We start from the raw sequence: 117,492 nt of genomic DNA, 5'->3' as shown, positions 1-117,492 counted from the left end.
CTCCTTATGACTTGCATCATCCTGCTTCAAATTTCTTTTTCATGCTTACTGATTTGCGTGTACTGTGAGAACAGGACTGGTGCAAGGATTTTTAACACCCTAGGCGAAACCTCATTTTGTGCCACCGCTGACTCGCCCCCGCTTCCCTGCCCATCTATACCACACACCTTTTTAATGATTGCTACAATTTTGGGGGTGGAGTCAGTCACTGGCCCGCAGCATGTTACGCATGCAGCGTATGTAGGAGCCTGGAGCCAAGTGTTTGTGTTGTCATTAAATGTTAAAGGCACCCCAAATGGGCCAAACACACCACGCTTCGTTCCAGAAAAGTTCCAGAGCTTCTCTGGGGCAATTGCTGCGCGTAGGGTGGCCCACTCAAGCGAATGTACAAAAAACAGAAAAGTGCCTCTAAGTGTATTACTTTATTATACAGAGAAAAGAGCAGTGGCAATTGGCAATCTAGGAGATGAGAGTAGATAAAAAGCCCATCAGACAGGATGGAAGGATCTCCTACAGGTGAAGAGTGAAGCCACACTGACCCAACTATGCAGAGACTGCGGTCAGGATAGGAGGAGATAGCGGTGAAAAAAATATAAGAAAATAAACAAAATCATAATGGATACTACAATCAGTACAGGTGTAAAGATGATACTAAACAACATACTAATGAGTGTACCCATTATTGCCGATACAAAATAACAATGGTTGTCTAAAAGGACATGATATCAAAAATATATACATACACACACACACACACACACATATATATATATATATATATATATATATACACACACACCCATCCGCACCTGTGTCCATATGTATGCGCACGAGCACACACATACCCACACGCATGCATGGAAAGACATACAACACTCGGGAGGGGAAGAAGGAGGAAGAGGAGAAAGAGGGAGGTTATTATAGAACTCTAAGTGTCTGAGGTATACACTTAATTATGTAATTGGTAGCTATATTAAGCAGACATATATATCAAATATAAACCAGTGGGGTGTGCAATGGTCATGGGACTATGAGCTTATGTATGTGTATAGATACTTACAGAAAGGAAATCTGGTAAGTATATGTAAGGTATATACCCCTGAGGAAATATTGACATTATATACAGTATATCAATAAAAAAATGAGGTAATACTAACATGAAAACCCATATAAAAAAAATATATAAAAAAAACTGATTATAATATAGTACTGACATCTAGTTCCTTGTTTAGCCCTTGAGGCGCAAGAGTGTCCCAATATTTACAAATCATTTTTTTAAATTTTTATATATTGGCAATGATACCTAGTAATGAGGCGGACTGGTGGATCACAATTGGAGGAAGACGTTTTAAGTGTAATCATTATCCCTTGTACAATTTTGTCTTAATCGACAAATTTGACCCATCGGGATGTTTTTTACTCACTGTGGGTGGTGACAACTATCAAAATGTATGTATGAATTACCCGCAGTGGGTTTAGTGTAGTTTTGGGCAAAAATGGTGCCATGTTCATGTCCAAGTTCTAGATCTAGAAAAGTCGGAGTATCTTTGTTCTAAACGGAGGTAAAAGAGAGGCCCAGCTGGTTATCATTAAAATGACTGACATATTGGTCTATTAGATTGGAAGGTCCATCCCAAATGATGATGATATCATCGATATAACGACCGAAGAATATCATATGTCTAGCAAAGGGGTTATTCTTCCAGATGAACAACATTTCCCAGAAACCCATGATTAGATTGGAGTATGAAGGTGCAAAATTGGCTCCCATCGCCGTGCTATGGGATTGTAGGTAAAAGTCATTGTGAAACTGGTAAAGTAATTATGTGTTAGACAAAACTGAGTCGCATCTAAAATAAAAGCCGCTAGGTTAGGATGGAAAAAAGGGTCTTGTAAAAAGGAAATGTTGTGTGGCTTGCAAGCCAATGTAATGGGGTGTAGATGTATACAAGGAGTTCACGTCTAGTGATAGCCAAAGCTAGCTATACTCCCACGAATAAGGGGTTATCAGTTCAAGCAGATGAGTAGTCTTGAATAAATGATTGAAGGCTCTGAGCAAGTGGTTGTAGGAAAACATTAATATATTGTGAAAAAACACTCATGACACTGTTCATAGATGCGAAATCATTAACCATTAATTAAATTAATTAAATCGTTAATCTGTTCCAAACCACAGAAAGAAAAGATTTAAGATTCCCTGCATGTATCTCCCTAAAATGTTTGGAGACATTAAAAATGTTTTTGGCATTTACATTGGTTGTATCATTAACATGTTCCGATATTCTTATTCTCAATATTACAGATAGTGCAACATACTGCAACCGACATATACCGCATTCAATAACATAGATAACCATCGTAGAATTGCAGCTCACATAACTTCTAAGTACATACGATCTTCCTGTGGAGAAAGAAGTGACTTTCCTGCTCTTCCAATGTCTAATGCACTGCTTGCATGTAGTAAATCCACATGGATACGATCCCACTGCTCCCAGCCATGAATTTAAGACTTGGGGGCTGTGGTTTGGAACAGGTTAAAAAAACAGCCAGAGGAGGTGACACACACCGCATCTTGCTACAACATGAGGTGTGGTGGATACACAGTATTAATACTAGAGCACCAGTAGATTGGATATTAACCTTTTTTTAAATGATCACATGATTAAGATATGCCTATGGTTAGAAAAGCAAAAAATACACATTGTGAATGCACTTTTCTTTCCTATTCAATCTGGCTTCAACATCCCACTTGTGTGTTTTTCAATGATCTTAACCACTTGACGACCGCCCACCGCAGATTTACTGCGGCAGGCGGCCGCTCCTGGGCAAACCAACGTAGTACTACTTTGCTCGCTCAGGAGACTCTAGGGGGCGAGCGCACACCACCAGTTGCGCGCTCCCGCCCCCCGTTTGTCAGTCGGGGAGCCAGTGCATGTGACAGGCGGCTCCGATGGCCACCGGCCACTCGCGATCTCCCTCCCGCTGACAGAGAAGGATGGACGGCTGATGTAAACACAGCCGTCTGTCATTCTCCCTGAAGTGATCAAAGAGGCCATGTGATCCTGCTATATAGGATCACGTGTGTCTGTGATGATCTCACAAGCCCAACCCCCCCACAGTTAGAATCACTGCCCTAGGCTTACATTTAACCCATTGATCACTTATAGTATTAACGCCTTCCCTGCCAATTGCATTATTACAGTAACAGTGCATATTTTTAGCACTGATTACTGTAGTAATGTCACTGGTACCCCCAAAAGTGTCAAAAATGTCAGTTAGGGGTCCGATCTGTCCGCCGCAATGTCGCAGTCCCGCAAGAAAAAAAAAAATTGCAGATCGCCGCCATTACTAGTAAAAAAAAAAACAATAAAAATTACATAAATCTTTCCCGTAGTTAGTAGATGCAATAACTTTTGCGCAAACCAATCAAAATACGCTTATTGCGATTTTTTTACCAAAAATATGTAGCAGAAAACAAATTGGCCTAAAATGTCAAAAAAATTTAGATTTTTACATTTTTTTTGGGAATGTTATATAGCAGTATGTGAAAAATATTGTTTTTTTTCAAAATTGTCACTCTTTTTTTGTTTATAGCGCAGCGCAAAAAATAAAAATCGCACAGGTGATCAAATACCACCAAAAGAAAGCTTTATTTGTGGAAAATAAAGGACCTCAATTTTATTTGGGTACAGCATCGCACGACCGCGCAATTGTCCGATAAATTAATGCAGTGCCGAGTCGCAAAATAGGGCCTGGTCATTAAGCAGCAAAATCTTCCGGTCCTTAAGTGGTTAATTGCAATCAAGAATATACCGCCCCCATTTGACAGGGCTGTTTTGTACCTATATAAGTCTGGTTTTATTATATTTTTGTATGCTATGAGAAAGGCTACGGCCCAAACGCGTTAGAATTTTACCATTTTGTACACTGCTGTCATGCTGGAATAAATCTCATAAAAAGGAAGCATTCGTGTGCTGGCTTTTTTTAACCTCCAAGAAAGAATTGATTACATCTCTGAAGCCGGATGTCTACTCTCTGATTGCCACACTTACACTAAACTCCTGCAGGACCCATTACCTAAATTCAAAGTAGAGGGTGAAAACCATATTCAGACAGCTCTACAAAACAAAGTAATTGATAAGGAAGAGGCTTCCTTTCTACGGAAAGATTATAACACCCCTACTTTTCTCATCTGCCAAAAGTCCACAAAAATCATCTACACCCTCCTTGGCAGACCTATTGCCGCATCTGTAAACAGTGTCATGAGTGTTTTTTCACAATATGTTTTTCTACAGCTACTTGCTCAGAGCCTTCAATCATATATACGAGACTCTACTCATCTGTTTGAACTGATAACCCCCTATTCGTGGGGGGATAGCTATCACTAGACGTTAACTCCTTGTATACGTCTATACCCCATGACATTGGCTTGCAAGCCACACATTTCCTTTTACAAGACCCTTTGCTCCATCCTAACCAAGCGGCTTTGATCTTAGATGCGACTCAGTTTTGTCTAATGCATAATACTTCTAGTTTGACAATGACTTTTACTTACAAGCAAATGGCACGGCGATAGGGGCCAATTTTGCACCCTCATATGGCAATCTAACCAGGGGTTTCTGGGAAATGTTGTTCATCTGGAATAATAACCCCTTTGCTAGACACAGTGGCGTACCTAGAGCATTTGGCACCCGGGGCGGATCCTATATCTGGCACCCCCCCCCCCCCCCCAACTTTAAAATGTAAAAACACCCACAGAAATTTGTAATGTTTTCAAGAATATTTATTTCACAAATTTCACAGCCCCCCATCACAGTGCCCCTTGCCGTCTGCCCCCTCCCCCGTCTCTCTAATCACAGTTCCTCCTTTTGCACTCTCTGCCTCCCCTGCACAGTTCTACCTTCAGCATAAATAGATAGAGACTGCAGACATGGTACAGGAGATGGTCAGAGACTGTAGACATGATACAGGAGATGGTCAGAGACTGCAGTCATGATACAGTAGATGGTCAGAGGCTGCAGACATGATACAGTAGATGGTCAGAGACTGAGGACATGATACAGGAGATGGTCAGAGACTGAGGACATGATACAGGAGATGGTCAGAGACTGAGGACATGATACAGGAGATGGTCAGAGACTGAGGACATGATACAGGAGACGGTCAGAGACTGAGGACATGATACAGGAGATGGTCAGAGACTGAGGACATGATACAGGAGATGGTCAGAGACTGAAGACATGATACAGGAGATGCTCAGTCAGAGACTGCAGACATGATACAGGAGATGGTCAGAGACTGAGGACATGATACAGGAGATGGTCAGAGACTGAGGACATGATACAGGAGATGGTCAGAGACTGAGGACATGATACAGGAGATGGCCAGAGACTGAGGACATGATACAGGAGATGGTCAGAGACTGAGGACATGATACAGAAGATGCTCAGAGACTGCAGACATGATACAGGAAATGGTCAGAGACTGCAGTCATGATACAGGAGATGGTCAGAGACTGCAGACATGATACAGGAGATGGTCAGACTGCAGACATGATACAGGAGATGGTCAGAGACTGAGGACATGATACAGGAGATGGTCAGAGACTGCAGACATGATACAGAAGTTGGTCAGAGACTGAGGACATGATACAGGAGATGGTCAGAGACTGAGGACATGATACAGGAGATGGTCAGAGACTGAAGACATGATACAGGAGATGCTCAGTCAGAGACTGCAGACATGATACAGGAGATGGTCAGAGACTGAGGACATGATACAGGAGATGGTCAGAAACTGAGGACATGATACAGGAGATGGTCAGAGATTGAGGACATGATACAGGAGATGGTCAGAGACTGAGGACATGATACAGGAGATGGCCAGAGACTGAGGACATGATACAGGAGATGGTCAGAGACTGAGGACATGATACAGAAGATGCTCAGAGACTGCAGACATGATACAGGAGATGGTCAGAGACTGCAGACATGATACAGGAGATGGTCAGACTGCAGACATGATACAGGAGATGGTCAGAGACTGAGGACATGATACAGGAGATGGTCAGAGACTGAGGACATGATACAGTATATGGTCAGAGACTGAGGACATGATACAGGAGATGGTCAGAGACTGAGGACATGATACAGGAGATGGTCAGAGACTGAGGACATGATACAGGAGATGGCCAGAGACTGAGGACATGATATAGGAGATGGTCAGAGACTGAGGACATGATACAGGAGATGGTCAGAGACTGAGGACATGATACAGAAGATGCTCAGAGACTGCAGACATGATACAGGAAATGGTCAGAGACTGCAGTCATGATACAGGAGATGGTCAGAGACTGCAGACATGATACAGGAGATGGTCAGACTGCAGACATGATACAGGAGATGGTCAGAGACTGAGGACATGATACAGGAGATGGTCAGAGACTGAGGACATGATACAGGAGATGGTCAGAGACTGAGGACATGATACAGAAGATGCTCAGAGACTGCAGACATGATACAGGAAATGGTCAGAGACTGCAGTCATGATACAGGAGATGGTCAGAGACTGCAGACATGATACAGGAGATGGTCAGACTGCAGACATGATACAGGAGATGGTCAGAGACTGAGGACATGATACAGGAGATGGTCAGAGACTGAGGACATGATACAGGAGATGGTCAGAGACTGCAGACATGATACAAGAGATGGTCAGAGACTGCAGACATGATACAAGAGATGGTCAGAGACTGCAGACATGATACAGGAGATGGTCAGAGACTGAGGACATGATACAGTAGATGGTCAGAGACTGCAGACATGATACAGAAGTTGGTCAGAGACTGAGGACATGATAGAAGATAGAAGAGCACTAGGGGGGCCGGAGAGTACAGAGGAAGCAGAGAGCACTGGAGGAGCTGAAGGGCACGTGGGGGGGGGGGGGCTGGAGAGAATTAAGAGGGGGTTTGGAAAGCATTGCAGGGTTGGTTGGAAGGCGCAGGGGGTGGAGAGCACTGGGGGGGGGGGGGGGAGGACAGGGAGCACTTGGGGGCGGGCAGGGAAAACCAGGGAGGTGGAGAGCGCTGGGGGGACAGGGAGCACTTGGGGGGTGGGCAGGGAAAACCAGGGGGGTGGAGAGCACTTGGGGGGTGGGCAGGGAAAACCAGGGGGGTGGAGAGCACTGGGGGGGGGGACAGGTAGCACTTGGGGGGTGGGCAGGGAAAACCAGGGGGTGGAGAGCACTGGGGGGGACAGGTAGCACTTTGGGGGTTGGCAGGGAAAACCAGGGGGTGGAGAGCACTGGGGGGGGACAGGTAGCACTTGGGGGGTGGGCAGGGAAAACCAGGGGGTGGAGAGCACTGGGGGGGGGGGACAGGTAGCACTTTGGGGGTTGGCAGGGAAAACCAGGGGGTGGAGAGCACTGGGGGGGGGGGACAGGTAGCACTTGGGGGGTGGGCAGGGAAAACCAGGGGGTGGAGAGCACTTGGGGGGGGGACAGGTAGCACTTGGGGGGTGGACAGGGAAAACCAGGGGGTGAAGAGCACTGGGGGGGGGCAGGTAGCACTTGGGGGGTGGGCATGGAAAACCAGGTGGTGGAGAGCACTGGGGGGGGGGCAGGTAGTACTTGGGGGGGCAGGGAAAACCAGGGGGTGGAGAGCACGGGGGGGGCAGGTAGCACTTGAGGGGTGGGCAGGGAAAACCAGGTGGGTGGAGAGCACTGGGGGGGGGGGCAGGTAGCACTTGGGGGGTGGGCAGGGAAAACCAGGGGGTGGAGAGCACTGGGGGGGGGGACAGGGAGCACTTGGACTTGGGGGGTGGGCAGGGAAAACCAGGGGGGTGGAGAGCACTGTGGGGAGGACAGGTAACAATTGGGGGGCGGGCAGAGAAAACCAGGGGGGTGGAGAGCACTGAAGGGGACAGGGAGCTAGGGAAAGATGAATTCCGCATATGCAGCTGCCCCATCCCCCTCCTATTCAGCACACACACTTTGGCACTCACCTTCTTCCTGCTGAGGCTGAGACTCCGCCCCCTTCTCCCGCCGCGGCTCTGCCCCCTATACCAGCCGCGGCTCCGCCCCTTATTCCCGCCGCCGCTCCGCCCCCCCCCGCAGCGCTGACTGAAGGAGCTGCCTTCACAGCGATACGGAACACGCCGGGCAGGACACCGGCTGACACCCCCCAGTGCGTGGCACCCGGGGCGGGCCGCCCCCCCGCCCCCCCCCTTGGTACGCCACTGGCTAGACATAGGATATTTTTCCGTCGTTAGATCGATGATATCATCATCATTTGGGATGGAGCTTCCAATCTGATAGACCAATTTGTCAGTCATGGTAATGACAACAAGCTGGGCCTCTCTTTTACCTCAGTTTGGAACAAAAATACTCCGGCTTTTCTAGATCTGGAACTTGGATATAAACATGACACCATTTTTGACCAAAACTACACTAAACCCACTGCGGGTAATTCATACTTACATTTCAATAGTTGTTACCACCCACCGTGGGTAAAAAACATCCCAGGTCAATTTTGTTGATTAAGACAAAATTGTACAAGGGATAGGGATTACATCTCCCAGAGCAAATATCTTAAAGAGGAAGTAAACCCTCCTCTGCAACTTGTACCTATGGCTTACCTATAGGTACTGTAAATATCTCCTAAACATGTACCGTTTGGGAGATATTTACTTTGCATGCAGCCAGTGACATCACTGACGCATGCACTCTGAAGGAACCGCCGCTCGTGCCGTTCCTTCAGAGCCCCGTGCCGTTACTGTCGGCTCCCGAGCGCATGCGCGGGAGTGACGTCATCGCGGCTCCAGCCAATCAGATGGCCGGATGCCGCAAACCCGGAAGGTCGACAACGTCACCCATGAGAGAGGTGAGTGGTCCGCACTTCGGGGCTTCGTTCTTAGGTATTTCATAATGAGCTAGTATGCGATGCATACTAGCTCATTATGCGTTTTTCTTTCAGGTGTTCTTTTACCTTTCTACCGTGGGCCTCCAGGTGTGGGTCATAGAGTCTATATCCAGGGAATTGTCCAAAGCAGAACGTTTTTCCAGATTGTGCTTAAGTGAGTATTATTGGATATATACTTTAGCGACTCTTGTGCCTCGAGGCCTAAACGAGATGTCAGTACTATATTATAATCTTTTTTTTTTTTATATTGGTTATGGTTATTATGTTAGTATCACCTGATTTTTTTTTATTGATAGAGATATCAATATTTCCTCAGGGGTATATACCTTCCATATACTTACCAGATTTCCTCTCTAAGTATTTCTAGACAAGAGCACACCCCAGTTTTTTTTATATACATACAGCTGCTTATTATAGATACTTATTACATAATTAAGTGTATACCCGATACAGTTATACAATAACCCCCCCACCCCACTCCAGACTGTTTCAAATCATGTCATTTTAGATGACTATTGTTATTTTAGATCAGTGATAATGGGTACACTCACTACCATTTTGTTTAGTATCATCCTTACACCTGTACCGATTTTAGTATCCATTATGATTTTGTTTATTTTCTTAGATTTTTTCACTGCTATTTTCATTATTATTATTTCTATTTTTATTTATACATCTTTTGATATAAATATTTTTTTCTTTACTTTTTATCTTCTATATTTATGGTATCTACTATTTTTAGTTTTAGATTATTATTTTTATCTTATTTTCTTTAATTCATATTCTCCTATTTTGTACAGCTTTAATATTCATTATTGTATCATGTACGGTTTTACAAGTAGAAATTTTAGCCATTGTTTCTAGTATTATAGCTCTTTCACATATTGGTCTTGTTCTTCCCCACATATTTCCTGCACAACATCAGCTGGTTTGTGCCTCCTTTCCGACTCATTGATCAATTACCTCTAGTATTTATAAGTGGCTCTAACTCTCCTATGGTACACTTGATAAAGGCACGCGCATGCTCAGAAACGCATCGCGTCCTGGATCCGCAACATCACATGCTCCTCCTGCATTGCGTTCAACCCTGCGGCTCAACACAGAGCCCCGAATGATCAGGATGCTGCTGGCATCTCTTCCTGTCCTGACCGCAGTCTCTGCATCTTTGGATCAGCGTGGCTGCATTCTTCACCTGTAGGAGATCCATCCTGTCTGATGGGCTTTTTATCTACTCTCATCTTGTGAGTTGCCAATTATCACTGCTGTTTTCTCTGTATAATAAAGTAAATAAAGTAATACACTTAGAGGCGCTTTTCTGTTTTTTGTATATTCACTTCCAGAGTTGGCCTTCACTTCTGAACAGAGCTGCTCAAGTGTTTTATACTTTAATTATCAGTGAGATATATAAAAGACTTCTCACAAACTTTTTATATACTCCGCTGATTATTATTAACTATTTGTGTAAAACTAGATCCCCCTGAGCACTTATCTACTTTTTTTGCACTCAAGCGAATGGGCTGCGGTATGATAAGTGAAAATGCTCAAAAACAAACGCATGCAGGAATGTGAGTTTTTACTACGTGGAGATGTGAGCGAGGCCTGACAACTCAGTGTCTACGTCAACTCCCACTTAAGTACTTGTTTAAAGATGCCCATACACTATGCAATCTGATTGTACAATCTCTTTACAATTTCCTTTAGATATACCAGAACTATGATATAGGAGGACAAACCTAAACAATCTGTTCAGTTTGTATCGATTCAGACAGGCACTTGTACTACATAGCTTGTGGGAGATCTAAAGGAGATTGTACAATCAGATTTTATAGGAAGAAGGTAGTATTGTAATGAGCGAGGTGTGGTCCAAAGTGCTGCAACAAGGAAGTGAAGGCTTCTGGGAGATGACCCAACAGGCAGGAAGTGGAATGCTGATAGAAGCTAAGGGAAGTCATGGAATCTGAAAATCCATTCAAAAATACAAACAAACTGACAATATGGTGGATAACAGTGAGAGAAAAGCACACTGGGATGGCTGGGCCAGAAATGGCATTGGAAACCGCTTCCATTATGAGAAGTGAAATTCTGCCCGAAAAGGTGAACTTATCCTTTAAAGTCATTTCGATGCACCACAGGAGCAGCATATCCTAAGAAATGGGCATGTCTTAGAATGACTTATTTCTATGCCTGTCCTACAGCGCTTTGAAAACAAGCAGATGTCTTTCTGTCCATAGTTCTTACTGGTACTGGCTATAAACTATACCTTCATTTCCTTATCTATTTTAGCTGTAGCAAAAAATGTGTTTCAGTTAGGGATGCACCGAAACGAAAATTCTGGGCTGAAACAGAAACCGAAAATTCAGGATGCCCTTGGCCGAAAACAGAAAATTACTTTTTTCCCCCAAATGATTTTAAAATAGTTTTTTTCTAGTACATTGGGGAACAAAAGAGAGGTATTGGAGAAAATGAGGGGATGCCTGGGATTCTAGAGACGGAATAGTTTCAACAGTGCCAAAACAAAAATTCTGTCTGGAAGAAAAAGATAAGGAACAGGGAGAGAATACAGAGACAGTGTATCTGTATTCTCTCCCTTTTCTCTATCTTTCTCTTCCAGACAGATTTTTTGTTTTTTTTGCACTGCTGAGACTAGTCCCTCTGTAGAATCCCAGGTATCCCCTCATTTTCTTCAATATCTTTCTTTTGTTTACCACTTTTCTCTAATAAACAGCACTCTGCTCTCTTCCTCTAGCAGTCACTTACTTCTGTAACTCTGTTAACCTTCTATTCTTTTCTTGCCCTCAAATCCTTGTCCCCCCCATTTTGGCATACATCAGATCCTTTAGTGACAATTATCTGCTGGCACTCACTTACAGTAAGAGGAAGAACATCCGCAGTCGGGGTCCGGAGCTGAGCAGCAGCAGGCGGCTGTTGTGCTGAGGCTGGGCGTGCTGGTCTGAGACTTGCGAGGGCGGGGCCCGACTCCAGAAGAAACCGCTACCCATGCATGCACCACCCGCGCTACGCCGTGACTGGACAGGCACAAGCCAGCCCTCGCCATATTCACCCAATCACAGGGCGCCTGCCGGCCACCCTGAGCCTGAAGATGGCGGCTGGAGCAGGGAGACACCGTTAGGGAAAATAAAGCTGAAGAGGGAAGCCGCTCAGGTCAGACAAAGCACTCCGGTTTCAGGTCAGATCCGCCATTCAGGACTGTCTCAAACCAAGGAAATTGGACCACACTCAGAAGTAGATGAAATAAGAAATATCCACTTCAAGGTAAAATTTCCAATTTCCTTGGTTTGAGACAGTTCTGGATCGCGGATCTGACCTGCACCGGAGTGTTTTGTCTCACCTGAGCGGCTTCCCTCTTCAGCTTATAGATTTCTCCGTTATTAACAGCCTGCCCGGTGAGTCATTTTGGACATTTTACCTTGAAGTTGATATTTCTGATTTCATCTACTTCTGAGTGCGGTCCAATTTCCTTGGTTTGAGATAGTTAGGAAAAATAAAGTTTAGACGGCCCCTCCAGCCTCCCCCACACTCCCCCCACTGGCCGGCACAAGTCCCAGCAGAGTAAGTAAGCCAGGACAAGGTCCTATTTTGCGGGATTGTCCTGTCGAAAATGGGACAGTTGGCAGCTATGATTTTCGGCATATATGACCCGTTTTCGGCCGAAATGGGATAGGCCCATTATCGGCCGAAAATTTAGGTTGCCGAAATTTCGGTGCACCACTAGTTTCAGTAACAGAAGAAATAAACGAAAAGCTTTTATGACAACAGGCACTTTTAATGAGAAATGGCTAAATTCCATGGGGTAATGTTTAAAACAGAAAGTATGAGACTGGTCACTACCCCCATAGCTCAGTAAGGTTTCAATAATGCCTGCACACTGACACATATAAAAACCATCTCTTAGTGCCACTTGGCTTCTAAAACTCGTCCTCCATTAAAATCCTTTACAGTCCTGTGAAATGGGAGCTCGCAGCAGAAATGATGCATAGGGTTCAAGTAATAAAAGGGTTATGATGAGGTGCAACAATCCCATGCGATAATACCTTCCAGAAAAATAGAAGACAAATCAAGAATGAAGAAACATTTCGGACGTCTAGTTCATTAGAAAGACAGATTGATTTCAATAAAAAAAATGAAACAAAAATATTATGGTTATTTGTAGGGAAGAAGCGAGCATCTTATTCGGCGCCACACCCTCTATATCCTGCTCAGGTTTATGGGGTTTACATCAAGTCCAACCTCCTTTCTATGTGGCTCCTTTCCTGGCAATCAGACAATATGGAATCAGCAGCTGGTGGAAGGATTGCACAAGAGGGAAAAGATAGCAACTTAGTCCTCTTCATCCTCACTGATGTCATAAGCATCGGCTGCAGATCGAAGCCTTCTCCCTGGAGATGCAGGTGGGGAGGATCTGGAGAAGGGCCAGCGGAAAGATGGGGAAGGAGAGCGTTCCCGCGAAGGACTGCTGCTAGGGCTCTGTTTAGGGCTAATGGCCTGAAGCATTCTCCCCTTGCCTTCCTTCAGCATGTGTTTCTGTAAAATACAAAATATGTTCAAATACCTGTCCTTTGGTTATTCAGTTCTATTTAAAGCTGAACCAAAACCCCCCTAAAGAAGAACTAAGCCCTCCTAACCTTTACAGCCAAGGAAGCTGCCTTTTTAGCCTCGGTTTGTCTGCATTTGTCAAGGTGCTGCACATGTGATCAGCAATGACACCCGCCATTTGATAGTTTTATTGCGATCACAAGAAACTCTGACAGTTATCATTCATGGCATGCCGTGAATGTAACTGCTGTGGGAACAGTTAATTTGATGGGTTTAGTCCTGCATTAAACACCACTTTTTGACCAGCAATAGAAAAAAGTTTAGAAATAAAGTGTAGTTTTAGGCTGGGTTCACACCTAATACGGATGCAGCTGGGGGTCTGGTGCGTTCTTGTTTTCTGTTCCAGGGACGAATAAGGCCTGAATTTGGACTTGAAACTGAGCCAAAGATGCACAGGAACCCTGTGCAATCTGCTGACACCACGGAGATGTGTGAACCGCTACATTGAGAGTCAGGCACACCCTCCTGTTATGCAAATTGGATGCGAGGAAACCCACAACCAATTTGCACTAGTGTGAACCCAGCCTTAGCCTTTTAGACCGCATTCTGTGGATTAATATTCACCAGCACTGATAAAGCATTTATTCTGCTCCATTCTAAAACTAGAAGTATGCACCAAATGGAGTGGCTACCAAATATTTGATTACGATAGCCAATCATTGTAATAACATTTAAAAAAAAAGAAAAAAAAAAAAGTAACTAAGAATTGTTAAGTCTAAAATAAGGAAAAATCAAATTTTTCACATTTTTGCCTATTTGTTTGCCTAGAATACGATAGATTATATATATATATACACATACACACACACACATTATTCAAAGTCAAACTCAAAGGCAAATAAATAGTTATTACCAAGTAAATTGACACATACTGGGCTTTAAGACTTCATTGACCTCCCGTCCTGAAATGGTTACCATGGTTTAACTGCCTTCCTAAAGGCCTGGCTCACATAATGCCATGCAGCATCTCTAAATCTTCAGTCTGTAGGAGCGTATTGCAAGCATGCAAACTACTTTTGTTTGGTTTGTGATTTCCCAATAGCTGCCATGACTACTTGTCTATGCCGCCCTTGCATGTAGCTATGCCCAGGCATTTTCTAGCAGGCAGAGTCAGGTCAGAACCATAAACACCATCAGTACCGCCTATAACAATCACTGCAAAAACCAGTGTGTCAATCAAGGGAGAAAGGCTTTACCAGGCAACTTAGCCAGTGTTCACAGGATTTGGCTACGCCCAGCAGCATAAGCTTTGTGATCAAACATACAGTAGTTTCTTTATACAGATAGCCAAAAGGAAGGATCTTGGGCCAGAACAAAAACGGCATTAACCCATGTTTTCAAGAAGTATGAAACACAACCCTATCTCCTTTGATTTTAGTGGAACTTAACTGTATCTGAACACTACAAACTGAAAACCCTATTTGTCTTTATTATTCAAAGAAAACTCACCCACCCATCCAAGTTTCCATACTTTTTGTTGAGAAATCTCTTTGAAAAACACCCCCTAGCATTTCTAGCCGTGGCCATCACGAGTAAAGGCAGACAATTTATGTAGTATTTTTTTGCTTAACTCCATCTGTCCTTAGCTAAGCCACACCCTCCTGCCTGCATGCCTGAAATTATAAAACCCCTCCTCTCCTCCAGATGAAAGAAAAATAAATGTGCATGAAGACTACTGGGATGTATGACATCATTTTGGCTTAGAGCAGAAACCAGGAAGTGCAATGAAGCTCAGCTTACACCGTTGGCGCTGTCCCTATCTGTTGGGATGACTGACTCCTTTGCCGGCCAATGAAGATGCCCTAAGACAGGCACCCGCAAGGGACCCCTTGCGGACTTCGAACCGTTAACAAGGAGGTAAGGCTTTAGTTCTGTTTTAATGGTTTCTCAGCAACTCATTGCTCAAAACATAGAATTTATAATAAGAATGATGCCAAGTTTTGTGGAAAGTCAGTTTTAACTGCTGAATCAAAATAGTAAAATAGCATAAGACCCCTTTCACACAGGCTTTCCGATCAGGTCCGCCTGTCAGTTTTTCCGGTGCACTTGATCAGACGCTCCATGCACCCCTATGGAGCAGCGGATGTCAGCCGTCACATGTCCGTTGACAACCACTGCTACCTGATCCTGTCAGTGAAATCCAGACAGATGGTAACCCTATTTTACATCCATCTGGAGGATCGGATGAAAACGGACGGGCGATCCGTTTTCTTCTGATCTCCCATAGAGGAGAGCAGGGCTCCGACAGGTCCATCTCAGCACAGTGAGCGGAGACAGACCTGTGTTCCGCCTGCTCAGCGCCGAGCGGAAAGCCCACGTGAAAGGACAATAACAGTATGTATTAACCAAAGTACTTCTGTGGTTTACTAAAATATCACACTTCTTTAGTAAATGTTAAATCTGGTTGTTCTGTGAAAATGTCACCTATCAATATACCGAGTAACTCAATATCTCAATCTGCAGAGTGACTTAGCGTCATTTTTAAAGGAGGACATTACTTACCAAAGCTCCCTCTGGGCCAAACATTTCCAAGAAGTTTCCAATGAATTCCCTGGACTTTTCCTCCCATCTCTGGATCAAGTCGATGCTTTTTACTTCTACCTTCTCCAGAAATTCCTTAGACTTTTCCTCTACATCCTTTACTTTCTTTTTCACCTTATCCACACGCTCCTGCAGGTTGTACTTCTTCTCCTGAAATCAGAGCAGACAATCAACCTTGTGTGATAGCAGACGGTTTATTTTTCAGAAGTAATCACTGTGTATCCTTTCTAATGTGTTATATTCTACTGCATTATATCTACCAACACATATTTATACAGAAGATGCTGCAGTCACCATCTTAATACAGCATCTTTAAAATTAGTGACAGGTATTCTGCATTCTGGGCATATGTCCCTTGACAAATAGGGCCCTAAATGCGAATACCACTCAGTACAGCATCCAACCACAGCGTACTTCAGTATCTTATAGACTTTGACAGGCTGCAGACGGGGGGGCTGGATGCTGTACCTGTGAATTTTGGACGTATGAAACCGCTAAGACTGGATGCACACAGGCTAAAGGTCCAGTGCACATATGGCCTAACAAGATCCAATCCAGACAATGCTGTTATCCAAGGAAGGCTCAGTTTTTCCCTCCATAGATAAAGGAGTTACACTCAGGCAGGAAGTGCGTTAGCAGCCAATTACCAGGTGAAAATAAAAAAATAAAAGTCTAACAGAAAAATAAAGAGGCCACCAAACCTAAGGACCGGTAAGCTGCAATATCCAAAATCCATTTCTCTGATGTTCATTGACGGACACAGCTCCTCATCTTCTTGACTACAAGGGTTATGCTGCCCCCTACAGGAGTAGGACACTAGGCAGGAAAAAAACGTGACTATGCCTATGGGGCAGTCCCAGGGGGTATACTCCCACTCTCTGCTATAGGTACTCAGTTTTGTTACAAGCAGTGTCAGAAGAAAAAACCCAAACTCCATAGAGGGGTGGGTGCTGGGTCCGTCAATAAACATCAGAGAAATGGATTTTACGGTAAGTGAAAAATCCCATTTTCTCTTTTATTCATTGTTGGACACAGCTTCTCATCTTCTTAACTATGTGGGACGTTTCAAAGCCGTGTCAAACATGAGTGGTGGGGACAGCAAGAAAAAAAAATTCTTCCCAAGGCTAAACATAGCCAACCAGGTAACATGAAGCACAACCATTAAACAACTGGAGCTCCCCTGAAAAAAATGAACACCCTCAAATAGGACCAAGTCTTCCAAAACAGCAGCCTGCAAAACCTTTCGGCCGAAGGAAGCATCCGCAGATGCCAACATATCCACTTTACAAAACTTTGTGAAAGTGTGCACAGACGACCAGGTAGCCGCCTTGCAAACCTGAATCACTGACACCCAATGACGGAAGGCCCAGGAGGCACTTAGCACCCGAGTAGACTGTGCCTTAACAGGGAAAGGAGGAACCTGACCCTTAATGGAATAAGCCTGATCCGCAGTCTGTCTGATCTATCTGGAAATGGTCACAGCAGAAGCAGCCAACCCTTTGCGAGGTCCATCGGTGAGGACAAATAGGGAGCCTGACTATCTAAAATACTCCGTAGCTGCCAGGTACACCTTTATTGCCTGAACCACATCCAGGGAATGCAAAGCAATTTTCTTAGAATGCTTAGGCCTGGGACACAGGAAGGGCAAAATGATGTCTTCATTCAAATGAAAATCAGACGACCTTTGGAAGGAACGATGGACATGGACGAAGAACCACCTTATCCCTGTGAACACCAGGTAAGGCGAAGACCGCCAGCTCAGACACCCTGCGCACAGAAGTAATAGACACCAAAAAGTCCACCTTCTGGAACAATGTAGGCAGGGGAACCACCCAAATGTTTTCAAAGGGAGGCTTCTGGAGAACTGACAACACCAAATTGAGGTCCCACGGCGGCAATGGAGACCGTACTTGAGAAACCAAGTGTCTTACTCCCTGGAGAAAGGTACGCACCAAGGAGTGTGGGCCAATGGACGTTGAAAGAAAACCGCCAAAGCCGAAACCTGGCCCCTGATGGCCAGGCGCTGCTCAACCCCTCGTTGGAGGAAGGCCAAGATCCCAGTCACAGAAAAGGAGTGAGGGTGAACCCTGAAGGATCCAGACCACGTATGATCCAAGTATGGATCTTCCAAGTATGATGGTAAATCTTCATAGAAGTCGATTTTCTAGGTTTTAACAGCGTAGGAATCACCGAGTCAAACAACTCTCTAACCAGCACCTGGCTTCCAACAGCCAAGCCATCAAAGCCAGTGACTGTAAAGCAGGATGGAAGATTGGCCCTTGGGACAGCAGATGTTCCCTGAAAGGAAGTCTCCAAGGAGCATTGGCGACCAGCCGTCCCAGATCAGCGTACCAAGACCAGCGAGGCCAGTCTGGAACAACTAGGATAACTAATCCCTTCTGCCTTGATCCGGTGCAGGAGTCTCGGCAGAAGCTTGAGAGGAGGAAAAGCGTAAAGCAGAAGATAGCGGCTAGAGGATCCCCTGATCGTGCCACAAACCTCTTAACTTTGGTGTTGAGGCGAGAGGCCAACAGATCCACATCAGGAGTACCTCACCGGAGACACAACTGATGGAACACCTCCATATGAAGTGATCATTCCCCCTGGTCCAATGCCTGTTGACTGAGGTAATCCTCCTGCCTTCGTTCCGCCCCTGGAATGTGCACAGCAGAGAGGGCTGGAACAAATCGTTCTGCCCACCTTAGAATGCCAGCTACTTTCCGAGCCACAAGGACACTTCTCGTGCTCCCTTGGTTATCGACCTAGGCCACGGCCGATTTAATACGTACCGGACACCCCTAGAGACGACATGCTTAATGATTCAGACAGAGTGCGATCGCTCGGAGTTCCAGTACACTGATCGGTAGCCTGGCCTCTTCCAGAGTCCAGACCCCCTGAGCACACTGTTTCGAGGATGCCTCCCCACCCGGACAGGCTGGTGTCCGTGGTGACGACTGTCCAGTACAGAGGAAGAAAATATTTGCCCTGATGAAGTGCCAGAGAACGAAGCCACCCTCTCGTCCTCCGGCTCAACAGGATTTGATTGTCCAGAGACCATTTCACCAGAATCTTTTTGCAGAGATCACGTGTGGTAGACATCATCAGGCCCGGTACCCGCATGCAAAACCGAAGAGATGACTGTCTGCTGGACAAAAGAATCTGAATTGCCTCCTGAATCGCCTTCCTTTCTGAAGTTTTTCCAGAGGAAGAAACACTCTGGCTGAGGTAGAGTCCAGAGTCAGACCCTGATAGTCCAGGCTTGTGGACAGAACCAGAGCAGACTTCTGAAGATTCAGAATCCAACTGAACTCCCTCAGAGTTCGCAGAGTAATCTCCAAGTTGTCCAACAGAGCAGTCGAAGACTCTGCTCGCAAAAGCAGACCGTCCAGATACCCCAGTACCGCTATCCCCCGCTGACGCAGCAATGCTAGCACCGGGGGCCAATGCTTTTATGAAGACCCGAGGAGCGGAGGCGAGTCCAAAGGGTAACGCCACAAACTGATAATCCTCCTCGCCCGGTAAAACGGAGGAAGCGCTGGTGGCCGACACATATTGAGATGTTTAGGTAGGGGTCCCTGATGTTGATGGAGGCAAGGAAATCCCCCTGATGTAGGGACGCCACCACAGTGCGAATGGATTCCATACGGAAATTCTGTACCCGCACACAGCAGTTTAGCGCCTTGAGGTCCAGAATTGGACGCGCCTTGCCTTCCTTTCTGGGAACTGTAAACAGGTTTTAGTAAAAAAAAAAAAAAAAACCTTACAAACGTTCCGATGTCGGAACCGGGATAATCACCCCTTTAAGTAACAATTCTTGCACTGCCCCAAAGAGATCCCCTAAGCGATCTGGGGACAAGTGCAGGCTGAAAGGGAAGAACCTGTCTGGAGGATATGATCGAAACTCGATCTTGTAGCCGGAGCATATTACTTTGTGGACCCACTTGTCCTTTATCAGGGAGGTCCACGGATCCAGAAACCCGTAAAGACGTCCCCCCACCTCAGATACGAGTGAGGGTGCCCCTTAATGTGGAGGAAGCCTTGTTGGCAGGTCTGGCAGAACCCGCTTGTGGCTTGCTGGACCAGGTTCTCTTAGAACCCCCTGCAGAGGCTCTCAAGGGCTTAGATCCTTTGTTTAGAGATCCTGAGGGACAAAAAGGCCTGTTGTGAACTGAAAAGAAAGGCCCCCATCTGCGACGGGACTCCTTACCCTTGGAAGCCTGAGGAAGAAGAAGAGTACTCTTTCCCCCTGTGAGGCCTTTAATGATGTCATCCAAGGAAGCTCTAAACAGGCAATCCCCCACAAATAGAAGATCAGATAAGGCCTTCATAGAAGCCTTTTTCACAGACAAACTGTAGCCCTTGGACCAACTGATCTGCCAGCTCTGCAAAGGCAGGGGGGAGCTGTTCCCCCCTCTAGGTCCCAGCGTAGAAGTTTTGCCCACTCTGTCATAGCTTGTGACACCAGGGCAATAGTAAATACCGGCCTAAGTGCCGAACTAGCTACAGTGAACATATGGCAGGTCAAGGCCTCCGTCCTCCTGTCCCCCGGATCTGAGAAGACCGGGGACTCTTCAACCGGGATTACGGTGGCTTTATTCAACCTGGAAACCGGGGAGTGCACTACCGGAGGAACCGACAATTTTTTAAGGGGGGAATCCTCAGAGGGGTACCGTATAGAAAAACGCCTAAGGATTGCAAAGGGGTGTTTCTGGCACCCCCACTGTTTTGTGACAATATTGTCAATGAAGGCGGGAAAGGGGAACACCTTCGCCACTTTGAAGAACCAGTGGGTGCCAAAGGTGACCCGCTCCTCCAATGCTACGTTAGTCACATCCTCCATCTTTAAGGTTTTCCGCACTGATACAATCAGCGCATCCACTAGCACCTTTTCATGCGCGGCTAGAGGAGCAGAGGAATCATCCTCCCTATCTGAGCACGCAGGGTGCGTGGACGCAGACTGCGAAGGGTAACTCGCATCTGTGGCGGCCGAAAAAGACTGGATCTGATGAGACTGAGGAAGCAGGTGAAGGCGGGGAACTCTTTTTGCTAGCCCGTTTGCCCAGGACCAAATCTACCTTGGACAACAAGGACTCAAGGACCGCCGTCAGTTCAGTCAATTGTTGTGACCCAGAGGGCCCGACAGCCTCTGAGAGGAGATCAGGTGGTGAAATATGCTCCAGGGACTCCATTCCAAAACCCACACAAAAAAGTGTAGAACACTGCAAGGGACACCCCACTGTGCCAGCAGGACCACAAGGCCCAGCACATAGCACTACCGCTGCAACAGCAGAAAGAGGGACAGAAAACCCCACAAAACAGACTCACCACCACCGGTCAGGTACTCAGTACTTAACTGCACACATGCAGCGATCAGGAAGAGGAATATCTAGGGATCAGCACTGGAGGCCGGGGAGGGGCTCCCACCGTGCGGTGATTCAATACGGCTCCAAAAACATGGCCACTGCTATTTTCAATGGGAAACTACAAGAAAATGGCTGCCTTGGCTACACAAACATTGCCGGCGATCTGTAGCAATAAAGGCTACAAGAAAATGGCAGCCCTGCACGGCTCCCGGGGGCCCCAGAAGCTCGAAAAAGATCCCAACAGGAAGAAGGGCCCTGGCAGGCACCCCCACCAGGCCCATCTCCTTTTCCAATGTTCGTTCGTTTGATCCGGGGGGAAGTGTGGGCAGATGGGGGGCAAGGGCCTGCAGAAGACCATGGAGAAGGGGGGGGGGGACGACGCTGATTGCGAGGGAGGGGAGCCCGGGGGTAAGACCATCCCAGTTTTCTTCTGCCTAGTATCCTACTCCTGTAGGGGGCAGCATAACCCACGTAGTGAAGATGATGAGGAGCTGTGTCCGTCAATGAATGAAAGAGAAGTATTGAATTTTTATTTTTCAGTTTACATATGCTTTTATATTTTGGCTGATCGTCAAATGCAGCTTTCCCGACATCGCAGGTTTTTTTATTTTGGCATTATGCTGACAAGTCTAAAAAATAAAGCAACTATTGCAACCCATTATCTTTCTTCATTGTTTTATCAACTTTAACCCCTTAACGCCTAAGGGTAAAACAAATGTTAAAAGCAGTTATAAACCGCTGGACGTTTTTCTTTTCTTCTTACCCTGCAAGGTATTATCAGAATGTGCTAGTATGCATTGCATACTAGCACATTATGTTAAATTTACCTTAAAACAAAGCTGTTCCAGTGCTGAAATGTCAGAGCTGCAGGCGTTCCTATGTTCACCCGTCTTGCTTCCGGGTTCACCGACTCCGACTCTGTGACAGGCTGGAGCCGCAATGACGTCACTGCCGCGCATGCGTGCAAGAGCCACCGTTTAAGGCACAGGGCTCTGAAGGAACAGCACGGGTGGTTGTTCCTTTAGGGCGCATGTGCTAGTAATGTCACTGGCTGCATGCACAGTATAAATCCCCAAAACAGTACCTGTTTAGGAGATATTCACACTACCTATTAGGTGTAAAAGTTAGTGATGGAAGTTTACTTCCACTTTAATGCCCAAGCACAATTTTGACATGCGTTAGAGAAACCTTACATATCACCACAACTACTTTGTGTATCCAGGTGGATTATAGCTTTTTTTTTTTTAGGGAAATTGTGCTCTCTTTTGGTGGTAGAGGATAATGAATATCCCCTGATTTTTTTGTTTTTTATCATTTTTCTTTTTTCAAATGTAGCTGTTTATTTCTTTTTACTACCATAACCTACCAGCAAAGACCAAAGCAAAATACATTTTCCTGCTCAGGACAATCACAACGATACCACAAAACTGTATGCTTTTATGTTAGTTGTTGAATGTACCGGTAGTACAGGCCAAAAATAATAGTGCGCATTTTGCTTTCTTTTTTTTTTTTTATACAAACTAAAACATACTAATGTACACCTATAATAAAGAGTGAGAGAGAGCGAATATCTCAACCCTCCATTCACAGAGAGAGAAACACAGGGGTGGGCTTCACAGTGACTGATCACTGTAATAGCCAACCAGAGGCTATCACAGCAATCAGGTGACCCAGAACACCCGGTTCTGGGTCCCAATCGTCAGTATGGGACCTGGGGCTCTCTGTGAGACCCCGGCCTCTGTGCCGCACACTCCCAGCACAAAGACAGATATGCATATGCGGCCCCACATAAAAAAAAACCCAGTCCAGTGGGACCGCATATATATATATATATATATATATACTGTTGGCGTAAAGGGGTTAAACAAATGAATAACAGGTAGTGTGCTTTGCAAAACCAGACTGATCACTGTAATAGCCAACCAGAGGCTATCACAGCAATCAGGTGACCCAGAACACCCGGTTCTGGGTTCCGATCGTCAGTATGGGACCTGGGACTCTCTGTGAGACCCCGGCCTCTGTGCCGCACACTCCCAGCACAAAGACAGATATGCATTTGCGGCCCCACAGAAAAAAAAAACCCAGTCCAGTGGGGCCGCATTATATATATATATATATATATATATATATATATATATACATACACTGTTGGCGTAAAGGGGTTAAACAAATGAATAACAGGTAGTGTGCTTTGCAAAACCGCTTTGTCTATTGTATTACCTTATAAAAAAAAAAAAAAACACCTAGGGAAAAAATTGAAGTACCTTACGTCAAAAATGTACTGAAGATCTCCATAAAGTCACTTGGGACAAAGGGTCTATTCATAGATATACTCTTATAGTACATTTCCATGCATTATGACCATTGCATCAATATGAGCTTTTTCCATCTAAGCATGTTAGTACTTATAAATGCTTTAAAAGCACTATCTGCAATTCAGAGCAGGTTTAATTTGAAGAATTAAAAGGCATCCTAGAAGGAAGACTCTTTATATAATGAACAAGCTAAGACTAGAAGACTAGCTTTGACTTTTGTTTTCAGCACACTGATGTATGTAACAGAAGTTATGACTGCAATAATGAAACCAATGCATCGTATTAAATTCATTAACATCTGTTTGTAAAGCCTAATAGGCAAACAGTCCACAATTTTCCTTCTTCCAGTGATGCTCTGAATTTGCTATGGGGATCTTTTTTGAGATGTATAAACTAAAAAATACCAGCCCTCACATTTATGAAGCTGACATTAAGCTCCTTTGCAGTGTAGCCACGCTGAAGATTTCGGCGAGCATAGACATCATAATCTCGTACAATTCTGGTAATGATGTCAGATGTGGAGATTCCTTCTGTGCGCTGGGTTGGTGCAAACATTCCTGTGTAAATAAGAGTAAAAATTGACATTTCTGCTACATAGCATTATACAGAATGATATAAAATATACACATTTCTGTGTGTGCTTTACAGTCTGTAAGGTTCCGTTCTCACGAGTGTGACTTTGATGTGACTCTTCCCTCTCTGGCACTCAAGTCGCAGCGTAGGAACCTTTTCAAAGTTTATGCAACTAAGACGCATAGATCTGAACAGGTTCCATTGAAATCAATGAGCTGCGACTTGCCATGCGACTTTGCCTTTGGCATGCCTGACGAAGAGGTTCTGCGCGACTCCAAAACGTTGCACTGATTCTTTTCTGATGTGATCTTTGTGCAATAAAAGTTTTAGACTGCAATTGAAGATCCGTGGTATGCTGGTGAATGTGTGTACTGATCTGTGATATATCCAGTGTTTAGCTGGTAATCGCTACAGCACCCACTAACGATGAGCCTGTAATCCAGGAACGAGTGCAATGGGAATATAGACAAGACTTTATGTGTCCAAAGTTGCAAAAGTGTGAACGGAGCCTTATGGCGGAAGAGACTGACCTGCGTCTTTTATGTGCTGGTAAACGTCATCACTTCCTGCAGATGAGTAAGGGATGTCATCATGTGCCACAAAGTCAATCTACAAGGGAGGAAAACAATACAAACATAGGTTAGATGAAATGGATTTTCATTTTTATAAATTAATGAAAATAAATTGTAAATTGTTAAGTGCCATTCTGTCAGGATGATGTACATTAGAAAAAAATTAAAAACTATTATTAAGACTTCTAAATAAGGTATATTCTCTAGCTTTTATCCCATCTACTTGAGTAGATATGTTACTATTGATTAGGTTTATTTACCTAGTGCAGGCATTCTGCAAAGCTCTACAATATTATGACATTCATGCTTGTCCTTAACGCCAAAGGAACATACAACTGAAATGGGTCTACCACAGTCACATCCTATAGGCTTAATGCGGAGTGGAAATCAATTACTGGATCAGTATGTGTTTTGGAGAGTGTGAGGAAACAAGAGCAACCCACATAGACATTAACAGAACAGAAAAATCTGGTTCTGGTAGAATCTTGCTGGCAAAACCAATGTCCCCAGTGCTGCATTTCTAAACCACTAAGCCACCATTAAGCCCCATGTTGTAGCAGCGAAACGCACTTCCAGAAATTGTGTTTAAATGACAATTATACTTCAGCCTCAACTGTGTTGTTTGAAGAGGCAAATCAGTGAAGTGATCAAGTGTACATTCACCTGCATGCAAATACTGTGGATATTCTTAAAACTGGTAATAGCTGATGGGTCATGCCTGCTCCAACTATTATTTCAGAGAGGCAACCTTGTGGAGTGGATCCTCTCTCACCCTGTGCTCCTCAAGGAATTCTGGGGTGAGTGTCCATGGTGCGTTCCTCGCCACCTCATCTACGTAGCGACAGTGCTGAACTGCATCATACCGTTCTTCCTCATTCATCACTGTGAAGCCCTTCAGGTTATGTGTCAACTCATCACTACAGACTAGAAAAAGAAGAGTCATCTAATTAGATCAATTCACATCACTGCTAGAGCAATATCATTCATAGGTTGGGAACACATGAACATGTTATTAAACAGGCATACAGTGCCGGTTCACATATGTGCGAGTGCGGCGATCGCATATAATATCGGAGCGCACTGCTCCTTCATTATATGCGATCGGGTGTGCGGTGCAAATTCAGCCATACACTCTGTATGGCTAAATTCGCACTGCACCCGCAGTAAAATCGCACATGACCCTTTTTTTGAGCCGCATCAGGATCGGATCGCACAGTGGTTCACACTTGTGCGATCCGATCCTGTGCGAACTGTAAGATTGCACTGCGATATGCGATCAAACTGGGGGTGTCGTTAAGATTACATTGACACCCCCAGCGTATCGCATATGGCAGTGTGAACTGCCAAGGGTGCATTTGCGATGCGGGAACAGGCTGCGAATTCGCAGCCTTCCCGCATCGCATAAGTGTGAACCGAGGCACAATGTGCTAACAAAAAGGTACATGAATGCTATATATAAAAAAGTGTCAAGGGCTGAATTGCAATCCTCTAAAATACAGTGGTTTCATCTTTAATTCATTCAAAGCCATATCAGACAAAAAAGTGTTAAAAAGAGTCTTTGGCAAGCAAAGTAAGCATTGGCATAGAAAAGTAAAACACAGTATGGATAAAATGCATTTTCCATATGAATTCAGTAGTGCTCTAGTCTTAAATGCCAACCAATGTGCAGACACCTTGTATGCTTCATTTCCAGAGGAAATGTAGACATGCCTTTTCCTTTCACCTCTATGAGAGAAGCTTTTGTATACCTCATATAAGCCGAGCAAAGTCAGCAAAACAGCCCACAATGTTTCCTTGTGTGGTTACAAATTCAGCAAAATGGTCAAAAATGTTCAACTCTCAGCAGCCACATATGTCCCCCGAACCTGTCTCCTGCCAAAGCCTTGCCTTACCTCCTACAATCAGGTATGTGTTCGGAAAGAGATTCTTTGCTTGCATTAAAGCTCGGGCGTGTCCAGAGTGGAATAAGTCGAAGATACCATCTGCATAAACCCTCACTGGTCTGTCAGCTGCAGAAACATAGAAAGAACACAAAATAATATTAGGTCTGCCATGCAGAACAAAGGTGAGCTGATCAATGAATGTGCTAGCAAGGAAAAGCACAGTTGTTGCTAATTTGAAATTTCATTTTTGTAGTGCAGTTGAGAATTCTTCTATGCTATAGACATCAGTCATTTCTTTTCTCCACCTTCAGAAATAGGTCACAGGGATGTTGTAGCTTAGCCTAAAAAAAAAAACGGAAGCTGGCCCCGGGCATTGGAGTCTAAAGCACCAAGGCCTCCATCAGCTACATCACTGATGTCCCCTTCTGACCTCAAGGCCTGAGTTAGGAACCCAGTAGATTACATGCAGTCAAAGTAAAATACTGGTAGGTGGCTGTGGGCAACAGCCTAAAGAGCTCTCTCTCTCTGAACTTTCATGTCCTGATCGTGTGATGGCTGACAGCTTATCCCAGCAGTTTTTTTCCCTAGAAACAATTGATGGAAGACCCTTCCACTTAGCATAACGAGTTACATTTTTCTAAAAAAAATAAAAAAAATACCCTCCCTGTATATACAGGTGTATCTCATAAAATTAGAATATAATCTAAAAGTTTATTTTAGTAATTCAAAAACACATATTTTATATAAAAGCTCTACACACAGAGCAATGTATTTCAAGCATTTCTTTCTTTTAATTTTGGCTTACAGCTAGTGACAACCCAGAAAATTAGTATATTACATAGCACCAAAAAAATCTGATTTTTGTAAGATCTTACCGTAAAATCCTTTTCTCTTAGCTCATTGACAGACGTAGTGGGTTATGTTGTCTCCACAGGAGTAGGACTAGGCAGAAAGAAAAAACGTTCTGGCTCCACCCTAGGGGCAGTCCCAGAGGGTATATCCTCCCTCTCTCTGCTACAAGGCATCAGTTCTGTCACAAAGCAGCAAGAGAGAATTTAACCACTTAAGCCCCGGAGGATTTGGCTGCTAAAGGACCAGGGTTTTTTTTGCGATTTTTTACTGTGTGACTTTAACGGACAATTGCGCGGTCGTGCGACGCTGTACCTAAACGAATTTGACGTCCTTTTTTTCCCACAAACAGAGCTTTCTTTTGGTGGTATTTGATCACCTGTGCGATTTTTTGATCACGCGCTATAAACAAAAAAAGAGCGTAAATTTTGCAAAAATAACAATATTTTTCACATTTTTTTATATGAAATTCCCCCAAAAAAATGTAAAAATCAAAATTTTTTAACATTTTTCGGCCAATTTGTTTTATGCTACCTATGTTTGGTAAAAAAAAAAATCGCAAAAAGCGTATTTTGATTGGTTTGCGCAAAAGTTATCGCATTTACTAACAAAGGGAAAGATTTTTGTCATTTTTGGTGTTTTTTTTTTTTAACGCGTAATGGCGGCGATCTGCGATTTTTTTTTCGGTACTGCGACATTGCGGCGGACAGATCGGACCCTTGACTGACATTTTTGACACTTTTGGGGGTACCAGTGACATTACTGCAGTAATCAGTGCTATACATATGCACTGTTACTGCAAAAATGACACTGGCAGGGAAGGGGTTAACTTTATTGAACAGGGAGGGGTTAAGTGTGTCCTAGGGGCGTGATTCTAACTGTGCAGGGACATTCCTATTGGTGTAAAAGCAAAGATCAACCGTTCTACATAGTAGAACGGACAGATCTTCACTTTTACACAGGGAGAACTGACAGGCAGCTTGTTTACACAAGCCGCTCTGTCTTTCTCCCTTCACAGGAGCGATCGTAGTGTGACTGGCGGACATCGAGTCCGCCGGTCACACGCACTGACTTGTCTGTGAACGAGCCGTGGCGGGCGCGCGCCCGCCCGCAATAGGCTCGCAAGTCAGTGACAGGCGAGTGACGTACCAATACGTCACTCTGCCTGGCCGGGGCTGACCGCCGCAGTATATAGTCGTGCGGCGGTCGGCAACCGGTTAACCCAACCCAACGATAGAGGGGCGGGTACTACGTCTGTCAATGAGCTAAGAGAAAAGGATTTTACGGTAAGAGCTTACAAAAATCCGATTTTCTCTGTCGCTCATTGACAGACGTAGTCTTCTTGATTCACAAGAACTGGGACATCCAGAAGCAGTGCCACAAATGAGGGGTGGGATTGACAGAAATCAAAATCCAATCTAGAAGGCCCAACCGGTGCCAAACTAGAAGTTTTAAAGGCTCATTATAAACAAAGAATGAGACTCAAATAAAAATTCCAACGGAAAAAAACCCTCGAGGTAGACCACTGGTCTCCTCAAATGGCGGCCTGCAAAACCTTGCGGCCAAACGAGGCATCAGACGATGCCATTACATCAACTTTATAATGTTTTGTAAAGGTATGCACCGACGACCAGGTAGCCGCCTTGCACACCTGGACCACTGACGCCTGATGGCGAAAGGCCCATGACGCACTAAGTGCCCGAGTGGAGTGCGCCTTAACAGGGAACGGGGGCTCCCGACCCTTAATAGAATAAGCCTGTACCACCGTCTGTCTGATCCATTTGGAAATAGTCGCGGCAGATGCAGGCAACCCCTTTTTGGGTCCATCCGGGATCACAAAAAGTGAATCCGTCTTGCGAAACGAGTCTGTCGTTTTCAAGTATACCCTGATCGCCCAGACCACATCCAAGGAGTGTAAAGCAAACTCCCGAGGATGACTGGGCTTAGGACACAGGGAAGGTAATACAATTTCTTCATTCAGATGAAATTCTGAAACCACTTTTGGTAGGAAGGATGGATTCGGACGAAGAACCACCTTATCTCTATGAACCACCAGATATGGGGAACGACAAGATAAAGCGGCCAGTTCTGACACCCTGCGTGCAAAAGTGATAGCCACCAAGGCGGCCACCTTCTGGGACAACGTAGGTAGAGGAATCTCCCTAATATCTTCAAAGGGAGGTTTCTGAAGAACCGACAATACTAAATTAAGATCCCAGGGTGGTAACGGCGCGCGCACTGGCGGAGCCAGATTTCGCACCCCCTGGATGAAATTCCGCACCAAGGAATGAGTAGCCAAAGGCTTCTGAAAGAAGATAGCTAATGCTCAGACCTGACCCTTGATAGTACTCAAGGCCAGTTTCTGCTCAACCCCTTGTTGCAGAAAAGCTAATATTCGACTAACCGAATAAGACCGTGGACAGAACCCCAGAGGTTCACACCATGCAATGTAGGACTTCCATGTGCGATGATAAATCTTTCTGGAAGTCGCTTTCCTTGCTTTAACTAAAGTAGGAATAACTGAAGCTGACAATCCCTTGCTTCAGCACCTGGGTCTCAATAGCCAGGCCGTTAAAGCCAGCGATCGTAAAGCAGGATGGAAGATCGGTCCCTGAGACAGTAGGTCCTCCCTGAGAGGAAGTCTCCACGGGACGTCCGCCACCAGTCTGACCAAGTCGGCGTACCACGCTCCGCGAGGCCAGTCCGGAGCTACCAGGATTACTGGAATTCCTTCCTCCTCTATCCTGCGAAGAAGTCTTGGCAGTAAACCGAGAGGAGGGAAGGCATACATTAGCTGGTATTGCCCCCACGGGGCGATCAGTGTGTCTGCGGTCTCTGCTAGAGGATCGCGGGAGCGAGCCACGAATCTCTGTACTTTCCTGTTGAATCGTGATGCCAACAGATTCACATCCGGGGTGCCCCAACGTAGGCACAACTGGTGGAAAACTTCTGGATGGAGGGACCATTCCCCCTGATCCAGAGTCTGACGGCTGAGATAATCTGCCTGCCAATTTTCCACCCCCGGAATGAACACCGCAGAGATCGCTGGAACAAAAACGTTCCGCCCAGCGAAGAATGCAAGCCACTTCCTTGGCCGCTCGGACACTCTTGGTGCCCCCCTGGTGATTGACATAAGCCACGGCCGTGGCGTTGTCCGACTGGATCCGAACCGGGCTGCCCTGGAGCTGCTCGGTCCAGTGAATCAGATAAAGTCTGATCGCTCTCAGTTCCAATACATTTATCGGCAACCTGGATTCTTCCGGGGACCAAAGTCCCTGGACAGATAACTGACCGAGAATTCCTCCCCATCCGGATAGACTGGCATCCGTGGTCACTATCGTCCAATATATTGGCAGAAATGACTTTCCCTGGCTGAGCATCGGAGACCGAAGCCACCAGACCAGAGACTCTCTGGTCTGTTTGCTCAATCGGATTCGATTGTCCAGGGATTCCGGATTCCGATTCCATCTGAGAAGAATCTCTTGCTGAAGAATTCGGGTATGGGACTGGGCAAATGGGACTGCTTCGAAGGAAGCCACCATCAACCCCAGAACCCTCATGCAAGTTCGAAGAGAAGACCAGCTGTTGGATAGTAACAACTGGACTGCTGATTGAATCTTCCGGAGTTTCCCTACCGGAAGGAAAACTCTTGTCCTGACTGTGTCTAGAATTAGACCCAGATATTCGAGCCTCTGGGTGGGAACCAGAAATGACTTTTGCTGGTTCACCAGCCACCCGAATTCCTGTAAAGAAATTATAGTAATTTCTATGTTTTGTAGCAGGGTCTGTGGAGACTCTGCATGAAGCAGGAGATAGTCTAGGTAACCTAGAATCGATATGCCTCTTTGGCGCAGTAGTGCCAACATTGGGGCCAACACCTTCGTGAAGACCCGAGGAGCCGTGGCGAGACCGAAAGGTAACGCCACAAACTGATAGTGGTTCTCTTCTACGGAAAAGCGTAGAAACCGCTGATGTCCTGCGAAAATGGGAATGTGAAGATAGGCGTCCTTGATGTCTATGGACGCTAGGACATCCCCTGGATGCAGGAAGGCTGCTACTGTGCGAATGGATTCCATCTTGAATTTTCTTATGTTGAGAAAGGAATTGAGTGCCCTTAAGTCCAGAATTGGACGCACTTTGCCCTCTTTCCTGGGTATTGTAAATAGGTTTGAATAAAACCCCTGAAAACGTTCTGTCCAAGGAACGTGGACTACCACTCCTTGTTGTAGTAAATCCGTGACTGCTCTCCGTAGATCTTCTAGACGATCCAGGGATAGTCGGATATTGGAAGGGAAGAATCGCGCCGGTGGGTGAGATCGAAACTCGATCTTGTACCCTGACCTTATGACTTCGCAAACCCACTTGTCCGGGATTCTGGAAAGCCATGGATCCGGGAACCGGCGAAGACGTCCCCCCACCCCAGTTATGGGTGGGGGCGCACCTTCAGGCTTTGGACGATTCTGGAAAGCCATGGATCCGGGAACCGGCGAAGACGTCCCCCCACCCCAGTTATGGGTGGGGGCGCACCTTCAGGCTTTGGACGATTTATCTTCAGGTCTGGAGGGGGCGGGCTTTTGCTTGCCCGACCAACGTCCCCTGAAGCCTCCTGAAGGAGCTTTGGAGGACTTAATTTTTTCATCCGCGGGACGAAAAAACTTTTTGTGAGCAGAGAAAGAAGGCCCTCGTCTTTGACGAGGTCCTTTACCTTTAACATTTTGCGGTAAAAAGGTGCTCTTTCCTCCCGTGAGATCCTTAATGATCTCATCTAAGTTGGCTCCAAATAGACGCTCTCCTAAAAAGGGGATATTAGCCAATGCTTTTTTGGAACCTTGGTCGGCTAACCAACCTTTTAGCCACAGTGTACGCCTGAGAACCACTGCTGAAACTGATGTTCGCGCCAATAATGGAGTGGCGTCTAACGCCGCATCACACACAAACTGTAACCCCTGTATCATTTGTTCCAACAAATCTGATACCGCCTGAGGGACTTCTTCTAAGTCCCGGCGCAACCACTTGGTCCATTCAGTTACAGTCTGCGAAACCAGTCCAATAGCAATTATTGGTCTGAAAGCTGATCCAATCAAGGAAAACATGGTGCGAGACATAGCTTCTATCTTGCGATCCACTGGATCTTTAAAAGACGGAGCGTCTTCTAAAGGAACACAGTGGCTTTATTCAATCTAGCAATTGGTGAATCCACCACAGGTGGTTCTGTCCATTTCTTAATGAGGGTTTCCTCAAACGGATAACGCCTGTTAATGCGTTTAGAAATAGCAGAAGTGCGTTTTGGCAGACTCCATTCTTCTTTGATTGGATTGCCAAAACATTTGGGCAATGGAAAAACCTTCGCTACTTTGATGCGTTTTTTAGTCCCAAAGGGGATTTCAGTTTCAGCTATTTCCGACGGAATACCCTGTAATCTTAAGGTTTCTTGAACAGATACAATGAGTGCGTTTACCAACTCCTCACTGTCTGAAGAGACAGTACCCGAGACACCAATCCCAGATGAAGTACCTGCAACTGCAGAAATAGGCTCAGATTCTGAATCCGAAGTTTCAGATAATAAGGGGTTAGGCAGGGGTCGCTTTCTTGCGCCCTGTCCCTGACAAGCCACTTCCACCCGGGACACAAAAGTTTCCATAATAGCTGACAATGATTCAACCGTCAGTGGGGTGCTGGAGGATCCTGCAGACACCTCGAGGGGATCCGGTGGAGATACATGAGTGGCAGGGTCCATGTTAATTCAGGACACCTCTGCCCGAAAAAACAAAAACTTTTTTTTTTTTTTTTAAATAAAAAATACCTCTTTTTTTTTTTTTTTTATGTGTATCCCCCTAGCGCAATAGCGCCCCTCAGAGTACCTGCTTCTCGATCCCCACAGAGAGAGAGAGAGGGACCCTCAAGGCTCACCACCCGATGCAGAGAAGTTTCCAACCAACTGCAGTCAGCGTCTGTCTTTTACAGACTGGAAAGAGCTGTGTTCGTTTTCCCGGGTAGAAGGACGTGGCTCCGCCCCCTGTGTACGCCTTCTGGCGTTCCCAGCTCTCCACGAGGTAGCTGGGCTCATCAAACATGGCCGCCCCCATACAGGAGACAATAGACTCCAAAAACATGGCGGTCGGCGTGACCTGAGGACATTCATGCACCCGGTCTACGGCAAAATGGCGGCGGACTGCCGAAATCGTTTTTCCCAGCACATCCACCTGCATCTCTGCTAAATGGCGGTTTATCGATCTGCAGGAGGTACACTACAATTAAGGTAGGATTATACCTCCTATGTCTGCTGTAATACTACAGTCTGCTGGGTAGAGTGTTAGCTCTCAAACCAAGTCCACTTCCCACCAAACACATGCTGTATTTACAAGGGGGACTTTTAGTGTCAGACAGATACTGACCATGTATGGAGGGGCCCATAATTTATACTGCCTCATAACAAGGAAAAAAGGGAAGGTTTACTCACCATACCGAACCGACAGGCACCCTCTCTTCACAATACCCTCTCCACCGGGGTGGGGGGTTGTGGACCACTCCGGACGCCTCGACTCTCTGGTTCCTGGCGTCCAAGCGAGACTTTTAACTCGCAAGGTCAGTCCCTCCAATGGGACTCCGTCGCGGCCGACCCAGCGCGGAGCTCTGGTCTGCACGCGCTCGTAGGCAGAAACCGGGGTGACCACTGGATCTCAACATCCAGCCCGTCGCCCGGCCCCGCATACTTACTTGAATGTGTCGCGGCCGACCAAGCGCAATGCAATGGTCTGCGCGCGCTCATAGGCCGGCTGGGGTGACCACTAGTGTCGCCCAGTCCGGCGTATTTGCTTGAAGATCTCACAGGAAAAAACACTGGAGAAAAAACTACCTAAAAAATATTTTTTCAAAAAAGAAAAAAATCTTGCCAGGACCAGAGATCCCAGCAAGGAACTTAGGTCCTTACTCCTGACTAGACAGAAAAAAACTGATGCCTTGTAGCAGAGAGAGGGAGGATATACCCTCTGGGACTGCCCCTAGGGTGGAGCCAGAACGTTTTTTCTTTCTGCCTAGTCCTACTCCCGCGGAGACAACATAACCCAGTTCTTGTGAATCAAGAAGACTACGTCTGTCAATGAGCGACAGAGAAAAAAAGTTTAGGACAGAAAATGTTGGCTTACTAAAAAGTATGCCCATGCACAGTATAGTATGCACTCAATACTTGGTCGGGGACCCTTTTGCATGAAATACTGCATCAATGCCATGTCACATGGAGGCGATCAGCCTGTGGCACTGCTGAGGTGTTATGGAAGTGCAGGTTACTTTGATAGCAGCCTTCAGCTCGTCTGCATTGTTGGGTCTGGGGTCTCTCATCTTCTCTATGAAGTTTAGGTCAGGTTTGCTGGCCAATCAAGCACAGTGAAACCATGATCAATAAACCAGGTATTGGTACTTTTGGCAGTGTGGGCAGGTGCCAAGTACTGATGGAAAATGAAATCAGCATCTCCATAAAGCTGGTCACCAGAGGGAAGCATGAAGTGCTTTAGAAATTCCTGGTGGAGGGCTGTGCTGACTTTGGACTAGGCATGTGACGGTAATCAGATTTCCATGCTGCGATTATTTAAGGTTTTGCCACGGTATATGGTATTATCAGGGTATTCAATTATATGATTACATAATTTCAAGTGGCCTTGATCCAATAGCCTGGTCATTAAGGGGGCAAATCCTTGCAGTCCAAAAGTGGTTAAAGCTGCAGGAGGGCCTGTGTTTTTATTTATAATATTACTTTACTATTGCTTTAGGCCTGGTTCATATGTATGCGGCCCACATTTGCACAGGCAAAGCAGCCCATTGATTTGAATGGGCTGCTATGCCCTTGTTTTCTGCAGAAAAAAGGTGTATAACGCATTTAAAGAAATGCAGTGGCCTTGAAATCCATCCTGCTTTTGCACCATGCGACTTACCTGCAGTTCCTGCTCTGGCAAGCTTTCTGAGTATTTATATATACGTGTGCCCGGCATTTAAAAACAGTTTTCGTGTGCAGGAACTGCAGGTAAGTCGCATGGTGCAAAAGCAGGATGGATTTCACAGCCACTGCATTTTTTAAAATTCTGCATGCACATTTTTTCAGCCGAGAATGCAGGCATAGCAGCCCAAGCCCATTCGAATCAATGGGCTGCTATGTCTGTTCAAATGTGGGCCCCCAAACCCACATACATGTGAACGAGGCCTAAAGCAAAAGTAAAGTAATTTATAAATATCAACACCGGTCCTCCTGCAGGTTTAACCACTTCTGGACCACAAGGATTTTCCCCCTTAATGACCAGGCCATCAGATCAGAGCTCAGCGCCAGGACCAGTCATCACCAGGTAGGCTAGACACTGCTTGATGACTATATAATAATGTAATGTGGGCTGCTATGCCTGTGCATATAATATATATATACATATACACACAGTGACAGTATATAGTAATAGTAGTGGGTAGGTACTTGCAGAGATTTGCTTGTAGTGGGCAGTGGCACGGTGTCTGTCTGTCTGAGCCTGGGAGGAAGCATGAAGCTGCAGTATAGAGCAAAGCCGCTGCTTTCTGTGTATGGCTCCTCCTGTCACAGGCGGAATGCATCTGATATCACTCCGCCTGTGAGCCAGACCTATACAGGAAGTAGCGGCTCCGTTCTAGTAAAGGAGAGCTGAGTCGGAAGCCCAGAAATTGCGGGGAGACGCGGGGGCAGCCAGGCAGAACAGAAAAAACTCGGTATTTTAAAAATGACCACAATAACAATACCATGTGTATGCAATACCGCGATATATCGCATTACCGAAAACAGGCATTTCTCTACTTTGGACTTAATAAAACACAGTGGACCAACACCAGCAGATGACATGGCTCCCCATATCATTATGGACTGTGGAAAATGTTGCATTTCGTTTGGAAATGAAAGGTCCCAGAGTCTGAAAGAAGAGTGGAGAGGTACAGAATCCAATCCGCTGGTGTTGGTCCACTGTGCCACACTGCATTGATGCAGTAATTCATGCAAAAGGAGCCCTGACCAAGTATTAAGTGCAAACTATACTGTACATGGACATACTTTTCAATAAGCCAACATTTTTTTTTTTCTTTTTTTTTTTTTTTATTGGCCTTACGTATTATTCCAATTTTCTGAGATAATGAATTTTGGGTTTTCACTAGCTGTAAGCCATAATCATCAAAAATTAAAAGAAAAAAAATGCTTGAAATATATCCCTCTGTGTGCAACACATCTATATAAAAATATATGGAGTTTCACTTTTTGAACTGAATTACTGAACTAAATTAACTTTTTGACAAAATTCTAATCTATGAGATGCACCTGTATATAAACGGACATGGCAAATTTTTTAAGGTGGATATAGTTTTGGAATGAATCTGGGTATTTTCTTCTAAAATGTCTGTTGTATTATGAAAAGCTCTTAGCCTTTATGTAACATGAGTACAGCAGTGGAACAGTTATGATGAAATGCTGCAATACAGTGTACTCAACTTTTAAAGAATGTTAACCCTTCTGGGACCAGAGGTCATTAAAGCCTAGATGTCTAGGCTAAATGTTGCAGTCATTTAATCTGGCTATACCGTAAAATTTAAAATTAGCTTTTTAATAAGTTTTAATAAAACTCATGCTCTGTTCTGTATATATTTTTTTAAAACACTGCTGGTTATTGTTTAACCGTACTATACTTGTATCAGATATGTACAGTATCAAACAGAAGCACACTGCTATTTACAGGCTGCAATGACATCAATTGTTTTCTTTTCTGAGCAAAGGTTTCAACTTGCATGTGATCACTAGGTCACCGCCGAAAAAACAAAGTTTCTCTGTGCCTCAATCATTAAAGGGGACTGACGCTGTCAGTGACAGGTGGATTTGACTGATCGAAGCTATGCAAAGTGTTGGTTGGTAGCTATCAAGGGGCATTTATTAATGTATACCCCAGACCCCAGTGCTCTAGTGTGCACAATGATTGGTAAAAAGTAAAAAAGGTAATAACAGTGATCTTTGCTAGCCGCACTGTAAGGCAGCCCATACAAAAAAAAAAAGAAAAAAAAAGGAAAAGACCTGGTTCTCTCATCCACACATTCAAGGTGAATGAGGGAATACCCCACCATCAAATTACACAGATCAGCACTGCAGTCCATAGCCTGCAGCGCTGATGGAGCAGGGAAAATATGACTGGGTGGTTGTACAGAAGTTGATCAGTAAGTAATTTATCTTCTGTAAAACCACAGTACTCATACATGGATCAAAATTCATCTGGTTCCTCCTGAACTGGCCAAATTTCAATCCATGTGTGGCCAGCCTATCATGTCCCCAGTATCTCATTATCTTGTGCAATACCTCTTCAACTAAAACCTGTACTATTACCACTGCCTCTGACCATAATTTCATCTATTATCAGTGTACAGCCTGGCTCTGTTCTCATCTTGCACAGAAGTTACAACATCAGGGGCCATCCAACAGCCAAAGAGAAATACCACGAAGAATCGTTGGCAGGGGCACAGCAGTATCAAAATCCTGGACGCATCATGGAAGGACAGCATGGCAGAAGGTAGCTGCGCACCATAATCTGCAAGTATACTGTGAACTTGCATGTTATGTTGACAACTCTCTCAAGTGGTAAAAGCACACCACTGTAGTTATGAGTGCCATATGGAAGGCAATGACCACACCTAACCCCTAGGCTGCATCCATGGCAGTAACCTCACACAAATGAAGTTGAGCAGGTGTTGAACAGCCCAAAAAATAGTATGCAAGGTTGAGACTTGCCAGACATACATTTTGTGTGTGGACAGACAAGTAATTCTCATTTTTTTTTCCTTGGTGGAGCAACAGATGAGATCAATGAGATGTTGCAGGACCTTTGAGTGCCGTTTAGCAGATTTCCAGTAAAAGCACTACACTGCAGTTACTGTAAGATTTGGCACAAATGATTTCAGATAATGTAGATGAATTTCAACTTCCTTGTCACCATTTATGTTCTAGAGAAAAGTGCCATTTATTGACACAAAGTGGCTGGAGACTCATAACAGATAAGCAATGTAATAATGAGAAAAACAGTACTTATTATGGTAGACTGTTAATAAATACTGCGGTGAAGAGTGGCTTGTTGAATCAGTACTGTGATTTGAAAAGAAAGTTCTTAATGTTAAAATAAATTGTGTTGTATCACGATTGGTCATTAACCTTCATGTCATGAGCACATTACTAATGGTCACTGAGCAACTCATAATACACCAGTATGCATTACTGCCTATCCACACAAGTTATTTGGTCAAGAGTAATCTAAAAATGGAGCTGGTCAGTATAGGATCCTAGACAACTAAGATAGAAGCTGGAACTGAGCATGCTCTGGCCATGGAAAGAAGGAAAATAGGGGAGGCAGGGCATGAGCTGACCAGGATAGGGAGAAGTGAGAGTTAGGGCACAAGGGACTGGGATTATGGACTGGTAAAAAAGAGAGAAGGCAGTGGGATCTGATTATGGACAACCGATAAAGGAGAATGCTTATGATTTGATCATGAACTATTAGCAAAATAGGTAAAGAATGTAGTATGGTGAGGGAGTTGCCAAAAAAAAAAAAAAAGAAGAAATGCATACACCGGGGTAGAGGAGATCTGTCAGAAATCATAAAATGGAAGGATGAGGGAGATTCCAGAGAATTTACCCCAGACAAAAACAGGGGTGAGCCAGTAATGTTATTGCAGACAGTATGTATACAGCTGTGACAGAAGCTGGTGTGAACAATGAGAAAAGAGGTGAAACATTGGGTTATGGAGGATGTTGTGCATTGGTGACATGGCTGAGGGAACAACTTGCAGTTGGGACTAGAAGACGGATAAATGGATCTCTTATGTAATCATCGCAGTGCAAAATTACAGAAGGACTCTAGCAATGTGCATGAGAGCAGAGGCTCTCTCTGCTCTCTCCATCCTCACTGGTTCAGACACCGCAGAGGGAGCCATTGGCTCCCACTGCTATCAATCACAGTCAGTGAGGTGGGAACAAGGACAGGGCCACGCCCTGCTCTGTGTCTCCTATGGACGCAGAGCTGAGGAGTGAGCACACACACGAGTGGCTGCATTGCAAACAGCTTCCTATTAGGGGCACTTAGCAAAGGAAAGAGCAAGGAGAGCTGGCGGGGGGACCCAAGATGAGAAGGATCAGGGCTGCAGTGTGCAAAATCATTGCAGAGAGCAGGCAACTATGACATGTTTGCTATTATAAAAAAAAAAAAACCCTTTAACATCACTTTAAAATGTCAGAATGTATAAAACATCTCGAAGATACAGTATTAGACATTCATGCTGTAGCATAACATTTATAACTTCATTTTAGTGAAGTTAGAGCTGAAAGAATATGGTGCTGGAACCATGTGCTACAGAGTGATTTACAACTTAACCACTTAAGCCCCGGAAGATTTTACCCCCATTCCGACCAGGGGGTATTTTGCGATTCGGCACTGCGTGACTTTATTGGACAATTGCGCGGTCGGTCGACGCTGTACCTAAACGAATTTGACGTCCTTTTTTTCCCACAAACAGAGCTTTCTTTTGGCGGTATTTGATCACCTGTGCGATTTTTTGATCACGCGCTATAAACAAAAAAAGAGCGTCAATTTTGCAAAAATAACAATATTTTTCACATTTTTTTATATGAAATTCCCCCCCCAAAAAAAAGTAAAAATCTAAATTTTTTAACATTTTCGGCCAATTTGTTTTATGCTACATCTGTTTGGTAAAAAAAAAAAAAAAAAAATCGCAAAAAGCGTATTTTGATTGGTTTGCGCAAAAGTTATCGCGTTTACTAACAAAGGGAAAGATTTTTGTCATTTTTGTTGTTTGTTTTTTTTAACGCGTAATGGCGGCGATCTGCGATTTTTTTGCGGTACTGCGACATTGCGGCGGACAGATTGGACCCCTGACTGACATTTTTGACACTTTTGGGGTTACCAGTGACATTTCTACAGTAATCAGTGCTATACATATGCACTGTTACTATAAAATTACACTGGCAGTGAAGGGGTTAACTTTATTTGAGAGGGAGGGGCTGTGTGTGTCCCTAGGGGCGTGATTCTAACTGTGATTGGCTGTGGCTTGAGGTGTAGTTACACTGATCAACGGTCCTACATAGTTGCTGTGGTCATAGCCGAAACAGGATATTCACATTGCTTCCATGGGTGTCCTTACTTAGGTTGTAAAAATATAAATACTTACGTGGTGTTCCCCTCTTTGCTTCTTCCATTGTTACTCTCGTGTATGGCTTTTCGTGGTCAATCTGTATTTGATCTGAGAACGGTGCAGGCTCACTTACACCCTGCAAATGTATAAAGGAAATAATGTTATTATTGCATACCAGAGACAGTTCTAAATAAAATGGCCATGGCGTACCGATAAATACTTTTGGGCCACTAGTTTTTGATTGTGCAAGTATCTTCTATAGACTCACCCCTATGCAATGGAAAGCGGAGAAAGAATTTTTTTTTGCTGTGATTTTTTTTAGAAGGCCAGACTGAAGAATGTTGGATTTGTTCAAAAGTTCAGTAACACACACCAAATAAATGGAACAGCATTGCGGATAATGTGCTTTATTTAGGTTGCAATTTCCTTTGTATGAAGTGAGCACAACCCAATCTGGCCAGTTCAGGACTAGTGATGTACTAGTGATGTAGTCAGGCGTGTTCGGGATTGTAATTCCAACCCACCTGAGCAATCCCACCAGAAAGCAAACACTGCACACCACCAATCATAGGCAGTGAGGCATTTCCCAGTCTGTGCAGCTGCGGACCAGGAAATGTCTCACTGCCTATGATTGGTGGTGTGCAGTGATGGATTCCTGGCAGAATTGCTCAGGTGGGTTGGGATTACGATCCCAAACACATCTGAGCCCATCACTATTCAGGACCAATGTTACCTGCACCGGGTAAAGGCACCTCAAAACCAGCCTGACCACTGTCTAATCTTTTTGAAAATAAAAAGGTATTATCAGGTGACAAACGTTTGCAGTCAGCTTTAGGCAACAACTGAAATTTGAACGTCAAAGAATCTTAGCCGAATTGTTTTTCTGGATTCAGAGGCCCTTTTCACCAGCCAAGTTTGTAACTGCCAGAAAATGTTCTCCATGGCCATTATAACAGGGTGCCATACTCCACAAAATAAATAAAAAAAAATGATGTTGGTATCTATGGTATAAAGATATTTTACCTCGTGGCATAAAGAGAATTAAGAAACTGCTAGGTTAAAGTGAAATTAAATGCACGGATTTAACAGTTTCCCAAAACAGTTACATTCAAGTCATGTCCTAAATTATAAATGTCACATTTACTAGTGTGCTTATGTTCTCTCCCAACCAAACTGTAAATCCATCAAATTGCTGGTATCATATACATCACATATGCAGCACCATGACAACTGAAAATCTAATAGGCATAAATGGCAATTTTCCTGGCTGTAAATAGGACTGTTTAGTTCCATTTTAAAACATTACACTGAAGTAAACAAACACTGAACAACAATTCTGCAGGGATGGAACCTTTAATTCATGTTAAGCTGCGTTTCCTTAGAAAATTTAAAAAAAAAAAAAAAAAATTATATATTTTCTACTTTCCGTTATAAAGCATGTTCAATAAAATCAAAATTTCTTCATAAATTTAGGCCAAAATATATTCTGCTGCATGTCTTTGGTAAAAGCCAAACTGTGTTTTTGTGGACACAATACTTTTGGGGACACCACTATAATTCTGATAGTGATCAAGATACTATACCAGTAATGGTGGTAATCAGTGACAAAGTGCGACTGTGGGGGTGTGGCCGAATCAGGCATGTGAGCGGATCAGCTACACGGAGCTCCCGTTGAAGATCCTGTCACTGATCCTTCCTTCGGCACCTGATCTGGGTGTAACTGACAGCAGTTTACTCTGCTTACCCCAAAGAATCAGTGGATACCTTTCCCGCATCGCTGCGTGCGATGACGACCAGAAAAGGCAAGGAGGACTGGGCAGCCTTGGAATCCCAATATGGCGCGGCCACAGCACAGCAGAAAGGCACACCACGAGGCGCTGAAAACCTGAAGGAGCAAGGCAGCGAAGTGGGTAATTGTAACCGCAAGGATGTCCCCAAAGATATGATATAGTACACCCAAAAGCTGTCTGGTGCCCAGGGGTCAGGAGTTAATGAGGTGATGGAGGAAAATTACTTGATGCAGGGATTGGGGCTAGGCACAGGCGCTGGGACTGTCTCTACATCCCCTCCAGATACATGTAATGCAGACCCTGTAGACCTACAAGAGAGAGACAATCAACCCACACTAAGCCAAATCTTAAAGGCTGTCCATCAGTGTACTGCATCTGTAACACTGTTAAGGAGCGGCTAGGGGTCTTACAGAGGTGGTGTCTCTCCTGTGACAAGACCTCCAGAAAATGCGAGAGAGAAAAACAGCGGTAGAAGGCTGTATCAGTGATGTGGAAGATAAGCTGCACTTTCTAATAAGTGAACCCTGACTACCCTGGCAAAAGCTTTAAGTAATAAGATGGACAACATTGAATATCATCTGAGACGAAAAACATACGGATTGTAGGTTTACCAGAGAAGGTTGAGGTTCGTGACCCCACAGAATTCACTGAAAAATGGCTCCTAGAAATAGTCAGAAAGGATGCATTCTCCCCCCTTTTCACAATAGAAAGAGCTCATCGTAACCCTACCAGGGTTCTTGCTGGTACTGAGCCCCGTCCCATCCTAGCACGTCTATTGCACTATCGTGACAGAGAAAAAGTGCTCAGGCTGGCCAGAGAGAAATATTTTATACCAGTATAACGGGGTAAGGGTTTCCTTCTACCCTGACTTTTCTGCCGAGGTACAGAAAAAGCACGCTAAGTTTCAAGAATTTAAACAGCGCCTCCAACGTCTGAACCTACCATATGCAATGTTATATCCGGAGCATCTATGAGTTACTGCCAGAGGCCAAGTTAATTTCTTTAACACAGCCAAAGATGCAGCAAATTGGCTGGATGTTAACAAGCAGTTGTTACGTGCCAGGCAACGTGAATTTGCTGAAACCTGAGGAGAGGTGTCTGTTGGGAAACCTATGTCAAGTCAAGAAAATTTTACTCTGAATGGGGCTTATTATACACCCCGGAGACACAGTTTTCATTTTACTAAAGGTAGGCTTCCGAGAGGACGTTACCATCTTCACAAGAGTACTATACTTTCTAATTTCAGTTTACTGGTGTTGGCCCAAATGGTGGGCGTTATTTTATGAAGGATTACACCCTGTTGGCAACTTTCCAAGTTATACCTATTGCTGGCTATCCAAAGCCGAGCTATATGGTATCCAACCCTTCCTTGTTTGTTTTTTTTGTGTTCTAAACTTTGCCATTTTCAACTATTCTGAAGATGACCTACTAATGCAAAGGTTAGGAGACACCTATGATTACCTTACTATACACGCTGGCACATTTGCCTTTTGGTTGTCATTCTACATATGCTTTCCTGTACTCCAGGTTATGACTAAAATATCTCCAATCTCCTGGAATGTCAGGGGACTACACGACCCTTTGAAAAGGGCAATGGTTAACTCTGTTCTGCGCAGATATCAGCTGGCTATTATTGGCCTCCAGGAAACGCATATCAGCAAGGAGACCCTTAGCTGTATGAACTATTCCTGAACACGGGAGATATACCACTCCACACACACCTCTTATTTCAGGGGGGGGGGGGTGCGTCCTTATTCACAAAGCGCTGGACTATCAGGAAATGGCGAAAACCTTTGATCTGGAGGGGCGATATGTGTTTTTGTATTGCAAACTGTTTGCTTTGACGTGTGTTGGCTGTGGTCTATATACCACCCCCTCCTATTTCCATGCTGGTGCTGAGGGAAATGGTGGCATTCCTAATGGATAAGCTAGATGCCGCGATATTTATCATGGGGGACTTTAATTGAGTGCTAAACCCAACCCTAGACAGGCACCCCCTTCCCCTATTAGGACCCATGTCTAGGGGTACCCCCCTCTCATGTTTCCTGAAGGAAATGTCTTAGATAGATGTCTAGAGACTAAAAAACCCTACCGATAGTCAATTCTCATGCTATTCCAAGACCCATGGATCTTTATCTCGCATAGACCTTTGCTTAGGGAATGCACAATCAGTCAATTTGATGACTAACGTGCAATATGTTTAGAGAGGGGTCTCAGATCACTCCCCTTTATTATGCTGGATCACAGCTAAACCGAGGATCAACCTACCTAAAGACCCTTGGCGTTTAAAACACTTATTGGCTAAAACTATTGCCTGCCAATAATGATATAGACCATAGCATATCTATTTTCTTTCTTTATGGATAACGATAGGTATGCAGACATCCTACTTCAATGGGATGCTTTTAAATGTTATTTATGGGGGTCCTCATTGCCGCAGTGAATTGCATTAAAACAACCTCTAAAACTTATGAACAGCTCTTTACTCGACATATTCGGGAGCGTGAGCGGTTTATGTGGCACAGCCCACTGATGAATCTAGAGTAGCCTGGTTATCCGCCCAAGATGCCTTAACTAATCTTATTTCCTCCAAAGCAGAAAGGAAAAGATTTTTTTTTCTAATGTCACGTTTTATGAGGAGGGGGATCAGATTGGCCACCTCCTGGCAAAGATTGTGAATGTACGCCCAGCGGCACAGGTAATAGGAGCCTTAAAACTCCCCAACAGGGGTCTTGGCAAAGTCTCAAGTAGCAGTCGTGACAGAACTAGTACGATTTTACTCTGAGCTGTATGCATCTACAGTCTCATATTCTAATGTGGTCCTTGCAGAATATATCTGCATTCTATTGACCTGCCTAAACTTTCCGACGTACATAGAGCGAATTTAGAAGCTCCCTTTACGGTGGAGGAACTTCAGGAAGCGGCAGTTCTTTTCCTGCCTTCAAGGCTCTCAGGGATGATGGGTTACCTCTGGAGGTTTTTCAGAAATACACTGAGACACTTATACAAAGATTACCGAAGGTTTTCAATGACGCTCGCAGATGTGGTCGGTTACCGCCGTCCATGTATAGGGCTAGCATTATTTTACTTCTGAAACCTGACAATTCCCCCATAGAACCCAACTCGTATAGGCCTATATCTTTACTATAATCTGACATTAAAATACTAGCAAAAGTTCTGGACTAAACAAACAAAGTTATTACCAATATTGTCCATGAAGATTAGGCAGGTTTTATGCCTAATAAATCCACCGCCGTTATACCTCCACTTTGACCTTTACTAGTGACGACATAGACGCTTACCTGTCAGACTTGTTATTTCCCACCTTGTCACAGGAACAGAGTGAGGGGTTAGAGGCGGATATCACAGAGGACGAGGTTAGGGAGGGGATTACTTCTTTGGGTAAGGGTAAAGCCCCTGGACCCGATGGCCTGCCCCTAGAGGTCTATTGTCGATATTTGGATGTCCTTGCTCCTGTCCTAACCCAGGTTTATTTCACTGCTTTTAGGGAGGGTAGGCTGCCCTCCTCCATGTACTCGGCCACAGTGGTTCTCATCCCCAAACCTGATAAAGACTTGACGGACTGTGCCTCATATCGCCCAATTTCCCTATTGAATACTGATTACAAAATTTTGGCGAAAATCTTGGCTAAACACCTTAATCTTGTGATTCTTGATATTATTCACCCGGATCAAACCGGTTTTATGCCTGGTAAGTCCACGTCTATTAATATTCCGAGGACACAGACGATTTTACAACTCAAAAAGTCTTTCCCGGAGTCCTGCGCACTGGCCTCATTGGATACTGCTAAGGCCTTTGATTCGATTGAGTGGCGGTTTCTGATGGTGGCATTGCGCTCCTTTGGTCTCGGGATTAAGTTTCAGGCCTGGGTCTCGATCCTTTATAGAGATCCCACCTCCCATATCCTGGTTAATGGTTTACTGTCCCCATCTATTAAGCTACATCAAGGTACTAGACAGGGGTGTCCATTATCCCCATTGTTATTTGCGGTGGCTATTGAGACCTTGGCATTGAGGTTTCGGCAGTCTCCTCTATTGCGGGGCATTGCTATGGGTGACAGGACTGACGTCATTGGGCTCTACGCGGACTATCTTATTTTGTATCTTCGGGACACTTCCACTTTACTGCCGGCTGCGATGCACATTATTGATGGCTTTGGCACCTATTCTGGCCTGAAAATTAACTGGCAGAAGTCTGCGCTGATGCTATTTGATGCTAGGGCTACTGTGGCGGGTGACCCCCTTACTCCCCTCCGGGTGGTATCCTCATTTAAGTATCTGGGTATCATTATCACGCGGTCCCCATCGGATGCCCTGCGGGCTAATCTAGATCCCCTGCTACAGGTGGTTAAGCACAAGCTTGGGATATGGTCTAGGCTCCCTTTATTGGTGGCGGGTAGGATAAACCTCATCAAGATGATCTTGTTGCCTAAATGTCTTTATGTGACTTCCCACGTACCTGTCCCGGTTCCTAAATCATTTTTTAAATCCCTGGACTCGCTTTTTGTGTCTTTTATATGGAATAATACTAGACGTAAGCTTAAAAAAACTTTCCACGCTGGAGCGCCCAAAATTGGAGGCAGGTATGGCACTGCCCAATCTGTACTACTATTATTTGGCAGGACAGTTACGCTATTTGACTGACTGGTTATATCAGACTACTCCAGCTGTTGTTGAATACTATCTTGCCAGGGTGTTGAGGCTGGAGCACTTGTTGGTGGCACTGGAGGCCCCAGCAAGGGCTCTGGGAGGGCGTTCGGTCCCAATTCTCACGCTAGCTAGGGCGGTGTGGCGGGAGGCTAAGAAGATTGCTGACGCTGGCGACACTGTGGTTGCCCTACCTATTTGGCATAATCCAATGTTGCCTGGTCTATAATCGTTTCTGGATTTTAGGTTCTGGGAGTGTAGGGGAATCTCTACCTTGGGGGATGTCTATGTGGGGAATACGATTGCCACCTTCCAGTCGCTACAGGACAAATGTGATCTCCCCCATAGCACCTTCTATAGGTATCTCCAGCTTCGCCATGCACTCCACTCCCAGTTTGGCTCAAACAAGGTTATTCTCTCCGATTATCCACTAATTGGCATCTTGCGCTCTCAGGGACCTAGGGGCCTTATCTCCACGATTTATTTGCATCTGTTATCGGCCACAGTTAATAGTAATCCGCTGGTGGTGCGTACCAAGTGGCAGCAACTGATCCCTGATTTGTCGGATGAGGACTGGGAGGAGGCGTGTCTGACGTACCTCTCGGTTTCTCCGGCTGTTAACAGGCTGATTCATCTCTACATGTTACACCAATCTTATTTGATCCCGGTCCGGCTGCATGCCATGCATAGACTCCCGACTCCTGCATGCACCAGGTGTACTCACCCGCGTGCGGACTTTGCGCATGTTATGTGGCAGTGCCCGGTCATTGCGTGGTACTGGCGGAGGGTGACTGAGGTTCTTTCCTCAGTTCTGTCTGACACAGTGCCGTGCACACCCATGGTGTGTCTGCTGGGGGTGCTGGATAAGGAGCAGTGGCTGAGACATGCTTGGACCTTGCTACAGGAGTCCTTGTTTATGGCACATAAGGCTGTTGCCCTCAAGTGGATTCAACCTGCTCCTCCATTAGTACGTATGTGGTTACATTTGGTTAATCAGGTGTTGCAATATGAAAAACACGTGTTTGAACATAGAGGTTGCCCAGCCAAGTATGATAAGCTCTGGGGTGCATGGTGCTCCTCTGAGCTTACCAAATCTGCTACCTAGCTTTGGCTGTATGAGACTAGCCCCTTTTTGTGCATGACGTTCCCTGCGTTATTTTCATATTATGTTTGATGGTTTTGCCTTATGCCGTGTTGGATTGCAGTATACTGATTGACCTCTACGATAACATAATCAAGACACAATGTTTATCATGGAAATTATCTTTAACGTATGCTTGCATGAGTTGATGTACCGTTTCTGTTTGTACTTTATTTGATATGTTGGCATTCCTGTTGAGTGCCGTGTTGTATGTACTTTATGCTTTTTTCTCCGCTAATAAAAAAAGTTTAAAAAAGAAAAAAAAAATCCACCGCCGTCAATCTCAGAAGATTATATATGAATATGCAAACCTGTGGCGGACAATATGGGTTTGAGGGCACTTTTATCCCTAGACACTAACAAGGCCTTTGATAGCGTAGAGTGGTGCTATCTATGGGCAGTCTTGGAAAAGTTTGGTTTGGTAAAACCTTTATTGCATGGGTACGATTACTATATCCACAGGCGGTCATTCGGGAGGGGGGTAGGACTTCTCAGCAGTTTGAACTTGGAAGAGGGACAAGGCAGGGATGCCCTCTTTCTCCTCTATTGATCGCCCTTGCGATAGAGCCTTTGGCAGCACAGATTAGAGCTATGAATTCTGTGGAGGGCTTCAGATATGGACCCCTCCATGAAAAAAATATTACTATACGCAGATGAAATGCTACTACTGGTGGGCGACACCGGTACTTCACGGAAAGCAGCTATGCGTAGGATTACTGAATTTGGCAGGTATTCTGGTCTTACTATAAATTGGACAAAGTCAGCCTTACTGTAATTAGTTCAGGCTCTAGACCCTTAACTGTCTGTTAGATGCCTGAGAGTCAAGATATCTTTGAAAATCAACTGATTATTGCTGCCTAAATGCCCTTCCACTCCTAACAAGGCTCCAGGACAAGATTGGGATATGGTCTAAATTGTGGCTTTCGTGGCCGGCAGAGCGAATCTGGTAAAAATGATCCTAATGCCCCAGCTACCCTATCTTCTGCACAACACCCCATTAATTATCTCTTTGAAAGTATTCAGATCGGTCAATTTGCTCTTTGCTCTGGAAAACAGGACCTGCTAGAATCCAGCTGGAGCAGTTACAAAGATTGAAGGATAATGGGGGGTTTGGCTTTCCCAAATCCCTGGATATATTACTTAGCAGCCCACCTACAGCATATGGTGGAGGCCTTGAATGATCAGGAGCCAAAAGGGGGGGGGGGGGGACTCAACGTTTAAGGTGGTTCTCTAACCGAAGGGGGCTCGTAATCCACCGGAAGGATTGGAGGCTCACCTTTTCTTGAAATCTAATAAGGTATTCTACACATATAGATTGATGCATAAGATCTGGTCCAAGGTGAAACAGCTACAGCAGGTGATGGGCTTTACAGAATATAGTCCAATATGGAATAAATATGCCTACCCAGAACTAGTTAAGTTGCAATATGACAGCATATGGCGTGCAAGGGGCATTATGCACCTCCGCCATAGTTTTGAAAATGATAGATTGCTTACATTTAATCAACTGAAAGTCAGATACGGCTTCTCACAAAATATGTTTTTCTACTATGTCCAACTACAACATGCCATTAAAGCCCAACCCTCGTTGGCCTCACCTGAACAATCCCCAACCCCTATATTCCATATGGGGCGACATTTTACATCTACTAAGAGATTTATTTCTAGATTATGTGATGCTGCTGGGGGACTACTTAGAAAAATCCCCCAATTTAGCCATGGAACAATGGAAAATTAAATAGGAAATATCTCTGAAGAGCAGACATAGGCAGAGGAAGATTGAGAGTCCTAAACGATTTCAGGGACTTAGGCGCTAAGTTGAGGAATAGGACCTCCAAGGTAGTATTTTCCGAAATACTACCTGTACCTCGAGCCACACCAGAGAGGCAGCGGGAGACTAGGGAAGTTAACGAGTGGCTGAGGAGCTGGTGTAGTAAGGAGGGTTTCGGGTTCCTGGAGAACTGGGCTGACTTCTCAGTCGGCCACCGGCTCTTTTGTAGGGACGGATTGCACCTAAATGGGGAGGGTGCGGCCGTACTGGGTGCGAGGATGGCCAAAAAGCTAGAGGGGATTTTAAACTAGGTGATGGGGGGGGGGGGGAGGGTACAGATGTAGAATTAGCCAGGGGAAAGCAAGTTGCAGAGGGCAGAAATGGGAGCACTAGCGGTAGGATGTACGGAGCTCCTATACCCAGGATGGGTATGGGGAAAAATCATGAGAGCAGCCTAAAAACATCAAATGAGGATATATGTAGCCGCTAAAAATTAAGAGGTTTGTATACCAATGCCAGAAGCCTGGCCAACAAGATGGGAGAGCTGGAGCTGCTGATGTTTGAGGAGGATTTAGATTTTGTGGGGATAACTGAGACTTGGTTTGACAGCTCTCATGACTGGATGGTGACCATTCAGGGGTATTCCCTTTATCGCAGAGATAGAGAAGGTAAAAAAGGGGGAGGGGTATGTCTGTATATTAAGAACAGTATACAGGTAAATATGAGGGATGATATTAATAATGGAGCTAAGGATGAGGCAGAATCCCTATGGGTAGAGCTTCAAAGGGAAGGCACAGTGGGGAAGGTAATATTGGGTGTATGCTATAGGCCCCCCAACCTGAGGGAGGAGGGGGAGGCGGACCTCATTTTACAGATAGGATTGGCAGCTAGGATGGGAAATGTCATTATAATGGGGGACTTTAATTATCCAGATATAGACTGGGCAGATGGAACCGCGCATTCAGCCAAGGCTAGGCAGTTCCTAAATGTTTTGCAGGACAATTTCATGGGTCAGATGGTGAATGCACCGACAAGAAACAATGCGGTACTTGACCTACTGATTACCAACAATACAGACCTGCTCACGGATATAAAAATACGGGAGAACTTAGGAAACAGTGACCATAGGTCAATAAGTTTCAGTATTAATTACAGTAATAGGAAACAGAGGGGTAATATAAGGACGCTGAATTTCAAAAGAGCCAATTTCCCAAAACTGCGCTCGCTGCTAGAAAATATCAAATGGGACAGAACCCTGGGGAACAAAGAACACGGAGGAAAAATGGGAGTGCTTCAAGAGCATACTTAACAAGGGGATTGACCAGTGCATTCCAAAGGGAAATAAATTTAAAAGAGCAAAATTAAACCCTGGGTGGCTAAACTCCAACATAAAAATGCATATTAGTGCTAAAGGAAAGGCTTTCAAAAAATACAAGGCTGAGGGGTCATTGGCAGCATTTAAGCATTACAAAGAGTGTAATAAGAAATGTAAAGATGAAATCAGGGCGGCTAAAATAGAACACGAGAGACATATAGCGGAAGAGAGTAAAAAGAACCCCAAGAAGTTCTTTAAGTATATAAACAGTAAGAAAGCGAGGTCAGAACACATTGGCCCCATAAAAGATGACAAAGGAAATATGGCCACTGAGGACAGGAAAAAGGCGGAAGTGTTAAATAATTTCTTCTCTTCAGTCTTCACAAAAGAATCGGGGGGCTACACGAACCCAGCTTGTAAGGCCAAACTAAACAACACACCTCAGGAAGTACCCCCATGGCTAACAGAAGATAGACTTAGAACTAAACTTGAGAAACTTAACATAAATAAATCACCAGGACCGGATGGCTTGCACCCGAGGGTTCTTAAAGAGCTCAGCCAGGTGATTGCCAGACCATTATTCTTGATCTTTAAGGATAGTTTACAGACGGGTATGGTGCCAGCAGATTGGAAAAAGGCCAACGTAGTACCAATATTTAAAAAGGGGCCGAGGTGTATCCCGGTTAACTATAGACCTGTCAGCCTAACATCTGTAGTCTGCAAGATTTTGGAGGGGATGTTAAGGGACCACATACAAGACTTTAGTAATGAAAACAATATAATTAGTAGTAATCAGCATGGATTTATGAAAAATCGTTCTTGCCAAACCAATCTATTAACCTTCTACGATGAAGTGAGCTGCCACCTAGATAAAGGTAAGCCTGTGGATGTGGTGTATCTGGACTTTGCAAAGGCCTTTGACACCGTTCCCCACAAACGATTACTGTACAAACTAAGGAAGGTAGGTATGGACCATAAGGTGAGTACCTGGATAGAGAACTGGCTCCAGGGGAGAGTCCAGAGGGTGATGATTAATGGGGAATACTCGGATTGGGCGGGTGTGGAAAGTGGGGTCCCCCAGGGTTCGGTCCTGGGACCAATCCTGTTTAATTTATTCATAAATGATCTAGAGGAGGGGATATCTAGTACAATCTCATTATTTGCGGATGATACTAAACTAAGCATGCCAATATCTTCTATGCAGGATGTGGAAACCTTACAAGCGGACCTGAACAAAATAACGGGGTGGGCAACTACATGGCAGATGAGGTTTAATGTTGATAAATGTAAAGTAATGTACTTGGGGGCCAGAAACCAGAAAGCAAGCTACTCACTAGGGGGGGAACCTCTGGGGGAGTCTAGGATGGAAAAAGACTTGGGGGTACTGGTAGACAACAGGCTTGGCAGTGGCATGCAATGCCAAGCAGCTGCAAGCAAAGCCAACAGAATACTGGGATGTATAAAAAAGGGGATTCACTCCAGAAATAAAGAGATTATTCTCCCGCTCTACAAGACTCTGGTCCGGCCACATCTGGAGTATGCTGTGCAGTTCTGGGCACCGGTCCTCAGGAAGGATGTGCTGGAATTGGAAAGAGTCCAGAGATGGGCAACAAAAATAATTAGGGGAATGGAGGACATCAGCTATGAGGAAAGACTACAAGCACTGAACCTATTCTCTCTAGAGAAGAGACGTTTGAGGGGGGATATGATATCAATGTACAAATACTGTACTGGCGACCCTAGCATAAGGAACAAACTATTCAGAGTAAGGAAATACAATAAGACACGTGTCCACTCACTAAAACTAGAGGAAAGGCGGTTTAACCTTAAAATGCGTAAGGGGTTCTTCACTGTAAGGGCGGTAAGGATGTGGAATTCTCTTCCACAAGCAGTCGTATCAGCAGGGAGCATTGATAGTTTCAAAAAACTATTAGATGGGCACCTTAAAGACCACAACATACAGGGGTATACAATGTACGGTTAAAAGAAAACACACACACACATCATAGGTTGAACTGGATGGACTGATGTCTTTTTTCAACCTCACTAACTATGTAACTATGTAGCAGTGGGTGGAGGCATTGGAATCTGTGCGTATCTGCTCCCTAAATGTTGCACAGCTACACATACTCCTTCGAGTACACCGTACTACCCTCAAATTGTATACTATGGGTTTACAGCCCGCCTCACTAAGTACTAGGTGTAACAGGGATAACGGCGACCTTATGCACCTTCTGTGGAGATGCCCTAAATTGCACAGATATTGGATTGCTGTTGTCCAGACTGTTAACCGTGCATATCCAGTATTAGTACCTTTGGACCCGAGACCATGTGTTCTAGGCATATTAGAAGATTGTATACAGGACACTTTTGTCAGCACAGCAGTGTCCAGGGCATTCTTCCAGGCCCGGAAACTTCTATTACAGCATTGGATCTCCTAGACTCCCCCTACGATAGAGATGTGGGTAACGCAGATGGGTGCAAAGGTAAGGTGTGAACGCTTTAACTACCAACTTAGGGGAGCTCTTCAAGGAGCAAGATATTACTCTTCGGAAAGTGACTTGACTATGTATTGTTTTGTGGTCCCAAAAAAAAAAAAGTGTGACTGATAGGGAGGCGGGCAACCTGGCGCTAACATACACTGGCTTGGAGGGGCACTAACTGACAAGGACATTGCTAGTGACACTAATACAGTGATTAGTGATAATACACTGTACATTGTACTAATGACACTGGCCAGATAGGGGTTAACATTAAGGGGTTAACTGTGTGCCTAACAAGTATAATGTGTTCTGCTTTTTCTCACAGATCTGGCTGCTTTTTCTCCCTGTATTTAGAGTTGATTTAAGGGAGAAAAAACAGCCAGATTGTGATTGTAAACACAGAACTCTGTGCTGTGATTGGCTACAGCAGAACAGCAGCTCAATAGCCATAATCACTGACTGCAACCTGCTGACAAACTCATATTGTGTCCAATCACAGCACGGATCAGCAGCTAAATCAGGAAGTACACTGCAAACTTTACTGTGAGTGGGTGGCAAATGGTTAAAGACTCCATGGCGTGTCCAAGCACACACAAGCTTCATCAATGCACACCAAACCCATCTGGATATGGCCGGCCACTATATTTTGCATACACATGATGGTTTAAAACAAGGGAATTTACGGTGTAATAATTGATAATAGCTGCAAGTTGATTAGCAAGTGCAATTTCTGATTTTAATGTGTGTAAAATTATCTTCTGATTTATGGTTTAAAAAAAAAGTATATTTTTATATTAACAATGGTGTACTCTAGTGCTTATAAAGTCCATACGTTTTCCTATACCTACATATAGTAAGCTACTCATACAAGCGAGAAACAGCATTTCTGGGGGCGTTCTGTAACATATCCGGGCTACCATATTTTACAGAAAATGACATTGCCTACAAATTGAAAAGTTAAGGTAATTTTTATAAACTAATAAACTAGAACATGACGTGTATATGCTATATTTTTTGTAAGAAAGTGAAATTACCCCTTAGGTTCTCTAACTTAAACGAGTAAAAAGGAAATACTTGCGAGAATAATGCTAGTTTATTTTAAAGCTGAAATAGGCACCACCAAAATGGTTCTAGTGGTTCAATTATTAAATCGAAATGTGTAGATTTTTAACCACTCAGTACATGTTAGGTGCCTAAAAAAAAAAAAAATTCTGCCTTATACTCTTTTTGTGATAAAAGGGGTTATATGGCAAATATTTTTTTAAATAATAGCTGCTTCAGAGGAGTAAAGGAGATTTCTTAACACAAAAATGTAGACTATCTGCTTCTGTGTGGGAACATGAATAATCTATTGTAAACTCACGCAGAGAAACAAATAGAAATGCGGATTATTTGTTTACATTCAAACATTACTTTGTTGGCAGCCACCCACTGCATTTATTAAAACTGAGAATTCATGCTGAGGTTTTAACAAAAGGTTTTACGTTTCTGTGGAAAAGAACTGACCCAATGTAACACAGGAAAGCATATGATGAAATACAAAAAGGTAAAATATTTAGTTAACAATCACTTTTTTTCTTCATGACTAAGCAGACTTAATCCAGCAATCTAAAAGAGCTATTAGTAAGATCCACAAATAATTATGTGAATATTATACATAAGACCTAGAGACAACTGTCAGTTACTTAACCTCCAAAAAACAGCATGCTAAGTATAATAAGGCCTCATGCACATTGGAACTTTTAGAAACCCAGACAGGAGAAAAGCAGATTCAAAACTGGCCTAAGTCACTTGGGCAAGTCAAGCGCTTGGGCGTTTCGTTGGCCGGAATAATAGGATTTTTGTACTCACCATAAAATCCTTTTTTCTGAGTTCATTGACAGACACAGCTCCATATTATTCACCATAGGGTTGTGCTGCCCTCTACAGGAGTAGGACTAGGAATACAAACACAAAAGCTTGACTAAGCCCTAAAAATTTCGAAAAAGTACGCTCCAACGACCAAGTGGCCGCCATGCACTCCTGTGCCACTGACGCCTGATGACAGAAGGCCCAAGAAGCACTAATTGCCCGAGTAGAATGTGCCATCACAGGGAAAGGGGAGAACCCGACCCGTAAGCGAATAAGCCTGGGTCACCGTCTGTCTGATCCATCTGGAAAAATTAACTGAGGAAGCGGCCCATCTGTAATCACAAAAAGTAAGTCTGACCCCCGAAGGGACTCAGTGGCTGCCAAATAGCTCAAACATCCAGTGTATAAAAAGGCAAATACCCTGGAATGAGCCGGCCTGGGACACAAGGACAGCAGCAAAATGTCCTCATTCAAACGGAAACCAGAGATAACCCTTGGGAGAAACGACGGCCATGGTCACAGGACCACCTTCTTATCCCAGTGAACTACCAGATAGAGAGAACGACAAGACAAAGCCGCCAACTCTCTCTGACACCCTGCAAGCAAAGGTGATCGCCACCAAAAAAGCCACCTTTTGTGACAGCGTAAGGAAAGGGATCTCCCGTATGTTTTCAAAAGGAGATTTTGAACTGACAGAACAAGGTTCAAATCCCATGGTGACAGAGGAGAACTTACAGGCGGCGTAAAATAATGAACCCTTTGAAGGTATGTACAGAAGCCACCTTATCTACCGCAAAGTCTATAGAAAGTAATTTCCACATTGGTCATCAGAGCTGACGCACACTCTGCTTGCAAGAGGAGGTCGTCCAGGTCTCCCAGGACAGCAATCCTCCGCTGACGCAGCAATGTGAAGACCAGCGCTTTCCTTTTCTGAGGAACCAAGGAGCGGAGGCTAGACCAAAGGGTAACTCCACAAACTGATAGTGCTCCTTCTCAGAGCGAAGCAGAGGAAACGCTGATGCCGGGTGCAAATAAGAATGTGCAGGTAGACATTCTTGACGTCTAAAGAAGCCAGGGAACCCCCTTAATGCAGGGATGCCACCACTATCCAAAAGGACATCATGAATTATTGCACCAACACAAAACGGTTCAGGGCCTCGAGGTCCAGAATAGGACGAACTTGCCCATCTTCCTGGGAACCATGAAAGGGTATGAATAAAAACCCCCAAATACATTATGACACTGGAACCAGGACGATCACCCTCTGGAACAACAAGTCCTGCCCTGCCCACCCACAATGGAGCTTGCAGCCAAGCCGGTGGCAGGTGCATATTGGAAGGAAAGAACCCTTCTGGAGGACAAGAAACAGAATTCCATCTTGGAACCGGATACAATCACCTCATGAAGGCATCCCCACAGCCCACACATGGATGGGGGCAAACCGTCATGCCGAACAGGTCTTGTAAGCAGGTCTGGAGAAGCCTGCTCTCTGATTGCCAGAGCAAGGCCACTAGAAACCTCCTGAAGAGGCCTTGAAGGGCTTGGAACCTTTTTCTGAAGTCCCTGAGGGACGAAAAAACCTTCTTGTGAGCTGAAATCATCCAGGGTAGCCCCGAACAGGCGCCCGCCCTGAAAAGGCAATACAGTCAGATCCTTCTTGGAGGAGTGATCCGCAGATCAACACTTCAGCCGCAAAATACGCCTAAGCACCACTGCCGAGACGGATAGCTTAGAGACTCACAGGAATCAGATCCAAAGATGAATCACAGACAAACTGCAGACCCTGGACCAACCGGTCTGCTAGTTCGCCATAGGCGGGGGGAAATCGGTTGCCCCCATGGTCAGATGCAAAAGCATCGCCCACTCCGTCCGTGTCTGAGACACCCGAACTAAAGACAAAACATGCCCCAATAAGGCATCAGCCATAGTAAAAATGTAAAGGGCCTTAGAGAGATTCTGCCCGCCTGTCAGCTAGAGGCTTAAAAGCCGGGGATTCTACCACTGGAAACAGGTTGCCTTAGTCAATCTGGAAAATAGGGGCACCCACCGCTGGCGGGAGCGTCAACTGCTTCAGAATTGACTCCTCAAGAGATCCCGGACAGCAAAGCGTCTTGGGACCATCAAGGGTTGTATTAGACGCACCCAGCACTTAGACACAATTGTCAAAATAAGCTGGATAAGAGAAAACCATAACTGCACAGGACGGTTTATGGGTGAAAAACGGAACAGATATGGCTGCATCCTCGAGCATAAACGACTCCTGCACTGACGCAATCAATGCATCTACCAGTGCCTCTTTTGTGTGGCGCAGCAGCCATGGAGGAATCATCCTCACTGTCCGATGGTTCAGGGAAACATGGACTTAGCCCCCACAGTTAGTCCCATTGCCAGCACCCGAACCAGATGCAGGATCTGATGAGACAGGAGAGGGCGGGGGGGGGGGGGCGCAATCGCTAAGCCAATCAACTAAGGCCTGCAAAAGGGAGGGGCCAATGAGAGAACCCCGCAAGGGGTTTCCCCCCCACAGAGCCACTGCTGAAGGCGGATACCCCACAGCACCCTGGCAGCTAAACCTGCCTGGGAACCTGTTCTCCCCCAATAAGCCGCCCTACAAGGAGGGCAGCCTAGTAGGCCGCAAAGCCGTGGTCCGGTAGGCCGCAAAGCGGCCGCGATCCGCGGGGGACACACTACCAGCCAGGGAGAGGAGGGGAGAAGGATATCCGGGATACAATGGAGACATGAGCTGCCACAACTAGGGCTTCCCCAGAGTTCCAGCCAGTAGGCTGCAAAGCCATGGCCTACATTTTTGGCCTGCCCGACTGTGTGGTACATGGACCTGTGGATACCGAGCCACCTGCCCCACCCCCAGCTGTCCCAAGGGGGCCCAAAAATGCCACCCACCCCATAGAAGGCCCACTGAGATCGCACGCTCGCAGGCACCAAAGCCAGGGGCACCCACAGCCTGGGCACCAGGGAAGAGAACTCTGGAGGGACCAACCACCCCAGGGAGTACCTGCGCCTCACACTGAAACCAGGAAAGGAGAGGAGGGGGCTCTTACTTACCAATCCAGAGAAGCGTGTGGGTAACACTCCTAAGACAGAAAGCTCCTCGCTACTGAAGTGGGGGAGCTGTCGGCCAGAAGGAACGCTGCGACTCAGGCGGAGACCTGCTTTTATGCGACCATACGAGACGTTTAACTTGTGGGCCAGCCCCCGTCCAGTGGGGCTATGTCGCGGACGACCGAGAGCAGAACTACGGTCTGCACGCGCTCGCTGGCCGGGTTGAGGGGGCCATTGGAACTGCAATAGTCCAGCCCGTCGCTCCCCCTGGCCGTTGCTAGAAAATCCCCACAGGAAAAAAACGAGATCCAAAAAGAAACGGCAACAAAAATAGACAAAAAAAAGCCAGGACCTAAGGCCCGAGAGGGAGACTAGGTCCTACTCCTGAACTAGCCAAAACAAAAACTGAGTATCTCTAAGCAGAGAGGGGGGGTTATGCCAGCTGAGGATGGCCCACGGGGCCTAGCCAGTCTTTTGTGCTGTCTGCCTAGTCCTACTCCTGTAGAGGGCAGCATAACCCTATGGTTGAAGAATATGGAGCCCTGTCTGTCAATGAACGGAAGAGAAAATCAATGTATTCTGGCCGATGAACTGAGAAAAAAAAAAAATAACGCTCAAGAGCTAAACTCGCCTATCGCTTGGGCATGTTTACATGTGCTTAGGCACATCAGGTGCTTCAGTTCCTATGACTGGCAGTAGAAAATTGGCAAAATTCTGCAGCAGAAAATTTTGCAGTAGAAAAAAAAAGCTGGGTTTCGCTGACGCACAAATTGTCTGTGATAAATAATGAATAAAAGGAGAAATGTAAAATAACCAACCTTATCTGAACAATGCACCTTCAGAAGCAGGTCCTTGAGTCCCTCAAAAAAATCTTCCAAAGAGACCATATTAAAAGCAGTTGTGCAAGATTTAGGCTACATGTACACTAGCCTAAAAGCGCAAAACGTGTTTTTGTGGTGATTTAGGATTTTCCTGCGACTAAAACGTTCCTATCCCAAATGTGATTCTTCCGCATTCAGGAGCGGGAGGTTTAACCTCAGCTAAACATGGCAGCTCCTAAACGTTGGTAAAAGCCTATGTGTGCATGGACAAGTAGGCTTTTATAGAGTTGAGTTTAGGAGCTTTGGGGAAAAAAAAAATAAAATAAATCGCTCAACAGGAACCGGCCAAGAGTCAAACCATTACTGGGCAGGCTAAATGTACCAAGTTGATCAATCGTTCAATTTGGGTTCAACTAGCCTGCTGGATTCGCTTCGGATTATAGCAAGCGGCTGCTATAGACAAGTTGATCAATACATCAAACTTGCATACAACCAGGGTGCCCATACAGAAAAGACTGGTCCCTGCAGAACCAGGTGAATTTCGATCCATGCATGGCCGGCTTTAGATGGATACAGAACTGAATTAAAAGGTGACCTCCAAAAAACAATTTTTGTATATTTGCTATGTAAAAATATAGTATTCTGAATCATGGGTGTCCCATGTATGTGGATGCTGCTGCCTTAATTGACACGCTTTGTGTCATTCATCATATAGACTACTGTAAGCACCAAACATCTGGCTCTAGTACAGTGATGATAGAGGGTTGCTCATTCTCCTCGCCAATTCATAAAATATCCTGTAATCTTTTCACAGAATACAGGGAATTCTGTGAATGGACAAGGAGAGAGGAGTTGCAGATGAACGTCATGATCCCCCTTGCCCATTCAAAGAAAGGCCTGTTACTAGATTACCTTATAGTTAAAGATAATATGGTAACAACTACTGCCTATATATGTTTACCTTTAACTTCAAATTACAATTTTTAACCAAATTTTTTATCTCATGCACACAGTACACCAAAACAGAGTATACTTGCTGAATAAGCCAAAATGTTGAGTGAAGGAAAGGAATGACCAGAAACAATGATTGGTGATAGAACAGCTGTGTGCTGCATTAAAATCAATGTACAAGGTTGTGTCTGCCACATTTTGACATTTCTTTCCCTGGTTTTCTGCACTGCCCTTCTGGGTGCATCCTCCCTAACCGCTGAAAGAGTATGTGCCAACCACAGGAAATTTCATCTACATGCTGAATGCACTTCTGTATCTAGAGGTCATAATACAGTAAACCCCCGCTCCATCGCGGTTCAGTTTTTACGGTCCCGGTATATTGAGTTTTTTTTTGTAATGTTATTTTACTATATAAATCATTAAAAATTAAATATTTTTGTGTTTTCCATAGCTCTTGCTATGTCTCTCAGTATCTTTTATGTGTTTCAATGAGTTTCTATTGTTTTAAAAGTGTGTTTAAAGACCTTAAAATGCTTCTACACGTACAGTGACAGTAAAAAAAATCATGCCTACAATGCATTTTAATAGGGTTTTTCTATTTCGCGGATTTTCACTTTTCGTGGCTGGGTCCGGAACGAAACCCCCGCAATGGAGGGGGGTTTACTGTACACTAATGTTTTTGTCAATCAACTTTTTTTTATTTTTTTATTTAATAATTTCCCTTTTAAAATCCCCCATCCGATCACTGAGCTATCCACTTCCCTTTATACCTTGCTAGCTAGAAACAATGAATTTGATGCAATGGAATACATATGCCTTAATTCCTGTTATATCTTTTCACTTTCTCGCTACCAGTACAAGTCATGCTTTCCACTTTAAAAGAGAAAGCACCATTATTTTCTAAAGATTACTAGTCTCAATTGGGACTTTTTTCAAAGCTTCCTCCTACCTACAGAAGTCATTTTCCCGACAACTAATACTACAGCCTCAACTGACTCACAGAGATTAAAGGGAGATTAATAATAAAAAAAAAAAAAAAAAAAAAAAAGAAAAAAGAAAAAGTGGCTATTCACTTCCACCTAGTGGACCATATTCATATTGCAGATTTCTTTTAAATACTTATAGAGTCACTGACATCCAGCCTGTTTATTCTAGGGCAGTGACTCACTAAAGCAGCCCATAGATTATGCAATTTTCTTTCGTTACATCATGGGTCAAAGGCAAGAAAATTTCTCAATTCCCCATCAACACAGACTGGTGATGGTGGAATCCTTTCCGCAGTGCTATTGTGTTCTGCCGGTGGGGAAACAATTGCCACTGCTAGCAGCTATAGCTGCTGGCACTAATCCCATGAAAAAAAATTTGGCTTGATTGACTTCAGTACAACTAGCCCGCCCATAGATGGATCAAATCTCGGCTGGTCTCTTTCAAACCAGCCGAGATTTGGTCCATGATCTATGGCAAGCTTTAGTAGCAAAGGTAGGAGCTAGCAAACTACATATTCTCTGTGACACTACTTACATGCCCGGAATCTTTTTGTCTTTTTAATAAAGTAATCCCTGTCCTCGGTTTCTTTTTTTGGTTTGTTAACATACGTCTGAGATTTCATCTCAGCAACTGCTGATCATGGAGGCTTAACAATGGAATAAAAATGTAGACAGACAGTAGAAAAAGTATTTACAGGGGAACATTACAGCAAGAATGAAAAAATTAATTACTTTGATGATACCTGTAATAAAATCTGAACGTTTTGCTCTCTTTTCACGTTTAAGGCCTCCTCCTCCGCTCCTCTGACATTGGGCAAATTTTTTTGGTGGGGGTGGGGGGATGAGGTTGAGCAAGCTCTCCTTTTCCCCTTTCTCCCCACAGTCTTCTGGGACACGTCACAAGAAAACAGTGCAATTTGCGCATGTGCAGTGGGCAGCCGACTTTGTAGCTGCAAGCTGTGACAGTTGGGTGCACACAGTTAAGATGCTGGTGCCGGGGACCGTTTGGGCAGGCATGGTGCTAAATCCTGGGATAGGAGAGTGTCTGTTTAAAAGACTTTCAGCGCCAAAGATATATGTTGTTCCAAGCAACAAATCATACTTATTCTGTCATTTGTATCAATGTGGGACTGAAACTGCAAAGCCAAATTTGGTGACTGGTTTAAGGACAGATAGTGCTTTATTGCTACCCCTCTTTGCCAATCCATCCATTGGCTGCCACTCAACCTACGAATTAAATTCAAGTTGTAACTATAACCTACAAAGCCATCCATAACTTGGTGCCCAGCTACATCACTAACCTGGTCTCAAAATACCAACTAAATTGTTCTCTTTGTTCCTCCCAGGACCTCCTGCTCTCCAGCGCCCTTGTCACCTCTTCCCATGCCCGCCTCCAGGACTTCTCCTGAGCCTCTACCATCCCTTGGAATGCTCTACCCCAATCTGTCCGACTATCTCCTACTTTGTCCACTTTCAGACAATCCCTGAAAATACATCTCTTCAGAGAAGCCTATCTGGCAACCACTTAACAACAGTACATTTTCTCCATCAGCCCACCCCCCACAGTTATTACCTCTTGTATCTCTTGACCCTCCCTCTTATTTATTTATTCTTAGACTGTAAGCTCTAATGAGCAGGGCCCTCTGATTCCTACTGTATTAAAGCGTATTGCATTTGTGTGGTCTACCCTCAAGTTGTAAAGCGCTGCGTAAACTGTCAGTGCTATATAAATCCTATATAATAATAATAATAATTAAAGCAGAACACAAATTTAATGAAAAAAGGCCTGAAATTACTAGCTAAAAATTGCTTTGCAAATCACATGCGATGTCTGTGCGATGCCAATTTAGCCAGATGGTATGGCGGAATTTGCATCGCATTCGGACCAAACTCGTGATGGACCCTTTTTTGGTCCGCACCAGAATCAGATCACATGGATGTTTACAACCATGCAATCCGATTCCTGTCTGAATTGACAGTTCGCAATGAGATATGCGAACCAATCTGGGAGTGTCATTAACCTTGTATTGACACTCCCAGCGTTTCGCATAGGGTAATGTGAACTGCCTGCGAGTCGGGTGCAATGCGGAAACCTGGAGTGGATTTGCAGGGTTTCCTGCATTGCACCAAAGTAAACCGAGTCTTACCTCCATAGTTCAAATTATCAATATGACATTTGCCTTGTGTTTTGATCAGCGTTAGTGGGAGGTGATAAAGGTGTTAAGGCAGTCTGAATATAGGACTGTTGTGTTCCCTTACAGGAAATACTCTGGAGGAATATTTTCATTCTTTGTCAGAATCAGAAGTGGAATAGGGAAGATTTACTCACATTGAACCCTTGCTTTCCTCTGCTGTTTTTTTTGGCCACTTTTTACTTGTTTCCTTGCTTGATTGACAGCTGCATTTAGTAAGAGAAGACACTATAGGCAAATTTGCTTTTTTCATTGTGGATTAGATAAAGGAAGGGTTACAACCCCTGTAACTGTGACACGGTGCGGCCCCGGTAAAGAGCCGAGCTCTTGATGCGGCTCTTTACCCATGTATCCAATTACAGCTGATCAAATGTAAACAAAAAAATGCTTATGTTATCAGCTTTTCCTCTCTCATAATGAAAGAGTGTGAGGAGAGGAGAGCCAATCAGCAGCATTTTCTCACAGGAGAGACCTATACAGATAATCAGTGCCCTGATTATCAGTGCAACCACAAAAGTGCCTCGCATTGATGCCAGTCTGTGACCATCAGTGAGGCCAATATGTGCCCATCAGTGAGGCCAGTCAGTGCTGCCTTACAGTGCCTGTTCATAAGTGTCACCTATCATTGCCCATAAGTGCTGTCCGTCAGTGCAGCATATTAGTGCCTGCTCATCAGTGCAGCCTAACAGTGCCCATCAGTGCACCCTTATTACTGCACATCGGTGACAACTTTCAAAATTTGTCTTTTTTTTTAGCAAAAAAATTCAGCAGTGATTAAATACCATCAAAAGAACGCTCTATTGGTGTAAAAAAAATATATATATATAAAAATTTCATTTGGGTACAGCGTTGCATGACTGCACAATTGTCATTCAAAGTGCGAAAGCGCTGAAAGCTGAAAATTGGCTTGGGCAGGAAGGGGGTAAAAGTGCCCAATAAGCCATTCTAAAAAGGAGTTCCAAATGTTGGTGTGGAAAGCTTATGACCTCTGAGATGTGCAACTTTCACCCTGGTATCACACAGAATAAAATTTGAAATATTTGTGAATCCTGCGTAAAAGTTGTCTAAATCTGTATGAAACACATTTCTAAAGGGACACAGATTTACAAGTGTGTGTTCATGCATACATTAATTTACCTTACAATTTCAAAAGGGTTTGCTTTCAGGCCCCTTTCATAATTGTACAACCTAAAAGTCGTGTGATTTTGCTGAGATTTTTTTGCCACAATTTTGACTGGACTCGAAACAATGTCTAATCTTGAGGTCTATGGACCTCAAAACACATCAAAGTCGGACCAAAGTAGTGAAGGGACTACTTTTAAGTCCCGCAGATATGAACGGTAATCATTGGAGATCAGGGGGTACGACTTGTCAATCGACTATGCAGTCCCAAGTCGCACAAGTGTGAAAGGGGCCTTAAAGAAACATGCAATGATAAGGATTTATTTTCTAGTGTAAGATAACAATCGTTGAATTGGGCAAAAGTTATTTTGCTAGCAGCGCGAATGAATCTAATTTTACTTGCTATAAATAACTGTTTCATTTGCTATACAGCCATTTCACCTTGGCAGGCTGCAACAGTGATCATGAGTTCTGATTCTGATGATGTATGTTAAATACAGAAAGTCAAAAAGTGGTTAAAAACTATTATAAACTGATTGAATAAAAGTTTGCTATGATGAACACTAAGGAGCTTTTCAGGCCATAGTATACAACACCCAAATACTAACCGTCATAAATCGAGGAACTTTTCTAAGAACAGACTCTTCATCTGTTGTCCCATTGGATCCTCCAACATCTTTTCTTCTCTTGCGAGAGATGAGCTTTGTTGTGTTCTGAGACTCCATTAGTGTGATGTGAGGGAGTGACTTGTAGTGCTTTAAATGAATATTTCATATGCTTTCTAATTTCCTAGAAGAAAAAAGACAGATCTTCAAAACCAAATTTACACAATTCTAAAGATTTAGCCTTCACATTCTGCACAATAATGACAGTCTATGGTAATGGAGTTGGGGATATCATGCATGAGAATTACAACTGGAAAATAGCTTTGTGGCACTCATCTGAAAGTAGTAATTGGAGTGCATCTATGCTTTGCCATGCTGGGCAAAGCAATCTGTTGACTCAGCACCACATACTCGCTTTACCATCACTTCACTGTGCTGGGATAAAGCTGTTCTGTGTAAATTGCAAGTCGCTTTGGATATAGTTTACACAGGGCTTCAGCTGCTTTACAAACCCCAAGCACTGCCCCCCCCTGCCCCCATAGACTTACCAATCTAGCGATACAACGCAGCTTTTCTGGGCTGCATCACTCCATCCACTTCCTATGAGCCCAGGGCATTAAAACTCTGCCCGTCCTGGACTCACAGGGAGAATGCTGCAGAGAGTGGAGATACAGCTTTACCTGTCCCCAGGCTGTGCAACATTTAGGCTCCACCCACTGCTGAAGCAAAGAGGACCTGTGAGGTCATCAGACCAGGCCAAAGGCACCTGGAAACAGGTATGCATACAGTATATTTCTCCTGATTGTGTGTGTGCTACAAAGGAATAGGACAAAAAATGTTAGCTCAATAGTATTTGCCTTACCTTCTGAAAGTGTTACACAAAAGGGTAAAGAAGTAAGATAAACTCTGAATACTATCTATACAGTACAAGCAGACATGTTAGCTTTCTGCATAGACCTTTCTTACTGGGGCTGCTATGATTCACACACTTTCTGCATAGATAGATCTCTCTTACTGGGGCTGCTATGATTCACACACGTTCTGCAGATATCTCTTACTGGTGCTGCTATGATTCACACACTTTCTGCATAGACCTCTCTTACTGGGGCTGCTATGATTCACACACTTTCTGCATAGATCTCTCTTACTGGAGCTGCTATGATTCACACACTTTCTGCATAGATATCTCTTACTGGGGCTGCTATGATTCACACACGTTCTGCATAGATATCTCTTACTGGGGCTGCTATGATTCACACACGTTCTGCATAGATATCTCTTACTGGGGCTGCTATGATTCACACACTTTCTGCAGATATCTCTTACTGGGGCTGCTATGATTCACACACTTTCTGCAGATATCTCTTACTGGAGCTGCTATGATTCACACACTTTCTGCGGATATCTCTTACTGGGCTGCTATGATTCACACACTTTCTGCATAGACCTCTCTTACTGGGGCTGCTATGATTCACACACTTTCTGCATAGATTTATCTTACTGGGGCTGCTATGATTCACACTTTCTGCAGATATCTCTTACTGGGGCTGCTATGATTCACACACTTTCTGCATAGATATCTCTTACTGGGGCTGATAGGATTCACACACTTTCTGCATAGATCTCTCTTACTGGGGCTGCTATGATTCACACACTTTCTGCATAGATCTCACATACTGGGGCTGCTAGGATTCACACACTTTCTGCATAGATCTCTTTTACTGGGGCTGCTATGATTCACACACTTTCTGCATAGATATCTCTTACTGGGGCTAGAGCTGCACGATTAATCGTATGAAAATCGCGATCTCGATTCACCCCCCCTGACGATCTAAACCTGACATATGCTCGATTCTTTGCATAGCTGCATAGCAGAGAGAACAGCTGTGGAAAAAAAAAAAAAAAAAGCCTCCCAGCAAACGCCTATCAGCAGTCTCCCAGTAACTATAAACAAAAATGATTACATTGTATCTTTTCCTTCCCTCTGCCAGGGAGGAAGGAAGTTTAACCTCTTAAAGACTAGACCTTTTTCTGACAATTGTTGCTTGCAAGTTAAAATCATTTTTTTTTGCTAGAAAAGTACTTAGAACCCCCAAACATTTTATATATTTTTTTAGCAGAGACCCTACAGAATAAAATGGCGATTGTTGTAATATTTTATGTCACACTGTATTTGCGCAGCAGTCTTTCAAACGCAATTAATAGACTTTAATGAATAAAAAAAAAAAAAACGTAACAGTAAAGTTATCCCAATTTTTTTGTTACACAGAGAATCGTGATCTTTATTCCAAGCTAAAAATTCGTGATTCTCATTTTGGCCAGAATCGTGCAGCTCTAACTGGGGCTGCTATGATTCACACACTTTCTGCATAGACCTCGCTTACTGGGGCTGCTATGATTCACACACTTTCTGCAGATATCTCTTACTGGGGCTGCTATGATTCACACTTTCTGCAGATATCTCTTACTGGGGCTGCTATGATTCACACACTTTCTGCATAGATATCTCTTACTGGGGCTGCTATGATTCGCACACGTTCTGCATAGATATCTCTTACTGGGGCTGATAGGATTCACACACTTTCTGCATAGATCTCTCTTACTGGGGCTGCTATGATTCACACACTTTCTGCATAGACCTCTCTTACTGGGGCTGCTATGATTCACACACTTTCTGCAGATATCTCTTACTGGGGCTGCTATGATTCACACACTTTCTGCATAGACCTCTCTTACTGGGGCTGCTATGATTCACACACTTTCGGCATTGATATCTATTACTGGGGCTGCTATGATTCACACACTTTCTGCATAGATATCTATTACTGGGGCTGCTATGATTCACACACTTTCTGCATAGACCTCTCTTACTGGGGCTGCTATGATTCACACACTTTCGGCATTGATATCTATTACTGGGGCTGCTATGATTCACACACTTTCTGCATAGATATCTATTACTGGGGCTGCTATGATTCACACACTTTCTGCATAGACCTCTCTTACTGGGGCTGCTATGATTCACACACTTTCGGCATTGATATCTATTACTGGGGCTGCTATGATTCACACACTTTCTGCATAGATATCTATTACTGGGGCTGCTATGATTCACACACTTTCTGCATAGACCTCTCTTACTGGGGCTGCTATGATTCACACACTTTCTGCATAGATAGATCTCTCTTACTGGGGCTGCTATGATTCACACACTTTCTGCAGATATCTCTTACTGGGGCTGCTATGATTCACACACTTTCTGCAGATATCTCTTACTGGGGCTGCTATGATTCACACACTTTCTGCATAGATATCCATTACTGGGGCTGCTATGATTCACACACTTTCTGCATAGATCTCTCTTACTGGGGCTGCTATGATTCACACACTTTCTGCATAGACCTCTCTTACTGGGGCTGCTATGATTCACACACTTTCGGCATTGATATCTATTACTGGGGCTGCTATGATTCACACACTTTCTGCATAGATATCTATTACTGGGGCTGCTATGATTCACACACTTTCTGCATAGACCTCTCTTACTGGGGCTGCTATGATTCACACACTTTCGGCATTGATATCTATTACTGGGGCTGCTATGATTCACACACTTTCTGCATAGATATCTATTACTGGGGCTGCTATGATTCACACACTTTCTGCGTAGACCTCTCTTACTGGGGCTGCTATGATTCACACACTTTCTGCATAGATAGATCTCTCTTACTGGGGCTGCTATGATTCACACACTTTCTGCAGATATCTCTTACTGGGGCTGCTATGATTCACACACTTTCTGCAGATATCTCTTACTGGGGCTGCTATGATTCACACACTTTCTGCATAGATCTCTCTTACTGGGGCTGCTATGATTCACACACTTTCTGCATAGACCTCTCTTACTGGGGATGCTATAATTCACACACTTTCTGCATAGATATCTATTACTGGGGCTGCTATGATTCACACACTTTCTGCATAGATATCTATTACTGGTGCTGCTATGATTCACACACTTTCTGCATAGACCTCTCTGCTATGATTCACACACTATCTTACGCCAGGTAAAATAGCTCTAAACTGATGTGATTGTAGGCTTACACCAAATGATGATGTAATGGATCACAGTTACTGAACATACTTTTGTCAATATGGGTTCAATACCCTAGCCAAAATGTTTAAATTCAGGATAAGCTAAAGAGGTATTAGAATGTGTTTTGGGCGTCTAACGCATCCCGGTGAAAAAGATTATACTTTTTATTCATCTGTACACGGAATATACACAAGAATAGATTATTTCCTTATCCCCCATAGACAGTTGCATGCAATAAAAAACAGAGATTGGAAATATAACATGGTCAGACCATGCACCAATTATTTTACAGTATTCACTCTCTGAAACTTTGGCCTTGGGGAGTCGGTTCTGGAGATTGAATGAGAGCCTCTTACAGACACCGGAAATCCTCAGGGATGTAACAGAGGAATTCAAATTTTATTTTCAAACAAATGAGACATCGGGAGGAGATCCGGGTATTCTGTGGGAGGCTCATAAAACTGTAATAAGGGGAGTGTTGATTAAGCACGGGTCGAGGATAAAAAGGGAGAGGGAGAAACAAATGGTAACATTATTAGCATCCTTACATGAGTTTGAGAATAATCACAAAAGGAATCCTATGACCAACACGGAGACAGAAATGAATAAGGTGCGAAAACAAATCACAGACCTGTTAGGCTATAAAGCATCCTTGCAGCCTTGCAGAGGAGCCGTAAAATAGGGTACGAATCAGGAAATAAGTGTGGGAAACTGCTAGCCAAAGCAGTAAAGGACATGAAATTGGCTACATATATACCTCAAATTTTAACATCTAAGGGTAGCAAAACATTGCCTAGACAGATTACACAGACTTTTGGAGACTATTACTCCTCCTTATATAATTTAACAGATCAATCACCATCTATAACACAGATGGAGGAATATATAGCCTCAGTTCAAATGCCTAAATTATCAGAGGAAATTTGCGGGGAACTGGATTCACCAATAGAATCGATAGAAATACAACAAGCTTTGAATATGATGAAGACTGAAAGGGCGCCGGGGGCGGATAGCTTTACCCTTCAGTATTACAAGGTTTTTTTCCCGATCTTAGGACCATATTTGTTAAAATTATTTAACGATGTTGAGCGAAGACCAGTTTTCTGCAAAGATACGTTGAGAGCACACGGTGTTACCTAAAGAGGATAAAGATTTAACGTTATGCGGAAGCTACAGACCTATATCACTTCTTAACACTTATTTAAAACTATTTACTAAAATAATAGCATCCCGATTAACCCAACACTTACAATTTTTGATCCATTTAGACCAAGTGGGTTTCATAAATAATAGAGAGGCGAGAGATAATACTACAAAAGTATTGAATTTATTATTCGAAGCAGACAGATCCCAAACTCCATGTGTTTTTTTAGGCACCGACGCAGAGAAAGCATTTGACCGTTTTAATTGGGAATTTATGTTATCAACCCTTAAATATATTGGCTTGGGTAGTACCATGATACAAAGGATTTCATCTATATATTCTGATCCATCAGCACAGGTAAAAGTGAATGGGATTTTATCAGACCCCTTCAGTATCAAAAATGGGACGAGACAGGGATGTCCTTTATCCCCTATTCTTTTTGTACTCTCCTTGGAACCATTTTTATGCAGAATAAGACAAAATCCAGACATCCAAGGCATTTTGATGGGGAAAGAACAGCATAAAATTTCCGTGTATGCAGATGATTTATTATTTACAATAATAAACCCGTCAATATCGTTACCAAATCTTATTAGAGAATTTGAACAATATGGTGCCATATCCAACTTAAAGATAAACTTTAATAAGTCAGAGGCTATGGGTATAAGATTATCTAGTAGCTCTTTACAGATGCTAAAGCAGAACTTTAAATTTAAATGGACTGATAAAGCGGTAAAATGTCTGGGGACGTATATACCGGTCAACTCTGCTTTAATATATGAACTAACTTTTAGGCCCCTTCTGATTTCAACTCGCCTTAAATTGGAAAAATGGAATACAGGCCTACATTCTTGGCTAGGTAGGTGTAATCTTATTAAGATGTCTATACTACCTAGATTTTTATATCTTTTTCAGACACTACCCATTAAGATCCCAATTTGCTATTTTAAACAAGTTCACTCAATATTTATAAAATTTATCTGGGCGAATAAGAAGCCTCGGATATCAGGACAGTTACTTACTCTACCAAAAATATATCGAGGAGCAGCAATCCCAGATATCCGTAAATATTACTATGCTTCACACGTTAGGAGGCAAATTGATTGGTGCCGACATGGTGAAACAAAGTTATGGGTGAAAATGGAACAGACAAATACATTGATTCCCTTGGAAAGGGGATTATGGTGTTAATTTACCGGCAGAATTAAAAACACACCAATTGACTGGGACGACTCTAAAAATATGTTCACAAATCTACTTTCAGAATGAAATTACTACTTATGATTCACCATTGTATCCTACAATAGGGAACCCACGATTTAACATGGGCCTAGAAGCGCAACCTTTTAGAAGCCTCGGTAAATCAGGATGTTACCAAGCTTCTCATTATTTGAGAGAGAATATGTGGCCCGCTCTGGAGACATTAATGGATGTAGGAGGTACGTTTAGACTCCCTTTCTGGAATGCACTCCAACTTTATCACTTCTTAAGATCAATCCCTAACCCACAGAAGTATAGATGTCAATTAACGACATTTGAAGAATATTGTTCAGACTCAGGAAATATAGCTCAGGCATTAGCTAAAATGTATAATTTGATAAATTTACCTAGGGTAGAATATCAATTGCCTTATTTTGATAAATGGGAAAGGGAGTTATCTTGTGCCTTTTCCACGGAGCAGAGACAACAAATAATTAGTCTTGTTTTTAAATCGTCTACATGCACTAAATTTCAAGAATTAAACTTTAAAATTTTGACAAGGTGGTATTATACACCATATAAATTACATAAAATAGCGACAAATAATTCTGATAGATGTTGGCGATGCTCGGTGGAAGAGGGCACATTAATACATATTTTTTGGTCTTGCCCTAAATTATCAAATTACTGGAAAGGAGTCAGAGAGATAATGCAAAAGTTTTCAGAGGTGGAGATACCAGAAGACCCGGCCTTTTTCCTTTTACAATTGAGTGGGATTCCAGGGAAGAGATATAGAAGATCCTTATTATGCCATATGGCAAATGCAGCTAGATCTTGTATCCCTCTCAATTGGAAGAAACAAGGGCCTCCAACAATAGAATGTTGGATACGTAAAGTAGAGGAAATAAATAAAATGGAAGATCTGGAAAATATACAGATACATGGGGCGCCTGGAACTTGTTTATGGTATCGAACCATGGGATAGATGAGTTGGAAGAAGATATGACAGACCCTTGAGTCAAAAGGAAAAAAAAAAAAAAAAAAAAAGATAACCCAAAGGGTAAGGGAGGAGATATTTACCTAACTTTTCCCTACCCCATTTTTTTTCTCTCTTTCATTACCCCTTTTCCCCTTCCCCCTTAATTAATCTTTGTTTTTTTTTTTTTTTTGGTTTGATTTGGGCTATACAGAAACTGAGAGGACTGGGTGAGAAGAGTAAATTTGAAACTAGCTGTGTAATGAACAGATAGATGTACGAATATGTTTGAATATGACATGTTTTGTTAATTGGATTTTTTGGATTATACTGTCTCAGCCAGAAACCTTAATAAAAACTATATTTGGGAAAAAAAAAAAAAGAGTGTGTTTTGTTCCTAATTGCTGTCTAGTACCCATTTTGATTTGATTTCACTTTGCTTTCCTGGTGATACCTGGCAAAAGGAACAGATTAGGGGAATCTTTCCCATGGCGACATATACAGTACAGCAATTAAAATATGATAATCTTTTTGACCCTTTTCCTCTCCACTCAAAACAAAACCACACAGTTTATATTGAATTGTAGAGTTTTTATAGATTGACCAATCCGATCAGATGTTGAAATAAGATTGATAAGGGCAATATTTGAATCAATATTTTAAACCTGCCCAGCTCACAAAAGGTGTCAACACTATGGCACAATGACCTGATGGCGTGTTCAGCATTGGTGAGAGGCTTTTAGAGCAGGGAATTCCCTTATCTGCAAATGAAGGAATGTATAGCTTCCACACATCTTTTGTAAACCAATACCAGAATTGTGGGTGCCGCTCAGGATCTGACAGGCCCTCCTCTAACCAACCCTCGGGAGTGCAGGCTAAGAAGTTCTTCCTGGCTCCAAATGTCAATACTGGGGAGCGAAACGCATTGGAGGTGTGGACTAGTAGGAGCCCAGCCTAAGGTGGTTACACTTTCACATACACAAGGTTTGCAGTGATGTGTGGCGCACAGGATTTTTTTTCTTTCCCCCGTGTTGTTCTCTTTAAACATATTTAAACCATGATCCAAGTATGCAAACCCTTGAAAGTTTGGTCTATTTGGCAGTTCCAATTATTTACTTTAAACTTATATAAAAAGATTCCTGCGCTCAAGTTAATCAAATGTATCCCTATAGTTCCTCAGTTCCTCAATAGTGTTCAATAACTTATCATAAAAACAAAAAATCCTTAATCAATAGTGGCAGTGAATAAATAGTGGCTTAAAAAAGCAATATGATAATGATAATAAATGTACAATGTCACCAATAAAAATATTTGTGCAAATAGCAAGCAAAATACTAATGATAATATATGTACAACATCACCAATAAAAATATATGTGCAAATAGCAAACAATATCATATGACAATATATATATTTGTAAATATACTGGTAGTGTCCAATAAATTCTGTGATATAAAGTGCCAATAAACAGTCCACTATATGTGCTCAAGCCACCAGATGTATGGCTGTGCTCCCAAAAACCGAGTGAGTGACCAGGGTGTCACAGCTTTTTCCTGCTTGTGCACCCCCTTGTGATTGGGCGCTCCCCCTGAGGAAGACACGTGGTCCCTTGTGTCGTCACGCGTAGGGGAGGGGCAAGGACGGACGGAGCGCATCACTGAACTTGGTTGTGAGACTGTCGGGCTGTCAGCGATATCCACTGCAGGGGATAAGGGCGCAGCTGCGGCGTCTCCCGCTATACCACAACGGCATTGCAAAGAGGATTATCATCTAAGGGGCTATCTAAAGGTGCATGGATGATCCGTTAAATGTGAGTGTATCACCGTTTTTTTAATGGAATAAAGAAGGCTTTAAACGATATAAGCACTATTGTGAGCTTTTCTATTTCATGTATACGGATCACTGTGAGGCTAAATGGCTTATCTAAGGGGATAAGAATACCGGGATCTGCCAGATATTTAGCACTCATATAATCACATCCAATAAGAGATTGCTAAAGAGGAGATTGGCTAATCTATGGGAATAGATCACCTGGAGTCGCCAAGCATTCAACTTTTGAGCGCATTTATTTTGTACACAAGGTGAGCGCCCAATCACAAGGGGGTGCACAAGTAGGAAAAAGCTCTGACACCCTGGTCACTCACTCGGTTTTTGGGAGCACAGCCACACATCTGGTGGCTTGAGCACATATAGTGGACTGTTTATTGGCACTTTATATCACAGAATTTATTGGACACTACCAGTATATTTATATATATATATATATTGTCATATGATATTGTTTGCTATTTGCACATATATTTTTATTGGTGATGTTGTACATATATTATCATTAGTATTTTGCTTGCTATTTGCACAAATATTTTTATTGGTGACATTGTACATTTATTATCATATTGTTTTATAAGCCACTATTTATTCACTGCCACTATTGATTAAGGATTTTTTGTTTTTATGATAAGTTATTGAACACTATTGAGGAACTATAGGGATACATTTGATTAACTTGAGCACAGAGATTTATCTGATTTAAAATAGGATTTAGTATTTAATATTTTATTCACACATCACATCACCAATATATTTTCTTTTAATAGATTTTTATTTTGCGCAACACTATTTTACATTTAATAGTCCAATTTTTTACTTGTTTGCTTTTTCTCTACTTTTACATATTTAAAATATAGAATTTCACAACTTATAGAACAGTTCTAAATGAGCTTTGTGCTGAAGTTTCTCGGCATGTTTTACTCTGATCAAAAGGCAAATAATTATTCCTGTGACCACGTGTGTGTAACCAGCAAAATTATTCTGTTTTTAGTTTTAGATTGTTTAGATTAGAGTGAAGGAGGCTTAGAACACCGGTCACATTTTTACTTCTATCTGGGGCTTGGTCAGCGATTTCCTCTCAGTGTCACATTGACCATGATTTCCTTAGACAGGAAGTGATGAAACCGCTATAAAAAAAAGGGACACAAAACAAAATAAAGTGGACAGGACATTCTCTTTATTGTGCATCTCTAGCCAAAAGTTTTTTCATTGTATGTTTGAAGGGTTAAAAACCCGTTTTACTGCTCTCTGCTGCCTAAATAAGCAAAGTACCCCTTGGTGGCCAAAATGCCCATTTCATTTTTAGATCTGATTACATTCTGGAAATGTTATTTTCGCTCACTTTCTGTCCTAATCACAATAATGTAACTGCTACAGGAAGTGAGGGAACAACTCCTTAATAAGGCCTCAGATAGCAAAACCTGACAGGTTGTAACGCTTCCTCACTATATCCACAATTCCTGTTCATTTGTCCTATAGGAGACGATCTAAAGCTAAATGGCAGACCGTGGTGTGCGTTCCCAACATCACAGCAGCCTGCTTCATCCCCCGCCCTCTGCCTACCTGGTGTTGAAAGGTACAGGCACTCCACTGGGGAGACCTGATGCAAGGGGGCACTCCGCTGGGGACACCTGATGCAAGGGGGCACTCCGCTGGGGACACCATTTGATGGGGATACCTAATGTAAGGAGGCACTCTGTTAGGAACACCCGTTGCAAGCAGCACTTTGATGGGAATACCTGATGCAGGGGTGTACTCAGTTAGGTAAACATGGTACTAAGGAACTAGGCTTTCAGACAGACAGTGCAGGTTACTACCCTCTTATGCAGTAACTAGTGTCCTAACAACAAATTACATCATATGCGTTCCCAGCATCATAGCAGCCTGCTCCATCCCCCACCCTCTGCATTCCTGGTACTGAAAAGTACGGGGTCACCCAGTTGGGGACACCTGATGTAAGGTGGCACTCTTATCGACACCTGTTGCAAGGGGGAATTTGATGAGGAATCCTTAAGTAAAAGGGCATTATGATGGGGGACACCTGATGTAAAAAGGCACTCTGTTGGGGGGGGGGGGGGCAGCTGATGCAAGAGGAAATTTGATGTGGGCACCTGATGTAAGGGGGCACCCTGTTATGAACACCTAGTGCAAGGGGCACTTTGATTGGGACACTTGGTACTATGGAACACTTTGACGACGACACCAGACAGAAGGGAGGTTAGGACATTGAAAACTGGCAATGGATACTACAGAAATGCATTGTAAATTGTATATTACTTATTTTTCTTGACTGACATACCATGACTAAAAATATACTAGGACTTGAGTCATGACAAAAACATGAGATCTGCACCCCCTCCAAAAGAAAATGTTACTGACTGAACCTCCTTGAATTTTAATTCAATACTCCTGATCTAAAGGGTTTTTAAAATCATGGTTTTCGTAACCTTCTCACTAAAACCTGGAATATGTATTATTATTATTACAGGATTTATATAGCGCCAACAGTTTGCGCAGCGCTTAACAAAATGAAGGCAGACATTTCAGTTACAATACAATTTGGAACAAGAGGAATCAGAGGGCCCTGCTCGTAGATTGCTATTTAAGGATACCAATCTACATAAATACCACTGTTTGAAACAGAACCTACATGGGTGTATGCCAGTGCAATATCTACCTATTTTTAAGATAGTGACTTGGAGAGTATTAAAAAGATACACTAATTACCAGAAATTACCAAAAGTATTGGGACACCTGCCTTTACACACACCTGAACTTTAATGGCATCCCAGTCTTAGTTCATAGGGTTCAATATTGAGTTGGCCCACCCTTTGCAGCTATAACAGCTACAACTCTTCTGGAAAGGCTGTCCACCAGGTTTAGGAGTGCGTCTATGGGAATGTTTGACTATTCTTCCAGAAGCGCATTTGTGAGGTCAGGCACTGATATGGACGACAAGGCCTGGCTCGCAGTGTCCTCTCTAATTCATCCCAAAGGTGTTCCATCGGGTTGAGGTCAGGACTCCGTGCAGGCCAGTCAAGATCCTCCAACACAAACTCGATCATCCTGGTCTTTAAAGGCCTTACTTTGCCCACTGGTGCGCAGTCATGTTGGAACAGGAAGGGGCCATACACTAACCGTTCCCACAAAGTTGGGAGCGTGAAATTGACCATTCTTTGTGCACTGGTCCAAATCATTTGGTGTGGGGTTGTTTTTAAAGGGTTGGGCTTGGCCAGTGAAAAGAACTTTTAAGGTGTCAGCATACAATACATTTTGTACAATTTTATGCTCCCAACTTTGTGGGAAAAGTTTGGGGATGCCCCTTTCCTGTTTCAACATGACTACGCACCAGTGCTAAGCTAAATAAAATATGTGAAATCAAGTCCATCAACACCTGTGCATTTCAATTAAAGCTGAGCCAAAAGAACAGAGAGTGTTCATCTGTGACTCGAGTGGTATGAACACAGCGAGGTGGGCAGTGTGCTCTCTTATGAGATCTCATATTTCCAGCAACACTTGGCATTAGAAATCAGAATAACTAGAAGCTGCTAAAGGCCACTTATTCTAACATCGTCAGCATACATTCACTAGATTTCAGTTATCGCTATATACTTTGTAAACATCCTCTGTACAATTGGCAGAATAACTCCCCCCACTGATATCACAGTTTTGCCAATTTGTCTGAACTAAAACACACTATTTAAAAACAAGGAATGCCGAAGCTCTGTCTAATGCACTACAGAAACAGCTGGTAAAGGACATTGTGGGCATTTCCAGAAGCACCTTACCTGCTAAAAGAAAATCCTCCATCTTAGTAGAGATCTAAGACATGGCTAAGCAAATGATCCCAAAATCTCATATCCAACTTCAAAAAACATTAGGAACCAACAACAATGTGAATTTGACCCGGTGTTTTAACTTGTCACCCCACACCCTCATTGGACAGCTAAACAGTGCCAACAGCAGCAGCCAAATATACTGCCATGAAGCCTCGGCACCCACATCTACAGTTATCTTCTCCAACAGCTATATTTGGCATCATTAGCGGTATAGTAATAAGTGATTCGAGCAGCTGGTCAAAGCATTTACCATAAAATTCCCCCTACACACCTGCCAGTGTTCTGTCAAAAAGAGCCAGCTCATCAAAATCTCCAATCATGTCACTTCTGGCGACTCTCCAGCATCAGTAATTGGAGATTTGTACGAGTTGGCTGTTTTGACAAAACACCGGCAGCGTATGCACTATGGTACACAATGAGTTGGCTGTTTTGACAGAACACCGAGTAAGGAGGAAAAAAGTTGTCGCCGCCTTGGAGGTGGTCAGGTTTTTGGGTTACTAGTGGGCGGGCTAACAATCTCCACTCATTATATCTGATCTTTGCTGACAGTATTATGACAGGAAATGTACCAGGGGATTGGAGGAAAGCTAACGTGATACCGATATTCAAAAAAAGGGGCAGAGGCATGTCCCGGGAAATTATAGGCTGGTCAGTCTGACATCGATCGTATGTAAACTTCTGGAGGGGATGATAAGGGACTATATTGTAGAATTTGCTAAAGACAACAACATCATCAGCAGTAATCAGCATGGGTTTACAAATGGGCGTTCTTGTCAAACCAATTTCTTAACATTCTACGAGGAGTTGAGCTGTGAGCTAGATAGGGGGAGACCAGTGGATGTGGTGTACCTGGATTTAAGGAGTTTGATACAGTTCCCCACAAGCGCTTAATTTATTAAATAAGGTCTGCAGGCATCGACCACAATGTTTGCTCTTGGATACGGAACTGGCTAAAAGGGGTGTGTCCAAGGGGTGGTAATAAATAGCGCATACTCAGACTGGTCTGAGGTGATAAGCGGGGTCCCCCAAGGTTCAATCCTGGGACCAACCTTGTTCAATTTATTCATAAACAGCATTGAGGTCGGGATCAGTAGTTCTACATCAGTTTTTTTGCAGATGACACAAAATTGGCCAGGGCAATAACTGCACAGCATTAGGCAGATATCCTACAGAATGACCTGGACAAAATAACAGAGTGGGCAACGACATGGCAAATGAGGTTGAATGTGGAGAAGTGTAAGGTTTTGCACTTGGGGACTAAACATAAAATCACAATACACTTTAGGGGGGGAACCTTTGGGGGAATCAAAAATGGAGAAAGATCTGGGAGTCTTGGTTGAGGATAGACTAAGCAATAGCATGCAATGTCAAGCAGCAGCTGCCAAAGCCGGCAGAATATTGGCATGCATAAAGAAAGGGATGTATTCCAGAGATAAGACTATAATCCTTCCACTTTATAAAACTCTGGTCCGACCACATCTGGAGTATTCTGTCCAGTTCTGGTCACCAGTCCTCAGGGGGGATGTGTTGGAGCTGGAGAGAGTCCAGAGAAGGGCAACTAAACTAATTAGGGGATCCGTGGGAGGGATTCCCCAATCACTGACTGACGACAGGTTGCAGGAAAATCTATGGCCTGCCTAAAGCCTGGCAGTTTTTTTTTCCGATCCAACGTTAGTACAGCAATCTTCCCTGCTGAGCTGTTGTGTCTTGACAGGTGGACACGCCCCCCCATGTTTCTGAATGAATGTTTCTGGTTCCTTGTAACATTATCTGAGCTCCTGAACCCCTTGTTTCCCCACTCACTTGCATTTGTTTTAATAAAAAAAAAAAAAATCAGTGCAATTAAGTTGCAGTCATGTGCATTGCTCTATACATAGTCCACCTCGGGAGCTAACAAGAGAGAATTGTAATGTTCCTACATACAGCGAGACAACAAAGAACAAACACAGCCACCTTCAAACAGAAAATAAGATCACAGCAGTAAAAAAGAATTTGGAAACTTTAAAGAGGCTGACAGCAATAGATGGTACTTGCGTGAGTTAGGCTGGGTTTGCATATATGCGAATTGAATGCGTTTTAAACCGCATCCAATTCGCATAATAAGATGTAAATGTGACCGGCTCTCAATGGAGCTGATACACACATGTGCGGGGGTGGCCGTGGTGCGATTTTGAAAAGGGTCCTGTGCGTTTTTGGGTCTGGTTTAGGTGCGAATTCAGGGAAAAATTTGCACCTGAACCGGTGAACAGAAACACACCGGACTCCGGACTGTAAACCGCAGCTGTAGATATGTAAACTCAGCCTTAAGAATACACATACTTGTATTATTATTCTTTTTTTTTTTTTTAACAGATTTTAGTGACACTTTAAATCTGCAAGGTGGAACATTAAAAAAAAAAAAAAAAATGGACACACGAGGACACTTGCATTTCTAAAAATTCTAATAGGCCTTTTTGAGTATTAAGAACTTCTGGGAAAAAAAAAAAAAAATAGGTTGGGACACCATGCTGGAAAGCACACATTCATTACAACAGTGAAAACCTGTCGGATACACCTGGCTACTACAACAGTTACTGTGTGTACAATATTACAAAGTAAATCTTTAACAAACATTTCACACATTAGAAAAATATTGCTGGATCCTTGCTAGTACAGTACAACCTTTTCATAAAGTACTTCAACATGACAGTTTCTTGCAGTTAAATGAGTTCTATTGCCAAAATGTATACTTCCATTTACAGGTAAAGCAAACCCAAGAGCAAAAATGCAATATAGTGCAACTTACACAGTCCTTCCATGTGGTGGCTGCGCTGGTTTTCAGAACACTTTTAATAAATACAGAAAAAAAAAAACTGATCTTGCCAAAAATTTAGTGTGTCCTTCCTGTGAGTTGCACCAGGCAATACCTTCCTTCCTTCCTAGTTATCCTGGGTAAACCTAGCAATTGCCTTGCCCCCATGCAATAGAGATGGAGATATAGATATGTTTGTAGTCCATATCAGGAGAACAGACTAAGGTGACAACACTGGCTGTCTCCATACATACAGTAGAGTGACATCCCACCCAAAGAAAGGAAAGATGTTATTTACTATACTATTATTATTCACAGCGCTTCACTTTTTCCACATTTTGTTATGTTGCAGCCTTATTCCAAAATATATTCAATTCAATATTTTTCTCATATTTCTACAAACAATACCCAATAATGACAAACGTGAAGGAAGTTTGATTGAAATCCTTGCAAATTTATTAAAAATAAAAAACAAAAAAAATCCCATGTACATAAAGTATTCACAGTCTTTGCTCAATACTTTGTTGAAGCACCTTTAGGATTTTTTTTTTTTTTTTAAACCAAAAATATGTAGCAGAATACAAATTGGCCTAAAATGTTATTTTTAGGAATGTTGTATAGCAGAAAGTGAGAAATTATTTTTTTCAGAAATGTTGCTCTTTATTTGTTTATAGCGCAAAAAATAAAAAAAATTGCACAGGTGATCAAATACCACTATAAGAAAGCTCTATTTGTGGGGGGGGGGGGGGACGTCAATTTTATTTGGGTACAGCATCGCACGACTGTGCAATTGTCCGTTAAAATAAAGCAGTGCCGAATCGCAAAATATGGCCTGGCAATTTAGCGGGCAAATCTGATCCAGAAGTGGTTAAGGGTGTACACACTTGCGCAACCATATAATTTTAGTTTCTTATTTTTACTTCCCTCCACCTAAAAGATTTCAGTTTGTTGTTCAACTGAGTTATAAAGTTTATAGGTCACATTAGAAAGGCGGAAAAAGTCCTGAAATTATTTATCTTTGTCTATTTTTTTGCATCACAGAAACCTGACATTTTAACAGGGGTGTGAAGACTTTTTATATCCACTGTTAGCAGAAACATATGGCAGAAGGTTTCGTCGAGTCAGCCGGTTTTTTCCCCTCAAATATACATGTTTTTGTTTGTTGACTTTTTTGTCCAAGTATAGGTTTGTCCCAAGCATGTTTGAAGCCACTTACTGTTGAGTGACTCAGTACCTCTGGTGAAAGTTTATTCCAAGCATCAAATATTGTTTTGGTAAAATAATACTTTCTAAGATTAGTTTTGAACTTTACTACTGTTAGTATGAACTCAATGTCCCCATGTTCTTGATCTTGGCTTCATATTGAAAAATCCGGCTCTCTGAAACCTTACTCATCCCCTTGATGTATTTAAAAGTTTCAGTCATGTCTCCCCTTTCCCTTCTTTCCTCCAGACTGTACATATAAAGTTCCAGAAATCTCTCCTGAAATGTTTTATCCCCCCAGACCTGTCACAGTTTTTGTTAACTGTCTCTGGACTTTAGAGGTCACACCAAAGATCAACAGAGAGGAATCAGGACTTCCTCCCTCCTTCTGGTGACCACTCTAGTGATACCTAAAGATCTATATAGGATAATCAGGACCTCCTCCCTCCTTCTGGTGACCACTCTAGTGATACCTAAAGATCTATATAGGATAATCAGGACCTCCTCCCTCCTTCTGGTGACCGCTCTAGTGATACCTAAAGATCAATATAGGATAATCAGGATCTCCTCCCTCCTTCTGGTGACCACTCTAGTGATACCTAAAGATCTATATAGGATAATCAGGACCTCCTCCTTCCTTCTGGTGACCGCTCTAGTGATAACTAAAGATCTATATAGGATAATCAGGATCTCCTCCCTATTTCTGGTGACCGCTCTAGTGATAACTAAAGATCTATATAGGATAATCAGGATCTCCTCCCTATTTCTGGTGACCACTCTAGTGATAACTAAAGATCTATATAGGATAATCAGGACCTCCTCCCTCCTTCTGGTGACCGCTCTAGTGATAACTAAAGATCTATATAGGATAATCAGGACCTCCTCCCTCCTTCTGGTGACCGCTCTAGTGATACCTAAAGATCAATATAGGATAATCAGGGCCTCCTCCTTCCTTCTGGTGACCACTCTAGTGATACCTAAAGATCTATATAGGATAATCAGGACCTCCTCCTTCCTTCTGGTGACCACTCTAGTGATACCTAAAGATCAATATAGGATAATCAGGGCCTCCTCCTTCCTTCTGGTGACCACTCTAGTGATAACTAAAGATCTATATAGGATAATCAGGATCTCCTCCCTATTTCTGGTGACCGCTCTAGTGATAACTAAAGATCGATATAGGATAATCAGGACCTCCTCCCTCCTTCTGGTGACCACTCTAGTGATACCTAAAGATCTATATAGGATAATCAGGACCTCCTCCCTCCTTCTGGTGACCGCTCTAGTGATACCTAAAGATCTATATAGGATAATCAGGACCTCCTCCCTCCTTCTGGTGACCGCTCTAGTGATACCTAAAGATCAATATAGGATAATCAGGGCCTCCTCCTTCCTTCTGGTGACCACTCTAGTGATACCTAAAGATCTATATAGGATAATCAGGACCTCCTCCTTCCTTCTGGTGACCACTCTAGTGATACCTAAAGATCTATATAGGATAATCAGGACCTCCTCCCTCCTTCTGGTGACCGCTCTATTGATAACTTAAGATCTATATAGGATAATCAGGACCTCCTCCTTCCTTCTGGTGACCGCTCTAGTGATAACTAAAGATCTATATAGGATAATCAGGACCTCCTCCCTCCTTCTAGTGACCGCTCTAGTGATACCTAAAGATCGATATAGGATAATCAGGACCTCCTCCCTCCTTCTGGTGACCACTCTAGTGATACCTAAAGATCTATATAGGATAATCAGGACCTCCTCCCTCCTTCTGGTGACCGCTCTATTGATAACTTAAGATCTATATAGGATAATCAGGACCTCCTCCTTCCTTCTGGTGACCGCTCTAGTGATAACTAAAGATCTATATAGGATAATCAGGACCTCCTCCCTCCTTCTAGTGACCGCTCTAGTGATACCTAAAGATCTATATAGGATAATCAGGATCTCCTCCCTCCTTCTGGTGACCGCTCTAGTGATAGCTAAAGATCTATATAGGATAATCAGGACCTCTTCCTTCCTTCTGGTGACCGCTCTAGTGATAACTAAAGATCTATATAGGATAATCAGGACCTCCTCCCTCCTTCTGGTGACCGCTCTAGTGATACCCAAAGATCTATATAGGATAATCAGGACCTCCTCCCTCCTTCTGGTGACCGCTCTAGTGATACCTAAAGATCTATATAGGATAATCAGGACCTCCTCCCTCCTTCTGGTGACCACTCTAGTGATACCTAAAGATCTATATAGGATAATCAGGACCTCCTCCCTCCTTCTGGTGACCACTCTAGTGATAACTAAAGATCTATATAGGATAATCAGGATCTTCTCCCTCCTTCTGGTGACCACTCTAGTGATAACTAAAGATCTATATAGGATAATCAGGACCTCCTCCTTCCTTCTGGTGACCACTCTAGTGATACCTAAAGATCTATATAGGATAATCAGGACCTCCTCCCTCCTTCTGGTGACCGCTCTAGTGATAACTAAAGATCTATATAGGATAATCAGGACCTCCTCCCTCCTTCTGGTGACCACTCTAGTGATACCTAAAGATCTATATAGGACAATCAGGACCTCCTCCCTCCTTCTGGTGACCGCTCTAGTGATAACTAAAGATCTATATAGGATAATCAGGACCTCTTCCTTCCTTCTGGTGACCACTCTAGTGATAACTAAAGATCTATATAGGATAATCAGGACCTCCTCCCTCCTTCTGGTGACCACTCTAGTGATACCTAAAGATCTATATAGGATAATCAGGACCTCCTCCCTCCTTCTGGTGACCACTCTAGTGATAACTAAAGATCTATATAGGATAATCAGGATCTCCTCCCTCCTTCTGGTGACCACTCTGATACCTAAAGATCTATATAGGATAATCAGGACCTCCTCCCTCCTTCTGGTGACCGCTCTAGTGATACCTAAAGATCTATATAGGATAATCAGGATCTCCTCCCTCCTTCTGGTGACCACTCTAGTGATAACTAAAGATCTATATAGGATAATCAGGACCTCCTCCCTCCTTCTGGTGACCACTCTAGTGATAACTAAAGATCAATATAGGATAATCAGGATCTCCTCCCTATTTCTGGTGACTTTTCTCACTGTCTGGGAACCTTCACAAACTAGGTTTACAAACTTCAAGATCACTCAGATTAATAGTAGGCTACAAATATTTGAAATACAACGTGGAAATGAATATGCGACCATAGATATGCGTAAATGTATGCTGAATATAACAATTGTGACCCTAATTAACAACCAACCAACACCCATCTCATTGAAAAACAATCACATTGTACAGAAACGCAGTTAAAATAATGACCCCTTGGTTTTTTACAATTGTTTTCAAGCCAGCTCTGCTGGTCAAACACATTCAAATTACGTTTATTCACAAACAATAGTATCTATGACTGGTAATTATTTTCTGATTGTTTATGGTTTTGTCGATTAACAGTATAATAGTATTTCTTCCTGTTTAATAACCAATCTGTAGGGTTTCTTATTTAGAAAAAAAGAAAAGAATAAAGTCATTCTTGTATGGTTGTAAGTATGATCAGTTAAACTAAAATCTTTGCAGAATAGAAAGCGTTTTAGTGTATAGCAGTTCACAGAATTATTGGCAAGGCTGTAAAACTGTGGGTGACCATTTCCATGTTTGTGTGGGCAGAATAGGAATCTATACGAGATAGAATAGGTATCGGTCATAACTTTGCTTCTGAAAAAAATATATGTCAGATCTAAACAAAATTAAAAGCGGATACTATAAAGGGCCAGTTCACACCAGAACACAGTGCGTAAACCCTCGTTCCATTCTTGTGATCTGCAGTGCAGATGTAATGACACCTTACATGCAGGTCACAAATGCAGTGCGTTTGCCTGCACTGGATCGTCTGGTATAGTAGTACTAAGTGTTACAGTTGTGGTGCATTTTTTAAAGTAGTGCATGCACTACTTTTGGTGAGGTCTGGTGTGAATTCAACCTGTACAAAGGAATGGGCTGAAATCGCACTGCACCCAGATCGCATGTGAATTGCGATTCATAATGTAAGCCGGCACTAAAGGAGCACCTGAAATAGATATAAAACAGAAAAGTGCAGATTCACACCAGACTGCAGTGGGCTGCAACACACAACGGGGTTAATTTACTAAAACTGGAGATTGCAAAATCTGGTACAACTCTGCATAGAAACCAATCAGCTTCCAGGTTTTTTCGTCAAAGCTTAAGGGCTCTTTCACACGGGCGTTCCTTTTTTTTTTGCCCAATCAGGTCCTTTTTTTTTTTTTTGTAACGGACACGGATGACACTTGTGTCATCCGGTCCGTATGTCAGTTTTTCATCCCATCCGTTTGCGGATGAAAAACTGACATAATGCATGTCTATGTAAATACGGATGTCTGCGGATGACACCACTGACATCCGTTTTTGCTTCAGTTCCGTTTTTTGAAAGGAAGAAAAAATAGGGTTCTCCTCCGTTCAAAAAAACTGAACTGAACTGACAAACGGATGTCAGAGGATGATCATACGATGACATCCGTATTTACATAGAGATACATTATGTCCGTTTTTCATCCGCAAACGGATGGGATGAAAAACGGACATACGGAACGCCCGTGTGAAAGAGCCCTAACTGCACGAGCTGAAGTTAGAAGCTGATTGGCTACCATGCACAGCTGCACCAGATTTTGCACTCCAGTTTTAGTAAATCAACCCCATTGTCTTGTGCTGAGACACACTTTGTTTAGCAGTCCATTCAAAATGAATGGGCTGCAATGCATGTAAAAATGGGAAGAGTCTGCATGTTTTCATACATATAGGGTACCATGCATTGTGCTGTGGTGTGTTGCAGGACATGTGCATTTTGGAGATGCACTGGGATTAGGGTTGCCACCTCATCCCTTTAAACCAGGACACACATTAATTACACAGGTTCTGAGGCTGATTAAGGTGGTAATTAAACTCACTTGGTACCTTATGTGCATTATATCAGCCTCAGAACCTGTATAATTCATATGTGTCCTGGTTTAAAAGGATGAGGTGGCAACCTTAACTGGGATACCATTCACAGTGAATGCCACTGGAGCACACCAATGTGTGTTATTGAAAAGCAATCAGTGTAAATGGGCTATATTGCTTCTTTTAGTTTTCCTAGCTTTAGGCAGACTAAGGAATTGTTAAATCCCTCTGTTTTTTTGCCATCTGTGTCTCATTTCCTGTCTCAGAGATAAGAAAATAAAAGAAGTGAGGGGCAATCTCCTTAAAGTGAGGGAAAACACCAGCTGCCACTATATGTGAAAGATTACAATTTTTATTCTGGTGACAAACAGTAAAATTTCAGATTTCCATAACTTTCTATCAGGTCAACAGTGATTACCAGCACAAATAAACAGGGTAAACGTCCCCAACTGGGACAAAGACAGCAATAAAAACAACAGTGGTAATAAAAAATTTCACGCTCAATCCAAAAATATTAAAAGCTTTGGCTTAAGATAAACTTTACAGTTGAACTCCAGGGAAAGGAAAAATTTCCCAAATGCACCAGACATGTACTATATTCTTACCGAACGCTAGGTGCACTTTTTGTATTTCCTCCAGACCTGTGCAGTAATCCAGTGTTAAACTGTGCTTCTGTGTGGGAGTTCCCTGTAATAAAGACCAGTCTTTGCTGCTCTCTCTCCTTGTGCAGAGTGACCGGTCTTGTACCTGCCCCACCTGTAGTTATCTGCAGGCAGCCTGTAGTGGGTGGAGCTTGATGGGCTACTCCCAAAGCTTTACTCCTGAACAACGATGTCACCACTAATGTTGCAACAACAGTAACAACTGGGTTTGAAAAGGCATTTGGTACACACAGAGTGGATTTATATTTGTTGCGGCTATTGAACAATATATTTACAGTGTTTATAAATGTAATTTTTAAAAAAAATAACAAACAGGTTATACTTACCTGCTCTGTGCAATGGTTTTGCACAGAGCAACCCTAATCCTATTCTGGGGTTACCCGCCAGTGCTCTTGGCTCCTCCCCCTGCCACTTGCTATAGGAGCACTTGTACACGCTCGATTCCGAGTCTCAACACACACAGTGCGGCTTGGCCCCCAAGTAAGGAGAGAGAGAGAGCTAAGCCTTTTTTTTTTTCCTTACCCTAATGCAGAGAAGGCATTTAGGTAAGAAACCTACCTTTAAAACCACTCTCACTTTATTTTTGTGCCTGGAGTTCAGCATTACCCATCCCAAGGGTAACAAAGGCAAGGATCCATTCCCCCACTCTCTACTTACTCTTGCATGTGATGTGTCACAGGACTGAGGTTGCTCAGTGTACTGGGAGGAATGGGGAGGGTGTTCTCTACTCTCCCTTAATATGCTGTACATTTAGGAGCAGCTTTCATATCTGAAAACAATTTTCATTTTAGGTTTATAAAGAGATTGTATAATGTTATTTAATCGCTTGCCGACTGCGCACAGTATATTTACTGCGGCAGTCAGCCCCGGCCAGGCAGAGTGACGTAGGTCTACGGCGCTAGCCTGTCACCGGGTTTTGAGCCAATAGCGGGCGAGCGTGCGCCCGCCGAGGCGCGCGCCCGCCTCGGCTCGTTCACAGAGGAGTCCGGGCATCTGACCGGCGGACCCGATGTCCGCCGGTCACACTACGATCGTCGGTAGAGCGGGAGAAAGGCGGGCGGCTTATGTAAACAAGCCACCTGTCATTCTCCCCTGTGTAAAAATGGAGATCAGACGGTTCTACTATGTAGAACCGTTGATCTCTGTTTTTACAATAGGAGACATGTCCCTGCACAGTTAGAAGTACGCCCCTAGGAGACACTTAACCCCTCCCTCTCCAATACAGTTAACCCCTTCCCTGCCAGTGTCATTTTTTACAGTAACAGTGCATATGTATAGCACTGATTACTGCAGTAATGTCACTGGTACCCCCAAAAGTGTCAAAAATGTCAGTCAAGGGTCCGATCTGTCCGCCGCAATGTCGCAAAAAAAAATGCAGATTGCCGCCATTACTCGTTAAAAAAAAAAACAACCCCAAAAATGACAAAAATCTTTCCCTTTGTTAGTAAACGCGATAACTTTTGCGCAAACCAATCAAAATAAGCTTTTTGCGATTTTTTTTACCAAACATATGTAGCATAAAACAAATTGGCCGAAAATGTTAAAAAATTTTGATTTTTAGTGGAAAAAAGTGAAAAAAAAAAAAGTGAAAAATATTGTTATTTTTGCAAAATTTACGCTCTTTTTTTGTTTATAGAGCATGATCAAAAAAATCGCACAGGTGATCAAATACCACCAAAAGAAAGCTCTGTTTGTGGGGAAAAAAGGACGTGAAATTTGTTTAGGTACAGCGTCGCATGACCGCGCAATTGTCCGTTAAAGTCACGCAGTAAAAAAAAAAAAAAAAAAAAAAAAAAAAAAAAAAAAAAATCGCAAAAAACCCCCTGGTCAGGAAGGGGGTAAAATCTTCCGGGGCTTAAGTGGGTAAAGGCTGTTGCGCAGTGTTTGACAATATTAAACATGAGATTCGTATCAACATTAATGTGATTGTAAAGTCCCTTTTTTTTTGTTAAAAATAACAAACATGTCACACTTACCTGCTCTGTGCAGTGGTTTCACAGAGCAGCCTAGATCCTCCTCTCCTCGGGTCCCTGGCTGGAGCTCCCGGCCCCCCCCCCTCCCATTAAATGCCCCCACAGCAAGCAGCTTGCTAAGGGGTTACCTGAGCCAAGGCGCAGCTCCCTGTGTCCACTCAGATACAGAACCGCAGCCCCCCCCTCTCTCTTCTCATTGGCTTACAAAATTTGATTGACCGCAGCGGGAGCCAATAGTGCTGCACTGCCATCTCAGCCAATAAGGAGGGCAAGTCCCGGAAAGCTGAGACACTCCTGCAACAATCGCTGGATAGAGATGGGCTCAGCTAAGTATTATGGGGGCTGAGGGGGGCTGCTACACACAGAAGGTTTTTTTATCTTAATGCATTAAGATAAAAAAAAACCTTCTGACTTTACAACCACTTTAAGGCCTCATGCACACCGGATGTTTTTTTTTTTCCTGCCTCTAAACTCCCCTGCATGTTAGTCTATGTGTCCATGCACTCATAGGCTTTAAGCAGCAGGAGAGTTTAGAGGCAGGAAAAAAAATACTACCACACTCCCAGGGCATCTAGGAGCAGCAGAGTTTGGGCAGAAAAAAAACGCTTGTAGCTCAGAAAGGCGCGTTTATTGCTTGAGCGTGATTCCTTTTAATGGCCAAAATAAATTAAATTATTGTTGTGTTTGAATGCAGTCATTTTTACACATACGCATGCTGGATCAAATTGGATCATGCTTTGCTGGTTTTCTTTTTACTTTCTCAGGATCAACTGTGGGTATAAGATTGTGTATACGGGATTATATGATTTTTGTTTTTCCCTTTTATTGGTTGAACTGCATGGAGTTGTGTCTTTTTTCAACCTAATTATGTAACTAAGTATGCTGCAACTATGGCAATTAGGAGAGGATGAGGATTAGCATATATGCACATTTATCAGCATTTATGTAAGGTTTACAGAACATTTTACTCAGGATCTGTCAATATTCTGAGTGTAAAAATCAGTAAATATTATGTCCGTGTGCAGCTAACCTAATATGGCTGTTACTATAGTCAAGGAGTGGTGACATGTAAGGCATCTAGCATACAAGAAACATATTCACACTTGTCTCTTGGCACAGAGAACACAAGTATGGGGCCACATACCTGTGTGAACATGCTTCTTGTATATGTGCAATATGGCCACGATCAATAAACTAGAGATGTAGCGTAGCATGTCACTACTCCTTGCTTCTTGTAATAAGGGCCTCATTGGGCACAAGTGGAAAACAAGTCTGCAGCTGAGCCACTTGCATCATGTGAGAACTTGCCTAAACAGAGATACTATATAGTACTAAACCACAGATACTCCGAGTTAGAAGATCAACTGTAAGATCATAGAATTACCAAATGATCTGATAGGTTTGACAAAGACATTCTGAAGAAAAATGATGAACTAAAATAAGATAGCAGTTTCCCCTGAAGATCTCCTCAATATACAGCACATTCAAGCAAAATACAGAAATATCTAAAAGTCATATTTGCAGCTTCTGCTAATTTTTTGTTTTAGAAGCATATTTATACAATGGTGTAATAAAACACTTTTTCATGCTACATAAATCAGCCTGAATGTACATTTAAAGGCTCTTTAATCCTAATATGTAAATTGTAACAGACAAACTGATTTAGTGGTTAGCATTTTGGCCTTACAGCACTGGGGTCCTGGCTAGGATACTATTTGCATGAGCTTCCTCCCACACGCCAAATAAATGTTTGTATGTTACATAGTTAGTGAGGTTGGAAAAAAAAAAAAAAAAAAAACGACATCAGTCCATCCAGTTCAACCCATGATGAGTGTTTGCTACGTTATTGCTAATGTTAATTTTATTCTGTCTAAATTGGCCATTGTATGAGAAAGGGACCTTCGATTGTAAAGCTCCTTGAGGGCAGGAACTGATGTAAGTGTACAATATGTAAAAGCACTGTGTATATTGTCTGTGCTATTTAAATGCTCGTAACATATAAATACAAGTCATTTTCTAGTCATTTGTACCCTACAATTGTCACTTTTAGCTCTGGTTGGCTTTCTTTGCTGAAAATGTATGGCATAATATCTCTAGCTCCCACCCAATCAGAGCATGGACAAAAATGACAAGGCTTATTCTCACTAATGTTCTTTTATGCTTTTTGCATGTATCAATCAAAGTGGAGTTCCACCCAAAATTTGAAGTTCTGCTTTAAAGTACTCCGCACCCTCTTACATGCCACATTTGGCATAGCATTTTTTTGGGGGGGCCCAGCTCCCACTTCCACTTGGGCCACATAGGCGACTCGAGCGGCAGTTCTCCTCTCCTTCTCCCTCACTGCAAACTTTTGGGACAAGTCACAGGTCTCAGAAGATTGCCGGCCAATGAGGAGGCACAGGGCAACTTGTGCGTGCACAACCAGCTGTGAAGCCGCAAGCTGTCACAGCCGGGATGCTGGCAAGAGGGAGAGGCGAGGGAGAGATCTGAAGGTTCGGGCGGGCGCATTGCTGGATCGTGGACAGGTGAGTGTTTATTGAAAGTCAGCAGCTACACTTTTTGTAGCTGCTGACTTTCAATAAACACAAAGACGACTGGAGCTCCGCTTTAAAACAAATTAACCCTACCAACAATTTCTGAAACAAGGGCCTGTTTACATTCATGCTGAATCTGCTTTATGCCCTCATTACCTGTTCCAGTATGGCTACAATACTAAAACACAAATGTAGCAAATGAATAAAAAAAAAAAAAATATGCTGGTTTTAATATGAGAAAACTGGTTAGAAGCAACATAATGCGGTGGAAACTGTTAACAGAGCACACCTACACAGAAATGTGCATGCGAACGGTGTATTAAACAAAGCGTATAACAGCTCATTAAGAGATCAGATGGTGGTAAAGTTCCAAACAGGTAACAGTAAACCTAAGAACAAAGTAAATGCTACAGTTGTAACACAACACATAATAGTGGTTGACATTTATGTGGGAAAAAAGTTCTGCAACTAACCTATGCGTGTTTGGGCATCTACACAGCACGCTCCTCAGTGACTGCCTGCAACAAAAGAATAGTACGAGTATAAAAAGTGAAAACGAATTAAAACTAAAGACAACAGTGATAAAGATTTCCATATAGCAGAAAGTATGTTCTCCTGGCTTTAAAAGTAATACAGTAAACCCCCCTCCATTATGGGGTTACGTTCCGGACCCAGCCGCGAAAAGTGAAATTCCGCGAAATAGGAAAACCCTATTAAAATGCATTGTAGGCATGTTTATTTTACTGTCACTGTACGTGTAAAAGCATTTTAAGGTCTTTAAACACACTTTTAAAAACAATAGAAACTCATTTAAACACATAAAAGATACTAAGAGACAGAGCAAGAGCTATGGAAAACACAAAAATATTTCATTTTTAATGATTTATATAGTAAAATAACATTACAAAAAAAAACGCGAATTACCGGGACCGCAAAAACTGAACCGCAATGGAGCGGGGGATTACTGTGTCCAACTAGACATTCAGACTGGGCCCTGTGTGAGCTCAGATGACGGGTCATTGTAAATTGTAGATGTCAAATATACCATCATTAGAGGTTTCCAATCAGATGCTGGGTAGAGGCACATTGAGGTCCTTTTAAATGATAGCAAAACTGTCAAAAAGATTCCTTCTTTGTGTCCTGACAACTACTTTTCTGGTTGGCATTACAAAGTGAGATTTCTATTGAGAAGAGCAGGACATGGAGATTTTCCAGGTTAAGATAAAATAACTCATTACATAGAATATAGAAAAAAAAGCTTTTTATACATAACTGTTCAATGTGTAAAAATAATGATACCGAATGAATACGTGTAAAGTAACTGAGTCATCCTTCTACCTGGCTATTAGGTGAGCTTTTTATGGCCTAACAATCTCCTTAGAAGTTTCAAAAAGCGTACAAGGCGAACAAGAAAATCCAGAAACCCTTGTGACATATCACTCGGTTACAAAAGAAAATACCTGTCCAAGGAGTCGGACGTATACTGCACACTTGTCACAAGTCAGTAAAGCTGAACCTAGTCAATTATTGCAGACAAGACTAGTAGAGATCAATGCTATTACCCTAATCAATGTTACCCCCCGGCGGTCTGCACATCATTTACCAAAGGGCTGCAGGTTGGGGACCGGGGTTAGACCCACTGTCAGATTTGTATTTGTGATCTTTGCCCACCTTGGGGAGATTTTCTTCCCTACCCTGTGGTACGGGGGTCACAGAAGGTGGCATAGTAGCTTTTTCAGACGAGGACAGATTAAAACCTGTCAGATTTTTACAAAAAAAAAAAAAAAAGAAGGCGGCGCAATTTCACCATTTACTAGGGTTACGTTGATATTGAGTATTTGTATGAGTACTCGTGCATGTGCTCCGATACCTGAAACCAATATCTTTGTGGTTTTTTTGTGTGCGATTTAAGCCCATACAAAATGAATAGGCTCAAAATCGCACTGCAAAGAATCTCATGCAATTTAAACAGGAATGGGGTGCAAATCGCATGCGGTTTCCAACACCACTCCTGTGCGAACCCAGGCTCATCATAATGACTTTAGCCTGGGTTCACACAGAAGCAATGCAGGATATTGCATGTGATTCAGAAAGGTATCAGCGAGTACTTGACCAAAAGTATTGGTACTCGTACTGGTACAGTAAAAAGTTATTGGTGCAACAATACCGTTTACCCAAGTCAGTGCGTAGCAGATGAACAGTCTATTGTTGTGTAGTGGAACCTTTCAAAACATTATATCAAATATGAGATCACTAGCATACAGGCTTGTATGTATACACAATATAAAACCTATAAACAAAAAAAACAATTAGGGCTCTTTCACATGGGTGGAATCCGCCAGCGGATCTGCCTGCTCAGTGGGGCATCTGTCTGCTGATCCCAGCACAGCAGACAAATGACAGGTCCATGTCCACTCTGCTTAAGCAGATCAGATACAGACACAGCCCGCTTTCCTCTATGGGCGGTCGAATAAAAAAAAAAAAAAAAAAAAAAAAAAAAAAAAAAAAAAAAGGGACCCCCTGTCCGTTTTCACCCGACTGGCATCCAATTCACCAGACAGACAGAGAACAAATCCCCCATCGGTCTGCTTTTGGTGGATAGGATCGGATATCGGCGAGTGTAAATGGACACATGTTCATTTACAACTGCTGCTCCATAGAGAGCAATGGATGGTCCAATCGAGTCTGCCTAAAAAACTGACAGCTGGACCCGATCGGTCCACCCGTGTCTTATATTTCAAATTGTATCATACTTCAAAGCAAAGGGTTATAAATATCAATGCATTTCCTCTGTACACCCACTAATTTAAACCATTTAAAATTGCCCAGCCGTTTTATTAGGAAAATGCTATTGTATTGTATATGGTTTTAAATGTGTGGGTGTACAGAGGGTCTATAAATATCAATTTGAACCTTTGTTTTTGGTTTCTGTCCATTAAAGATTTGCATTTTTCTATAAATTTAAAGTATAGTTGCTATTTTATGATTATAGGTTCTATGAGGTCGTATCAAAAAAGTTTAGAGAAAGTTTACAAGAAAGGACTTTATTTATCTACGTTTACACACTATCACCTTCAAAATAGTCCCCTTGCAAAGCAATACAATGTTCCTAACGTTCCTTCCAATTCCGGAGTGCGTCCTGGAAGTCTTCTTTTCCAAGTGTGTGAAGCACCTTCTGCTATTCATGCTGGATCTCCGCAATGATGTCCAAAATGGCGACTTTTGAGCTGGATCTTCAATTCATTGCAGCTTGGTCTTAAACTTGCCGAATCATGGTAAGCGTCTCTGGCAGATTTGCCCAGTTTCACATAGAATTTCAGTTGCTTTTTGCTCTAACTTGCTTGTCCGTGATAAAATGGCAGACGTGGGAATGCACGTTGTCTTTTGACACACATGTGATTAATATTATACAGGATTTATATAGTGCCAACAGTTTACGCAGTTCTTTACAATATAAAAGGGAGACAATACAGCACCAATACAAGAGGGTTAGGAGGGCCCTGTTCGTGTGAGCTTATAATCTAATAGGGAGATTTTTGAAGGTCGGTGCCCCCCGTGACCTGCGTGCAGCTTTCTGCTGCCATCTGTTGGCGTCTTACAAAACTAGTTTCAAAACTTTTGATACCACCTCATACATTGTTACTTATATGTACAATCTCCCTTCTAGATTGTAAGCTCTAACGAGCAGGACCCTCTAGTTCCTCCTGTTTTGAATTGTATTGTAACTGTATTGTCTTCCCTCACATTGTAAAACGCTGCACAAACTGTATGCGCTATATAAACCCTGTATAATAATAAAGTACAAACCTTTATGCTAGTGGCCACATATTCAGGTTTTCACTCCAGCCTGTGTCTTCTTATCGCAGAGATAACTGCAATCTGATGACAATGATTTAAAGCAGTCAGCTTACTTCTCAAACACACAAATCCGCAATTAAACCCATTATAAAAAGACAGTGGAAAACTTTTATCACAAAAAAAAATAATGCATTCTAAATGCAATGTACAAATTACTATGCAAAGTCTACCCTCTCATATCTTGGCACTCACAGGTTTCCAACCTCATCAACCCAATGAACAGGAGGCATTAGCCAAGGAATGCACAGATTAATGCTGAAGAGATCTGCTTGCTCCGGACTAACAGGTCACAATCTCAGATTTCAGTCTATATTTAAACAAGCCTAATCATCCAGGTTGCTGGTTGCCCAGAGACAGTCATGGGGTCTGAAAACAAGATATTGAAACCACTGCCCTGTGCTCCAGTATGCAGAGAATTTTAAATGTACCAAACTACAATACAAGCATGATATTAATATTAAATGATACACAGTGAGATTTGAATCAATCCACAATGCCAATGTTAAATCTACTATTGAACTTATCTGAAGGAAAGACTAAATCATTTTTGCATACTCTTGTTGCCATGCAGCTCTTCTGGCAGAAAACATACCTTTCAGCCTAGCAAGGGAAATCACTGGCTGTAGGATATCGGAAGAAATGTCACGTACAAGATTATGCAAGCCCTCATGTTCCCTACCTGCAGTTCTGTACATTTCTCAACAAAGGTCAGTCATAGAAATATAGATGTCTGCAACAAAACGACAAACCTTGCTCTTTCCTGGCTGAGATGTCCTCAGTCACTGCCACATAGCTGGCTTGTAGAAATGACACCATCTGCACTTTGTTCAATTCTAATAACAAACTGCTGACAAGTTCAAAGGACAGAACTGAAGGAAGGATCAATTCTACACATATCCTGACCATTGTAGCCTGGACTTGGCCCTGTCACCGATTACTCTGCAATAACTAGTATACAGTGCAAACCCGGAAAGTATTCACAGAGCTTCCCTTTTTCCACATTTTGTTTTGTTACAGTCTTCTTCCAAAATGGATCCACTTATTTTCCTCAAAATTCGACAAACAATACCCCATATAATGACAACACAAAAGAAGCTTGTTTGAAATCTTTACAAATGTATTTAAAAAAAAAAAAAAAAAAAAAATCACATGTACATACGTATTCATAGCCCTTACCATTAGACTCAGGTGCATCCTGTTTCCACCGATCATCCATGAGATGTTTCTACCGATCATCCATGAGATGACTCTTCCTAGAGAGGGCCACCTGGCCAAACTGAGCGATCTGGGGAGAAGGTCCTTAGTCAGGGAGGTGACCAAGAACCCGACGTTTACTCTAACAGAGCTCCAGCGTTTCTCTGTGGAGATAGGAGAACATTCCAGAAGAACAACCATCTCTGCAGTACTCCACCAATCTGGCCTGTATGGTAGAGTGGCCAGACAGAAGCCACTCCTCAGTAAAAGGCACATTACAGCCCACCTGGAGTTTGCCAAAAGGCACCTGAAGGACTCTCAGACCATGAGAAACAAAATTCTCTGCTCTGATTAGGGATGCACCGATCAGATATTCGGATCGGATATCGGCGCCGATATGGCCATTTTAGATGGATCAGGAGATCGGTAACATTGACCGATCCACTGGCCGATCTGGTTTTTGCTTGCTAAAGGCTCAGCCATCCCTTACTAGGTGCAGTAGTAGCATGGGAGCCGCTACTTCCTGTATAGGTCCGGCTCACAGACGGAGTGATATCAGATGCACTCTGCCTGTGAAAGGAGGAGCCGTACACATGAAGCAGCGGCTTTGCTCTGTACTGCAGCCACTTGCTTTGTGTGTAGCTCCGGATAGGTTCCGGTATCGGTATCGGCGATTTCACAACACCAGATATCGGTATCGGGTCCAAAAAAAGTCCCTAGCTCTGATAAAACAAAGATTGAACTCTTTGGCTTGAATGGCAAGCATCATGTCTAGAGGAAACCAGGCACTGCTCATCACCTGGCCAATACCAACCCTAGGGAGAAGCATGGTGGTGGCAGCATGCTGTGGGGATGTACTTCAGCGGTAGGAACTGGGAGACTAGTCAGGAGCAAGGGAAAGATGAAGACATCCTTGATGAAAACCTGCTCCAGAACACTCTGGACCTAAGACTGGGGCAAAGGTTTATCTGCCAACAGGACAAGGACCCTAAGCACACAGCCAAGATAACAAAGGAGAAGCTACAGGACAACTCTGTGAATGTCCTTTAGAGGCCCAGCCAGAGCCCAGACTTGAACCCGATTGAACTTCTCTGGAGAGATCTGAAAATGGCTCTGCACCAATGCTCCCCAACCAACCTGATGGAGCATTAGAGGTTCTGCAAAGAAGAATGGGAGAAATTGCCAAAAAATGTGTGTACCGAGCTTGTAGCATTATACTCAAAAAGACTTGGAGGCCGTAGTTGGTGCCAAAGGTTATTCAACAAAGTATTGAGCAAAGGCTGTGCATACTAATGTACATGTGATTTTTTTTTCCTTTTTTATTTTTGAACTCTTTGCAAATTTACTAAACAAACGTCTTTCACATTGTCATTATGGGGTATGGTTTGTAGAATTTTGAGGAAAATAATGCTCCCCCCGCCCTCCCACCCAGAGTGTCAGTTCATTCATGTACATCATGCCGCTGACAGGGAAGTGAAGTGAAGCGCTCACAAAGTTCTATTAGCGGCCGCTCGCCCGCCCCCCCGCCCGGTGTGTCACATTCATGGACAGATCGTAGTAGTAGTGACATCACTGGGAGGCAGGCGGCCGGCCAGAGGAGGGACTTTTGAATAATGGACACCAGAGGAGCTGAGTGAGTAGGAGAGGGATGCTGAGGCTGATGCGGGGGGGGGGGGGGGGGGTGATAGCTGAGGCAGCTTACCATTGGTATTGGTACTATGCAGCATGAGGGGGTTAATGTATTGTCACTGCTGCATTAGTGACCGACCAGTGGCAGTTAATTAACCCCTTTGTGCTGCATTAGTGCAACCAGTATCAGTGTTAATTAACACTGATACTGGTTGCACTAATGCAGCACAAAGGGGTTAATTAACTGCCACTGGTCGGTCACTAATGCAGCAGTGACAATACATTAACCCCCTCATGCTGCATAATACAAATACCATTGGTAATTAAATGAACCTCTTGCCAACCCATCACAGTATATATACTGTGACAGGGTGGCAGCGACAGGTGTACGTTGCTGCCTGTTTTTGGTATATGCCCCTGTTCTAATTTAAAATTATTTGGGGGGAAAAGGTCATTTTTGGTTTCGGTTTTCGGCCAAGGGCATCCTGCATTTTCGGCCCAAAATTTTCATTTCAGTGCATCCCTATAGATCAGTATTATGCAAAACCTGGGAAAAAGCTGCATCGAGTTTGGGCCTCTTGTTCCAAACCTGGGCACTATCCTCGTCAAAAGGGAACCTCCTTTTAAGTGATCTAGAGAAAAAAAAAAAAAAAGAAGAAGAAGAAGACCCTCTCTGGATCTTTCCATTGCATTTTTACAGCCACTGACAGGACCCTGTGTACTGAGAACACTCGATGCTTGGCATGAGGAAGATGCCTCTTTCTCCTCCCCTTCATCACCCATCTAAACTCGGGGAAACACTTTCCTCCTGCTCCTCTAAATCCCTGTCTCTAAGAGCAGAAGTGGAGGAACCAGGGCTGGACTGTAATTACCTTCACTGCTAGTCTGTGCTATCGGACGCTTATACAAAAAACACTGTAAAGATTGAAAAGTGTCTGCATACTCTTTTTGGAAAGAATGGAGAAGCTCATTGGGTTGGGCACAGGAAGCCGCTGAGGACAGCTCCTCTTTGACTAAATCTGCTATCCAACCCTTACAAAAAAGGCTTGGTCCAAGAATCCCTAAGTGTGCTGTCAGCACTATCATGAAGAAAGAGACCTATTTTCATCAATTGCATATGGAGATTTAAAGCGGTTGTATCCCGCTTTTTGACACTTTTACCTACAGGTAAGCCTATAATAAGGCTTACCTGTAGGTACAAATAATATCTCCTAAACAGGCACGGTTTAGGAGATATTTACAGTGCATGCAGCCGCTCGCGCGAGCGGCGCATGCGCTCTGAAGGTCCGGGGGGACCTTCAATTAACTTGCCGGGAGCTTGCCGGAAAAATCACTCCCGCGCGCATGCGAGGGAGTGACGTCATCGCGGCTCCGGCCAATCAGCGCGCTGGAGCCGTCTCTTCCGGCCAATCAGCGCGCCGGAGCCGCCGAACCCGGAAGAGACGACGAGGGATCATGGCAGCGCCCGCATCAATGTCCGGGGGTCCGTGTCGGGGCTTCGTTTTAAGGTAAGTTAAACATAATGGGCTAGTATGCGATGCATACTAGCTCATTATGCCTTTGTCTTGCAGGTTTTTTTTTTTTTTTTATATAGGATTTACAACCGCTTTAAGACTAAAAAGGCTTCAAAACAGGCTTAACTACTTGCCTTCTGTGCACTTAAACACCCTTCCCATCCAGGCCAATTTTCAGCTTTCAGCGCTCTCACACTTTGACTGACAATTGCACGGTCATGCTACACTGTACCCATATGAAATTTTTATCATTTTTTTCACACAAATAGCTTTCTTTTGGTGGTATGTAATCACCTCTGGGTTTTTTATTTTTTACAAAAAAAAAAAAAAGAATAAAGACAGAAAATTTTGAAAAAAAAAAAAGTTTTTCTTATTTTCTGCGAGTAAATTTTGAAAATAAAATTTTCTCCTTCACTGATGTGCGCTGATGAGGCGGCACTGATGGGCACTGATGAGGTGGCACTTATGGGCACTGATGAGGTGGCACTTATGGGCACTGATGAGGAGGTACTAATATGCCGCACTGATGAGCACTGATAGGCGGCACTGATGAGCACGGATAGGCGGCACTGATGAGCACTGAGAGGTGGCACTGCTGGGCACTGAGAGGTGGCACTGCTGGGCACTGAGAGGTGGCACTGCTGGGCACTGAGAGGCGGCACTGATAGGCGGCACTGATGGGCACTGGTGGATGGCACTGGACACTGACGGGTGGCACTGATGAGCGGCACTGATGGGCAGCACCAGTGCCCACACTCAGTGCCCATAGTGCTGCCAGTCAGTGCTCATCAGTGCCTAGATGAGCAGGCACTGATGGGCACTGACTAGCAGCACTATGGGCACTGATTGTGGGCATTGATGGGAGGCACTGATGGCGGGCACTGTGGGCACTGATGGGGGGGCACTGTGTGTGTGTATTTTTACCTTTAGTAATCAGGGCACTGGTGATCGGTGCCCTGATTACATTCTCCTGTGTCCCCGGCGCTGTGAGGCTCCCCCTCCTTCCTCACACTGCAGGCTCCGTGTGAGGAAGGAGCGCCGGCGATGAGAGATGATCTCATATGTTTACATATGAGATTATCTCTCATTGGACGGCCCGATCACGTGGTGAATAGCCGCTGTGATTGGCCATTCACCACGATCTGTGATTGGCCGTGTCCAAGGGACACGGCCGACACAGATTTTCCCCGCAGCGCGCTCGCGGGAGCGCGCTGGGGGCGTGTCACTGGGAGGCCGTTTAAAAACGGCCTCCCGAAAATTCAAGTCCGCGCTGCAGCCGTATATAGGCTGTAGCGCGGATGGGGGGTGGTTAAACTCAGGACATTCACAAATGTCTTCAGACAGAACCTCCTGTGTTTTTATCACCATATTGAAGGGTTTGTAAACTGGCTGTGTGCTGGAGATAAAAGCCAAGGACAGCTATATTCTTTGGTCACCAATTAGATTGTATTTGAAGAGCCTTGAATGATAATACTTTGGAAACACAGCCAACTCAACTGCTTATCCCAGGTGAGACAACCTTGGGGGAATGTTTACCTACAAGGACATTTTCTAACAGACTTCAAGGAAAAGACAGCAATATTGGTTATCCAGACCATTGTCAACTCTGGGAAAGTTAAACACAGCAAAAGAGCCCTCAATAGAAAGATCTATTTTTTTTCTTTTCTTGTCACAAATTCACACTACTCAGACATTATTTTAAAATATTTGTGACTATGATATAAATATGTACAACCTCCATGGTCCATCATATACCAAGTGGGGATATGAAAATGATGTTTATATGTTCAGGATAATGTTATACTGAGAATTACACCATAAATGTATATACCTAAAAGTGTATGATGGTCAGATTAAATCACATATTTTATATATAATCCTAACTCATGATTGTATTGTTAGAAATATCCCTTATGTAGAAATGGGTTACATATACAAGTTATTGTGTAGAGATATATACCAAATATGTATACATATAGTTTTCTGATTCTACTAAATGTGTAATTAATCAGAATCGCAAGATGCAAGCTCCTCAACCAGCCACCATTTTGGGAAAGTAAACCATCTTAGGGAACTCTGGTAACGACCATTGTAAGCCAGCAGACAATTTTGGAACGGTAAATATGTTTTATTGATTTTTTTTTGGATTATTTATACGCTAAAAATTAAATGTTCATGACATTTAGATTATATTCCCCAGATGTAACAACCATCGTAGATTTTTCTTTAACTTTATTTTTTCTAAAATTTACCATCTTTGTTTGGCGATATATTAGCGAACCAGCGTTACGTTTTACGTAGATTAAAGCCTAGTACACACGCAACGAATTTCCGCCGACCGGTCGTCCATCTTTTGTCCAGAGTGGTGTTTTGTTGGTTGGAAAGTGCCTAGACTGCACCGAAATTTCCCGCCCGACAAAATTCTACTTCAGAAGTGATGTCATGTGTTGGTTTGCTTTCTTTGTGTTCTTTCTTCTCTGAGCATGCCCAGTCTTGCTCATTAGATTTTTCCCTGTCGAAATCTGTACTGACGGCACAAAAATCGGACGTGTTTTGACGGAGGACAAAAATTTTATAGCCTGCACACCAGATTTTTTTTCCGGCCGAAAAGTCGGAGTCGGTTGTCGGAAGCATCATACTAACAAGCCGAAAATCGGTAGATCGGTTGTCGGGACGAAAATTCCCGGCCGAATCGTGTGTATGGGCCTTAACTCTCACTCCAACTGCAGAGGAGAAACTATTGGCTACGCAAATCGCAGACGTTTTTGTCTGATATTTCTTTATTATATGTTTTTTTTTTATGAATAAATAAATATTCCCTATTAAGTCTGTATTCATATCGATTGGTGTATGCTGTTAAAAATAAATTTATTGACGAAAAGAACTCTCAAACATATAACACACAACAGTGCCCTTACAAGAGGGGTATTTCTCTTCCCCAGAAGACCAGCTAAACATAGATAGTGAGAAACCCCACAAAATCAATATCCTAATCACACTCCCTAGTGTAGTAACTCTGGAGTGTGATGCAGGCTCCCCTCCTCCCCCCTATAAGGGAAGGAAGAGAGGGAACAACTTAGCCCCAGTGTAAAAAACCAGGCCTCTGCCTTGCTTACCTGGGTCTGGCTGGTGTTCGTGGCTCCTGCTTCCACCACTACCGCTGGTTCCCCTGAATCCATCTCTGCAGAGGGCTCAGGGGATGTCTGGCAGGTTTTATATTTTAAAATTCCTGGTCATTTTGCCGCTGCATGGAGCGGAAACACACCAGCAGGGGCTACCTCTTCACCTTGCGTTCCAGTGGCAGGAACCGGAAGGCGCTGCGCACCGGAAGTCCTGCCCCGCTGGAGGTGATGTTGCCCGCCACCCTGGCCCGCTCTCCCTGCCTACACCCTCTGGTCTCACAGAGTGGAAACCTCTGGTGGCCTCTGCTCTCACCAGGCTCGAAGAGGAAAAGACTCCATAACACCCCCTTTCCGTCAGGAAGGTGCAGGGATGGCCAGAAAAAAAACAAAAAAAAAAGTTTCCTTTCCTCACATGGGCAGAGCATAGCACACTCTTGGTTCCCTGCAGCACTTCCACAATGGCAGAGGAAACACTACAACAGAGGCCATGGTGGAATAGGCCGGTCCCTTAACGTGGTGACTGCAGTGTTTCCTGGGAAATTGGGTGGAGCTACACTCTCTTCTGGTGCAGTCCTGAAAGACGATTTGGGAAAAAGTGAAGCGATGAGAATACTTTCCAGATGCACTGTATAAGGTCTAAAAAGACACATTGCAGAAGTGTTAAAGCGGTAGTATACTCCGCTTTTTAATTTTTACCTACAGGTAAGCCTATAATAAGGCTTACCTGTAGGGAAAATTAACATCTCCTAAGCCTGCACGGTTTAGGAGATATTCGCCCTGCATGCAGCCGCTGACCCCAGCGGCGCTTGCGCTCTGAAGGTCCGACGTATCTTGCTGGACCTTCAGAGCTCCTTGCCAGAAAGTGAACTCCCACGTGCATGCGCGGGAGTAATGTCATCGCAGCTCCGGCCACTCACAGCACCGGAGCCGCTGAACCCGGAGGAGACGCCGAGGGAACATGTCAGCTCCCTCAGTGGTGTCCGACCATGTGGGGGCTTCGTTCTAAGGTAAGTATTTCATAATGTGCTAGTATGCGATGCATACTAGCACATTATGCCATTGTTCTGCAGGGCTTTTTTTTTTTAACACAGGGGATACAACCGCTTTAAGTAAACCTACCCTTCACTCATTCAGAGCAAAGTATTATGTTCCTTTTAATGTCTGACTGCCCCTGTGTATATTCTTCTTCCGTTCATGCTCCTGATACTCTGACTGCCTGAAGTGAAAAGAAAAAAACATGTGACTTTCTCCCACAATGCTAGGCACAACGCCGTCATGTTGGGGCAGGCAGAGTCCTTAGCTCAGTGTAAGCTCCGACTATAAACACCCATTTTACATGGCCATTCCAATCAGGGCCGTCTGTCAGTTTTTCAGGCGGACTTGATCAGGCAGTCCAATCGCCTACCCGCAAAAAAAATAAATAGAAATGTAATGGCATCTGCCCTTCTCCATCTAGGTGGATTGGAGGGCATCCGGGTGTACACAGACAGCGGAGTCCGTTTACACCTGGCCACTCATACAGCAGAACGGGCTCTGTCAATGTACGCTCTGCATAAACTTAGTGGACACGGACCTGTCATCAACCCGCTCTGCTCCAATCAGCGGACAGATCCCCTGCTGATCAAAACATCCTCCCCTCGTAAAAAAAGGCCTAAAACCTTCACTTAATTCCAGGTTTAAACAGGAATGCGGTCTGATTCCTATCCAAATCGCATGAGATTTCCCCCACTGCTCCTGCGTGAATTCAGGCTGAAGTCACTATTACAAGCCTGGGTTTGCACCAAAGCGGTGGGGGAATCCGCATGCGATTCGGACAGGAATCGCACCACATTCCTGTTCAAATTGCATGCAATTCTTTGCAGTATGATTTGAGCCCATTCATTTTGTATGCGCTCAAATTGCACCGCAAAAGGTATTGGTTTCAAGTATTGGAGCATTTGAACGAGTAGGAGTACAAATGCTTCATATCGGCACGAATATCAATGCAACCCTAACCTAAACGCATTTTCTGGTATTTGTTCAAGACAGTCTGCAAGCGGCATGTAACAGGTATGTTGTGTAGCCTTTTCTTCTACTTTAAAGGGGTAATAAATATTTTGCAGCTTACCATTTATAAGATGTGATCGCTATATTAGTTTTCTTTTTTAGGCTCTCTTTCTTCTATTCTCATCTGCTGATCGGGCCAGTAAGTCTGTTTTTCAAAAGAACAAGCTGTCCTGCAAATGTGTCAGTTTACATGGATGACACAAACCATTTAACACTGACAGGGGTGTTTACAATGATAAGCTTTTATTTATTCATGTAAAACCTGTATTTCAAAAGGAAAGAAACTGTTAGCCGTAACTGATTACAAAGTGAAAGCTGGAGTTTGACATCAGTTTGTTAGTGTAGCTAAATCTGCTAGTACATTTGATCCCCCCCCCCCCCCCCCAGACTTACAATGCTGCTGTCCAATGGTGCCTCTTGTTCTCCTTCATCCAGAGTGTGGGCACTCTAATACAGGAGGCTTGTTACTGTCCAGATCACCAGGGGAAAGCAGAGGGAAATGAGCCCAAAAAAAAAAACCTGATGCACCACATCTAATGATTGGTAAGCTACATTATAATACATTTTTTATTTTGGGCCTAATACCGCTTTAAGTAAAAGTAGTATGAGTGGAAGCCTTTTGGTGATGCTTTTTTAAAAAGATGAACACGGGTTAAAATTAATAAAAACAATATTCATCTCACATCCATTTTTTATATAATGTGAAAGCAAGTTTGGATCTTATGTATGGAGGCATATGTATATATTTCTTGTTGCTGTGTATGACCTTCTACAGACAGAGTCTGATTCCGTTGTCCTCATGTTCTTTAAGGGTACTTTAAAATTATCTCCACGACTCTAAAGCTGGATACACACTATACAATTTTCTTTAGATTTTTTCCTTTAGATTTACCAAAACCATATAATATGAGGTCAGACCTAAACACTTTCAATTTGTATGCAATCAGGCAGACCCTTAGGCTCCATTCACACCTGGGCGTTTTCAGCTCCAAAAACGCTCAAAAGAAACGCTTCCAAAACGCCCAACAAGTAAAACCCCATTCATTAAATGGCCCCTGTTCACATCTGAGCGTTTTGCAAAACGCCTGTAGCTGAAAAAAGTACATGAGCTTCTTTTTGGGCTGATTACCAGCGTTTTTGATAGATGTCAATGAAAAACGCCTGAAAAAACCGCGGTAAAAAACGCTACGCTCAAGTGTGAATGCAGCCTTAGACTACATAGGTGAAGGTAAATCTAAAGCAAATCAAATAACAAAAATTGTATAGTGTGTATCCAGCTTAAAGCGGAGTTCCACCCAAAAATGGAACTTCCGCTTTAGGTATTCTAACCCCCTGACATGCCACATTTGGCATGTCATTTTTTTTGGGGGGGGGGGGGGAGCGGGTACCTAGTTTTGACAGGTACCCGCTCCCACTTCCGCTCGGAGCGCCGCGGCGCCCTGAACGGAAGTTCTCCTCTCCCCCTCCCTCCCTGCAATCTTCTGGGACACGTCAGAGGTCCCAGAAGATTGCCAGCCAATCAAGACGCGCAGCGCGACTCGCGAATGCGCAGTGGGTACCCGGCTGTGAAGCTGCAAACTGTCACAGCCGGGTGCCCACTGCAGTGATGCCGGCGCCGAGGGAGAGGATCGAGGCTTCGGCGGCCGCATCGCTGGACTGTTGGACAGGTGAGTGAAATGGCTGGAACTCCGCTTTAAGTGCCACCTACACGAGAAGATTAGAATTCTAGTTTCAGTGTGTGGCCATTACTCTTATACTTAGGTGAAAAACTACAACTGCTAACTACTTCTGGGCTGCCCTCTACAGAAGTACAATATTTTCAGGGCGTTGAAACCTATTAATAGATTACCAGCTAATCCACTTCAAAGAAATTAGTAATGCTTGGATAGTTACCGTATTTATCGGCGTATAGCACGCACCTCAATTTTAGGAGGGAAATTTCAGGAAAAAAAGTTTAAAATTTGAAATAAACAGCTTTGAACTTTTTTTTTTTTTTTTAAATCAAATGCAGCCTCACCAGTGCCCATAAATGCAGCCTCGCCAGCGCAGTGTCGTTATTGCAGCCTCGCCAGCGCAGTGTCATTATTGCAGCCTCGCCAGCGCAGTGTCATTATTGCAGCCTCGCCAGCGCAGTGTCGTTATTGCAGCCTCGCCAGCGCAGTGACAGTTATTGCAGCCTCGCCAGCGCAGTGACAGTTATTGCAGCCTCGCCAGCGCAGTGACAGTTATTGCAGCCTCGCCAGCGCAGTGTCGTTATTGCAGCCTCGCCAGCGCAGTGTCGTTATTGCAGCCTCGCCAGCGCAGTGACAGTTATTGCAGCCTCGCCAGCGCAGTGACAGTTATTGCAGCCTCGCCAGCGCAGTGACAGTTATTGCAGCCTCGCCAGCGCAGTGTCATTATTGCAGCCCCGCCAGCGCAGTGTCACTATTGCAGCCTCGCCAGCGCAGTGTCATTATTGCAGCCTCGCCAGCGCAGTGTCATTATTGCAGCCTCGCCAGCGCAGTGTCATTATTGCAGCCCCACCAGCGCAGTGTCATTATTGCAGCCTCGCCAGCGCAGTGTCATTATTGCAGCCTCGCCAGCGCAGTGTCGTTATTGCAGCCTCGCCAGCGCAGTGTCGTTATTGCAGCCTCGCCAGCGCAGTGTCGTTATTGCAGCCTCGCCAGCGCAGTGTCATTATTGCAGCCTCGCCAGCGCAGTGTCAGTTATTGCAGCCTCGCCAGCGCAGTGTCATTATTGCAGCCTCCCCAGCGCAGTGTCAGTTATTGCAGCCTCCCCAGCGCAGTGTCAGTTATTGCAGCCTCCCCAGCGCAGTGTCAGTTATTGCAGCCTCGCCAGCGCAGTGTCAGTTATTGCAGCCTCCCCAGCGCAGTGTCAGTTATTGCAGCCTCGCCAGCGCAGTGTCATTATTGCAGCCCCGCCAGCGCAGTGTCATTATTGCAGCCTCGCCAGCGCAGTGTCATTATTGCAGCCTCGCCAGCGCAGCGTCATTATTGCAGCCTCGCCAGCGCAGCGTCAGTTATTGCAGCCCCGCCAGCGCAGTGTCATTATTGCAGCCTCGCCAGCGCAGTGTCAGTTATTGCAGCCTCGCCAGCGCAGTGTCAGTTATTGCAGCCTCGCCAGCGCAGTGTCATTATTGCAGCCTCGCCAGTGCAGTGTCATTATTGCAGCCTCGCCAGTGCAGTGTCATTATTGCATCCTCGCCAGCGCAGTGTCATTATTGCAGCCTCGCCAGCACAGTGTCATTATTGCAGCCTTGCCAGTGCAGTTACACAGAGCGGTGGCGGGCCAGGCCGAGGAGAAGGGAGGACGAGCGGCCGCTGTCATTTGAAGTCTCGGCGCCTATGACAGACGTCACACGTCCCGGCCACTCTGCTGTCTATCATAGGAGATGGGACTTCCTATGACAGCGACCGCTCATCCTTCCTTCTCCTCGGCCCGGCCCACCCCCTCCTCTGCCTCATCGCTGCCTGGGTTTTTTTTTTTTTTTAAGATATCGGCGTATAACACGCACTGCAGCTTTGCCCTCCATTTTTAGGAGGAAAAAGTGAGTGTTATATGCCGATAAATACGGTATTTATCAGTTTAAAATGCTCCTCGTTAAATACGGTAATAACCCGCTTTTCAAATCTACCAGAAGTCCAACTACAGCCAAAACATTTTATTTTGGTTTGCAGTAGGACGGGGAGAGGTTAGAAACTGTTACATTTTTATTGCTGTCAACTACTCACTTCTTCCCAGGATTGTAAGAGGAAATCTCTCCAATGGAGACAGGAAAAAAAAAACAAGAGACGAAAGCATATTTCTAGAAGAGAGTGAGAATAGCTTAGAATGTATGACAATGTTTTAATTGCTGTCTATACATTCTTGTCATGTGCCAAGAATTTCCCTAATAGTCACAGAAGATCTAAAAGCCTAATAAAGATTCTTCCTACTCTATCCAAAACTGAAAAAAAAAAAAAAAAAAATTATATATGTTGATATGAGTTGGGCTTTTTAGGTCTAGTAGCTAGGCTCACACCTTCATATTTCCGTTTTCATGTGTTTTTCCATGCACGTTATTGCTTCTTTGGCACAGGCGTTGATGTGGTTTTTTAAATGCACGTTGATGTGTCATGCATTTTTCAAGTTGGCCAATGCTGATAGGTAAATTGGCTCCTGTCTAAATTGGCCTTGTTATGTGAATGTATGAATGCAAGTCAGGCACCTTAGATTGTAAGCTTCTTGAGGGCAGAGACATATACAGTTGTTACATAGTCAGGTTGAAAAGAGACAAGTCCATCTTGTTCAACCAATAAAAACCAGTAAAGACCCCAACCATACAATCCCATATACACAATCCTATACCTGCAGTTGTTCCAGAGGAAGGCAAAAAACCCCAGCAAAACATGATCCAATTTACTACAGCAGGGGAAAAAAAAATTCCTTCCTGATCCCCTGAGAGGCAATCGGATATTCCCCGAGTTAACTTTACCTATAAATATTAGCCATTTATATTAAGTACACCCAGGAAAGAATCCAGGCATTTTTTAAAGCAATCTAGTGAGCTAGCCAAAACCACCTCTGGAGGGAGTCTATTCCACATTTTCACAGCTCTTACAGTAAAGAAACCTTTCCGTATTTGGAGACAAAATCTGTTTTCCTCTAGACATAAAGAGTGCCCCTTGTCCTCTGTGATGACCTTAAAGTGAATAACTCAACACTAGAGATGGGCTCGGGCGTGTTTGAGTTGCTACGTGTCTGATCCTGCCAGGGAGTCGACACTGCACTCCACTAATCACAGGCAGTGAGACATTTCCTGGTCTGTGCAGCTGCCTGTGATTAGCGGAGTGCAGTGTTGACTTCCTGGAGGGATCGGGCATGTACGAAATTGAACACGCCTGAGCTCATCCCTGCTCAACACTAAGTTCACTTTATGGACCCTTTATGTATTTATACATGGTTATCATATCCCCCCATAATATCCTTTTCTCAAGAGAGAATAAATTCAGTTCCTTTAATCTTTCCTCATAGCTGAGCTCCTCCATGCCTCTAATTAGTTTGGTTGCCCTTCTCTGCACTTTCTCCAGTTCCCCGATATCCTTTTTAAGAACTGGTGCCCAAAACTGAACTGCAAATTCCAGATGAGGTCTTACTAATGATATCTCTAAATGTGAATGTACAATATATATGTAAAGTGCTGTGAAAGTTGTCTACGCTATATAGATACCTGTAATACATAAATATAAAAAAACTATTTAGGCTTGTTACCAGAGGCTTAAAACACATACAAAATGCATCATACATGGCTTTTCATCCTTTTCCCATTGACTTTAATGGGCCTTTAAACGCATTAAAAAATGGTGAAGAAAAAATACCTGAGCTATTAAAAAGAATAAAAACCACGCTGCATCACACAGATGTGAACAGGGTTCATCTTTTACATTGCCCTTGATGACACATGCAGTTTAGCGCATTCCAACATGCGCAATAAAATGCAAAGGCGTAAACCTGAAAAACGCACAAAAACACATCCCGGGGTCAGGACACTGCCTACATGGAGTTTGCATGTTCCCTCTGGGCACGCTCCAAAGACATGTTGGTAGTGTTATTGGCTCCTGTCCAACTGACATTAGCATGTGTATATGTGTAAGGTAGAGACCTTAGACTGTAAGCTTCTTGAGGGCAGGGACTGATGTGAATATAAAATATATATGTAAAGTGCTCTGTGACTGTTGATTCTATACAAGTGCCTCCAATAAATAACACAATGTGCATTGTCATGCACTGACAAAACATGCAAACAAAAATGCATGAAAATAGAAACTCAAAGGCATGAACCTTTTCCCACAATTGTTGTTAGAACAGGGGATCCCTGATGCTGGAATAAAGAAGCTGTTCTTCTTTTGTACATAAACTTCTTTCAGTAGCTGCTGCCACGTGACTTTCCTACATAGAAATAATATCAGCCAAGAAATCAAATCAAACCAGTCCCTGTGTGGGGACCTCCACCCTAACAGCAGCTGGGTGACATATTTGTGTGAACAATAAATCCTCTGTGATTACACATCTCCAGGGTGCCACCAGCTCCAGATGTAAAGTGTATATGTGTGTGATTTAAATACTGTTGTCCTCTGTAGATCAGCTCTGATACACAGGGTAGAGGGAGCAGAGAGCTGAGCCTTCCCCAGGGACCCCTCCATGATGAGGACACTGATGGGTCACTGTATGTCTCCTTATCTTTCTTTACACCACCAGAGGCTGTTGCGTCGCACGCATCGATCTCTGCCCCGTACGTCGTGCACACCCATCTCTGCCCAGTGTGCACCCATCTCTGCCCCATGCGTTGTACACACCCATCTCTGCCCTATAGATTGTATGCTCTGATCTCTGCCCTATAGATTGTATGCTCTGATCTCTGCCCTATAGATTGTATGCTCTGATCTCTGCTCTATAGATTGTATGCTCTGATCTCTGTCCTATAGATTGTATGCTCTGATCTCTGCCCTATAGATTGTATGCTCTGATCTCTGCCCTATAGATTGTATGCTCTGATCTCTGCCCTATAGATTGTATGCTCTGATCTCTGCCCTATAGATTGTATGCTCTGATCTCTGCCCTACAGATTGTATGCTCTGATCTCTGCCCTACAGATTGTATGCTCTGATCTCTGCCCTACAGATTGTATGCTCTGATCTCTGCCCTATAGATTGTATGCAATGATCTCTGCCCCAAATATTGTATGCTCTGATCTCTGCCCTATAGATTGTATGCACTGATCTCTGCCCCAAAGATTGTAATCTCTGCCCTATAGATTGTATGCTCTGATCTCTGCCCTATAGATTGTATGCACTGATCTCTGCCCCAAAGATTGTAATCTCTGCCCTATAGATTGTATGCTCTGATCTCTGCCCTATAGATTGTATGCTCTGATCTCTGCCCTACAGATTGTATGCACTGATCTCTGCCCCAAAGATTGCAATCTCTGCCCTATAGATTGTATGCTCTGATCTCTGCCCTATAGATTGTATGCACTGATTTCTGCCCTATATATTGTATGCACTGATTTCTGCCCTATAGATTGTATGCGCTGATCTCTGCTCTATAGATTGTATGCTCTGATCTCTACCCTGTAGATTGTATACACTGATCTCTGCCCTGTAGATTGTATGCTCTGATTTCTGCCCTATAGATTGTATGCACTGATTTCTGCCCTGTAGATTGTATACACTGATCTCTGCCCTATAGATTGTATGCTCTGATCTCTACCCTGTAGATTGTATACACTGATCTCTGCCCTGTAGATTGTATGCACGGATCTCTGCCCTGTAGATTGTATGCACTGATCTCTGCCCTGTAGATTGTATGCACTGATCTCTGCCCTATAGATTGTATGCACTGATCTCTGCCCTGTAGATTGTATGCACTGATCTCTGCCCTGTAGATTGTATGCTCTGATCTCTGCCCTACAGATTGTATGCACTGATCTCTGCCCTACAGATTGTATACACTGATCTCTGCCCTGTAGATTGTATGCACTGATCTCTGCCCTGTAGATTGTATGCACTGATCTCTGCCCTGTAGATTGTATGCACTGATCTCTGCCCTGTAGATTGTATACACTGATCTCTGCCTATAGATTGTATGCACTGATCTCTGCCCTGCCTGTGGAAAGCACATAACACAATTCTGAAATATGGAGGAAAAGTTCCCACTGCAAGTCATACAATAGAAGCCAAAATCTTACTAGTTGTCACCAGTAACACAGCAATGACTTCCCCCTTCTCAGGAAGATATCCCAGGATTATGGTAACTTCAAGACCCCTTCCTTCCATACCTACCTCCATATCGATGGTATGTACCAATATCTCACATATATAATGTCACTTCACTACACAGACATCAGCCAAGGAAGAAAGTCAGCAGCCCACACACAAATGACAACACAAACCCTATTCCCAGCTCACCTCCCGGTGTCTCCGTGTCCACTTTCCGGGCGGGGCTACTAGAGTGTGACAGCACCGCCCGGAAGTACAGCTCCAAGTCAGCACTAACGCTGGACGCCGGAATAGCAGTCCGCCGGGAACACAAAGCACACTGCAGGGTTCCGCGTCCACTCCTGGAAGCCGCTTTTCTGTGGGCTGTCTTCTTTCTTCAGACAGTTCCGCCTGTAGCTGCTAGTGCAGTCTAACAAGTATTACCAACAGGACCCGTACTTCAGTATAATTAACATTCTAATTCTTCATGCAATAGGAAGAGTTCCAGGCTGTGCCTATCTGTGCTCCTCTTATGGGAAATATAAAATATCCATGTTGTCACCTGAAATGATGTAGAATTGACACCTCCTAGTGAATTAGGGTTGCTCCTTTGTCTGGTTTTGGACTGGACAGCCCTATTATTTGAGTTGCCACCTCACCCCTTTAACCACTTAAGCCCCTGAAGATTTTACCCCCTTCCTGACCAGGGGGTATTTTGCGATTCAGCACTGCATGACTTTAACGGACAATTGCGCGGTCATGCGACGCTGTACCCAAATTAAATTGACGTCTTTTTTTCCCCCACAAACAGAGCTTTCTTTTGGTGGTATTTGATCACCTGTGCGATTTTTTGATCATGCGCTATAAACAAAAAAAGAGCGACAATTTTGTAAAAATAACAATATTTTTCACATTTTTTTATATGAAATTCCCCCAAAAAAAAAGTAAAAATCAAAATTTTTTAACATTTTAGGCCAATTTGTTTTCTGCTACATATGTTTGGTAAAAAAAAATTGCAAAAAGCGTATTTTGATTGGTTTGCGCAAAAGTTATTGCATTTACTAACTAAGGGAAAGATTTTTGTCATTTTTATTGTTTTTTTTAACAAGTAATGGCGGCAATCTGCGATTTTTTTTGCGGGACTGCGACATTGCGGCGGACAGATCGGACCCTTGACTGACATTTTTGACACTTTTGGGGGTACCAGTGACATTACTACAGTAATCAGTGCTATACATATGCAGTTACTGTAAAAATGACACTGGGAGGGAAGGGGTTAACTTTATTGGAGAGGGAGGGGTTAAGTGTGTCCCTAGGGGCGTGCTTCTAACTGTGATTGGATGTGGCTGTGTGTGTAACAGCAGAGATCAACAATCTTACATAGCAGGACGGTATGATCTGTGCTGTTACACAGGGGAGAATGACAGGCGGCTTTGTTTACATTAGCCTCCTGCCTTTCTCCCGCTGTATCCGACGATCGCGAGTGACCGGCGGACATCGGGTCCACCGGTCACACGCGCAGGCTGCATAATGAACGAGCGGGGGCGGTAGCGCGCCTCCGGCGGCACGCGCTCGCCCCCTATTGGCTCCCAGGCTAGTGACGTACCGGTACGTCACTTTGCCTGGGAGGGGCTGACCGCCGCCGTTTATAGTCGGGCGGCGGTCAGCAAGTGGTTAAACCAGGACACACAATAATTACACCGGTTCTGTGGCTGATTAAGGTAGTAATTAAACTCAGTGCCTTATGTGCATTATATTAGCCTCAGAACCTGCGTAATTCATATGTGTCCTGGTTTAAAGACATGAGGTGGCAACCCTACCTCTTCTGTACCTGTATTGGCTCGTTACACCACACAAGGAAATACAATGTCATTTTTATGAAACTTTAAATTAAAAGTATAGGCAAACCTTTTTTTTTTTTCTCATTGTAAATAGAGCAATGAAGAGTTATAGAGGGTACAGAGATTCCCCTTCATTCCCTGTCCCATAGCCAAAACAGGAAGTGAGAGGAAATCCATGCAAATTAAGGGAATTCCTTGGAGACCCCCCTGGTCACCAGAACTAGTTTTCCCATTAAAAAATTTCCTCTCTATTACTTTTCTGGGGAGAGCCTAAAATTTAGGATTGTCAAAGTGACGTCAAAAAGCTTCCGATGACGTCACTCTTGATGACGAAACATGTCAAGTTGATACACATGCTGCCTCGTTCTGAGTACAGCCTGGAACAAAACGCCCGCAATAGGAGGTTTTTAAGCAGTGCGGCTTCCCGGCAAGCGTGTGGGCAACCCACACGAGATATCATAGGCTGGAAACAGAGCACTTTTATTCCTCTATATCTATCGTTGTTGTCCTTTTTTAAAAAAAAAAACATCTAATAAAAACCGGAGTTTTTTTTAAAGAATACTACACCATGAGGAGTCCGTCTCTGGTGTTTCCAAATGTCTACATCTAGGATCATCCTCTAAAAAGCGGGTTTGGGCTGGTGGACCAGAGATCATGGGAATCTCCTAAGCGTTATTTGGTCTTTTTTTGCCATAAGGTAAATAAGATCAACAACATCTGGTGAGTTTGAATTCTCCCTGATTTTCCTAGCACACGGAGCACACAGAGGGTGTCACCATTACTACCTAACCTGGTTAATAGCACCTTGCACTTTTGAGAAAATGTCATGCTGTTTTAGAATTGAAGCAAACAGTGTTTGTTGATGCACATTCAACACATTTGGACTACTGTTTTTGCATTTTTTTTTGGGCATTATTTATGTTTGGAATGGTATTCACTATTGCTATTTATCACTGATATATTTATTGCTCCTGAGTACTTTATCCATGGTATTATATATATAAATATATATATATATATATATTTTTATCACATTAGTTCCTAAGCACTTTGTCTATATATTGAGGAATTGCGCTGCTAATAGTTGGTTGACTATATACTTTTCTATTCTTTACCCTTAGGGGATGTAGTAGCGGCAGTCCTTACTATTTATTGTAGGTTTATTATTTATCAATTTTGGTTGGCGCCAGTGAACTTATTTATTATTGGCACAAAACCTTCAGGCTTCTGCTAGAAAGCTGAACATGAAGAGGAACTTCATCTTTCAGCATGACATTGACCCAAAGCATACATCCAAATCAACAAAGGAATGGCTTCACCAGAAGAAGGCTAACATTTTGGAATGGCCCAGCCAGAGCCTAGACCTGAATCGGATTGAAAATCTGTGGGGTGATCTGAAGAGGGCTGTGCATAGGAGATACCCTCGCAATCTGACTGATTTGGAGTGTTTTTGCAAAGAAGAGTGGGCAAATGTTGTCAAGTCAAGATGAGCCATGCTGATAGACTCATACCCAAAAAGATTGAGTGCTGCAATAAAATCAAAAGGTGCTTCAAAAAAGTATTAGTTTAAGGGTGTGCACACTTATGCAACCAAATTATTTAAGTTTTTACTTTCCCTCCAGATTTCAGTTCAGTTGTACAGTTTATAGGTCACATTAAAAGGTAGTAAAAGTTCTGAAATGATTTATCTTTGTCTCAATTTTTTACGTCACAGAAACCTGACATTTTAACAAGGGTGTGTAGACTTTATATCCACTGTAGCGGCTAGCTGCAATTATTG

General features: G+C 43.5%; 1 protein-coding gene across 3 annotated transcripts; it reads right to left on the bottom strand.

Annotated features, from left to right (window-relative positions):
* Positions 1–12,680: 12,680 nt before the first annotated feature.
* Positions 12,681–114,186, bottom strand: PCYT1A (phosphate cytidylyltransferase 1A, choline). Of its 3 annotated transcripts, XM_082252422.1 has the most exons (10): positions 114,082–114,174; positions 93,246–93,290; positions 65,565–65,745; positions 40,843–40,942; positions 26,788–26,904; positions 25,668–25,819; positions 24,854–24,932; positions 24,165–24,307; positions 16,034–16,222; positions 12,681–13,459 (listed from the first exon to the last, which is right to left on the bottom strand). In XM_082252422.1, exons 3-10 carry the CDS (start codon positions 65,679–65,681, stop codon positions 13,256–13,258), a joined length of 1,101 nt encoding a protein of 366 aa, XP_082108548.1. In that variant the 5' UTR covers positions 65,682–65,745; positions 93,246–93,290; positions 114,082–114,174; the 3' UTR covers positions 12,681–13,255. The 3 variants fall into 3 exon arrangements, with proteins under 3 accessions (XP_082108548.1, XP_082108550.1, XP_082108549.1); XM_082252424.1 differs by lacking the exon at positions 93,246–93,290 and having other exon boundaries at positions 114,082–114,186; XM_082252423.1 differs by lacking the exons at positions 93,246–93,290; positions 114,082–114,174 and adding an exon at positions 81,434–81,455.
* Between the last annotated feature and the right edge of the window lie 3,306 nt (positions 114,187–117,492).

This window comes from Pelophylax lessonae, assembly GCF_965119305.1.
Source record: "Pelophylax lessonae genome assembly, chromosome: 3".
Classification (NCBI taxonomy): Eukaryota; Metazoa; Chordata; class Amphibia; order Anura; family Ranidae; genus Pelophylax; species Pelophylax lessonae.
Note: the sequence above shows the minus strand (reverse complement) of the source record. Positions and strands in the feature narration are given on the sequence as shown.

What these genes read in the sequence shown, in the direction of transcription:
- PCYT1A (XM_082252424.1), bottom strand. Translation starts at nt 65,681, where the DNA reads ATGGAGTCTCAGAACACAACAAAGCTCATCTCTCGCAAGAGAAGAAAA. An exon ending in AGCAAAGAGGGGAACACCAC is followed by an intron (nt 26,905 to 40,842) that starts GTAAGTATTTAT and finishes ATGTTTCTGCAG; the next exon opens with CTGACAGACCAGTGAGGGTT. An exon ending in TTAATGTCAGCTTCATAAAT is followed by an intron (nt 16,223 to 24,164) that starts GTGAGGGCTGGT and finishes CTCTGATTTCAG; the next exon opens with GAGAAGAAGTACAACCTGCA.